The sequence below is a fragment of the Indicator indicator genome, chromosome 4 (genome assembly GCF_027791375.1).
Source record: "Indicator indicator isolate 239-I01 chromosome 4, UM_Iind_1.1, whole genome shotgun sequence".
NCBI lineage: Eukaryota > Metazoa > Chordata > Aves > Piciformes > Indicatoridae > Indicator > Indicator indicator.
Genome location: NC_072013.1, coordinates 33,041,869 through 33,163,764, shown reverse-complemented (window position 1 = coordinate 33,163,764; position 121,896 = coordinate 33,041,869). Strand labels below are relative to the sequence as shown.

The window sequence follows — 121,896 nt, the reverse complement described above, 5'->3', positions numbered from 1 at the left end:
GGGTGCTCTGCCAGAAAGGCCATGGCGGGGAAAGAAAGATTCACAGAATGGTTTGGGTTGGAAGAGACCTTCAAGATCATCTAGTTCCAACCCCCCTGCCATGGGCAGGGACACCTTCCACTAGACCAGGTTGCTCAAGGCCTCATCCGACCTGGCCTTAAACACCTCTAGGGAGATCCTGCAAAGTAATGAGGCTGGGGTGGGTGAAAGCTTTCCCATGGTGGGGGTCCAGCCAGCCCCACCAAGACAAAATTTCCCCCCTCCCCCCACCCCTCAAAACCCCAACTGAAATCAATAAAACCAAACCTAAAAGCAGACACAGAGGAACATCTCAGGCTACCTAGGTACTTCATCAGCCAAAAAGAGCTACACAGCGAAGCGCACACACACAGGACAGCGCGGGAGGGTGGAGATAGATCAGGAGATGGCCAAAAGCCAGGTTCTTCCTTCCCGCTTTGCCTCCCCACCTCTGGCTGGTGGCTGAGCAGGGACCCGGTGGCTCGGCGACTGGTCGTGTCCCACAGGAGGGAACGGGCTGGCTCCTCTCATCCCGAGAAGAGGCAGCCGGCTCCGGGAGCAGTCTCACGGCATGGCCGAGCGCGAAGTGTAGAATTCAGGGACCGGCAGGCCGGTGTGCAGTGTCACCTGTGAGGAGACACACAGGGCTCAGCTGCAACCCTACACGTGGGACAATCCATGACATGGAAGCTGGCACATCATCGAATCCTAGAATGGTTTGGGTTGGAAGGGACCTCAAAGACAATCTAGTTTCTATCCCCCTGCAATGGGCAGAGTCACCTTCACTGCACCAGGTTGCCTAAGGGCCTCATCCAACTTGGCTTTGAACAATTCCAGGGTTGGAGCCTCCACAACTCATCTAGGCAACCTGTTCCAGCGCTTCACAACCCCCAAGGGATCGAAGTTCTTCCTCATGTCTCATCTAAGTCAAGCTTCTCCCAGTTTGGAGCCATTAACCCCTGTCCTGTCACTCCATGCTTTTGTAAAAAGTCCTTCTCTAGCTCTTCTTCAAATACTATGAGACTTCTAGAAGATCTCCCTGGAGCCTTCTCTTCTCCAAGCTGAACAATCCCAACTCTCTCAGCCTGGCCTCACAGCAGAGGGGTTCCAGATGTCCCATCATTGCTGTGGCCACCTCTGGCCCTGCTCCAACAGGTCCATGTCTTTCCTGTGCTGAGGACTGCACAGCTGGCCCCAGCACTGCAGGTGGGGTCTCAGCAGACTGGAGCAGAGGGGCAGAATGCCCTCCCTCCACCTGCTGCCCACACTGCTGAGTATCAGCCCAGGACATGGAGAGGCTCTCATGGGGTAGCATCATGAAATTGAGTTGTTAAACCCAGGGCTGGAGAATATCAGCAGCCCTCATGGAAAAACCTGGAGCAGGGAGCTGAAGGCAGCAGGAAGGCCTGTCCTGGGTTTAGAGACTCACAGGTGGTTTAGGGTGTAGTTTAGGTCTTTCCAAGCTGTCCCTGTTGCACAAGAACTCCACAAAGTCCCCATGCTGCTGAACATCAACACACACTGCAGTGGCAGCAGCACTGGAGGGAGTCTGCCAGCAAGTTCAGCCATAGGGTATGGTGCTATGGTGCTCCAGAGAACACGGTGGAAGCACATACCTGCACGTTCCTGTTGAGGCTGACTGCAGGGAAGAAGAGGCCCTCCAGGTTCTCAAAGGCAACAGGCCCCTGCTGGTCCTCGTTGATGGAGAATGTCAAAGTCCTTCTTGTCAAGTCCAGCAGCACTCCCACGGTGGCACCTTTTGTTATCCCACCCTCGGTTCTGCAGGGGTGAGAAGATCAGAGATCTCTGTTACTTCATGTCCCTTGTGTTGGTAGCTCAGGGCTCACACCATGGACCTCAAAGACTGATAGTGATGAACCTCCCAGCTCACCCAGGTGCTAGACCATGGCCTGCACCCTTCCTAGCCATGCTCACAAGTCCCTGCGCAACCTCCTTCTCAACACTCTTGCAGAGGTGCTCTCTGCTTGTCACAATGTCCCCAAGCGCAAAGCTACCACAGCAACATATGGGGAAGAGCAAGCGGACCTGGGGGGCAATGCTGCAGGGTTCACTTCAAAACCTGTTTGACCCATCAGGGAACAACTCTTGACACTGCAGGAAGGTAACACCAGGTTCTCCTCAAGATATCACAAGCTTCAGCATTGAAAGAGGCTCAGGCTGCAGGGAAAGAATATTGGAGCAAAGTAGACACAGGGAGGCAGGAACTGTCCTTCACTTGGGGCAAGGGGAGGAGAAGATTAGGAGTGAGCACCTGCAGGTGCCACTGGAAAAGCCACAGGCTTCTCCCTCTGGGGGGATGACTGTGGTAGTTTTAGGCTGTACCTTGAAAATGTTCCACAGATCTTGAACAGAAAGTAGTAGAATGTAAATAAATCACCACTGGATGTAAAAAGGAAAGTAATGATAAGCTCTAAGTAAATGCATTGGGCAGATATCTACCATAAAAGTTAGTTTGATAAACTAACTTTCTCTCTCTTTTTGCTTCCTCTGCTCTAGCAGATACTAGCTTCTGGCTTCTGCTGGCTTTGCTGACCTTGGCTGTGTTCTTTGTTGTGGTTAAGTAACTAACAGCAACTTTCTGCTCTTTCTCTTGTCCTGTGTACAAGGGGGTAGGGAAGGGAGCAGGCAAGGGGAAAGGGTTTCTCCAGGGGTGTTCTTGTGTTGTTTATAAATTGTACATATATGTAAATATTGTTATATTTTGTACATATTCATTGCACTCCATGTTTCAGATTGTAGTTTTGTTTGTAAACACAGCTTTGTCTGCTTCCACTGAGCTAGCCTGGCAATTTTATGCTGGGGGGGCAGATTTCAACCCACCACAACGACCCCGTTCCAGCCCACGTACCTGTTGGTGTGCGAGTTGTTGTGCATGAACCAGCTGCGGTTGTTGTCCACGTACATGGCCCAGGCTTTGTCGTCCTTGCCCAGCATGGCGTCCTTCAGGACATCGATGCGCGCCACGCCGAAGGCTGGGTCAGGGTGGTTATCGTAGCGGTCGATGGAGAGCTCCCAGTAATGGAGCCCCTTGGAGAAGCCTGTTTTCCCCAGCACAACCCTGTCATCATAGCTGTTGCAGGTGACAGTCAGGTTGTCATTAGAAAAGATGATGTCAGCGTGGGCGGAGGCAGGATCGAAAGAGAACCAAGCAACTGGAACACACAAACAACGTCTGGTTAGTCGGGAGGGGAGCTTGGGCTGCTGGTGACTGAGCCACGTGGAGGAGAAGACATGGAACAGCACATGCTGCATGCAGGACCAGGGACACGTAGGGGGAGGGTGCAGCTGGGTGCTTGGGCAGCTGGTCGTCAGCTTGGGTTCCTGCACAGCAGATGAGGCTGCTTATGGAGGGCACCTTCCATCATGTAGGGATGGATCATCATGTGATGGAACCTTCCATCATGTGGGGATGGATCATCATGTGATGGAACCTTCCATCATGGAGGGATGGATCATCATGTGATGGAACCTTCCATCATGGAGGGATGGATCATCATGTGATGGAACTTTCCATCATGGAGGGATGGATCATCATGTGATGGAACCTTCCATCATGGAGGGATGGATCATCATATGATGGAACCTTCCATCATGGAGGGATGGATCGTCATGTGATGGAACCTTCCGTCATGGAGAGATACTTTGAGCTTGTGCAGCTGCAGCCTGCAAGTGTGGCTGAGGTTTTACAGCTGGGACTCAGACGGAGTTTTGCTTCACTGTGTTTATTGGGTAGTTGCATTTGTGTTCTGGGTCAGTTTGATTCTGGTTTTCTACAGTTTCATTGCCCTGGCACCATCTGCAGTGCTGGAGCATGTCTGACGAAGGACAGTGAAGCTGGTGAAGGGTCTAGAGCACAAGTCTTGCAAGGAGCAGCTGAGGGAACTAGGGTTGTTCAGCCTGGAAAAAAGGAGACTGAGGGGAGACCTTCTGGCTCTCCACAACTCCCTAAAAGGAGGTTGGAGCCAGGTGGAGGTTGTTATCTTCTTCTAAGTAACAAGCTATAGGACAGGAGGAAGTGTTGGACCAGGGGAGGTTTAGGTTGGACACTGGAAACAATTTCTTCCCCAAAAGGGTTGTCAAGCCCTGAAACAGGCTGCCCAGGGCAGTGGTAAGTCCTCATCCCTGGAGAGCTTTCAAAGCTGTGTAGATGTGGTGCTGAAGGACACGGTTTAGTGGTGGACTTGGCAGTGCTGGGTTAATGGTTGGACTCCAAGATCTTAAAGGTCTTTTCCAACCAAAGCAATTCTATGATTCTTGCTGCTCCCAGGTGTCTGTCTGTCTCTGTCACCTCCTACCATCTGTTTGTCTCAACTCATAAGCCTATGGGATCCTCACTATCTCCTAAAATTTGGCTGTAGCAGAAGGAGATGTGTGATCCTGGACAAGTCTCCAGGCTCTAGCTAACCCAACTTACTTTTATGACTTAAGGGTTACTCATGCATGCAATGCTCTGCAGGGTCAGGCTTGGTGTGGGAGGAGACCTGAGGATTAGCAGATTAATTCTGTGTGTTTGAGGGCTGAAGTCCTGGGAACCAAAAGCACAAACAAAGGTCTACATTGAACAGAGATATTACATCACACCAAGAAACCTCCCTGTGGAGCAGCCAGCCACACGTGAGACAAGAGCTAGCTCATGGGAAAGCTGGAAAATGCCCCAAAACCTTCAGAACTTGTTACATCTGCTGGTTTAAATGCACAAGATGGTCACTGCAAGTCTGACAGATAGTGCCACATCCTCAACAACACGGAGGGACGAGGTTTCACAAGCCACCAGCCCAGCTCCCCAGGTGTTTTTTTCTCCAGCGATCACTGGAACGTGAACTGACAGATCCACCAAACACGCTCAGGCCTGCAGGAGTCCCCATGGCTCGAGAAAGAAGAGGCTCTGGTGAGACTTCTGGATGGGTTTATCGGGTGGCTTGACAGGACAGCTCACATGCATGCAGGCATCTCACGGTCACAACCTGATGGAGGTGGGTCCGTACCTGCCACCATTTTTTTAATGTCAACTGTGGTCATTCCCAGGGAAAGGCATGCAGGAGAGAAAACAGCACATCAAGATGGGTAGAGAAAGGAAGGAGAAACCATTTCTGCTTGCCTGCTCCTCCAGCCACTGCATGGACCTGGCAGTGCTCTGCGTTAAGGTGGGGAGAGCTGGAGCGAGGATGTGGTTGGGCTGCAAGCAGGAGCAGGTTGGCCAGCACCATGTGCAAGCTGCCCGAGGTGGGATCCCACTTGACTGGGCACAAGGCTCCTTCTCCCAGGTGGATGAATGGGCCTGAACTTGCAGTTATAGATGTGGTGCTGAAGGACATGATGACTTGGTAGTGCTGAGTTAATGGTTGGACTTGGTCTTTTCCAAGCAAAACAATTCCATGATTCTATGAGTTAGCTGTAGAAGGGCTAAACACCTCCTTAATGACCTGGATATGTATTGCTTAGAGCAGGAGAATCAGTTTCTGGGTTGTTCAGCCTGGAGAACAGAAGGTCTCCAGGGAGACCTTCTGGTGGCCTTTAAGGGAGCTGATCAGCAAGCTAGGGACAGACTTTTGAGCAGAGCCTGTTGTGACAGGACAAGGGGTGATGGCTTAAATTAAAACAGAGATTCAGACTGGAGAGAAGGATGACATTTTTGATGCTGAGGGTGGTGAGACACTGCTAGTTTGTCCAGAGAGGTGGTAGATGCCCCATCCCTGAAACATTCTAAGTCAGGCTGTTTGTGGCTGTGAGAAACCTGCTCTAGTTGTAAATGTCCCTGCTGACTGCAGGGAGTTTGGACTAGATGATCTCAAGTGGTCTTAGATGATTTAGAAGGGCCTGTGGTATAGGACAAGTGGCAATGGTTTTAAACTGGAACAGGGTAGATTTAGATTGGACATTGGGAAGAAGTTCTTTACTATGAGGGTGGTGAGACACTGGAATGGGTTGCCCAAAGAAGTTGTAGACATCTCTCCCCCTTGGAAGTGTTTAAGACCAGGTTGGACAGGGCCTTGAGCAACCTGGTCTAGTGGGAGGTGTCCCTGCCCATGTCAGGGGGTTGGAACTAAATGACCTTTAAGGTCCTTTCCAACTCAACCCATTCTGTGATCTCAGGATTCTATGACCAGGTCTTAATGACAGAGCCACTTCCAGAGTCCTGACTTCAGGCTTCTCTTTCAAACCATTTAGGATCAAAACCAAAAATGCTTTAACATCAACATGACAATCCCCATTCCTTCTCCAAATTTGCCCACTGCTGTGTGAGCACCCCATGAGCAGGGAAGGTGCAAGAAATGTTGCTTGGTCACCAAGCAGAAGTTAAAGAGTTAAACAAAAGGAGAAGAAAAGAAGATGAGCAACACGGAGTAGGTACGAAGCAATTGTAATAAAATACTTGCCTAGTTGGGAGTAAGGCGTTCCTTGGGTCTCAAAATTGCATCCTACAAAGAGATACTACATTTCACACATCACAGCCAAGAAACAACCATCAACCACCTGAAGAACACTCATGAGCATTTCACCATCGGCTAAGCATCCAGCCAGCCCCAGGAGGCCTGATTCATTAAAAGCCAAAGAGCATGGAGGATGGGGGTTGCAGAGAGGAGCTGGAGTGTTGGCTGTTTTGGTGAGCCTCACCTCTGGGAAGTGTGGAGTGTCTGATTTTTCATTATCAAATTCCATCACAGCCTTTGAGAGCATCAGTGACAGGACAAGGTGTTATGGGCATAAACTGGAGCATAGGAAGTTCCACCTAAATATGAGAAGGAACTTCTTTGAGGGTGGCAGAGCACTGGAACAGGGTGCTCAGAGAGGTGGTGAAGTCTCAATCTATGGAGACTTTCAAGGCCCACCTGGATGCGTTCCTGTGTGATCTGCTTTAGGTGATCCTGCTATGACAGGGGATTTGGACTTGATGATCTTTAGAGGTCCCTTCCAAACCAAACCATTCTATGGTTCCATGAAGAAAAGCAGGAAATTTTTTAGCCTTGGTGGAGCATTTTGGCTGCCTGGTAAATATTCTCCAGACTGATTCTCAGTTGAATCACTTAGAATCCTTGGAGGACATGGATTCCTGAAAGAAGAGCAACCACTGGTGTGCCCTGTGAGTAGGGACCACCAAGCTCTTCTGGGCTGCTTCCCTTGCCATGTGTGAAAAGGGGCAGGAGTGGAGCAGCAGAGGAGGTCCCTGGAGGTAGATACCTGGCCTCAGACACCCACTAGCACCCAAAATACATTGGGATGCATCAGGGCATTGCATGGGAGGGAGCTTATGATGGGTGCTGGATTTTAGGGAAATCCCTGTCTGGGGTGACTGCAAACAGCTCCTGCAAGCTGGACTGCAGCTGTGGAGTGATCCAGGTGCTTATCATCACCCAGGAGCCTGTCCTTGCCAGTAGGGGAGGACAACATGAAGCTCCATGTTGGCACTGCATGGGAGGGAGCTCATGATGGGTGCTGGATCTGTCCAGCTCTGTGACTGGTTTTCACCTCTCCTTTGACAAGGAAGCCGGCTTTTACACCCTGAAGATGTGCATGCTAGTGGGAAAGAGTCTGGCTGGAGTTGTGCTCCATGACAAGTGCCAAGTGGCACCTCCTGAGGCTCTTTTAATGAATCTTGCCCCATGTCCTTACTCACAAAGTGGTTTGGAAGGTCTCTGCCCATCGCTGCCATACAAATCCACCCAAGTGTGAAACAACACAGACACATCAGCACGTTCAGGACCCCGTTTCACCCTGCCCCACCAACACCACCACCCAGGACCATGGCTGCAGAAGGTCCATACTGCACACACTGGTGTTGCTCACAGCCACGGCAGCAGCTCTGGGTTGAGTGGACACAAAAGTAAGAAACACTGGTAACAAAAACGGGGTTGAAACCAGCAGCGCACAGCGAGTACGATGAGAAAGGAAAAAACAAAACAAAACAGAGAAAGCACAAAGAAAAGAAGTTGTGGGGCTCCTTGGTTATTCTGGACCATGCTGCAGCATTCCTCATTCCAGGTTATGGGATGGAAATCAAACAATCGGGGGCCCCCATTCTTCCTGAGCTTACACCAGAGGAAGCTGTGAATGACTCTATTGGAGTGGTGTAAATCCAGAGTGGTGGAAGAATCAGGGCCCAGGATCTTTAGCAACAGAAGATGTGCAAAGAGTGGTTAGAAAACAGCTCTGAGAGATGCAACTGTGCCTGTGGCTCCTTCGCTGGCTGCTCATCCTGCCTGCACTGCCTATGTCCCACCACAGCCCATGAGGACCAAGCAAAGTACTTGTGGGTGCTGCCAGAGAAGCCAGGTATCAGGGGAGTGGTTTCCTCTGCTCTACAGAAAACAAGACTTGGATACCATCATGTTTGATTTTTGCAAAAGCTGAGCCCAGTGCTTAAAGCTGAGCAGACCGAAACCTACACCTTCAGGGTCCTGTGAAGCCAGACTGTGTGATTTTCCCTAGGTGATCCTGCTTTGGCAGGGAGCTTGGACTCGATGATCTCCAGAGGTCCCTTCCTCCCATTCTATGGTTCCACAATTCTATGATTCTATTATTGAAGCCTTAAGCAATCTGGTCTAGTGGAAGATGTCTCTGTGCCCTGGAGGTTGGAACTAGATGATCTTCAAGGTCCCTTCCAACCCAACCAATTCTATCCAACCCATGAGTCTATCTATCTATGACTGCAAGGTGCCCATGAGCTGGTCTTAGCTAGACCTTGCTTGCATCTCAACTTACTTCATCTTTATGCAGAGTCTAGAGCTAATGAGGCAAACTAATTTCACAGAACAAATCTCTGCATGTTCTGGTTGAATAGGGAAAGCAAACCACTGAGATGTGCCCAGGGCTTTCTCCCAGGAGGGTCTGGTGTGTTCTTCTGACTTTTCCTAGCCACAAGATCAACATAACTAGAAATAAGGGGTCTTGTTTCTATGGCTCAGCCATGCCAGCCCTGCTAAGAATAGCACCTATCTAAGGAGTTTCTCTGATGCTCCATCACCCCACACCTAAAACTGCCCATGCTGGTATGTACAGATGAAAACACCACGAGACCTACACCACTGAAACTCCCTCCAAGGCAGGAGCAGGCCACTGACAAAACAGAAAAGAGCTTCCCTCTGCCATCTGCATGTCATGGGTAAAACAAAACACAACGCAACGAAACAAACAAATACTTTGGAGATGCCCAGAAGCACAGAACCAAGAGGAAATGCCAGAGGCACTCAGCTCACCGGCTGAATTCAGGGACTGTAAAGAAGAATGCAAGCTCAGCTGGTGGGCCGAAGATCTTAGCTCAAAGTAGGATCTCCCCGGAAAGCTGGGTTGTAGATTAAGGGTGGAGGAGAAAGGACTCATTCTACGAAGCTGCGATCTTTCCAAAGGCACTGGAAAAGGGAGGGTCTGTTCTTCTGACTGCGTGTCTAAACGTAAGATCAATGCAAACTAGAGATCAGAAACTGGCTCTGCTGGGTGGTGGTCACTCCAGCACCCCAGAGCAGACCTTGGGACCCTGGTGTGGGTGTGTCAGCGTGCAGGGACTCTGCTTTGCTGCAGCCAGCGTGTGGATGGGGCATGGAGCAACGACGTCTGGTGCTGTGTAGACCAGCCAGACCCTTCAGGAAAGCCTTGTCTCTGACAGTGTCAGCAACGAACTTATTTCCATCCTCCAGAAGGTTCCTGTGTCATCATTTCCCCCCTCCCTGGAAGTGTTCAAGGCCAGGTTGGATGGGGCCTTCAGCAATGCGGTCCAGTGGGAGGTGTCCTTACCCATGGCAGGGAGGTTGGAAGTAGATGATCTTTAAGGCCCCTTCCAACCCAAACCATTCTATGATTCTATGACACAGTCAGCACGCTTTGTTTAAAGCCAGTCCTGCATCTCTTCACAGCAATGTGCCTAAAAATTCACAAGGTACCACGCATACTTCCCATGGGTCTTTAATGGGTCTTCCCATGGGTAGCTCTCTACAGCTGCCTAAAAGGAGCTTGCAGTGAGGTGGGTGTTGGTCTCTTCTCCCAAGCAATCAGTGATAGGATGAGAGGAAATGGCCTTAAATTGCACCAGGAGAGGTTTACATTCGATACTAGGAACAATTTCTTTCCTGCAAGAGTGGTCAGGCATCGGAACAGGCTGCCCAAGGAGGTGGTGGAGTCACCGTCCCTGGAGTGTTCAAACAACGTGTGGACATGGCACTCCCAGACATGGTTTGGTGGCCATGTTGGTGCTGGGTTGATGGTTGGACTCAATGATCTTAGAGATATTTTCCAACCTTAATGATTCTGTGATTTTATGATTTCATACATCTCATGCCTCTCTGTACACAACAATTAAGTGTCCTGAAAACCAGTTGGTTGGCAAGGCTGAAAGGCATTTTGCAGGGCCCTCAGTACCACCAAGCACCCACCTTACTCAAAGGCTGTTCAGGATGTTGTATTCTTGGTATCCCTTTGTACCTGTCAAAACACATCTGAGCCTTACAGCAAGAATTTGACTCACAGGATTCACAGCAAAATGTCATAGAGGGAACTTCTTGGATCAGTCTGTTCCCCACTACCACAAACGGTCACCTCCTGAGATTTCTTCCCTAGCTTTGTCAAGGGGTAAGTTAGCATGAACATGTAGTAACCACCATTCTCCACACATTCAAATTGGATAGTCCTAGACACTGTATCCCCAACCTTCCTGGCTCAGCTGTGGATATGGATTGAGGTGGAAATCACATTAAAACAGAAAAAAGGAAGAGTTTCTTTGTTTAGTGGATTGTAACTTCTGCAACGTGCTGCTGCATGAGGCTGTGGAAGCAAAGGCTGTCAGACAGTTCAGACATGGGTTAGATCAATCACTGCACAACAGGTCAATAAATGGAGATCAGGGTTAGAGAAGGACATGCCCTCTAACATCCACCAAAAGTGAGAGGAACTACTCCTGAGAGTAGATGGGCTCCTGACTCTCCCTAACTAGCATCTTGTGTTCCTGTAGCTCCTTGGCTCAATAGTGAAAACACCTATGAGAGGAAAGCAGAGCTAGAAAGATCAGAGGATCTTCTGCCAACTCCTGGCTGGGATGACTTAAAACTCAACTGACTTTGTTTGGGAAACTGTGTTTAAACTGGGTTTTATAAAACATAAATGCGATAAGAACCTCCATAGCACAGAGTTGGAATATGATCTTTAAGGTCTCTTCCAACCCAATCCATTCTACAAGAAGCCAAAGCTCTCCTGCTGAAGCCAGACAGTGAAGTGGATGAGAAACACTGACCTTCAGGCTTCGGGAGCAGTCCTGGCCACCCTGGTGCAGGCTAGATCTGGGTTGTCCCATCCTTAGATCTCCAGAGGAACACTGCAGCTTCCTTGAGGCTGGTGCCCAGCTTTGCAATCACCCACAGAGCTCTCAGACGGTTTGTGATTGGAGCTTTCTGCCTCTTGCATGAGAAGGGTTTGTCATGTATTTGCTCTTCACTCTACCTCTGTCACAGGTGTCTCCCATGCCTCTCCAACCTGCCCTGCACAGGCATCCAAACCTGTTTCTAACCTGGAGCAGGTATCTCCTGCAGATGAGTTGAGTGCAGGTTGTTTCACCAGAAACACCTCTTTTCTCCTTGCTCACAGCCACCAGAGATACTCCGTGGCAAGGATTTCATCCTTTTAAACCAGAGCAGGGTGGATTTAAATTGGACATTAGGAAAAAGTTCTTTACTATGGAGGGTGGTGAGACACTGGAACAGGCTGAAAAGGGAGGCTGCTGACACCACATCCCTAGAAGTGTTTAAGCCCAGGCTGGTTGAGGCTTTGAGTAACCTGATCTAGTGGGAGGTGTCCCTGCCCATGGTGGGGGTAGGAGGGTGGTGTGGGGTTGGGGGAGGTGGAGGGCTTGGAACTAGATGATCTGTAAGGTCCCTTCCAGCTCAAGCCATTCTATGTTTCTATGATTCTCCTGTCCCCCAAGACCTGTGTTCCCTCCTGACCTCAGACTGTGTCTGCTGGGAGCAGCTGGAGCTTCAGAAACATGCTGCTGCTCTTGAGTCAGCTGCCAGCAAGGTCTGGTCATGCTGCCAAGAAAAAATCTTCACACACTTTGGAAAAGAGATATTTTAGTCTGGGAGACGGGAAAAGGAATTCCACTGAGTGTAGAAAACTCCCAAGGAAGGATTTCTTGCCTGGCAGAAAAGCTATGGGGTAGCTGACATGGTGGTGAGAGTTGATTCCTTCCTTCATGGCTGCTTCTGATCTCCCACCTCATTTCTCAGAGCTGGCCTTAAGACTCTCCACCTGCATGACAGCAGCAAGCCAGTTTTCCATGCTGCATTAAGAGCTTGGTGTGACAAATGTGCTTAAAGTTAGTGAGGGAGAGTCCTCCCCAACCTGCAAGAGGGAGTTTAATGCTCTAAATGAGCTCCTGGTGGTGTGGGGGTGATGCAGATGATGCCACCATGGATGGTTGTACACACCATGGGTCTGCAATGACACCTGTACAGCTTCATGGTCTCCCTCCTCTCTGTCATGCTTTGCTAGGGGCTGTCTCCATCACTGCGCAGCCAAGCACAGCCTGTGGTGTCTCAGGAGCAATGTTGGTGGTGTTGGTTTGTTTAGAATGGAATTCATGAAAGCTCCTGTTCCTGGGGAGGAATAACCCCTGCACCAGTATAGGCTGGGGGGATGACCTGCTGGAAAGCAGCTGTGAAGAGGAGGACCTGGGAGTGCTGGGGGACAAGTTCACCATGAGTCAGCAATGTGCCCTTGTGGCCAAGAAAGCCAATGGTCTCCTGGGTTACATTAAGAAGTGTGGCCAGCAGATAATGGGAGGTTCTCCCCCTCTACTGTGCCCCAGTGAGGCCTCATCTGGAGGACTGGGTCCAGTTCTGGGCTAGTATGAGAATCCAATCTTCTAACAATTGTGACAGCTCCCCAGTTCAAAAGAGACAAGGAACTACTGAAGACAGTCCTGTGGAGGATCCAAAGATGCTGAGGGGCCTGGAGCATCTCTGTGAGGAGGAAGGGCTGAGAGAGCTGGGGATGTTGAGCCTGGAGAAGAGCAGCCTGAGAGGGGATCTCAGCAATGCTCAGCTATGATAGCTAAATGGTAGGAGGCAAAAAGAGCAGTCCAGACTCTCCAGTGGTGACCAGCAGTAGTACAAGGGGCAATGGGCACAAACTGGAACCCAGGAGGTTCCATCTGAACAGGAGGAGAAAATTCCTTGCTGTGAGGGTGCTGGAGCCCTGGAGCAGGCTGCCCAGACAGGCTGTGGAGTCTCCTTTTCTGGAGAAATTCCAAACCTACCTGGGCATTGTGATTCTGGGCAACCTGCTGTGGGTGCCTCTGCTTTAGGAGCAGGGTTGGACTGGATGGTCTCCAGAGCTCCCTTTCAACCACCAGCAGTCTGTGATTCTGCAAAAGCATCTGATTTGTCCTTTGTGTAAAACAAACCCTTGATGCAGGTGCATCTTGAGCACCTCTGTGTGGGATTCCTCTCATTGTACTTCCCCCAGGAATATCTTCTGCAAAGGCAAAGGGGTGAGAAGGAAATTCTGGAACTCTTCGGGGCACCCCACACAACCTTTCCCCTCCCGTCAGCGCTGGCTTTCCTGCAGTGACTGCTGAGGTAGTGAAGGACCAGCAGGGCAGTTCTCTGGCTTGCAGTGCTAAGCTGTGGAGTGCTGGAGGGGCCACACGCATGGTGTGAGCAGTGCTGGGGTGCATCAGGCTGGAGCTATGGCAGTGCCTTACCCTCAGATGTCTGGAGGACCAGGGTCTTGCTGTAGGGGCTGACTCCTGATTTGTTGAAGGCTTTGACACGTGCGCTGTAGGTGCTGTTGAAGTGAAGCCCATCCACTGTGCACATGGTCTCCTTGCCCACATACACCTCCTGCAAAGCAAGCATGATTTGTGACCAGGCCATGGAGTCCCAGGGGTAGAACAGCTCCCGCAGCAGCTCCCAGAAGTCACGATGCTCAGTGTTGAGCCATGGTCTGCTACCCAGGGCAGACTTATGAGCAGTGGATAAGGCTAGGATTTGTTCCTTGACAAGACTTTTGGCTGTCCCCAAAGCAGGGTGGGCAGCAGGTGGAGGGAGGGGATTCTGCACCTGTACTTAACTCTGCTGAGACCCCACCTGCAGTGCTGGGGCCAGCTCTGGAGTCCTCAGCACAGCACAGACATGGACCTGCTGAAGGAGGGCCAGAGGAGGCCACAACAATGATGGGAGGGCTAGAAGTCCTCTGCTGTGAGACCAGGCTGAGAGAGCTGGGGTTGTTCAGCCTGGAGAAGAGAAAGCTCCAGGGAGACATTCTGGTGGCCTTTCTGTGCTTAAAGGGGCTGATCAGAAAGCTGGGGACAGGCTTTTGAGGAAGGCCTATTGTAGAGGCTAATGGGTTTGAACTAAAAGAGGGAGATTTGGACTAGAGAGAAGGAAGAAATTTTTGATGCTGATGGTGGTGAGACACTGTCCCAGGTGGCCTAGGGAGGTGGTAGATGCCCCATCTGTGGAACCATTCCAGGTCGGGTTGTCTGGGGCTCTTGAGCAACTTGTTCTAGTTGGGGATGTCCCTGCCAACTGCAGGTTATACTAGATGACCTTTAAAGGTCCTTTCCAACCCAAACCATTCTATGATTTTGTGATTCTATGGATATTCCACCACAAAACCTGGAGCAACCTTCTATAACCCCAGAGACAAGAATACCCTGAACCTCCAAGCCCCTTCCCACTGTTGGAGGGACAAGAGAAGTTTGGTGCACTGGGGAATTGATCTTTACCTTTCTGGGGTGAATGTGCTGAGCCTTGGTCTCCCCAAACCCAGCCTCCAGCTCCCTTTTCTCTCCAGTTCCAAACACTGTCCTCCCTATTCTGCCTCAGCTCTGCATTGGCTCCTTCCTACCTGAGTTTTTATGGTTGAATCCATAAAGCACAGTGGGCTGGTCCCTGTGCCTGCTCTCCATGGATGTGAACACACCAGGATAATTATCAGCATGTCGAACCCGCTGAAAATCATATTTTAATTGTGTAATTACAGCAATTTAAAAGCCCTCAGGCCTTAAACCTCTGCTTGCTGGCAGCTGGCAGAGCAGGAGGCTTTCATGGCAATTAGCATACCTTGCATGAAATATGTAGCAACCCAAAAAGATGGCATTTCCAGCATGTCCTTTGCATTTGTAAGTCTTATAAGTCACTGGGAAGGTATTCCCAGCCTCCCAATGATCCTGTCCGCCCAACAAATTCTTTGCACAAGGACAAGGACTAGGATCTGTTGGAGCCAGGCCAGCAATGATCCAGAGGCTGGAAGCCCTCTGCTGTGAGGACAGGCTGAGAGAGTTGGGGTTGTGCAACCTGGAGAAGAGAAGGCTCCAAGGAGACTTTCTGGTGGATTTTCAGCACTTCAAGGGGCTGATCCGAAAGCTGGGGACAGACTTTTTAGTGGGGTCTGTTGAGACAGGACAAGGGCTGATGGGTTTAAATCAGAAGAGGGAGACTCAGACTAGAGAGAAGGAAGAAATTTTTGATGCTGAGCGTGGTAAGACCCTGTCCCAGGTTGCCCAGAGAGGTGGTAGATGCCCCATCCCTGGAACCATTCCAGGTGAGGTTGTTTGGGGCTGTGAGCAACCTGCTCTAGTTGCAGATGTCCCTGATGACTGCAAGGGAATTCAGCTAGGTGACCTTTAAAGATCCCTTCCAACCCAACCCATTCCATGATTCTATGAAGAAAGGAGGGAAATTGTGGCCTTGGTGGAGTATCTTGGCTGCTTAGTAAATTTTCTCTGGATTGCTTCTCAGCTGAATCCCTTACAAAACACTCCTTGGAGGACACAGATTGATGAAAGAAGAGCAGCTGGGACCGGCTTCATGCTCTGTTTACCTACCCTGAACTGGCCTCCGTTGCCATCATCCAGCTCCAAGATGTAACCTTCCACCTGCACCGTGGACAAGGGGGGCTGCTTCCAGGACAAGGTGGCACTGTTGTTGTGGGTGCAACACTCCTCCAGCTGCAGGATCGGGGGGGCCGGCACTGGAGAGGAAACTAAACACAAATTAGTGTAACCCTGGCTGCTGGCACCAGAGAGCAGGAGCAGGGGAGGAGGCCAGGGCACACACGTTTCAGCTGGAGCAGCAGAGCCAGCATGGCACAGGGGATGTAGCTGTGGTCTCGTGGGGGTGAGGAGGAGAGGAAGCAGAAACGACCATTCTTCAAACAAGCTCCACCAAATTCCTCCACCTCACAGCTTGGTGGAGCTCAGATTTCCTTGGAGCTTTTCTGCTTACCCCCCCTTGTTTTCTAAAGCATTTTGGTGAAATTTGGCAGCACAACAGATTTCAGTGGTGCTCAGAGACAGGACAAGGGGCAGTGGGCTCAAACTGGAAACCAGGAGGTTCCATCTGAACAGGAGCAGAAAATTCATTGCTGTGAGGGTGCTGGAGCCCAGGACTGGCTGCCCAGAAAGGTTGCAGAATCTCTTTCTCTGGAGAGATCTCAAACCTACCTGGACATTGTGATCCTAGGCAAGCTGCTGTGGGTGACCCTGCTTTAGTAGGGGGGTTGGACTGGATGGTCCCTTCCAACCCCCACCATGCTGTACTTCCGTAACTCTTCACAGTCCCAAACCTGGGACAACCTCCCACAGATGCTCTGCAGAGGTCTTTTCCAACCTTAACAATTCTATGATTCACTGCAGCCCAGCAGCAAGCACTGCTCTGCTTTTCCATCAAATAAATTCACTGCACCAAAGCAAATTACGTTGGAGCAGCAGAAACACACCTTAGGACACGTAGCACAGGGTGCCCCTGACTTTTTTGCCATGGTAGAGTCTGTCCTAAAAGGGGAGACAACCACACAAGCTGCAAGACTTGGTGAGGAGGTGAGTGTGCCTCTCAGTGATGCTGTTGTAGTGCCAAAGTCTGAGCCAGAGAAAAGAACACACGGACAATCTAAGACAAGATGTGGAGCAGCCATGGATCCTCGGGAGAGAAAATATGGACTTGCTGGCAAAGACTCACCATTCACCACCTCCCTTTGTGACTCCTCCACCTCCTGAGTTGGATCCACAGCAGGAATCACCAGCCTGGAGGAACTCAGTGGAGAAAGCCCTTGCGTTCCAGCTAACACAGCAGAAGGGATGCTGCTGCTGCCCAGTGTGTGCTGGTGATGGACAAGGGATGCCCTGTGCCTAGCGCTCACCTCTGCTCTTCACTGAGACCTCTGGTCTTGTAGCATGTTTGGATCCAAACCCAACCTTCTACATAGTCTACAAAAACCATCAACTTCTTTCCACAGTGAGGATGAGATGAGAGGAAGCCTCCATCAGCTCTGCCCTGCCTTGGCAGAGGAGGGTGTGCTTCTAAACAGCAGATTTGCTCATATTAATTAAAAATATCCCTCTGGGTTGAATTAAAAGGAAGTGCAGGAGCAAACCAACATCTCCACGACTGGTGTGAAAGCAAAGCATCCAGCCCTCCTTTTCTTTCAAAGCCTGCCTGATGTGTCCCTGTGTGACCTGCCCTAGGTGAACCTGCTTTGGCAGGGGGTTGGACTAGATGTCCAGAGGTTCTTTCCAACCCCTACCATTCTGTGACTCTTTGACTCCCTGGGTTTGGCTCCTCCTGCTATCAAAAATATTGGTGACACTTCAGATGAAGGACTTGGCTAACGATGAGCAACAATGGGGGCTCCCAGCAGCCATGCCCAGTGCAGCAAACACCAGTGGGGCCATGCCATCATCTGCAGATACTTGTTAGTGTTATGGAGTGGTCACCAGCCTTCCTGTGTCTGACCACTCAGAAATGCTGCTGTGTGCAAACAGCTCCTCAGCCCATCTGTGATGGCAAAAAAGAGCCATGCCAGACCCACAGCTGGTGGCCTTTCCTCCAGGCAGCTTATTTACACCAGCTGAAGGTTCCAGCCTGTGTTCAATGTTCTCCAGAGCTTCCCTACATCACAGCCAATTTGGATCTTCTGTCAGCTTCTCAGGGCTTGCCAAGTTGCAAAATTGCTCAAAGGTTGCTCTCTGCTTCCTGCACAGCGATGTAAATGCTGTGGGTCTCCATGGTGTGGGAAAGTCAGCGTGGAGGGAATGGAGAACGAGGAGGAAATTAAAGCTGAAATGAAGGTCTAAAACAACAGGGAGAAAGGGGAGGCAGAAACATTTCAAGTGATGTGGTGTGGCTCTTTGTGTTTGGAGAGACAATGTGGTTGCCTGCAGCAGGCAGCTTGCTAGCTGGCCCAGTGCAGACATTTGTCAGCACCAAGCAAGACAGAGTGTGCTGGCAGAGGTTTGAGAAGTGCCTTGTGCTGCTCCTGAGACCCTGGTCCTGACCACTACCAGGTGAGCAGGAACCACCCTGGCTCTGCAGAGAGCTTCCTAAAGGATTGCCAGGCAAAAAGAAGGGCCAGGGGTGCAAAATACAGAGGAACAGGCACAATATCTTTGTTATTGACATGGAAATTGAGACACCCTCAGCAAGTTTGCTGATGACACCAAGCTGTGTGGTGTGGTCAACATGCCTGAGGGGACAGGATGGCATCCAGAAGGACATGGTCAGGCTTGAGAGATGGGCCCACGTGAACTTCATGAGGTTCAGCAAGGACACGTGCAAGGTCCTGCACATGGGTCAGGGCAATGACAAGCACAAATACAGGCTGGGGGTTGAGGGGATTGAGAGCAGCCCTGAGGAGAAGGACTTGGGGGTGCTGGTGGGTGAAAAGCTGAGAATGGACCAGCACCTTGCACTCACAGCCCAGACCCAGCCGTGTCCTGGGCTGATCCCCAGCAACATAGGCAGCAGGTGGAGAGAGGGGATTCTGCCCCTCTGCTCTGCTGAGACCCCACCTGTATTGCTGGGGCCAGCTCTGGAGTCCTCAGCACAGGAGAGACATGGACCTGTTGGAGTGGGACCAGAGGAGGCCACAGCAATGATGGGAGGGCTGGAAGTCCTCTGCTGTGAGGCCATGCTGAGAGTTGGGGTTGTTCAGCCTGGAGAAGGCTCTAGGGAGACCTTCTGGGGGTCTTTCAGTGCTTAAAGGGGGCTGATCAGAAAGCTGGGGAGGGGCTTGTTTATCAGGGTGTGTAGTGACAGGACAAGGGGTGATGGGTTTAAACTGAAAGAGGGGAGATTTAGATTAGATATTGGGAAGGAATTGTTTATGCTGAGGATAGTGAGACCCTGGTCTCAGTAAGGTGGTTGATGCCCCATCCCTGGAACCATTCCAGGTGAGGTTGTCTGGGGCTCTGAGCAACCTGCTCTAATTGCAAACATCCCTACTGACTGCAGGTTGGACTAGATGATATTTAAGGTCCCTTCCAACCCAAACCATTTTGATTCCAAAATTCTATAGCTCTGGCTCTGAGGATCTCAATCTTGCAGGGAGAGGATGAGAAACTCTCCCTTCTGGCCTTTCCCTGCAATGGGTTGCATGGAAGCTCCCAGGCTGAGCAGAGAGAGGCTGTGAAGGGCAGTGGAGATATCCTTACCTTTCATCTGCACGAAGTCGAGCTGATGGATGGACTGCAGCAGAGGAGCATTGTCAAGGTTGAGGTCGAAGTCCGTCGTCATCCGGGGTGTGAGTGTCCCCTTCCCCCACTGGTCCTCAGTTAGGTGAACTCTTCTGATGAGGGCATCTGAGATCTGGGGGCAAGAAGCAGACTCAGCTTCTGAAGACCAGGGAGGCTGCATGCCCTGCCCCTGCCCTGCTCCCCTCCTTCCCTGTGCCTCCCAGGCTGCCACTGGGACATCACACATGCTTTACAACATTGCCTTTTGCTAGGCTCGTGTTGGCAGAGGGACACCAGGAGCTCTGGAGTCTATTTTAAAGGCAGGGTCTACTACCAAAGGGCCCAGCCCAGAAAGGAATGGTGGGATGCAGCTCTGAAGGGCTGTATGTCTGTATGAGACAGCATGTTATGATCACTGCTCCAGAGATACACCACCATCTGCTGCAAACCTCTGGTCATAGTAAGAATGGCCCTGGCTTGGGCCATTCTCTCCTTCTGTGAACCTGGAAGTGCCCTTTTGCAGCCCAGATGTGCACCACCCACCTGCAGGAAGCCACTGGGGTCATTCTCCTTGATGACCTCCAGGCAATACTCCATCAGGCCCGTGGTCTGGCGCAGCTTGACCGTGCAGTGGGAGATCTGGTCTCGCACCACCTGCAATGGGACAAGGAGAGCAGCATGGCTCAGAGAGCTTTGGGAGATGGGGAGCAAATGGGTTTTAGTGCTGTGTGGGCACAGGGATGTGGTCAGGGCAACATCCAAGGAGGTAAAGATTCAAGGGAGGAGAAAAAAGAACTGGCCAAGCCTCAAACACCAAATTCCAGATCCTTGAAAACCTGGTGAATAACAACAAGTCTTGTTTAGCTCAAAATCATTAACCCACCTAATTACTCAAAGCAGTAGGGCAGCTCCATGCTCTGTCTTTAATTAAGACAGCTTCCAAATGACAGCTTGTGAACCGCTGTCAAAGCAAAGTCTGCCTTCATGGGAACACCCTCTATGGGGCTGCCCCATCCATCCTCAGGTCTGTGGGGTTGGCTGCAGAGCAGCTGCACCAAACCAGCCTGGGGTGAGGTGTGAGCCTCACATTTTGGTATTTGCAAGAGGAATGAACACAGCCCCTCCCCCAGTTTCAGCTCCCCAGTGATCTGTTTGAGATGCTCATCAGCCCATCAGCTAAGCTGAACCACGCTGCAGAATTGCCTCATTTTCTCCACTGGCAGCAGTGGGAGCCTGGGGATGAGGTCAGTGGGAGGTATGCCAGGGAGGAGATAAATCCTGATTGCCTTGTGACAGGGATCCCTAGGGCACACCAAGCCCTGCCCAGGGCTGTGCAGGCTCCATGCCAAAGCACACCTTCTTGCACCCATGCATGGTTTCCCCAGGGGAACACATTTCAGCACTGGATATCAAAGATCACTGAACATAAGGGGTTGGAAAGGACCTCTGGAGAACACTTAGTCCAACCCCCCCCTGCCAAAGCAGCGTCACCTAGAGCAGGCAAGGAACACAAGGAACACAAGGTTTGGCCAGTGCCTGTGGGCTCTGCTGACCTTCTCTGGAAAACAGCAAGGAGGACAAAGGGCAATGGGCACAAACTGGAACCCAGGCAGTTCCATCTGAACAGGAGGAAAACATTCCTTGATATGAGGGTGCTGGAGCCATGGAGCAGGCTGCCCAGAGAGATTGTGGACTCTCCTTTTCTGGAGAGATTCCAAACCCACCTAGATACTGTGATCCTGGGCAAGCTGCTGTGGGTGACCCTGCTTTGGGAGGGGGGTTGGACTGAATGGTCTTTAGAGGTCTCTTTCAACCCCCACCAGTCTGGGATTCTGTGACAGGATTCAGGTTTGGGTACTGTGTGGGTATATTTGAAGGTTGCCTGGACCCTCAGGCTGAATCCCTGCAGAAGAAGACACTGCAGGTCTGCAGCAGCAGGATTTCTGCCACAGGAGATTGGCAAAGCAGCTCCAGAATGATTTCATGCTTTAGAGGAATGTGCTCATGGCAGCTAATTTTTTTTTTTGTTTTGGTCTGGAAGAGCTGTAAAGCTGTGTGAAGTTCTCCACTAGGATTGAACAAAGCTATGCAGGTCTAGAATCCACAGATAACAAAGATGAGCTTCTCCTCAGCATCTGCAGCTGCAGTGTGACGGAAAAAGCTGCAATAAGTGTTCAGTAACTTCTCTGAAGGCATCATTGTATCCTCAGCACCACAGCTGGTGAATTCCAGTTCCATGCCAGTACTGGAATGGCCAGTCTAGGCTGAGGAGCACCTTCTACTGTGAACATCAATGCTTCCTGAAAGGAGGTTGGAGTCAGTGGGAGTTGGTCTCCTCTGCCTAGGAGCAATTGACAGGATGAGAGAAAATGACCTCAAGTTGCACCAAGAGAGGTTTAGGTTGGACATTAGAAGAAACTTCTTCACTGAAAGGGTTCTCAAACACTGGAACAGGCTCCCCAGGGAGATAGTTGAATCCTCATCCCTGGAGGTGTTTAAAAGATGCAGGATGTGGAGGGCCATGGTTTAGCAGCAGCCTTGGCAGAGTTAGAGAATGGTTGGACTTGATGATCTTAGAGGTCTTTTCCAACCAAAACAATTCTATAATCCCTATGGTCTGAGGGCTGGAGAGATGAAATGGAGCTTCCTGTGGTGAATGAAGCTGGGCTTCAGGGGGGGTGATGACTCCAGAAAGGCAATCAATCACATTGAATGTTGTTTTAATTACAATATAATCACCTCTACTTCATCACCTCACAGGAAGAAAAGAATGAATGCTCTTGCAACTTGGGACAAGACATCATCTGCTCCTGTGAAATGCCAGGAAGCCTTCTGCTAGCCAGCTCCTGATATCTGGGGAGCAGCCACTCCTTGCTGCTTTTAACAATCGCAGCCTGACGTTATCAGCTTGTCTGCAGGGTAGACAGAACAGCAGGGGGAGCTCCCGTATTGCTCCTCTGGGCCAAGGCATGAGCCGAAGCTTGCAGAGATGCTGTGAGACAAGGCTAGGGAGCAGCATCCTCAGCACAGGCCAGTTTGGGCCTCAAACCCTGCCATTAGAGGGAAGAGCTCGTTCAGTGCCAGTTTCTAACACTTGAGTGCACTGGAATGGCTCTGCTGGGAAGGAGCAGAGGCAGCAGATGGTCCTGCAGATCTGACTCCTGCACTGACCTCTTCCAAAAGTGTGAGCAAGCCCCTGGACTTCTGTTCTCAGTGGGGATGGTCAGACCTTCAGGGTGGGATCCAGATGGGGGATGCAGTTGGGGTGCAAAGGCCTGCAGCACCTGCCATGCCACACAAAGCAGCCCCTTGCTTTGGGTTGATCCCTTCTGCCTAGGGTGCAGAAACTGTTGGCCATGTGGATCAGAGAATCACAGGGTGGGTTGGGTTGGCATGGATCGTTCTGTTCACCCCCCCTGTAGCCAGCAGGGACATCTGCAACTAGAGCAGGTTGCTCAGAGCCCCAACAACCTGACCTGGGATGGTTCCAGGGATGGGGCATCTACCACCTCTCTGGGAAACCTGGACCAGGGTTTCACCACCCTCCCCATGAAGAATTTCTTCCTTAAATCTAATGTAAATCCACTCTCCTTCATCCTATCACTACATTCCCTGATAAAGGGTCTCCCTCCATGTGTTGGGTCTCTCAGATCATGGTGTAACCACAGCCCAGCTGTGGGTTCTAACCTTGCTTTTAGTTATCCAGAATGCACTGAACAAGCCAGTTCAAGGTGTTTTTTGCTGTGCTGCAGATGGGCAAGTAGGAACCCACCCTGCATGCCTAGAAAAGCAGTCTCCTCCTTTCACGTGAGGCCCCTCTCCAGGGAAATGCACATGCCACCAGGAAAGATGGGATTGGTGAAACCATCTTATCTTCTTTGCAGCTTAAATCTCTGTCTGGTTTGCCTGGGATAATGAATTTGTGAGCCTCTCTCTGCCTGAGTAAATGCTTTCAAAGCATTACCATCAGAACTGCCATCTGCCGCCAGCCAGACTTGAGCCTCTAAGACATAGCACTTACTCAGTGAGGCACAGTGGTCCAGGACAGCCCTGGACATGTGGCTGGCTCCCTGGACACCCACTTGGCCAAGAGACAGTGTTATGGGTGAGGAAAGGGGACCTGCCACCACTGCTTGGGAAGAGAGCTGGGCATGGAGATCACACATTCATAAAGGTTGGGAAAGACCTTTTAGAGCATCGAGTCCAACCATTAACCCAGCACTGACAACTCCACCACTAAACTACATCCCTCAGCATCACATCCACACAGCTTTTCAATCCCACCAGGGATGGGGATTCCAGCACTGCCCTGGGCAGCATGTTCCAGGGCTTGACAACCCTTTTGGGGAAGAAATTTCTCCTCAAGTCCAACCTAAAGCTCTCGTGGTGCAACCTGAGGCCATTTACTCTTGTCTTCTATAATTTGTTACTTGGGAGAAGAGACCAACCCTCACCTGGCTCCAATCTCTTTTCAGGTAGCTGTAGAGAGCCCACAGCCTCCTTTTCTCCAGGCTGAACAATCCCAGTCCCCTCAGGAGCTGCCAACCATGGCTTTGCCCCTCTACCCTGCCCACTCCCCAGCAGCAGGGTGAGGTGAGGCCAGCATCAGGCAGCTCCAGGCTGATTGATTACAGAGCTTCCTAGCAGATTATCCCTGCTAATCAAGGTCTGGTTGGGAATGGAAGTGCTTGCTGCCAGCAATCTTTACATATGTGGGTGCAAGCTGAGATTCAAGAAATTCCAGTAAAACATAACTAAAAGTTCTTATTTTCCCCATCAAAGTGATGAAAGACCAAAACAGAGAGGCTACGGAATTTCCAGCCTTGGAGACATTCAAACCCTGACTGAAGGCAGCCTGCTCTAGGTGCTCAGAAACTGCACTCAGAGCAGCAGCTGCAGCTCTGTCCTGGCCCACACCTTTAGTTCCAGTGATCCTGACCTTCTGTGATCCCCACTGGGGCTCCAGCACATGTTCATCTGGAGAACTAGAGCATGAAACAGCAGTTTAATTGCAGCCTCTACCCAGCAGGCAAGCTGACAGTGGAGGTCCATGGTCCCTTCATCACCAGCGAACTGTTGTTGAGGCAAGATGAGCCTCGGGAAGTTCCCCAGGGACAAATGTAAGGTCCTGCACGAGGGGAAGAACAACCCCTGTACCAGTGCAGATGAGGGGTGACCTGATGGAAAGCAGCTCTGCAGAGAAGGACCTGGGAGTGCTGGTGGACAATAAGTTCACCATGAACCAGCAATGTGCCCTCATGGCCAAGAAGACCAATGGTCTCCTGGGGTGCAGTGAGAAGAGTGTGGCCATCAGGCTGAAGGAGGTTCTCTTCTTCCTCTACTCTGCCCTAGTGAGGTCCATTTTTGGGCCCTACAGGTCAAGAGACACAGGGAACTACTGGAGAGAGTCCAGAGGAAGATCAAAAGGTACTGAGGGGCCTGGAGCATCTCTGTGAGGAAGAAAGGCTGAGAGACCTGGGGCTGTTTAGACTAGAGAAGAGCAGCCTGAGAGGGGAGCTGATCAATGCTCAGCAAGACTTAAAGGGTAAGGGGCAAGAGGATAGGGCCAGACTCTTCTCAGTGGTGCCCAGTGACAGGACCAGTGATCAGACTAGAGGTCCCTTCCAGCCTCCACCACGCTGAGATTCGGTAGTCTTTGGGTAGTACCTACTGGGGCTTTGTGCTCCACAGAAGATCCCTGGAACACAGACAGGAGCAGTGAGACTCCATGAGTCTCTTTGATTAGAGAAAGGAAAACTTTCAAAGGGAGACATAAAGACCTCCCACACCTTTGAAGCAACAGTCTAACCCTAGTGAAGTCCAGAAGTTTTCCGTATGGCCTTATGTATCTTGTAGTTATCAGGGATTTCCACTCCCTGGGGTATCTCAGCTCCCTCTCACCCCAGTAGCAATGAATATTTTGATGGAGACAGCTGAAAGTGAAATATGGAAGTTCCTCAGACCTTTGACATGAGGCTGTATTGGACTGAGGGGGAGCCTCAGGAAGCCCCAAAGGATTGAAAGGTTCACTAAATTGCCAGGAAAACCAGGCTACCGTGAATAAGACCAGGCTGGAGGAGGCTTTGAGCAACCTGGTCTAGAGGAAGGCATCCCTGCCCATGGCAGGGAGGCTGGAACTAGGTGATCTTTAAGGTTCCTTAAAACCCAAAACATTTTATGATTCTATGAATTCTGCATGGAGGCAGATGGTTTACAAACCTCTCCTCAAATTCTGTGGGTAACACACCTCACTGAGTGGTGGCATCCTCTAGGACAGGGCTAATGGCTCGCCTGCTGAGGAGATTTGGGCAGCTCCACACATTTTATTGGTGGCTTTTTTTAAATCAAATGCCTGTGGTGTGTTTTTTGTGGTTTTTTTTCCCCTTTTCCTTTTTTTTCCCCTTTAGATGCCAAAGGAAGCAACAGCCAGAACCTGGTTGCTAATTGCAGCCTATAAAAAGCTCTTTGGCTGTGCCCTCACAGCTCGCTGTTACCTTAAAAGAGAAATTTTCTTGTGAGAGCTTTTCTTCCCTGTGAGATGACTTTCACTATAATTTACATTTTAATGCAGCTCCTAGAAGGCAATAACATCTGCTATCATCTGTACTTTAGGTCTTCCTCACCTTCCTCCTCTTTTTAGTGCTTGCTTAGATAACTAGTTTTCAAGGCACTCAACCTCACTTGAACCTTGCCTCCTCAGCACCCAAGACAAGTCTTGCCAGGGATAGAATCCTGGAATCACAGAATTGTTTGTTTGGAAAAGACCTTTAAGATCATTGAGTCCAACCATCAATCTAAGACTGCCATGGTCATCAAACTATATCTCAAAGTGCCATGTCTACACATTTCCTGAATGCCTCCAGAGGTGGTGACTCCACCACCTCCCTGGGCAGCCTGTTCCAATGCCTGACCAATCTTTATGAAAAGAAACTTTCCCTAATATCCAACCTAAACCTCCCCTGGCACAATTTCAGGCCATTTCGTGGATGTCATGTGGAAGACACAGAGCCAGCTCATCCTGGGCACATGGTGACCTGCAAGGCTGTGGGGATGGAAGGTGGTGGTCTGTTTTTTTTCCAAACGCAGATGGAAAAATCCCTGGGACAGATCCTAAGGGTTTGATTGTGCTGCATCCCACAATCAGGCATCCTCTGAGCAGAGCATTTCCAGGTGGATGTTTCCATGGTGACTTGCCTCTTGTTGTTGTAAGAGGAGAATTAGGCTGGAACTGGGAAAGGCAGAGCTGCTGGGCTAACAATCCTGTGGCAAGTCACAGATTCACAGATTGCATCAGGTTGGAAGGGATCCTCAAAGGTCATTTTGTCCAATGCCCCTGAAGTGAGCAGGGACAGCTTCAACTAGATCAGGCTGCCCAGGGCCACATCAAGTCCAATCCTAGAGGCTTGTCCTGGAGGCTGGTACAGCCTGTTCTGACCAAAGGCTGCAGCAAGTGTGGAAAGGTGATCCAGAGACCTGGTCTCCAGCGCAGAGGCACCGGAGAACATGGCACACGGATGGATGCTGTAGAGGACAGACTTGATCCAACTCCTTAAGCCTGAGGGAGATCAGAAAACCAGAAGTGACCCCTGCAGCTTGATCACAGCTCCTCAGTGCCCAGCTGGACACGATTTGGCACTGTGTGCTCACAGCCCAGAACCAGCCAAGTTCTGGGCTGATCCCCAGCAGTGTGGGCAGCAGGTGGAGGGAGGGGATTCTGCTCCTCAGGTCCACTCTGCTGACACCCCACCGGCAGGGCTGGGGCCAGCTCTGGAGTCCTCAGCACAGCCAAGACATAGACCTGTTGGAGCAGGGCCAGAGGAGGCCACAGCAATGATGGGAGGGTTGGAAGCCCTCTGCTGTGAGGCCAGGCTGAGAGAATTGGGATTGTCCAGCCTGGAGAAGAGAAGGCTCCAGGAAGACCTTCTGGTGACCTTTCAGTCCTTAAAGGGGCCCATGGGAAAGCTGGGCACATACTTTTAGCAGGGCCTACTGTGACAGGGCAAGGGGTGACAGCTTAAACTAAAAGAAGGAGATTCAGACTAAAGATGCCCCTGCTGACTGCAGGGGGGTTGGACCAGATGACCTTGAAAGATTCCTTGCACCCCAAACCATTCTGTGATTCCATGTTATTCTTAAAGCCCATTGTTAATCACTGACCAAGCACAGGGAGAAGGTGGGGAAGGACAGGGAAATGTCCTTTTTCTTCCTCCCAAACCACTGCACACTCTGCAGTAATTAGTGCTGGCCCCCAGGCAGACCTGGATGTGTGCCTGTCTCCATGCAATGTGTGTCAAGTCAAACCAGGTCACTCGTAAAGCCCAGCCTCGGGTGCCACACAGCAGTGGGGACTCAGGCTCTCCAGCAACAGGCACTTTGGCACAGTGCCAGCCAGCAGCTCTGTCCCTTGTGCCTCGCCTCCTCCTCACTCACACTGTGTCACACCATGGCATGATGGCCAGAATCCCAGTAGCAGGAGGGGGAAGCCCATGGAGAGATTGAGGGCAGCCAGGGTTGCTGTGGCTCCACACTGTCTGCTGGAGCAGTGAGTTGGGATCTGAAAGGGCTCCTGGATGGCACAGCTCAGTCTCACTGGACAATCCATCTGCTCATCTTCTCAGCTGAGATGCTTTGGGGACATAGCAGTGGCAAGTGGACATGCAGACCAGGCTAGGATGCTCTGGACTGGTTTCCTATGGGAAAGGGTGAAGCTATCACCTGTTGTAGTTGCAGATGTTCTGAGGTTCTCCTCCCCCTCTACTTTCCCCTGGTGAGACCACACCTGGAGTACTGTGTCCAGTTCTGGACTCCCCAGTTCAAGAGGGATATACAAGAGAGCGTCCAACTGTCCTCTTCTGATGAGACTTGGGACTGTTTAGCACGGAGAAGGTAAGACTGAGAGGAGATCTTACTAATGTTTATAAATATCTGAAGGGTGGGTGTCAAGAAGGGGCCAGCCTCTTCTCAGTGGTGTCCTGTGATAGGACAAGGGGCAATGGATATAACTCTCTGGGCAGCCTGCTCCAGGACTCTGGCACCCTTACAGCAAAGAAGTTCTTCCTCCTGTTCAGATGGAACCTCCTGGGTTCCCCTTGTTTGTCCCTTGTCCTGTCACTGGGCACCACTGAAAAGAGTCTGGCTGCATCCTTTTTCCTTCTGCCCTTTAGCTATTGATAAGCATTGACTAGATCAATCCCCAAAACCCAATGTGCAAGACTCCAGATGGCACTTAGATGGGTCAAGGCTGCACGACTCTCCCCATAGAAGTCCAAGACCAAGGCAGCACCACTGAGTTTATTTTCTACTACCTCCACCCCTGCAAGAATTTAAAGGGAAAATCAAGTAAAGTCAGTCTAAAAATCTGCACAGGCTGCAGTGCAGTGGTCAGCAGCTTCTGGATCTTCAACACCAGCTGCTGTGCTGCTGCTGCTGAGAACTGGATGGCTCCTGTGCCACATCTGCTGGAGCACACAGCATCACAGAGCCCTTCCTGACGGTGCTGCTCCCTTCCCATAGCATGTGGGGAGCTGCAAGAGCTTGGTCCTTCAGGGAGGGAGGCTTGAGGACTGATTTTAAGAGTCCAGTCTGAAACCCAGGGACTGTTTATCCTTTTAAGGGCCAGGCCTGCCTAATGACAAAGCCCAAGGGTGGACGGAGGTAGGATGGACAAGTTGAGAGGACAGGAGCTCTGGTAGGAGCAAGCAGTGGGATGCAGATCTCTTCCTCCAAACAAGAAGTGAAAGGCCTCCTCAAGTTGTGCTGAGCAGGGAAATTGCTTTGTGCTGCTCCAGCTTTGTGAGGGTTTAATTAACCATGATGGGGAAAGGGGAAAGAGAACCCACCAGGCAGTGGGGGCTCTCTTTGGTCCTAGGAGAAAGGCTGGTGACACATCATGGCTCTTTGGGGATGAGCTTTATTGCTGGACACCAAGCACTGATGCTAGGCTTGGTCCCACAAAGCTGCTATTGTCTGCCTCTTGATGGAAATGCTCATGAGCCCTCATGTTGTGGTGTCCATCATCTGCAGGAGACTGGTGGCCTCCTCCCTCATTTTAGACAGGTTTAGAAATCCCTCTGGGAGCCTCCTGGGTGGCCCAAAGAAAAGCCAAATGGGGTTGTGAGTGGTGTCAGGGAAGAGACGTGGATGTTTCTACCCAGAATGCTGAAATGCCCTTTGGAAGAGGGACTCTGGAAGCACAAAATGATGTCAGAGTGAAATGTCTCAGCTGGCCCTTATCAGTGATGGCCAGAGTCCAACAGATACTGAGCACTCTTACAGCAGCTCCACCACTCTCAGGTGAGATGTGGCCCTTTGCTTCCTTTCCCACCCCCAAAACAGCTGAAAAGACACAGTGTAGTGACTGCAGGAACATCTGACCTCAACACCTCAGCTCCCTTAACACCAACAACTCACCTCTCAGTGCAGCCACCATTCTGAGGCCATCAGGGTCTTCACCACACAGAAAACAGCAGTTCCTGCTCCCACCTGATGACTAAAGTGGTATCTCATGACACCAAGTGCTCCAGAACTTCAGCTGAAGCCAGCAGAAGCATTCAGCAACCTGCAGGATCATGCCAGTAGCTCAGAAGCAACATGAAATGTGAGCAAGGTCGTTGTCCAGCCTGCTCTACACACTCTACTCTGACAACCTAACAACTAGTAACTGGCCCAGTGATGGGAGGACTTCAGTGGGAATCACTCTGGGGGAAGCAGGACTTTGCTCAGGGCCTGTCACATTGGCATTCAGCTCGTGAAAAGCAAGAAGAGAAGCTTTCCAGTGACCTCCTCAGCCCTTCAGCCCAACAAACAGGGACTCACCTTCAGCTTGTGCTCGTGCTCTTTGTTGACCCGGGACAGCAGCTGGGCTTTCCTTCTGTTGAGGGCATCAATGAGGGCATCACACTGGGCCACAAGGCAGGCCTCGAACTCCACGCTGTTCTCCTGCAGTCAGAGCACAGCATCACAGTCCAGGGCATGATGTCATTTTAGCTGGGAAAGCCAACCTCTTCCATTAGCATGTGGGATGCTTTGCACCCTTGGCACAGGGCAAATGTGGGGATGGTAGGTGAAGAACCTGTTTGATTCATCCTGCCACATCCTTGGGCCTACCTATGGTGAAGATGAGAAGGGCTGGGGTCCTCTGTGACAAGAGCAGCTTTGGGAGGAGCAGGTTTGGGAAGGGAGGTAATAAGAAAATTCAAGTGTGGGTCCCTTTTGGGAGGGTACCCACCACACCAAGCTGGGGAGGTGGGACAGAGGATGGCAGAGAGCAGCTCATGCTGGTGGGAAGGGGCTGTTCCTGGGTCAGGAGACACAGTACCTGGATTTGCTGCACCATGTTGCGGAGCTGGACCAGGAACTCTTTTGCTTCCTTGGCTCTGTCTGACAACCCATTCAGGGCCTGGGAAAGCTGGCTCTGTAGAGAGAAGAAAGAGCGAGGTCATTGCCATGTCCTGGACTCCCCCTTGTCCTGGAGAAGCTGATCTGTGTGTGATTTAGGCTGGGCAAAGCTGTCCAGCACTGTCTTTCTGAGGTGTGCAACCTTCATTCAGCAACCCACCAAGGGGTCCTTCTGCCCCTCCTGCTCCAGGAGAGGAAAAGGAGGGTTAACCATCACCACAGATGCCCTGGAGAATCAGGAACAAGCCATATCCATCCTCGGTGTCAAAGAGAACCAGTCTCCACCTCCCCTGGATCTGTGCTCTCCAGAGAGCCAGACGCTGAAAATCCTGTAGGAACTGACCCACCTCTGCTGAGGATGATCAGCAAAAGGGCCACCTGAATCAGACTGAGAAGCTCCCAATCCCTACTGAAAGCTAAGATAAAGCAGAGCTTCCATGGAAAATACTGACTGCCCCATCCTTCTCCAGTGTGGACACCACAGCCAGCTCCAGCTTGAGCTCAGCAGCACAACACAGGAATAATCATGGTGATCTCTTGTGCTTGCTCATTTTCATGGCACCTTTCAAACATTAACTCAGGCATCTTCCCCTTTTGCTGTGATTTCAGTAAGTTATTACCTCAAGAGCTAGGCAAATCATCCGTGACAAGCATAGAATGATTTGGGTTGGAAGAAACCTTTAAAGGTCATCTAGTCCAATCCCCAATGTGCCTCTCCGTGAGACTTTGCCTCTTTGATGGGCTGCAAAATGCTTGCAAACACCACACAGGTTTTAAGGTGTGGTCTTTCTTTGTTGCAGACACAGAAGGGAGCTCGTAAGATGTCTGATGTCTCCAAATTTCCAACACCCTAATGTGACCACCCCTCTTGGGATTAGCATCTGTCCTGTCACACTGTGATCCCCCAGGTGCCAGTGCAGAGTTTTGGTTGAAAGAGACTTTAAGATCAATGAGTCTGACTGTTAACCCAGCACTGCTAAGTCCCCACTAAACCATGTCCCTCAGCACCACATCTACACAGCTTTTAAACCCCTCCAGGGATGGGGACTCCCCAGTTGCCCTGGGCAGCCTGTTCTCTCATGTCCAACCTAAACCTTCTTTGGTGCAACTTGAGGCCAGTTCCTTTTGTCCTGTCACTTGTTACTAGGGACAAGAGACTGATCCCCACCTGCCTCTGACCTCCTTTCAGGGAGTTGTAGAGGGCAAGAAGGTCTCCCCTCAGCCTCCTTTTCTCCAAGCTAAACAACCCCAGTTCCCTCAGCTGCTCCTCAAAAGACTTGTCCTCTAAACCTCTAGAGCAGGAGGTGAGAGGGAGGAGGTGAGAAAGCAGAGGGGAGCAGAGGGAGTGAAGGTGCAGAAAGGATACAAAGCCATTGGAGCACAGCACCTGCTGAGATGGTGCTGGGCTGGAATCAAGAGAAAAAGAACTGCTATTGAAGAGAGGAGGCAGCAAACCAATGGCCACTATTTAATGGCCCAGAAAATGACCTCGCTGTGGCTTCCCCAGGAGATGTTAATCACCCCAGTGAGTTCTGCATTTCCTTTGTGATTTATCGTGCTGGAGTCATTAGGATGTGGAGCTAATCAGCGAATGCATCTCAGAGACAAATGGGATTGCTCAGCCAGCTCAGCAGTCTCCCCAGCCCTCCTCCCTCCCCTCCTTGAGCAAAGGCTGGAGGAAAGCTGAGGTTGCAGCCTAAGCTGCTCCCCACTGCACGGTGGGGGGGACCCCAGGGACAACCCAACGCTGCCTTGTCCTCCCTGCTGTGCCCCTACAAAAGCCTCAATCACCCATCCCCATATTCACCCTCCCAGATTCAGAATCAGAGAATGGTGGGGGTTAGAAGGGACCTCTGGTGATCATCTAGTCCAACTCCCCTGCTAAAGCAGGATTAGCTAGGGCAGATTGCCCAGGAACGTATCTGAAGACATCTTTAAGCCCAGCCAGGTGGTTTGCTGAGAGTCAGGAGCTGCAGGGCTCAGGTTTTCTGTACCACAGATAATTAACAGACAAAATCAGCAGGAGTTTGTTATGTTTACAAGCTCCTCGTTAAAACTGCACCACGGTGAGGTGTTTTTTTCCTTTAATGGTGTCTTTGGAAGTTGTTTTTCCTATCCACATTAGTGTGAGAGAAGGGACTTTATGTCAACAGAACTCTTTGGAGGCTTTCCTAATGGGAAAGCAATTTAAATTTGCTCTTAATATTTCGTCAGAGGTTTGTCATGCCAGTGAGCACTGCCCATGTGTAGCTCCTTCAGCCTGGAAACCCTCAGACTTGAAGCACAGGGGCTTCCATGGTGCAGTAAGCCTTGAGCCTGTTCACAAAAAGACAGACATGGCCCATTGCCTTCAGAGCATCCCTCCCTGTAGTCCTATACTACATCCCCCCCTGTGGTCCTACACTGCATCCCCCTACTCACTCAGCCCTTCCCTCTGCTGCAGATTTTTCACAGAATGGTTGGGTTGGAAGAGGCCTTGAAGATCATCCAGTTCCAACTCCCCTGGCATTGATCACAGAATGATAACATCACAGAATGGTTTAGGTGAGAAGGGACCTTTCAAGGTCATCTAGTCCAACCGCCCTGCAGCCAGCAGGGACATCTGCAACTAGAGCAGGTTGCTCAGAGCCCCAAACAACCTGACCCGGAATGGTTTCAGGGATGGTGCAGCTACCACCCCCCTGGGCAAGATGTTCTCAATGCCAAGGGGCACTGCCAGGAAACTTAATTTTTTTCCATAATAATAAAGTTGCTGAGGTGCAAAGTGAATCACAGAATCACAGAGTAGTGACAGTTGGAAGAGACCTCTGGAGATCATCCAGTCCAATCCCCTGCTAAAGCAGGGGCACCCACAGCAGCTTGCCCAGGATCACAATGTCCAGGTGGCGTTGGAATCTCTCCAGAGGAGACTCCATAACCTCTCTGGGCAGCCTGCTCCAGGGCTACAGCACCCTCACAGCAAAGAAGTTTCTCCTCCTGTTCAGATGGAACCTCCTGGGTTCCACTTCGTGCCTGTTGCCCCTTGTCCTGTCACTGGGCACCACAGAAAAGAGTCTGGCCCCATCCTCTTTCCCCCAGCCCTCTAGATAGTGATTAGCAATCCCCAGCAGACTCTGCCCTGTCCCTTGTCCACAGGACAGACAGTGGGATGTCAGCCTCAGCATGCCCATCTCACAGCAACGTGCAGTAGGAACACTGACTGGGTACAGCCTGTGATGTAAATGTGGCACTTCTGAAAGGGTGGCCACAGGCTCCTCACTAGACACAAGAGCTCTAATATTTGGCTGTTTTGTTTTTTTTTTTCAGGAGGCTCCAAGCCTGCAAGTGTTCAAGGCCAGGTTGGATGGAACCTTGAGCAACCTGGTCTAGTAGAAGGTGTCCCTGTCCATGGCAGGGTGGCTGGAACTAGATGATCTTTAAGGTCCTGTCCAACCCAAACCATACTATGAATCTCTGACTCATGACCACAAGTTTCATGCTGATTCCCAGGAAGGGTTTCCATCACACCAAGGGCTCTCCTGGAGTGAAGACACATTCCTGGACACATCCCCTTTGAAAGAAACACCTGCCCAGCTCTCCTGTTGCATCCCTGCTGGTTCTGGCAGGAGGCACCCTGCCAGGGACTGTTTGCTGTAGGCTGTCCCAGTTAGCCCATTAAGCAAGGTTAATTAATGCTACATGACAGCAGAGCATGTATGGGAACTGGCAGGGACGTCCACGAAGGGCAGGCACGGTGACAACGTGATTCATAGCTGTATGGCACCCAAACACAGTCCTTCTGCTTTCTGTTACTGTGTTGATAGGTCAGAGGCTGTGGAGAGAAATTCAATGACTGATTGGGTCCATAAATTCCACAGGTACCTTCCATGACCCTTGGAGCAAACCCAAGCCTGTTGCTAAGGAGCAGGATTTAATCATCAGATGTGTGAGGCAGTCACAGGCTGCCACAAGTGTGTCATCTCCATGGAAGGAGCAGAAGATGGAGACTCTGGAGGAGTCCTCTGTGACAGAGCAGGGGGTTAGAAGGATCTCAAGCCTTGTCTCCCCCAGGTCCTGTACTAGATTGCAGGAAACAAGGTGCTGTTAGCATTTCTGACACATGCTTGGAGGGATTTTCCCTCCCTGTGAAAAGCTGGAATGCTGCACTTTGCATGGAATCATAGAAACAGGGAATGGTTTTGGTTGTAAAAGACCTTCATGATTATCAAGTCCAACTGTTAACTCAGCATTACCAAATCCACCACTGAACCATGTCCCTCAGGATTGCACCTACACAGCTTTAAAATACCTCCAGGGATGGAGACTCCACCACTTTCAGTACTTGACAACCATGTTGGGGAAGAAATTTTTCCTTATGTCCAACCTAAACCTCCCTCCTCTTGTCCTATCACTTGGCATTAGGGAGAAGAGACCAACCCCTGCCTGGCCCCATCACCTTTCAAGGAGTTGTAAGAGAGTGAGGTCTCTCCTCAGCTTTCTTATCTCCAGGATAAACAAAACCAAAATCTTTGGGGGGCTTCTCAAGGCTAGAAACTCCATTCTGGGGACCACTTTTCCCTCACAGAGAAAGTGATGGTGGATTGGGACCTCCCCTATGGGGATAGGCTGCAAGAGTTGAAGCTGTTCAGCCTGGACAATAGAAGGCTCAAGGGAGACCTTATAGCAGCCTTTCAGTACTTGAAGGGGGCACAAGAAAGCTGGGGAGGGACTTCTCACAAGGGCTTGTGGTGATAGGGTGAGAGGGAATGGATTGAATCTTGAGGAGGGCAGTTTTATACTGGATGTTAGGAAGAAATTCTTTACAGTGAGGGTGGTGAGACCCTGGAACAGGTTGACCAGGGAGGCTGTGGATACCCCCTCCCTGGAGGTGTTTAAGGCCAGGTTGGATGAGGCTTTGAGCAACCTGGAGTAGTTTGAAATGTCCATGCCAATGGTGGGAAGGTTGGATCTAGATGATCTTTAAAGTCCCTTCCAACCCAAACCATTCTGTGACTCTATGATTCTATGATGAAGACTCAGTGCCTTCCTGCATGCAGCAGGCCAGCTCACTCACACATGCTGGACCAGAGCTGAGTCTCATCCCAAGCTAGCACAGGGAGGGGAATTAATGAGAGTGAAATGAAGAGAAATCCCATTTAGCAGCATCTCAAACTGAAGTGAATTTGCTCTCTGTGGAAAGCTGGTCTCCTTTTCAATGCTCTTGTTTCAAGGCTCTCAAGAAGAGCCCTCTGTGATTCACATCAGCATTAATGGGTGCTAAGCATTTCAATCCCTGTCCCCAGAGCACTTAGGAGAGAATCCATCCCTTCTTTGTGCTTGCTAATAGCTCTGTAACCCTCCTCCCCTCCCATCCACAGCTGACAAAGGCATTTCTGTCACTCTTTGATTCTCCCTTGTACCAGAGAACGGATGGTGCAGAAGGCTGGGGGCTCAGGAGGGCTGAGCAGGCTCCAAGAAAGTGAGAAAAGCACCGGGTTTAACTCTGCATCATCTCTCAGGTGGAGCTGGCTTGGTTCTCCTCCTGTATAACCCATCTGCCAGTGATGGAGCTCCTCTGGGTCTACCTTGAGGCAAGCAGGGAGATGGGTCTGTTATTTCAGGAGGTGCTTGGTCCTGCTCAGCATTGGATGCTGGATTCTCAGAGCCGGCTCTGTGTGACAGCTCCATCTGGCACAGAGTGAGGTTCACCAGTGCTGATCACCAACAGGAGCAAGAACAGTTGCTCTCACCTCAAACCCCAGCTCTCATGCAGGCTCTGACACCAGATAAGATGCCTGGAGAATTCAAGACAGATACAAGTCTCCTCCTCCAATCAATGGAGAGGAGGTTCCTCTGCTAGCCAGATTGCTCTTCCACAGAACTGCCCTGCCTCCTCGTGGACCAACACAAGCTTTTATCATCCACAAGGTCCTGCAGAAAGGAGTTCACAGCTTAACTGTGTGCCATGTGAAAGTCATCTCCTCTGGGCTGCTGCTTCAGAGGCTATTTGCATCCAAGATTTCAGGTGACTGCACCTCCTTACCAACCACAGATGGGCTAGGTGCTCTCCGTCACCTCAGGGGAGGAAACTCACCCCAAAAGAGCTGTTGGCATTATGCTAAGAGCCCAGGACCTGCTGTGACATCCCAAGTGTTGCAACCACCCCCTGTTTCTTCTCACCTTCCAACCAAATCATCTCACAGCCAGTTTCTCTGCTGGAGCATCCATAAGGAGGTAACAGAGAAGAGGAACAAGGCATGACAAGAAGCTGCTCCCAGCTGTTCTGCTTGCACTCTGAAAAGCATGAGGAGCTGCCACAGATGCTGGAGTTGAAGTCATGTGCTTCAATCTTTTAATTAAAGTATAGGACCTACAACCTCTGAATCCTGAGGCAAGCTGAATGTATGTGATGCCTGACTAATTAAAATGGGATGTTTAATTAAAACTTGCATTCAGTCAGGGGGTTGATGAAGCTAAACTGCTGCTAATTGGCTTTTGGCTCCTGTCATGAGAGCCTGACTTATGGATCCAACACTGCCAAAGATAAGAACCAGGAGCTGAGCCTAGAGCTGCAGCCTGGGATGAACCTGACCCTAAAGAATGTGCCATGGAGCAAGAGGAGACCAGATTAGGCAGTGCCATGTCCCAGGGCTGGAAGGGTCTGGGTTGGAAAAGACCTTAGAGAACATTAGTTCCAACCTCTCTGCCACAGGCTAGGACACCTTCCACTAGACCTCACTTCTATCACCAGCAGTGTGGCCAGCAGGACCAGGACAAGGATTGTCCCTCTGTACTCAGCACTGGTGAGGCTACAACTCGAATTCTGGGTTTAGTTTTGGGCTCCTCTCTCCAAGAAGGGCACTGAGATGCTGGAGTGTGTCCAAAGAAGGGCAGTAAAAGGTCCCTGGTGAAGGGTCTGGAGCAAAAGTCCTGTTTGTGCACAAGGAATTTTCCTCCTGCAGCCTCCTTTCTCTCACAGAATCACTTTGTAAAAGACCTTACAGATCAAGTCCAACTGTTAAGCCAGCACTACCAAATCCACCACTAAGCCTTGTCCCTCAGCATCACATCTACACAGCTTTTCAAACCCTCTGGGGATTGGGACTCCACCACTGCCTTGGGCAGCTTGTTTCAAGGCCTGACAACCCCTTCAGTGAAATTTTTTTTCCTAATGTCCAACCTAAACCTCCCCTGGTGCAACTTGAGGCTGTTTGCTCTTGTCATATCACTTGCTACTTGAGAGAAGAGACCAACTCCCACCACCCTCTACCATTCCCCCCTGTCCTCATGCAGCAATACAGCAGAGTCACTGTGGGGAGCTGGACTAGGTGAACTCCAGATGCCCCTTCCAACCACTATCAGTCTGTGATTCTGTACTCCACAAAGCTGGCAGGGAGAATCTCCTCTCCAGAAGGGCCTGTGGACCAGGCCAGTGGAGAATCCAGCTGGGAAAAAGCTTCATATCCTCTGTACCAGGCAGATACAAGCTGGAGGAGACAATGCAGTGAGTTTTGCCCCATGCCAAGCCTCGAAGCCAAGCTGCTGCCTGCCAGCAGGTAGGATTTTGTTAAAGCCACTTATTGTTTGATAGTGTTGATAAGGTGCTGCTGCAGAAAGCAGGAATTGCTGCCAGGCCTGGCAGTCTGACATTTGGAGACCTTATCAGCTCAGCCCAGGCTGTCCTTATTTAGTCCTGTTTGCCTTGAGTCATCAGATCTCAAGGTGAAATCTTGCACATGGAAGTGCATCTGGCCATCCCTGCACTAAGGAGCCGCTCCAGGGTTATGGGTGCTTGCTAGGGGTGGGGAAGGCAAGGCAGGGTCTCCAGGAGAGCTTGGGATGTCACCATGAAGGACAAGTCTCAAGAGCTTGATTTAGATGCCCAAACAGCTGCCTGCTCCACACAAGCCTGGATGCCACCAGGCTGCTGTTAGTGTGCTGGCCTAACCAACCCCTGAAAGGAGGTTGTGGAGAGGCGGGGGCCAGCCTCTTTTCCCAGGTAAAAAGTGACAGGACAAGAGGAAACAGACTCAAGCTGCACCAGGGGAGGTTTAGGTTGGACATTAGGAAAAATTTCTTTCCTGCAAGAGTGGTCAAGCACTGGAACAGGCTGCCCAGGGAAGTGGTTGGATTCACCACCCCTGGAGGTGTTCAAAGAATGAGTAGATGTGGTACTTTGGGACATGGCCTAGTGGTCCTGAAGGTGCTGGGTAGAAGGTTGGACTTGATGATCTGAGAGGTCTTTTCCATCCTTAATGATTCTATAATTCTATGATTCAGCTTGTGTCTAAACCTGTCTGCACCATTCCAGAGCATCCAAGCTCTGTGCCTGTGGCATTGCTTTGCTTCCTTAGGATCTTCATCCTACCACATCATCTCCCCTATGCTCTGTGTGAGATGCTGATTGCAGCAACCAGCCAGGAGCCCCCAGTCCTGTCACTGGGGAGCACAGATGGCCCCAGCCACTGGCTTTGTTCACACAGACACTAGGGCAGTGTATTTCCTCAGCAGGCAGAACTGATTCAAAGGCTCCAGCCTGCAAATCAAACAAGCATAGATTCTTTTCAAGCATGACCTTGCTGAAACCCTTTCATTGCTTCCCATGTGGCTCTGGGACTCCCAAGCAATGCTGAATTCATGTTGAGTTTATTGTACCTTTTCTTTAGAATTGCAGGATCACAGAATGGGTTGGGTTGGAAGGGACCTTTAAAGGTCATCTAGTCACAGAATCATAGAATGGCTTGAGTTGGAAGGGACCTGAAAGATCATCTAGTTCCAACCCCACTGCCATAGGCAAACACCTCCCACTAGACCAAGTTGCTCAAAGCCTCATCCACCCTGGTCTTCAACACTTCCAAGGATGAGGTGTCCACAACTTCTCTGGGCAACCTGTTCCAGTCTCTCACAGTAAAGAACTTCTTGCTAATGTCTAATCTAAATCTACCCTGCTCTAGTTTAAAACCATTGCCCCTTGTCCTATCACCACAGGCCTTTACTACAGTGATCTGCACCCTGAGCAGCCCCAGGATTCAGGGGTTCTCTTTAAAAGGAGACTTCTCATGCAACTTCACCAAGTCCTGGAGCTGAGCATTAACCTGAGGACACTGCTGGAAGCAAGAGCCTTTTGGAAAACCCACCAATTATTCTCTTTGCATCATTTCCCTGTGCTAGGAGCAGCATGCATGACAGCACAGCTGGGATGGGTGGTGGGTGCCTTGGAGGACAGGTCATACATTGCTTCTCCCACTCTGACCCAGCAAAGTGTTTTACTCCTGCTGGGAATCCTTGTGCTCACTTGAACCTGTGGTTCCCCAGTTTGCAGACCTTCTGTGGCCAGGATAGCTTGTCCTCTGCAGCCTGCAATCATTTCTCAACATGCTTTGGGAGAAGCCTGTATGAAGAGGAGGACCTGAATCACTGTCAAGGGATCCCACATCTTCAAGGGGCAAACAATCAGGTATGAAACTGACAGAATCATAAAGGTTGGAAACATCAAGTCCAACCTTCTGCCCAACACCTCCATGATCACTAGACCATGTCTCAAAGTGCCACATCTACTTTTTTTTTTTTGAACACCTAAACTCCACACCAGAGGATACAACTGCCCAGTGGCCTGTGAGGTTACAAGCTTCCAAGAACTTGGGCTCACCAGACAAAGTTCTTAGATACCACCAGAGCTGCACTGACCTTCTGTCTCAAGCACTGCTGTGGGATCAACCTTGGCTTAGCTTAGCCCCCAGAAGAGGGTAGAGCTAGGACTATTCCTTGCAGCCTAGCAAAGGCCAGCTTTGCACACAGGGACAGTCAGTGTGGATCAGTTCATGGGTGGCAACTTGCTTGGCTGTCCTTAGTCCTTGGACTAAACAAATAGAAGAGGTATCTGATGTCCTGGGCTGCTCCTTGATGACAGATCCTTGCTGTGAAGATGTGTTGAAAATGCTCTGTCCTTGCTTTGATTTTTCAGGAAGAAGAAAAGCAAGCACCTAGTAATAGCCCTTTGATATCATCCCATTAACTCTTGGTTTGCTTCATTAACACTCAACAACAAAGCATCTCAGCTTCTCCTTGGCAAAACCTCACATATGTCCCTTTGAAATCCCAGCTACAGCTGCTGGCTCTGTTACAGGGATGCTGAGAAAAAGACAGCCTAAGGAAGGGTCACCCCTGCTCATGGGCCCATGGAGGGGTGAGCAATGTAAGAGTGAAAAACTGCTTAAAACATTAAAATACTGTGGAGTGATGGGTGCAGGTCTGTAGTGAGTCTATCCTGAGGTTCACTCTTTCCATATGCCAAGAGGAGATCCACTTTGGACTCACCCTTGCCTGGTCCTGCTTCAGCTGCACTGCATTAGGTGTGCTCCTGGAGAACATCAACCAGGTTGTGTGCTTGACAGGAGTCCAGGTCCTGCTAGAGGTCTGCACACAGACATCGGGGTGGAAATGCAGATACTTCCACATCCTGGTCTTGGGAGCAGCTCTCCCTCTGCCCTGGAGTGTTATTACCATGATCATAGAATCATTTAGACTGGAAAAGACCTTTCAGATCATAGAGTCCAACCACTAACCCAGCACTGCCAGGTCACCACTAAACCATGCCCCTCAGCACCTCATCTACAGGGCTTTGAAATCCCTCCAGGAATAGGGACTCCATCACTGCCCTGGGCAGCCTGTTGACAACCCTTTTGGGGAAGAAACTGTTCCTCATGTCCAACCTAAACCTTCCCTGATGCATCTTGAGGCCATTTCCTCTCGTTCTTTCACTCCTTACTTAGGAGAAGAAACTGACAGCCACCAAGATGATACTGATTGAGTATGGCTTCTTCTGTGATCTGATCCCCACTGAGAAAGCCATGGACTTTGCTAGTGGCTGGCTCATACAAGCAAAACCAGAATAAATTCCTTCCCATCACTCCTGCTGGGGCATCTGAGGACATGTCAGGCAGCAAGAATCTCGTCTCCCAGCTCTGAAGCTTATAGCTAGCCAAGATCCAAGTGGGATCCTCAGGTTCTATCTCTTCCCCTCTGGAGCACTCAAAGCCACCTTGCAGACCGAGGGTGGAAATCAGCACAGACTGGACCCTGTATTTGTGCATGACTCTCCTTTTTCTTCCCTCAGCCAGGCCTGCTGGAGATCCAAGGTCCCTCTCCCTGAATCAATGGACCCAGGGGCAGTGTCCTGCTAATGGTGAAGCTGCATGCTGGCCCTTGTTTCCTCTCCATCCATGTCTCTGCATCTCTGGAGCAGCTTTGAGGCTTCTAAAACTGGCCATCACTGGGCCCAGCAAGCCTGAGGTAGCCCACAACAGGCATGGGGGTCAAAGCCAAGCAGCTTTGCTGTGAGATCACAGAATTACAGACTGGGAGGGGTTGGAACACACTTCTGGAGATCATCTAGTCCAACACCCCTGCCAGAGCAGGGTCACCCACATCAGGATGCACAGGTCTGGCAGGTTTTCAATGAATCCAGAGATGGAGACTCTGCCACCTCTCTGGGCAGCCTGTTCCAGTGCTCTACCACCCTCAGAGTAAAGAAGTTCCTCCTCATGTTTAGATGGAATTTCCTGTGTTCAAGTTAGAGCCCCTTACCTCCTGTCCTGCCACTGGGCACCACTGAAAAAAGACTGGCCCCAGACAGACATAAAAGATGAATTCAAGGAGCAATTCACAAGAAGGCATCAAAAAAGCAGTCTTTGTTCACCATCTTCATCAGATTTATGACCCTTGTCACTGCTAAAAGCCAAGATGAGAGCTCAGGGAAGAGGGCTCTCCTCCTATCTGCATCAGTGATGGCCAAACCTTGACCTAAGACTGCCTTCACTGCCGACTTCATGCCTCCAACCACCACAACAGTGAGAGCTTTGTGAAGAACATCACCGACTTCACTGATCTGCCAGCTCTGTGGAGACCCTCCCACAGCCTGGGCACAGCTCCCAGGTACCAAGGGTGCAACATAAGGCTGGGCTTGTTTCCAGCCCCATAGGTGTATGCTAAAGGAGCACTCTTTGGGCTGAGGAGACACGTAGATGTGATGGATGCAGACACCAAAGTGATGTGTGCCAGCAACACAAGTACAGGCAGCTCCATGTGGTTTGCAGCGAGGCTGGTGGGAGGAAGCAATGAGATGTTTTGGCTGAAACTGTACCAAGGTGAAGGTCCTGATGCAAGCCAGTCCATCCAGAGCATGTAGCTCCCTTTAATGACTGTGCTGAGCCATATCTTGAGGAAAGCAACCATAACGAGGGCCAATTACCACCACTTGTGACCCACCTGGGAGCACACTGACCTACAGCTGCAACCATGCAGCTGGTGGTATTTCCAAAGCACCCTGGAAGCACAGGGCTCATTTGCTGTGTGTCAGTGTTGTTAAGCTTTGAGAGATGAATGAGGCTGGGGAGAAGCAGAGTACAGTTTGCATCACAGCAATGACTTCTCCAGGTTCCTGCCCCTCCCTGGCAAAGTATGGTCCAGCAACACAGAGGGTCCTGAGCAGGTGGAAATAGAATCACAGCATCATGGAATGGTTTGAGGTGGAAGTCCATCTAGTCCAACTCCCCTGCAGTCAGCAGGGACATCTGCAACTATAGCAGATTGCTCAGAGCCCCAAACAACCTGACCTGGGATGGTTCCAGGGATGGGGCATCAACCATGTCTCTGGGCAAACTGGACCAAGGTCTCACCACACCCAGCATCAAAAAATATCTCCTTTCTCTCTAGTCTGAATCTCCCTCCCTTGACCTGTCACAACAGGCCCTGCTCAAAAATCTGTGCCCCCCTTTCTTACTTGCCCCTTTAAGTACTAAAAGGTCACCAGAAGGTCTCCCTGGAACCTTCTCTTTTCCAGGCTGAACAACCCCAGCTCTCTTAGCCTGGTCTCACAGCAGAGGTTCCAGCCCTCCCATCACTGCTGTGTCTTCCTCTGGCCCCACTCCAACAAGTCCATGTTTTGGCTGTGCTGAGGACTCCAGAGTTGGTCCCAGTACTGCAGGTCGGGTCTCAGCAGAGAGAATCAGAGGGGCAGAATCTCCTCCTTCCCCAGGCTTATAGCTCCCCTGGACCAGCAGTAACAGCCAGGTCCCCAGGCAGAGGAGCTAGTTCTTTGCTAGAGCTGCATTTTTGCAGGTAGAAGAATCACACAGCTACATCCACACTGCTCCCTGGAGAAGCTGGGAACACACCATCCTGAACACATTCTTCCTTAAGCAGCTTGGTCTGTTGGGACGTGTCCCTGCCCATGGTGGTGGGGGGTTGGAACTAGATGATCTTTACGGTCTCTTCCAGCCGAAACCAGTCTATGATTCTATATTTGTGGAAAATTGACATTAAGCACCTTTTGGTCCTCCTCAGCCCTCAGAGGGTTGAGTGCTGGAGCAAAACCCTGTGTGCTAAAGGGCAGCCTTGAGGGCACTGTCACTGCAGCCACCGAAGCGGTTCCAGGGGCTCTGACCCTAGGGCAGATGGTGCCTCAGCTACACCCTGCTCCTGTTAGGCTCCAACCTGCTGAAAACTGGTTTCCCTCATGGCTGGAGGAGTCAGGGTGGACAGCACGTTGCCCTCTGCCCTGTGGTGCCTCCTCATCTGCAGAGTGGCATTCCTAGAGGGCACAGCTTCCTCCAGGCTCCTCCGCTTCTGACTGCAGCTGCTGCAAGCAGCTCGATGGAACGAGCAGAGCTGAATCCAATTAGAGAATCCGGAAACGAGCGAGGAGCTGGGAACATGGCCAGGTTGCTGAGAGCTCTGTGTGCCCTTGTGCCAGCAGAGGAGAATCACAGATGAAGAGGACAGTGTGCCCAGTCCTGCTCTGATTCACAGAATCTCAGTATGGTGGGAGTTGGAAGGGGCCTCTGGAGATCACCAGTCCAGCCTTCCCCCTGCTAAAGGAGGGTCACCCACAGCAGCTTGCCCAGGATCACAATGGCCAAGTGGGTTTGGAAATGTCTCCATAACCTCTCTGGGTAGCCTTCTCCAGGGCTCCAGTACCCTCACAGCAAAGAATTTTCTCCTGTTCAGATGGAACCTCCTGGGTTCCAGCTGGTGCTCATTGCCCCTTGTCTTGTCCCTGGACACCACCGAAAAGAGTCTGGCCTCATCTTCTTGCCTCCTACCCTTTAGCCATTGATCAGCATTGAGAAGATCCCTCTCAGTCTTCTCTAGGCTCTCTGCATGTCAGAAGGAACTGGCTCATCAAACAAGATTTTCCACATCTCAGTGGAAATTCATAGAATCATTTTGGTTGGAAAAGACCTTTAAGATCATCAAGCCCAACCATTACCTAGTTCTACCAATGCTGCTGCTAAGCCATGTCATTCAGCACCACATCTCTGAGGCTCTCAAACACCTCCAGGGACAGGGATTCAACCACCACTCTGGGAAGCCTGTTCTAGTGTTTGAGAACCCTTTCAGTCAAGAAGTTTCGTGTAGCATCCAACCTAAACCTCTCCTGGTGTAACTTGAGGCCATTTCCTCTTATCCTGTCACTTGTTAATAGAGAGATGAGATCAACCTCCACATGGGTCCAACCTCCTTTCAGGGAGCTGTAGAGAGCTAGAAGGTCTCCCCTCAACCTCCTTTCCTCCAGACTAAACAATCCTGATTTCCTCAGTCCCTCATTATTACTGTTTTTAAAAGTAATAGGCTCATTGCACAGCTCTAATTAGAGGAAAAATCAATTAAGAGAAGCAGACACTGCATTTCCTGAGGAGGCTGCTCAGCAGCAATCTCTACTGCAGCTGATCCTCCTTACATCACTGCTCCTTATGGCATTTCCCCTTCATTCTGAGTAAGTCTCCAAGCCCTGGATTCCTCTTTTCATGGTGTATGAGACATAAGAGAATAGGTATTAGGCATTCAACTTGTGTTCTGAGCTCCTGGGCCAGCTATAAATGTTGTCCCCCACTGATGGTGCTGAGGTCCCTTCCAACCTAGGCCATTATATGAATCTATGAACATCTAGCTATGGTCAAGCTTGCCAGCTCCTTCCAAGGACTCTCATGTGCCCAAGATATGAAGACCAGGATGTGAAACAGTGCTGGTGGTGTGGTCAGTGTTAATTATACACATGATGCAGCAAAACTTTGTCCCTACTTCAGCTCATTGCTGCAGTGTGTTGAGGATGGGTGAGTCACCATACAGCTGCATCCATGTGGAAGCAAACCTTTCAAGTTGTGCCCTCCATTCTCCTGGCAATATCCTCCCACCATTTTTCTTGTGGAATTCATGAAACCCACCTGTGCACTGTGACAATCCTCAGTGAACAGCCCATTTCCCCCAAGGTTGGACTCAGGTTTGTTGGTGATCAGGGCAGAGATTTGGTATCTCTCACCATGAAAGAAAAGCAAAGCACCAGCAACCTGCTGTCATCTACCCAGCAACATCCCTTAGGCCAATGTTCCACTTGACCTTCCTTCTCCTTCAGGCTCAGGAAATGCCAGAGAGCCGCAGGCCATCCGGAAGAAAATGAGCTCCCCAGGGATTGCTATGAATGCCCTATTTATGCAGAACAAATGAGCACCAGGAGAAGGATGGACAGAAAAGGTCAAGGAGCTTAAACCACATCCAATTAGGTCAGTAACAACTGGAGGTTGAGGTCTGGCTAGTTTGGAACAGCACAAAATCCTGCTGCATAGATTCATAGAATCGTTTTGGATGGAAAAGACCTCCAAGATCATGGAGTCCAACCATCAACCTAACACCACCATGGCTGTTAAACCACGTCCTGAAGTGCCATGTCCTGAAGTGCCAAGTCCACAACGTTCCTGGAACACCTCCAGGGACAGTGACTCCACCACCCCCTTGGGCAGCCTGTTCCAATGTCTGACCACACTTGCAGGAAAGAAATTGTTCCTAATAGCCAACCTAAACCTCCCCTGGCATTAAAAAAATATGGGGGTCATTCCTGAAAGGTGGTGGAATCTTCTTTCTTGGAGAGATTCCAAACCTACCTGGACATCTTGGGCAGCATGCTTTAAGTGAACCTGTTTTAGCAAAGGGGTTGAACTACATGATGTCTAGAGGTCCCTTCCAACTCCTACCATGCTGGGATTCTGGGATTCTGTAAATGGTGAGGAAAGTCCCACCAGGAAAATGTTGTCTACTTAGATCTTGCTTTTCTCTATGCTGCATGGAAAATGTTAGCAAAGACTCAGGTTACAAGGACAGGAGCCAAGATCTGTGTCCTGTCTCAAATAAAGGTGCTATGTGAACAAATGAGCAGGCAAAGCTGACAGGGAATCAGCACACCCACCTTCTGGGGTACATGTGGAATCACGGAATGGTTTAGGTTGGAAGGGACCTTTAGAAGACATCTAGTCCATCCCTGCTGCAGTCATCAGGGACATCTGCAACTAGAGCAGTTTCTCAGATCCCAAACAACTTGACCTGAAATGGGGCATCTACCACCTCTCCGGGTAGCCTGGGATAGTGTTTCACCACACTCAGCATCAAAATTTCTCCCTTCTCTGTAATCTGAATCTTTCTCTTTTTGTTGAAACCATCACCCCTTGTCCTGTCACAACAGGTCCTGCTCAAAAGTCTGTCCCCAGCTTTCCTTTAAACACCGAAAGGCCATCAGAATGCCTCCCTGGAGCTTTCTCTCCTCCAAGCTGAACAACCCCAACTCTCTCAGCCTGTCCTCACAGCAGAGGGTTCCAGCCCTTCCCATCATTGCTATGGCCTCTTCTGGCCCCACTCCAACAGGTCCATGTCTGTGCTGTGCTGAGGACTCCAGAGGTGGACACAGCCCTGCAGGTGGGGTCTCAGGTTAGCACAGGAGCACATGGATGCCAAACCACTGCTGTGTGCAAGCACCAAGCATCTTCCTCTATGCAGCCATCCATGTGGTCCTGGCATTGTCCAATATCCAAGAAGGTGCACATTGAAGATCTCAGTCTGTCTGCCTTACAATTATGCTCCATCTGTCTTCAATCCAATTACTGCCTTCCCACTCAGTCTGCCTCTGTGGTTGCTCACACTTTAGTCTCTTCCATCTTGTTATTGCATTAAGTCTTTAAATCTGATTACTTTGTTTGGAGTTAAATTTAACCCTGATTAACTGCAGAAACAATGATTCTCACCAGTCCCAGCCCAAACACAGGAGAATGGCAATGGGGCAATTCCTCCTTCTGCAGTGAGTGAAATGAGTGCCACAAAAATGATGCAAGGGCTGGAAGTCCTCTGCTGCGAGGCCAGGCTGAAGGAGTCAGCGTTGTTCAGCCTGGAGAAGAGAAGGCTCCAGGGAGACCTTCTGGTGGCCTTTCAGGGCTTAAAGGAGCTGATCAGAAAGCTGGGGACAGACTTTTGAGTAGGGCCTGTTGTGACAGGACTAGGGGTGATGGGTTTGAACTAGAGGAGGGAGATTAAGACTAGAGAGAAGGAAGAAATTATTAATGGTGAAGGTGGTAAAACTCTGTCCCAGGTTGCCTAGCAAGGTGGTAGATGCCCCATCCCTGGAACCATTCTAGGTCAGGTGTCTGGGCCTCTGAGCAACCTGCTCTAGTTAAAGATGTCCCTGCTGACTGCAGGGAGGTTGCACTAGATGACTTTACAAACTATTCTGTGATTCTATGACCATCCTTTTCTCTTGTCCTGTATCTCTGAACAACCATTTGTGTGCTGTAGTCTGGCACAGTCATAACCAGGTTTGACAGCTGGCCAACATCTCGACTTTGCCTCAACATTTAATTGCCTAGAAACGCATCCTTCAGATCTGAGCTGTGCTCACTGAGGCACCAAGGTGAAGGAATACATCAGCTGGCATTCAGTGCACTCATGGGGGCTGGCCAGAGTGCAATAGCATTGCCAATGATGACCATGAAGCCCCAACACAGAGGGCAGCTCAATGAAACTGCCTTCCTACTAAATGTAGGAAGACCTACTCATAGGAAGGCCTGGAGTCTAAGCCCTGCTCTACCATTAGGCATCAGTATGATGCTGGACAACTCCTCCAGTCTCCTGACATTGTAGATTAGAAAGCTCTAGGGCAGATGGGTAGTGGGTGAGCACTCCACCTAAGGAGGCCTCATGTGCTTCATAGGGAAACATAGAGACAGTCCAGAGGAAGCTATGATGGTGCTGAGGAGACTGGAGTATCTCTGGGAGAGAGAGACCTGCGACTCTTTAGCCTGGAGAAGAGCAGCCTGAGAGCAGATCTCTTCAGTGATGATCAATATTTACAGGGTGAGAATTAAGAGGATGGGGCCAGTGACAGGATAAGGGGCAACAAGCACAAACTGGAACCCAGGAGGTTCCATCTGAACATGTGGAGAAAATTCTTTGCTGTGAGAGTGCTGGAGCCCTGGAGCAGGCTGCCCAGAGAGGTTGTGGAGTCTCCTTCTCTGGAAAGATTCCAAAGCCACCTGGCCATTGCGATCCGGGGCAAGCTGCTGGGGGTGCCCCTGCTTTAGCAGGGGGGCTGGACTGGATGATCTCCAGAGGTCCCTTCTAACCCTTACCACACCTTTCCACCACGGGCAGCCTGCAGGCAGACACCACGTGGGTCACAGAGCCTCAGCACCCTCGCAGCTCTGCGCAGCTCTGCGCGCTGCCTGCCCCGTGCAGGACCTCACCACCCATCTGAACCATGCTGGCAAGGCACCATGGCTCTCAGCAAACTCAGCCCAGTGCTTCAGCAGCAGCTCCTCATTTCACAGCCCTTTGCCTCTTTGGCTGCTGATCAAAATTGGGATTTTACAGAACATCAGGAAGCGCTCCCGGGCTTGGCCAAAGGCAGGTTTTCAAAGGCACAGATGGGAGATGGCATCTCATTGCCTTCAGCTATCACCACAGAGGCCTTCCCTGCAACAGGAGGAAGCATCTATGTCCTTCCAGCATCTCCACAGAGTGAGGCTGCATCATGGCCTTGCAGTCAACCCATCTGCTGGCATTTCACACTGAATCCTCAAGGACTGCAGACTCTGCAGACTCCGAGGATGTGCTGGTGTACCCAAAAGCTTGTCTGCCTTTCCCAGCTGAATTAGCCTATGAAGAAAGTCTCTCCTCTCCCACTCAAATCTTAACTTGGGGGCATCCTAAGTCCAGAACTACAAGACTCTTGCTTTTCTGTACACATTCCTTCTGGCTATTTGCACTCAACCATCGCCTGCTCTGGAAGAAGGGTAAATTTAACCACATTTCCACTGCCAAACTTTTTGCTGCATGGAAATACAAAGCCTACAACCAGCTGCTGTAGGCTTGAAGACCATCACAATCCTCCTCTCCAACATCCTCTTGTCCTACCTGCATATGCTCAGCTCATCTGTTCTTATCACTGTGGTCATTCCAGCCACTCTCCATGTGCTACAACCATGGTTTGAACTGCCTCAATGTCTGTGTGCCATCCACCATCACTGTTCTCCAGCTGAGGCTATGCTGGCATGATTTCCTCTACATGAAGGACAGCTCACAGCATACTTCTGGAGTGTTTCTCATGCTCTCCTCTGAGGTCTTCAACTCACTGCACTGCATATGGGACTTGACCAAACAAATCTCTGGGCACTGTCATCACAACAATGATGTGAGGGCTGGAAGCCCTCTGCTGTGAGGCCAGGCTGAGAGAGTTGGGGTTGTTCAGCCTGAGAAAGAGAAGGCTCTGGGGAGACCGTCTTGTGGTCCTTCAGTACTTAAAGGGGATGATCAGAAAGCTGGGGACAGACTTTTAAGCAGGGCCTGTTGTGACAGGACAAGGAGTGATGATTTAAGCTGAAAGAGGGAGATTCAGACTAGAGAGAAGGAAGAAATGTTTACACTGAGTGTGGTGAGACACTGTTCCAGGTTGCCCAGAGAGGTGGGAGATGCCCCATCCCTGGAACCATTCCCAGGTAAGGTTGAACATGGTTCTGAGCAACCTGTTCTAGTTGCAGATGTCCCCACGAACAGCGGCAGGGTTGGGCTAGATGACCTTTAAAGGTCTCTTCCAAACCAAACCAATCTGTGATTCTGTGATCTCTTTAGGAAATACACCATTACATACCCAGCCTTGAAGTACACAACAAACCTCTGGAACAGGCTGCACAGGGAGGTGGTGGAGTCACCATCACACACTGGAGGTGTTCAAGAAACAACCAGAAGTGGTATTTCAGGATATGGTCTAGTGGTCATGAAGGCGTTGGGTAGAAGGTTGGACTCAATGATCTTAGAGGTCTTTTCCAACCTTAGTGATTCTATGATTTTTAAGAGAATGTGGGCTCTGTGTTCCTGTTTTTCCCTCAAGGATGCTCTTGGCCAATGCTTCCAGGCTCGAGTTTAACGGTGAGTGCCCAATGAGCACACAAGCCAAACATGAAATCTCCTGAGATGTTCTGCGTAACCAGGATGCCCAGAGCCAGCAGTGAAACGTGCTTCAGGGATCTGAGCATTCCCAGCAGCTGTCCCAAGCTCTCCCCCACTTCTCTAGGAAATAGCAACAAGTTCCAGATCAGCTTCAAGCTGCCATGGCTGAGCCATGGGAAATACTCCTCAAAACAGCCATGTCCTGCCACTTAAGTACCTTGGAGTGAGCTAGAGCAGATATCACTGTAACATGCACAGCTGCAAGGTGGGACTGCTCAGGAGTTGTTTCACCATCACACCTGAGCCCTGGGCCAGTGGGGCAGCTGCCCTGGGCACAGTGGAAGGCAAAGCCCAGGAGCCCATCTGACATATCCAGCCTGCCTGTGCCAGCCAGTCTGCTCAGCAGAGACAGAACCAGAGCTGGAAGAGATCTGCTGTGCTAGCAGTCACTGGCAGCCAAGACTTCATTAGCACAGAACATCAGTAAATGATGATTAATTTTATGCTTTCAGCTTTTAATAAGATGGTTGGTATTCACACAGCAGCAGCAGGAGGAGGAAAAGAAATCAAAGAATTGTTCAGGTCGAAAAAGATCATCAAGTCCCACTGTTACACCAGCACTGCCAGGTCACCACCAAACCATGTTCCTCAGCACCACATCTACACAGCTTTTAAATCCATCCAGGGATAGGGACTCCACCACTGCCCTTGGGCAGGTCCATTCCAGGCCTTGACAACCCTTTCCATGAAAAAATTTCTCCTCATGTCCAACCTAAATCTTCCCTTGTGCCACTTGAGATCATTTCCTCTTCTCCTGTCACCTGTTACTTGGAAGAAGAGACCAACTCTTACCTGGCTCCAACCTCCTTTCAGGAAGTTACAGAGCCAGAAATTCTCCCCTCAGTCTCCTTTTTTTCCAGACTAAGCTACCCTAGCTCCCTCAACTGCTCCTCACCAGACCTGTTTTTCCAGACCTTTCACCATCTTCATTGCCTTTCTTTGTATCCACTCCAGCACTTCAATGTTCTTCTTGGAGTGAGGGGTCCAAAATTGAACCCAGTGTTTAAGGTGCAGCCCTATCAGTTCTGAGTACAGGGGGACAATCACTGCCCTGCTCCTGCTGGCCACACTATTGCTGATCCCGGCCAGGATGCTGTTGGCTTTCTTGGCCACCTGGGTACACACTGGCTCATCTCCAGCCAGCTGTTGACCAACACCTCCAGGTCCTTTACTACTGGGCAGTTTCCAGCCGCTTTGCCCCAAGCCTGGAGTGTTCATGGGGTTGTTGTGACCCAAGTGCAGGACCCAGCACTTGGCTTTATTAAACCTTATCCAATTGGTCTTGGCCCATCAATCCAATCTGCCAAGATGCATATGGATTGACTGGCCTTTCTGTTTCTTTCCTTCCCTTTTCCAACTGCATAGGAAACTGCTCTCTGGACACCACTACTTTGCCTTCAGCCATGAGCTTCTGTCAGACTCCAGCCAGCCCAGGCAATAGAGAAGGAGGTTTTGGCATCACCAAAGCATTTCTTATGCCTAGGAAGTTGCTGGGACTATAGGCATGCCATCAGTTCTTGTGTCACTTTAAAGAAGCAGAGGCCAGAAGGACTTGTCCCAGGTTGAGCTTACTTGAGAAACTGTCTCCTTCAGTCATTGCTGCTTAGTCTGGGTCTTATGAGGTCCCTTCTAATGAGAAGTTTTCTATGACCAAAGCTTAAAAAAGAGCCTTCTCCTGCCACAAACATCACTGCCCCAGCAAAGATGCTCCCACCTCATTGCTCCACTGGGATTTCAGTGTGGGGGCAAAGCAGCTCCATGCTCTTCAGCAGAACAAGGCCACTGCCAAACCCCTTGGGCTTCATGTAGTCCTACCTCTGCATATGCAATTTCTCTGAGAGAAATCTCTTTCTGCTCTCCAAGAAGAAAACCAAGAGTGGGTGCAAGAGAGGTCAAAGGGCAGGCCCAAGAACCAGGATTTCATATTTACTTTGAAGCACTACTTTAGAAATACTTCCCATCACCATGGATACTGGGGCACTGCGAAGGCAACACTACAGCAGAGGCAGAGATGCTCAGGTGGCTGCTGTCAGGAAAGCACTTAGAGCAGAGCAAGAAAGCTCAGATCTCACCTCAAGGTCTGGAAAAACACAGTAAATCCAGCCTGTCTCCTGTTAACTCCTTCCTCCAGGCACTGGAGTCTGAGCCCCTACATCTGGATCCAAGCTTTGCACGTTGGAAAGGCTTGGATTTGGGATTACTCTTAAAATGCGACACCAATACAGACTGTATTTGGTGCTGAAGACACCCAAAAGACTTCAGAGGATGGAACTAGATGATCTTGAAGGTCCCTTCCAACCCGACCCTTTCTATGAATCTATGATTTTCCAGGAGAACAAAGCACAGAGATAGGCACAGAGTGACAAAAGCACTCGACGGCAGCATGAGACTAGGAAGGGTGTAGGCAGGGGAGGACGAGAGCTATTGTAGGGAAGGCTAACCAGATGAGCTAGATGGATTACAAGACGACTGTAGACCCATTAATAAAAAAAGGAGAAAGAATAAATCAATAATTCTGGAAGAGCTGAGATGTCTTAAAGAAATTATTCTTTAATAAGAAAGGACATGTGGCTAATTAGGAAGTAATGAAGAACTTGTCAGCGTATCTGCAGAGAGCGAGGAGGCGAGGGGGACTCCACACCCAGAGCTGAAGAACATCTGAATCACTGGAGCTGAGCAATACATCTTCTTGGCATGAGGAAAGCAGTTAATGGGATCCCTGAATCATTCATGATTATTTATGAAGAACTGAGGAATCCAGGAAGTACCGAGGGATGGGAGGGGGGATAATTCACGTTTGCTTCAGTAATAGCTTTTTTTTTTCCTAGGGGGAACAAAGAAAGGCTCTCAAGACCTTAAAGGAACACCAGCCCAAGGAGAAAAGGAGTCACAATAACAGCACAAAATATCCTTCACAGAAAGAGTGGCCAGGCATTGGAATAGGTTGGTCAGGGAGGTGTTCAAGAAACGTGTGGACGTGGCACTTCGGGATATGGTTTAGTGGCCATGGTGGTCTTAGGCTGATGGTTGGACTCAGAGGTCTTCAACAATTCTGTGATTCTATAAACAGCTCTGAAAGTCTCTAGAGAATAATATCTGGAGGGGGGCCAGAGAAGGGCCACAAAGATGATCCAAGGGCTGGAGCACCTCTGCTATGAGGAAAGGCTGAGGGAGTTGGTGTTGTTCAGCCTGGAGAAGAGAAGACTCCAGGGGGACCTTAGAGCTGCCTTCCAGTTCCTGAAGGAGACCTGCAGGAAGGCTGGAGAGGGACTTTTCATAAGGGTGTCTAGCAACAGGACTAGGGGGAATGGTTTTAAGCTGAAGGAGAGTAGGTTTAGATTGGATCTTAGGAAGAAGTTCTTCAGTACAAGGGTGGTGGGACTCTGGAATAGGTTGCCTGGAGATGTTTTGGGTGCTCCCTCCCTGGAGATATTCAAGCCAGGCTGGATGAGGCCTTGGGCAACCAAGTCTAGTTGAGAGGCATCCCTGCCCATGGGAGGTGGGGGTTGGAGTAGATAATCTCTAAGGTCTCTTCCAATCTAAGCAATTCTATGATTCTATGATGTCCTCAGTGTAGGAAAGATCCACCAGGATGTTGGACTGTCACATCCCCCAGCAGCAAGGGCATTACCAGTAAGGACAGGATAAATGAGTCCAAAGGGCGTCCAAGCTTTGCCCACCTGGCCCATGCTGCTTTGGATGGCCTCAAGAAACTTGCCTTCTGCAAGGACTTCAGATGTGTGGTTAGGATCTGTGCATAGCCAGCTGGTCAAGCAAAGGAGGCCACCACGGGCACGGGAGTCTAAAGCAACACAATCACATCGTGTGAAGGAGCAGCAAATAAAGGTTTGCCAGCAACACTGAGAGTAGGAATCAAAGTGGAACTAAGATAACCAGAAGACCTGTGGCCAGCAGGTGGAGGGAGGGGATTCTGCTGCTATGCATCAGTCTGGTGAGACCCCACCTGCAGTGCTGGGGCCAGCTCTGGAGCTCTCAGCACAAGAAACATATGGACCTCTTGGAAGATCAGAATATTCACATATCACCGCTAACTAGTGTGAAATGAAAGGGGATGCTTGGGAAATAGCAAAATAATAAAAAATAAAAATCAGTGTGCAAGAGAGTCTGTGCCTTCAAGGCATGGATCTAGCTCCCCTGTGCAAGGAAAGGGCCTTCTCAGCTGGGCAGAGAAGGGGCAATTGCCACCAGAGAAACTGGGGAGAGGGAGCCTGGTAGAGGCAGAACAGAGGAGCAGGAGGATCTAGAAAGGGCAGGAGAAACAGGGTGACAGCAAGAAAGGGAGGTGAAGTCCCTGGGAGGACAAGCAAACATAGTGCAGGAGTTGCTGCTCCTTCATTCTCCCACTAAAATACCAACAGATCTGATGTGGGATGAGAAATCATTTAAAACCTTGCAAGCAAACATAGGCATGAGGCACTCCACACACTGAGAAGCCCAAAGACCAGATGAGAAGCAACAGAGAAGGGAGAAAATGGTGGTGAGGAGTGGAGCTCCAACATGAGAGCTGTCTTTCTTCTTCACCACCCACTTGGTGGGAAAGGAGCTTCCAGGAGGACAGGGAAGTAATATGGGAAATGCACAAGGAGCTGAGAAGATCAAGCAGCTTGTGACAGTGAAAGGACAGTCAGGGCATGGCAGAAGTGCTGGTGATCTCTTCCTTAGGATGAAACAGCCAAAGGAGGTCAGGAGATCCAAGAGGAGGGCATCCAAGTTGAGGGCAGGGCAGGTGGGATGTGGTATGGAAGATACTGTGATATCTCCAGACCAAACCTCTAGGGGTCACTGAGCAGCAGCGACATCTCCCAGTTGAGAGCTGACCTGCATCTTTGTGTACCCCAGGTACATCAGCAGAGAAGACACAGGCTGAGAAGGTGCTCCTAAAACCATCAGGATAAAAGCAGTCCATCACTTTGGTCTATGACTCATGGTAGTTGCTGTCTACAGTAATGAGACAACCCAATGGGAACATGAGATTTTGAATTTGAGAGTTATCAGGGTAAAGGAAAATACTGGGGAAACTCTTCAGTGTGTGAGCAGGAAAGGGGGGAAGTGAGAGACAGGTTGAGTTCACAGAAGGCACATCAAATGGTCGTCTTAAGTTGTAAGCTGCCTTCTGAAGAGCCGTGTCTGGGATTAGCAGGTGACATCTCAAATCTCAGACGAGGCTGTGCGAGATTTAGCTCTACACACAAAAGCCCTTTTACACCACAGAAACACCAACCCACTTGGAAGGGATAAATTTCATCTCTTCTACAGAAAAAAAGCTTTTTTTTTTTTACCCCTCTTTTTTAAATAAAGTCTTCAGAGACTTTGTACAAATCTGTATTCGACAGGCAGTTGGTGATCCCTCTCATTTTGCCACCTCAACCTCATGTGAAGATTTTAGGTCATTGGTTTCACTTAGGGGGGAAAAGAAGCCTCTTGTAATATAGAATCACAGAATGTTAGGGGTTGGAAGGGACCTCTAGAGATCATCCAGCCTAACCCTCTTGCCAAAGCAGGATCACATGAAGCAGGCCACACGGGAATGCATTCAGGAGGGTTTTGAAAGTCTTCAGAGAAGAAGATTCCACAGCCTCTCTGGGCAGCCTGTGCTGGGGCTCCAGCATCCTCACAGTAAAGAACTTTCTTCTCATGATGAGGTTGAACTTCCTGAGTTCCAGCTTATACCCATGGTTCCTTGTCCTGGGCACCTCCAGAAAGAGCTTGGCACCTTCATCTTGTCTCCAGATAGACACTGATCAGATCCCCTCTCAGCCTTCTCCTCTCAAGACTAAACATCCCCAGGACTCTCAGTCTCTCTTCATAGGAGAGATGTTCAAGTCCTCCAGACATCCTCATTGCTCTCCATTGGATTCTCCAGTAGTTCCCTGTCTCTCTTGAACTGGCGAGCCCCAAACTGGAAACAGTATTCCAGGTGTGGTCTCACCAGGGCAGAGCAGAGGGAGAGGAGAACCTCCCTAGATCTGCTGGACACACTTTTCTTGATGCATCCCAGGATACCATTGGCGTTCTTGGCCACAAGGGCACATTACTGTCCCATGGAGAACTTACTGTCCACTAGGACTCCAAAGTCTTTCACCAGGGAGCTTCTTTCCAGACAGACAACCCCTAGTCTGTACTGGTGCCTGATGTTATTCCTTCCCAGATGCAGGACTCCACACTTGTCCTTATTGAACTTCATGAGGTTGCCCTTTGAAGGTCTTCAGAGAAGAAGATTCCACAATCTCTCTGGGCAGCCTGCTCTCCAGCCTGCCCAGACCTCTTTGGATGGCAGCAGAAGCTGAGGAGGTGTCAGCCTCTCCATACCCACTGAGGGTTTGGAACTCCCAGGGAGACAGGTACTTTAGACACATTTGTAAGCTCAGCTTCAAACCCAGCACTAAACTGGCCAGCTGGCTGTAGTGGAGCTCTGGAAGCTCTGTTACTTGTTTCCAGCTCTGTCATGACACACAAAAAAGTGAAAGAGTCTGGGAGATGAGCCTTGGGGTGCAGAAAGTAAACACACCATGGAAACTAGATTTTAGAAAGAAATTCTTTGCTGTGAGGCTGATGAGACACTCGAACAACTTGCCCAGGGAAGTCATGGATGCCCTCTCCCAGGACATGTTCAAGGCCAGGCTGGATGAGGCCTTAAGCAACCTGTTCTAGTGGGAGGTGTCTCTGCCCATGGCAGAGGGGGTCAAAACTAGATGATCTTCAAGGTCCCTTCCAACCCAAACCATTCTATGAGTCTATGAAGCAGCTGTTTGAATTGCTCTTTGTTCTCCCCACTGCTGGGCTACATGGATGAGCGGCAGCAGGAGTTCTCAGATGAGTTTCACAGAATCATAGAATGGTTCGGGATGAAAGGGACCTTCAAAGGTCATCTAGTGACCTGCAGCCAGCAGGTACTTCTGCAACTAGAGCAGGTTGCTCAGGGCCCCAAACAAGCTGACCTGGAATGGTTCCAGGGATGGGGCATTTACCACTCCTCTGGGCAACCTGGGACAGGGTCTCTCCACATTCAGTGTAAAAAATTCTTCCTCCTCTCTAGCCTGAATCTCCCTCTTTTAGTTCAAACCATCACCCCTTGTGCAGCAAGGACCTGATCAGTACCTACTCAGAAGAAAAGGTATTGTGACAAAGGTGCTCTTACAGATATTGGTTTCATTAGGTACATTAACACAGTGCAGAGAAGGATGCAGGGACTCCCATGGGTGTCTGAGCTGGGATGTCCACCCTACAGAGATGGATGATCAACAAACCTACTGCAGCAGGATTAGCCCAGTGCTCTGCCTGAGCTCATTAGTGCCAACTCTTAATTAGTTCCCAGGCAATCAGCTTAAGTGTCCCTGCCACAACTTCTTGTTTTCATGATCCATACGCATGGGACAAGCCTGGGTTTGTCCCACAGCTGCTTTGTGCTCTTCAGCCTGTCCATACCAACCCATTCTGAATCTTGCCTTCACCTCTAGCACCATGAGACACCTTAATACTCCCTTGGAGACCTTCTCACTCTCTACTACTCCCTGAAAGGAAGTTGGAGTGAGATGGGGGGTGGTCTCTTCTGCCTTTTAACAAATGATGGGACAAAAGGAAACAGCCTCAAGTTGCACCGGGGGAGGTTTAGGTTGGACATCAGGAAAAAATTCTTCACAGAAAAGGATCCAGCCTGTCCAGATCCCTCTGTAGATCCTCCCTGCCCTCAAGCTGATCAACCCTCCCCTCTAGCCTGGTGTCATCTGCAAAGTGACTGAAAGTGCCCTTGATCTATTCATCCAGATAACTGATGAAAACTTCAAAGGGAACTGGTCCCAGCACTGAGCCCTGGGGGCTGGGGCCAAACTTCTCAGTGGAGCAAGAGACTCTTTTTCCCCCACTGTCCACTCCTCCTCTACTGCCACACTCAGGCACTGGGATGTGGATCCCTCATCTAGGGCCAGGGCCATTGGTGGTATTTAATTACAGCCAGTCTGAAAACACACATTAAAAATAATCATCTGGGAACGAATCCCCAGGATAAACCACAGAGCTGTGCAGCCACTGACGCTACCTGCTCCTAAAATATTCTCTGGAACAAAGAGGTGAGTTTAATATATTTAAACACATGCCCGAGTGTGAAGGAGCTAAGCTGTTACATAAACTGTTCTGTACATTACCCACAGCCTGCATGCACATCTTCACAGCCAAATTCCACCAGCCTCACGCTGAAGGAGTAAATCACTGAGTCACCAGGCTCATTCCTGATGGCTGGGACCACTGTCCAAATGAAAGAGGCAGAATCTGCCCTGAAAGTACCCACTGGACACACATTTCATAGAATCATAGAATTGTTTTGTTTGGGAAAGACCTCTAAGAGTGTCAAGTCCAACCATCAACCTACGACCACCATGGCCATTAAACCATATCCCAAACTAACGTGTCCATACATTTCTTGAAGACCTCCAGGGATGATGACTCCACCATCTCCCTGGGCAGCCTGTTTCAATGCCTGACCACTCTCTCAGTGAAAAAAAATTTCCAAATATCCGGATTAAACCTCCTCTAGCCATTTTTTCTCATCCTGTCACTTGATACTATGGAGAACAGACCAACAGAATGATGGGCAGTGGTTTGAAACTGGAGCAGGGTAGATTTGGTTTGGACATTAGGAGCAAGTTCTTTACAATCAGAGCAGTGAAATACTGGGACAGGTTGCCCCAGGGATGTGGTTGAGGCCCTGTCCCTGGAGACATTGATGATCAGACTTGGTGTGGCCCCTGGCAGCCTGATCTAGTTGGAGGTGTCCCTGCTGACTGCAAGGGGTTGGATAAGATGACCTTTGAGGGTCCCTTCCTACCTGATGCAACCTGTGGCCTCCCACCTCACTCCAACCTCCTTCCATGGAGTTCACAGGATCACAGGATGTTAGGGGTTGGAAGGGACCTCCGAAGATCATCGAGTCCAGCGCCCCTGCCAGAGCAGGACCATAGAGCCTAGCACAGATTGCACAGGAATGCATCCAGACAGGTCTTGAAAATCTCTACAGAAGGAGACTCTACAACTTCCTTGGGCAGCCTGCTCCAGTGCTCCAACACCCTTAGAGTAAAGAAGCTTTTCTTGGAGTGAGTGGCTCAAAACTGAGTGCAGTATTTGAGGTGCAGCCTCACCAGCACCCAGGATGGGGGAACAATTCCTGCCCTGGTTCTGCTGGCCAGGCTATTCCTGATCCATGCCAAGATGCTTTTGGCCTTCTTGGCCACCTGAGCAGGCTAAAGAGGCAGAATCTGGCCTGACATTACCCACTGGACATCCATTTGGGCTATCACTGGTCTTCAGACATCTCCTGGCTCCTTCAGGCTCTAACTGCAAATCAACCTGGAGCCCCCACACGACGTTTAAACCAAATGATGTCAATACAATAAATATTGATCAGGCAAACGCTTCGCTGAGGTTAAAAGCTTCTCACAGAGATGGTCATTAGGGACATAGCTCTGCACCAGATCCCTGGTAGAAACATTTATTAATAGGTAGTATATTATAGTGGACTTCTAAGCAGCCTATATCAGTACAGCTCCCCTGAATGCCAACATGCTCCCACCAGGTGCTGATGTTGGTCTTCGGAAGCTTCATTACATTTAATTGAAAACAAATGGATCTGGGGGCATGTACAAGTAAAGCAAATGTTTTCTTTAGCTGAGGAACCCTGGTGTGATGTTAACTCTTCTGAAATGGCTTGACACATGGCAAATGCATAAATCCAGCCTCTATGCTTTCCTTTTAAACTGTACTCATTTCAGCAGAGCCTGTTGTGACAGAACAAGGGGTGATGGGTTTAAAGTAAAATTCAGACTGGAGAGAAGGGAGGAATTTTTTACACTGATGGTGGTGAAACACACTGCTCAGGTTGCCCAGAGAGGCAGAAGTTGCCTCACTGATTGAAACATTCCAGGTCAGGTTGTTTGGAGCTCTTGATCACTCTTTGATTCCATGATTTTACTGCTTATACAGGGTTATAAACCCCACATCTGTATGACCTACTGGAAGACAGCTCTGAATAAACCACACTGCAAGGTATCCTTCAGACAGCCTTGGTAATGTTGGAAACTACCAGCCCACATGCTGGGTGAGGAAAAACTCCAGTATCCCACCCTTCTAGTCCCAGTGTCCTGATTAAATATGAGCTCAACTTGCTTAATTTTTTGGCTAGACCTTCCCTCTCCTTTGACAGTATGATTACCCTTGACAGTGGGTGAATCACCACCAATAACTCAACAAAACTCCAAGAAGCCCTTGCAGGACTGGGGGATGATATAGCCCTCAGATATGGGCTGCTGACACACAGACTTTATCAGGTACTGGGGAGGACCACTGTGGGCAGTTCAGTGCCAGGCAGGTGTCACTGCTGGAGCTGGGCAACCATGAAATCCTCCAGTTTTGCAAGAGCACTTAGGTTGATTGTTGTTTTTTTTTTTTCAATTCTCATCACATGCACAGAATGGTAATGAGACAAATCACTGTGGTCAACAGCATTTGGTGGTACAACCCACACAGGGCTTTGGCTGTCTCCCTGAGACTATCAAGTTCTGTACATTTTCCATTCCAGATCCATCTGGCATCAAGTTGCTCAACTGTCACAGAATTACAGAATGGTTTGGGTTGAGGGGACCTTTAAAGGTCTAGTCCAAGCCCTCTGCCATCAGCAGGGACATCTCCAGCTAGAGCAGGTTTCTCAGAGCCCCAAACAACCTCACCTGGAATGGGTCCAGGTATGGAGGCATCCATCATCTCTCTGGGCAACCTGGGACAGGGTTTCACTACCCTCAGTGTCAACAGTTTCTTCCATAATCTAGTCTAAACCTCTCCTCTTTTAGTTTAAACCCACCACCCCTTGTCCTGTCACAACTGGCCATGCTAAAATGTCTGTCCCTCCCTCACAGATCTCTCTGGGGTCACAGGCTGGTTTGTGAAACCCAGGACCCTTGGACCTGACATGACTCATGACAACTGTAACAATTCACAGCTTTCTTGAAGGCAGCTCTGTGGCATATGGCAGGAAGAGCTTTTATCCTGTCATACACAGCCTGCTGCAGTCCTGACATCAATTATTCCCCCAACATTCCTCCTTGATGCATCACAAGATGAATGGAGAAGCCAAGTGCTGAGTGTTAAGTGCTCCTGCAGATAGATGATCTGTGCTAATTGTCACAAGCGACCTTGAGCAGTGCTCTCCTCCTGAGATTGCCTCTGCAGTCTTGTAAGAGATCCCAGGAAGCCAAACAGCCCCATAAAAATGTCCCACTTTTCCCACTCAGCAGAAGCATCACATAATTGCTGGAGGTATTCTCCCTGGTCACACATAGCTCATGTTTGAGGTGAGCTGTGTATTCTTAGAACCATTAAGATTGGAAAAGACCTCTAAGAACATCAACTCCAACCTTCCACCCAACATCTCCATGACCATTAGACCATGTCCACATGGTGAAGTGCCACATCTACTCATTTTTTGAACACCTCCAGGGATGGTGACTATCTGGGCAACCTGTTCCCACACCACACCAGTCTTCCAGGAAAGAAACTCTTCCTAGTATCTAATATTCCCTTTGTTTCTAGAAGTCACAGCAAAGGATTGTGCTCAGGGAGGAAGGCACTTCAGCCAACGCATCTATGTTGATTTACTGAGAAATAGGGTAAGAGCCTGGGATATAAATCTGATTTCATTACTTCATTTCCATTGCTTTCCAAGATCTTGAGCACAGCCAGACTCTGCTTCCCAGCAGTGGCCACTCTCAGGTGAAGACTGACCATACAAGTGATAGAACGAGAGGAAATGACCTCAAGTTGCACCAGGGGAGGTTTAGGTTGGATATAAGGAAAAATTTATTCCCCAGAAAAGTTGTTAATCCTTGGAAGAGACTGCCCAGGGAAATGGTAGAGTCCTCATCCCTGAAGGGACTGAAAAGCCATATAGGTGTTGCATTGAGGGACATGGTTTAGTGGTGGACTCAGTAGCATTGGATTAATTGTTGGACTCAAAGATCTTAAAGGTCTTTTCCAACCAAACCCATTCTGTGATTCTATGCAGCTCTCACCTTTCTGCCTTCCAAGAGATGTGTTCCTCCAGGCTTCACACAATGAGGAGACATCCCAGCAGCATAGCAGCATGGTGACCTTCCTCTGGCACCTACCTACTGCTCACAACTCATCATCTGGCACATCTGCTGGAAGCAAATACCTGGGGCATGGCAACAGGAGACAGAAACCTGCTGCACCATGCAACTGGTCAACCTGATCTGCTTTAGGTGATCTGGCTCTGGCAGGGGGGTTGGACTCAATGATCTTCAAAGGTCCCTTTCAACCCCTATCATTCTGTGATTCTGTGAACATGTAGCTTGGGAAGATGTGGGCAAGTCACCTGCCGGCCAGCAAGGGAGGAAGAATCCTCCTTGGAGCTGCTTGCAGCATTGTCCCTTCCCTGGAGGTGTTCAAGGCCAGGTTGAATGAGGCCTTGAGCAATCTGGTCTAGTGGAAGGTGTCCCTGCCCATGGTAGTGGGATTGAAACCAGATGATCTTGAAGGTTCTTTCCAACCCAAACCACTCCATGAATCTATGAAAGAGCCCAATGGCACCAAAACCCATCTTCTAAAGCATCTGGGCTTGGATTAGATGACCTCCAGAGGTCCCTTCCAACATCTACCATTCTATGAGTCTATGAATCTGACAGCCCAGTGTCATGGTTAGAAATAATCAAGAGCCCGAGTCACAGATGGATCAATCCAGCAGCACAGCACCATGCACACAGCTGAGATGATCAAATCTTGCCCCCTCCACCATCTGTCATCAGCAGAGCAAAGGGGAAGGAGCAGCACTCAGCTCTCTACCAACCTGCAGAGCAGCCAGAGGGCAAAACTGAATGCAACACAAACCCACAACTCTTTGTGGGTATCTTTCATTTTTTAGCCAGCAATAAATTGTTACTGCTGTGCTCTGGAGGAGGTGAGAAATCATCTCAGAGGTGAGAAATTGTGTCCATGTGCTTGCTCTGATTCACCTAGCTGTGGGCTGACGGTGGCACAGACTTAAGTAAACACCCTTTCAGTCCTTCATTTCCAGGGAATGGAAGAAGGGAAGATGGGATGAAGTACTCCACCTCCACTGCAGTGCTAGGGGCAGCTCTAGAGTCCTCAGCACAGGAGAGACATGGACCTACTGGAGCAGAGCCAGAGGAGGCCACAGCAATGACAGGAGGGCTGGAAGGTCTCTGCTGTGAGGCCAGGCTGAGACAGTTGGGGTTGTTCAGCCTGGAGACAAGAAGGCTCCAGGGAGACTCAGTGTTTAAAGAGGACAAAAAGAAAGCTGGGGACAGAGCCTGTTGTGACAGGTGATGGTTTCAATTGAAAGAGGAAGATTTGGATTAGAGAAAAGGGAGAAATTTTTGATGCTGATGGTGGTGAGAGCCAGTCCCAGGTTGCCCAGAGGGGTGGTAGATGCCCCATCCTTGGAACCATTCCAGGTCAGGTTGTCTGGGGCTCTGAGCACCCTGCTCTAGTTGCAGATCTCCCTGATGGCTGCAGGGTGGCTGGATTAGGTGACCCTCAAAGGTCCCTTCCCACCCAAATCATTCTATGATTCTAAGTGTGGCTGTGGGATGGACACAGGACAAATTTGGCCATGTCCAAGATTTGGAGCTGAGTGAGCAACAGCACAACTTGAACCACCACTGCTGCTCCTTCTAGAAAAGCCAACATAGATTAAAGAGGGCATAAGAGAGAGGCAGCCTGCTGAGAGAACAAAGGAGCACCAACAAAGCACACACTGGGACAATGGGAGAGGCATTTTGTCTGAGGGAAGGAGTGGGTTTGCCATCAAAGTGGAAGCTTGTTTTACACTTCTACCTTGTACCCTGCCAGAGAAAGGGCTCTGTGTTCCCAGCACAGTGGCATCTGTCCCTGAGCCAGGGGACAATGCCAGCTCTCCCCCAGCTCACAGTTAATCCCATGCTGTTTGCACATCAAGGGCTCTCCCCACTTCACTGTTTCAGCCACCCCAGCTCAAGAAAGAATTTGTCATGCCCTTAAATCTTTGTGACTTCCATTTAAGACCAAGAATGCATGGAAGTGCTTTCCCAGGGAGGGAGACTGGTGCTCCCATTATGTCCTTGATGGGATTTCTCCCAGCCCTGACAGCTATGATGCCCTGTGCCTTGTTAGAAGTTCTCAGCATGTCTCCATGTGTAGCAGGCAGTGCTGGGTTATGAATCTACATTACACCATGATGAGGTTGCTGGGCTGGAGGAAGGGAGCTCTGAACGAGCTAGGGCAGTTTGAGACAGTCTGAGAGAGGGAATGGCTTTAAGCTGGAAGAGGGCAGATTTAGACTGGATATTAGGAAGAAATTCTTTACAGTGAGGGTGTTGAGACACTGGAACAGGTTGCCCAGAGAAGTTGTGGATACCTCCTCCCTGGCCAGGTTGGATGAAGCCCTGTTCCAATGCCTCACCACCCTCACTGTAAAGAATTTCTTTCTAATAGCTAGCGTGGAGACTAGCTTGGAGAGGGATGCTCTTCTAATAAACAGATCTCTGAGTCTGCCCCTATAGCCAGAAAGGTTCTTTCCAAGCAGAAAGTTCGCCAGCACAACAAAGCTTCCCCAAAGGGACAGAGACCCTGGACAGTCAGGGAGGATACCAGGCCAGGAGCAGCAGTTCCTCCCATTACCTACAGCTGATGCCTGCAAAGGTCGAGAAGTAAAGAGCAGGGAGGAGGAAAGTGGTGCTGCTGTTAAAAGAATAAATAAATTAGTGCCACTTGAATTGGCTATCTGGGAGGACAGAGGGATTTCATCAGATAAGTCCCCCAGAGCTGCAGGTGGGAAGCAGCTGCAGCTTCACAGCAAATGCTTAAACAAGTGATGTCATGGATGCATTCTGCAGCCTCCAGCTGAAAGCACAACCACAAGACATCACTAATTCACACACACTCAACAGCCCTGCTGCAGGGCACCATGAGAAGGGAAGAACAGACAGTGCAAATCCAGAAGTGCCAGCTAGGAGAAAGGGATAAAAATGAAATTAAATGCAAAGGTCTGACCCTTAACAAAGGCAAAAAGGGATTGCTGGCTGTACGATGTTCCACAGGTTCACACAAATAAATTAACTGGCATGTGCCCAGCTGATTAGGAACTACATCTCCTCCCCAGGTTGGAAGCAGCATCCCCAGTGCTGGCATCTCCACATGAGGTATCTGAAGTTACAAACACAATCCTCCACTCAAACAGCTCAGTGCTGCTGCATCAGTGGAGCTGAGCTCATTTCCACCAGCCGTGGATTTGACCTCCTGATGTCAGGCAACAGCAACCATGGCTCCAGCACACAGCACTTCAGGCAACAACATTCATGCCTTGTGAACATCCAGTTCCCATCCTTATTTAAATCCATCAAAAAGGTTAGTGCAGGGACTAATTAACACTGATGGGAAATCCCCCAGCTGATAGAGCCCTGCCACAGGGCTTCCTGCTGAATGTGCTGCAGACCTGCCTGTGCACCTCTTCACACCCCTGTGTTTCTGTGGTGTGGGGAATTTAGTGGCTAATCAAATGCCAAAAACCTAGCTCAAAACAACCCCCACACCTCTCTGCTGTTGTTTCTTGCTACAGCCAGATACCGACTCAAGAAAATTTCGAAGTCATAGAATCACAGAATCGCTTGGGTTGGAAAAGACCTTTAGGATCATCAAGCCCAACCATTATCTAACTCTGCCAAGGCTGGTGCTAAAACATGTCCCTCAGCACCACAGCTCTGTGGCTTTTAAACACCTCCAGGGATGGGGATTCAACCACCTCCCTGTGCAGACTGGTCCAGTGGTTGAAAACCTTTTCATTGCAGAAGTTTCTTCTAATGTCCAAACCAACCCTCCCTTGGTGCAAACTGAGCCCATTTGCTCTCATCCTGTCACTTATTTCCTGGGAGAAGAGACTGACCCCCACTCGGCTCCAACATCCTTTCACGGAGTTGTAGACAGTGAGAAGGTCTCCCCCCAGCCTCCTTTTCTCCAAGCTAAACAACTCCAGTACCTCCAGACACTCCTCAGACAATCTGTTGTCCAGTAACACCAAATCAACTTGATCTTATTCTTTGGAGGCAGAAATCGTGCTCATCAGAAAAGTCAGCAGCACTGGGTTAGTGATTGGATTTGATTGTCTTAAAGGTTTCTTCCACCCAAAATCATTCCACAGCTGATTCTAAGTTGAGCCCCCACTGAGCTTTTTCAGCCAGCTCCAGGTCAGGCTGTCCCCAAAAGATGCATTGAATTCTGGAGGCAAAGCGTGAGTTTGTTCAGAACAACAATACTTTCCTTTGAACAGGCAAGCACTTTGTCTCAGCTCTGGTCTCTTTGACATTACAAATGGACATGTTTCCTTTCTGCATTCATCAGCAAGGTACCCCTGGGCTCAGTTTGTTTGTTTGTTTGTTTGTTTGTTTGTTTGTTTGTTTCTTTCTTTCTTTCTTTCTTTCTTTCTTTCTCTCTCTCTTTCTTTCTCTCTCTCTTTCTTTCTCTCTCTCTTTCTTTCTCTCTCTCTTTCTTTCTCTCTCTCTTTCTTTCTCTCTCTCTTTCTTTCTCTCTCTCTTTCTCTCTCTCTCTTTCTTTCTTTCTTTCTTTCTTTCTTTTTCTTTTCTTTCTTTCTTTCTTATCTATCCATCCATCTATCTATCCATCTCTCCCTGTTAAAAAGTCTGATCTCTTTTTATGACTTCTCAGTAGGACCCTTCTTTAGTAAGCCACCCCTTGACAGCAGCCTCAGAGCACCAACACATCCTACTGGCTGTCCTGGTTTGAGGTAGAGCAGAACTGGTTCTGGTCAGTGCTGTGACTTCCCAGCTCAGTCTCTGCTCACTGCGGCACTTTCTAAAGGGCAGCTTCTAGCAGAAGTTCAGGGCAGCTTTATACAGCCAGGGGCAGCTTCTAGCAAAAGTTCAGGGCAGCTTTATACAGCCAGGGGCTGCTTCTAGCAGAAGTTCAGGGCAGCTTTATACAGCCAGGGGCTGCTTCTAGCAGGGAAAAACTGATGGGGAGAGCTCCTGCCAAGCCTCTGTCTGAGACCTGCTCTTCTGCACACCAAGAGCATTGCCACAGCTTGCCCCATCTCGGGAAGGCAGAGGTGGCACCTGTGGGGAGGAGTGGACAGGACAAGTGACCCTCAACTGCCCAACAAGGGATTCCAGCCCATCTATGTCATACTCAGGATCAAGCTGAGGGATCCCCAGGGTCAAGCCTCTTCTTCAGTGGCCAGTGTCCCAGGAGGACTCTGTCCCTTCTGCCTTCAATCCCAGCCCACGTGTTCTCGAACCCAGTTCCAGAATCCAGCTCCTGGATCTGGTTCCCACCTGCCACTGAGTCCAGTCTAAGACTTCTGCCACAGTACCAGTGATGACAATGACTAATTGCCATCAGGGCTTGGGTTGGCTTTTGGTTTGTGTCTCTGTCTCTATTTCATGGGATTGTTCTTTGCATCCCAGCTGGTTTAGTTTCTTTCCCATCCCATTAGTTGCTCTTCCTTCTTCCCTTGATCTTCACTTTGGGAAGCAGAGGGCTCATGGAGAGCATCTGGCACCCATCTGGGGGCCAGCCCAGCCCTGACCCTTGACACTTGCACAGTCTTTTCAGTTACAGCTTGGATGGTCTATGAGTATTTGAGAAAAGTTCATCCAGAAAAGCTTTGGTACCATCACTTTACACTTCATAGGAACTGGGATTCTGCCAGACCAGCCTTTTCTGGTCCTTCTAGGACACTACCTGAGCTAGGGTCACCAGGGATTTATACTATGAGCTCTCTTTGGCTTATAGGCTTGCTTTAAATAGATATTTATCCAATTCACCCCAGTAGGACTATCTGAATGAACAGGGAATGAGCTGACTTAGTTATAAGCCAATTTACCAGGTAAAACTCATACCACAACCACACAGAACCCCTCACCCCAGGAGCAAGCAAAGTAGGGAACAAGGCTGGTGAAAGAGCAGTTTAGAAAGCTGGGGAGTTGTAACAGTTCAACTTCTTCTAATTATTCTTTGATCCAGCTGGGAAAGAGCACGAGCAATTTAAAAGCAGTCTGCTTTAAATGAATATGTATGTGAATCATGCAAATTCATCAAGGGATGCAGAAAGATCCTTCAAACATTAGGAAAGAAAATGAACCTCTCTCCAAATTGGATCTGTTGGGCTCTGGAGAAAGCACATGGCAAGGCTCCTTAACAGGATTTTGTGGTCTGAACAGGTTTTGGAAAGTAGAAATGGGATTTTGTGGTTTTGAGCAGGTGCTGGGGAGTGGAATTGGACTAGATAGGAAGAAATGTTTGATGTTCAGGGTGGTAAAACACTAGTCCAGGCTGCCTAGAGAGGTGGCAGATGCCCCATTCCCAGAACCATTCCAGGTCAGGTTGTTTGGGCCTCTGAGCAACCTGCTCTAGTTAAAGATGTCACTGCTGGCTGCAGGGAGGTTGGACTTTGTGACCTTTGAGGGTCCCTTCCAACCCAATGCATTCTATGATTCTAAGTGACACCAAGTTTTCCCCCTAGAAACTGAACTTCTGGGTGTTTAGAAGAGTGGAAATATGCAACGTGGAGCATCTATCTCCACAAGCCTCTTGAGAACATGTTCCTGACCAAGATCCACCCTGCATCACTGTCAGCTCTCTGAGTGCATCTTGTGAAACCTGGCAAATAAACAGTGATGCCTTTTTCTCACCCTGGTGTCATTTACTTCACACCAGGCTCAGTGTTTGCTCTGCTTGCTAATTTCTCTGGGTTTTCAGGCTAAGGATATAATGACAGGAGAGTCTCTGGGTGACACATTAATACCTGCTGAAATTTCCACAGAAGAGAGACAATTAGTTCATGGGTTGATTCTTCACCCATCTCATCTCTGGTGCTCCTGACTTGCACCAGAGCAAACACAGCAAGAAGTATCAAGCCAGTGGGAACCTTCATTCAGAATGTGGCCAAGAGAAGAAAATAAGTCAGACACAATTCTTCAGGGAGAATGGAAAAGGTTTGATATTTACAGAGTGCAGGAACCTTCTGAGTGAGGACAGATCCCACCAGACACTAGGCTGCAGGTTGAGATGCATAAAAGCCTTTGGAGAGGCTGAGCACAGATGGTGCAACACAGCATTGCCCTGTCAGGTTGGTGTATTTTTGGTGTATCTGATGATGTTGCAGCAATTTACACCTGCCCTGAGATGGCCCCAGGCTCATTTCAATTTGCAAACAACTAAGAGGACATCTCCTGGCATCAAGTGCCACATGGGCTCCAAGAATGCCTCATAAAGCTTGCTGTACTGCATTACTTTTGATTAACATTATACTCATGGTTGTTCCCTAGAATCACTTAATTGTTTCAGTTGGAAAAGGCCTTTAAGATCATCAAGTCCAACCACTATCTAACTCTACCAAGGCTGATGCTAAACCATGTCCCTCAGCACCACCACCTCCAGGGACGGGGATTCAACCATCCCTCTGGGCAGCCTGTTCCAGTATTTGAGAACCCTTTCAGTCAAGAAGTTTCTTGTAGCATCCAACCTAAACCTCTCCTTGATGCCATTTCCTTTCATCTTACCCCTTATTCCTAGGAAGATGAGATCAACCTCCTTTCAGAGAGCTGTAGAGCTAGAAGGTCTCCCCTCAGCCTCCTTCTCTCCAGGCTGAACAACCCCAGTTCCCTCAGCTGCTCCCCACAAGACTTGTTCTTGAAGCCCTTCACCATCCTTGTTGTCCTTCCCTGGACATGTTCCAGCACCTCAATGTCTTTCTTGGAGAGAGGAGGCCCAAAATTGAAACGGTATTTGAAGTGTGGCCTCACCAGTGCCCAGTACAGGGGGACAATCACTGCCCTGGTCCTGCTGGCCACACTATTGCTGATCCAGGCCAGGGTGCTGCTGGCCTTCTTGGCCACCTAGGCACACACTGGCTCATATCCAGCCAGCTGTCAATCATCACCCCTCAGGGCCTTCTCTACCGAGTAGTTTCCAGCCACTCTGCCCCAAGTCTGGAGCATTCATGGGGTTGCTGTGACCAAAATGCAGGACCTGGCACTTGGCCTTTTTAAACCTCACCCCAATGACCCACCAATCCAGCCTGTCCAGATCCCTCTGCAGAGCCTCTGTAACTTCAAGCACGTCAACACTCCCTCTCAACTTGGTGTCATCTGCAAACTGACTGAGGGTGTCCTTGATCCCCTCATCCAGATCAACTGATGCATGTGATTTCAGGGCTGTTTGAGATAGCAGTGGACCTGGAGGTCCCTCCTTGTCCATCTGTATATGTAAGTATGTATGTGTCTGTCTGTCCATCTGTCTATCTACCTATGTATCTATCTATCTGTCTACCTACCTACCTACCTGTCTGCCTACTCACCTACCTATATGCCTACCCACCTACCTACCTACCCACCTACCTACCTACCCATCCATCCATCCATCCATCTCAAAACTCATCAGCAAGCTGCTGAGCCTGCACTCACCACACACTTCCCAGAAAAAGCAAGAGGGGCTTGAATGCACAAAGAATGAAACGATTCAGCTCCATCTTGTGTCTCAGCTTTTGACATGCCCAGCAGCACTCCAGCTTGTTGGGATAAAATCCAGACAGCTGCAAGATATGTACAAAACTGGGACGGTTCAGATTAAAAACCCATTTTCCTCTACGTTTCTCTGAATATTTCCCCCCTCTCTCAACAGCTGCCTTGAAAGGAAGATGGGAAGAGAGAGGATTTCCCATCATCTGTGTCCAGCTTAGAAATCCCAGCTCCCTGAATTACATCTGATTGCTCCTCAGCACAGATTATTTTGAAACCATCATCTGTGAGAGCAAAAAAAAAAAAAAAACAAAAAAAAAAAAAAACCACCACACAAAAAACCAAACAGAATTGGGGCAGTTCCCAAAGAGGTCTGTAAAAAGCCCTTTGGTCTTCTTTCACACACTGCACTTAACAGCAATTGCCTAGAGCCTGGCAATCAGGTAGTGAGGCATGAACGCTGCTTCCAAGAACAAGAGCTCATCAAGGCACTCTGGGGTCACCATGGACTGCGGCGAGAAGCGCAGCCTCCTCGGGTCAGAAATGAGCAGCACAGATGAGGCTCTAAGAACGCTTTGCACTGAGCAGTGTGGTAGTCATGGAGAAGTCACTGGGTAGCCTTCAGAAGAAAAGGCTGAGGGGAGACCTCATTGTCCTCTAAAACTACCTCAAAGGAGGTTGGAGCCAGGTGGAAGTCTCACAGAATCACACAGAACTGATCTGGTTGGAAAAGACCTCCAAGATCATTGAATCCAACCGTTGACCTAACAGCACCAGGGCCATCAAACCATGTGTCAGAGTGCCACGGCCAAAGTCCACATGTTTCTTGAACACCTTCACCACCTCCTCAGGCAGTCTGTTCCAATGCCTGAGCACTCTTGCAGGAAAGAAATTTTTCGTAATGTCCACCCTAAACCTCCCCTGGCACAATTTCAGGCCATTTCCTCTTGTTCTATCACCTGATACTTGGGAGAAGAGACAAATCTCCACCTCACTCCAACCTCCTTTCAGGGTCGATCCTTTCTCACACACAACAAGTGATAGGATAAGAGGACACAGGCTCAATTTGTGCTAAGGGGGGGTTCAGATTGGATATTAGGAAAAATTTCTTCACAGAATAGGTTGTCAAGCCTTGGAACAGGCTGCCCAGGGAGTCACCATCCCTGGAGGGATTTAAAAGATGTGTGAATGCAGTGCTGAAGGATGTGGTTTAGTGATTGTGGCTTAGCAGTAGTGGTGGGATTGATTATCTGAAAGGTCATTTCCAACCTCAACACTTGATAAATTCATACATTCATCGAATGATTTGGGTTAGAAGTGACCTCAAAAATTATCTACGTCCAACCTCCCCCCACACCACTCCGCTATGGGTCAAGACACCTTCCACTGGACCAGGTTGCTCAAAGCCTCATCCAACCTGGCCTTGAACACCTCGAAGGATGAGGCATCCACAGCCTCCCTGAGCAACCTGTTCCAGTGTCTCACCACCCCCACTATAAAGAATTTCTTTCTTATAACAGCTCTATGATTCTATGATTCTAAGCCAAGAGCTCATGCAAGGTGTAGGCTTCCTTGCAAGGTGTAGGCTCTTGCTACAATCACTCACCACTGTGAAAAGACAGCCAAAAAGGGACAGTCACCACCCTGCAGGTGAGTTTATCTTGATGCCAAAGGCCCATGGTGTCAAAAATAAAACCCTGATACTTTTACAAGAGGTCAAGAGGTGTACCACTCAGATTCGCAGGTGGTGTGCTTCCCAAAACCCTGTTCCGACCAGGATAAAGCCTAAGATACCAACAGCTTCTCCCCGTGGGTTTGTTACAAGGGAGCAATCTGAGATCTGTTCTTCAGTTACACCCTACTGCCACATTTAACTCAACAGACTCTTTTTTCCTCCCCTAACAACAAAAAAAAACCATCCCTAAACCTCTGCAGAAAACCAGGCTCACTCGAGACAGGTGCTGCTGCATGTTCTGATTTCCAAAATTCGTGAGAAATGGCACAAAAATCATCATTTCAAAGCAGGTTACAGTTCCATGTCTGTTAGATACATAACAAAGCTCCCCTATGAAACAGAACCACTTTGATGTGAAGGTGCTGGAGTCCTGGAACAAGCTGCCCAGAGAGGTTGTGGAGTCTCCTTCTCTGGAGAGATTCCAACCCCAACTGGACATTGTGATTCTGGGCAACCTGTGAGTGCCCCTATTTTAGCAAGGGGGTTGGATGATCTCCAGAGATCCCTTCCAACCCCTGCCATGCTGTAGAGGAAAGATAAGCCATCCTAATCAAGAACACTGAATCTGAGGTATCTGAGTACTTGCATATGAAGTCATCCAGATATTCATTGAAGTGCCTTGGTGCATCTAAATTGAAGCAGGAAGGTGAAGCCACAAACCTTATCAAATAGGCCTGGTTTCTCTTGGTTTGGAGAACACCACTGAGAGATGGATCCAGCTCTGCTCCTGCCCTGTGTCAGCACAGACCAAATGGATTCATCCTCCACCAAAAGCTGAGCCAGAAGGACCAGACTTTGGAGAAGAGGCTGCTCTTGCACAGTTGCCATTTACTGGGTTTCACAATGAGCAGGAGGAGCAAGATGTCCACAACCAATGACACTCATACCATGCTAACAAGCCAGCGAAGAAGAGCTTCCATGTACCCGTGAGCAGGCCAGCAGCTACCTGTGCACCCCAGCAGTCCAAGAATACAGGGCACCAAAACTGCTCTGGCACTTGTGAGCACAGGAAATCCGGGTAGGAGGTGTTCCTGTTCCCAGGAAAAGGGGATCAAGACAAGCCCTTTCCAGTAGCAACAAGCATCACTGTACCCTTCCTTCCCACAACATAAGGTGGCTACCCTCTTCTCTCAGCCCTCTCCAAGGACACCATTACAAGAGACAGCCTGTCCCTGCATGCACCCACTGACCCAACACAGAGCCACACTCGGCCTGACGAAGCCCAACAGGCATGTTCCTGGAAAGCAACTTGGTCAAAACCCCTTTTGACACAGTGGTCACACACATCCCCAACTCCTTGTCACAGGTCTCCCCACCTGCTCCTGACAGCACAGATTTGCTGGAGCGGGAGACAATTATTTCGATGTTCATCCAAGGAGTGATGCTCATCCCCTTTTGCCCTGTCTGCCTGTGTCCCAGTCACTTCTGCCCCAGTTCCTTCGGTGAGGGGGTCACTAGTGCAAGGAGGGAGAGAGGTGGGGGAGGTGGATGGAGTCAAGCTGAAGCTAATGATGGCTGCATCCCTGCCTTGAGCGTTGGGACCCTCTCCTCCAGCCAGGATGTGTGTGGGAGCGAGAACACTCAACAGGAGCTGATCAGTATTCAGTGAAAGGTTCTGCTTCCATCCCTCCTCCTCCTCCTCCCGATGACTCGGTGCGCGGAGGAGGCAGCCCTTCCTCAACAACAGCCCTTCCTCAGCAGCAGTCCTTCCTCAGCACCACCCCACAGCACCCCGCTCCCGCATCCCCGTCCTCCCCCGCCGCAGATTTCATGCTTCCCTCCTCACGAAACCAACGCTCCCTGTTGCTCTTCCAGCTCTGCAACGCAGATGTCCCAAATCTACCCCTTCAGCCACCACTCCCAGGCCTTCCTGGCTGCTTCCAGGGGCTCTTGAGGGCCAGCTATCACGATCTGGGGACTTCACAGGAAGCATCATTTACCCAATGCCAGGCTCCCCATGCAGGGGGGCAACTCTCCTTTCCAGCAAGGGTGCAAAACGCAAGACAGTGGAGAGGGGAGAGAGGAAAAGGGAGAAGGAAGAGGGGAGAGGGGAAAGGGGACAGGAGAGGAATGGTGATGCTCCCACCATGCTATCCGGGAGAAGATGGACCATGCAGGACATGATGTGCTGGATGGGTAGCCTTCTAGATCCATCTCCCGACCATAAGGCTAGTCTAGGGTGGCAAGACTCACCTTATGGAGCTTCCACATGGCACCCAAGGCCTTGACTTCATGGCTGGAGTGCTTGCCCTCCTCCAGGCACTGGTAGCAGACGGGGCTCTTGCACTGCACGCAGTACATGCTATGGTTCTCCAGCTCATGGTCAGTGCAGGTGGAGATCTTGCGGGGACTGAGGCGACGGCTAACCCGACCCTGGGCCGGTGGGACCAGGCGATGCTTGGCCAGCGGTCCCCGCGGCGGGTGACACCGCAGGCGACAGGGATCGCAGTAGAAGACATCGCACTGCTCGCACATGACGGCCGCCTCCTTGGGAGCCTTCTCGCAGAGCTGGCAGCGCAGAGCCGCCGCCCTGCCTTGCTGATAGCGATCGATGACACCTTCCAGCAACCGATTGCGGGGGAAACCCCGCAACCCGCGCTCGTCCAGCACGAGGCTGCGGTGACACTGCGGACAGGTCAGGCAAGCGTTGCGGGGAGGAGGCGGAGGGGCCAAGGAAGCTGGGGGCGGTGGGGCGGCCGGTGGGAAGACGCGGACGCCGTTAGGGGATTTTTGGCAAGGGGTGGTTGGAGCGCTGGCGAAGCCTCCGTAGGAACCGTAACCACTGTCCGCTTCGCTGTACAGGCTCATCTTATCCAGGTCCAGGTAGTCATAGTCGGATACCGCTGAGCCCGAAGCGCGGCGGCTCTGCGGCGATTCCGACTCCGGCGTCTGCACCAGGATGTTGCGGGCGCACGCCTGGCACAGGTTGTGCGAGCAAGGCAGGATGATAGGCTCCCGGTAAAAGGAACCGCACACAGGGCATTTTAGCTCTTCTTCCATCTCTTCCATAAGGGAGGAAGGGAGAGCGGCGGCGCGGCACCGGCAGCGGCCCGCAGCTACGGCCAAGAGGAGCTGCCGGCACCCCTCCGCACCTCGGCGCCGACTGCCGCTCGCCCGCCGTCCGCCCGCCGAGCGCGCAGCTCCGCCCCGCTCCGCCCCTCCCCATTGGGGCGAGGGAGGCGGAATGCGCGTTGCGATTGGCCCCGCTGCCTGCCCGTCCGCCCACTCGCCCGCCCACCAGCGGCGCTGCGGGAGCCTCGTCTCTCCCTCTCTCCCCTCAGGGCTGCGGTGTGCCCCCGGGGCTGCCCTAGTTCCTCCCACTTCGGCTTCCCCCGCCTCGGTTCTCGCCCGCACTCTGCGGGAGCGTCGCCATCACCCCCGCTTTCCCTGCGGCCAGCCTGCGGTGCACACCGCAGCCTGCCCTAGCCTTGCGGGTTGCCCTAAAGACGACGGCTTACCCTCGGGCCCCGCTCGCTGCGGTGTCCCAGGGCTGACAGCTTGGCCCGGGAGGGGCTTCAGGGGCCTCGCTGCCGGCAGGAGAGACGGGAGTGTGCGGGTGAAAGCTGCTGGTGTGTTAGGAGAGCCACGGAAATGGCTAACTCTCGGACTGGAAGTCCTCTGCTGTGACGCCAGGCTGAGAGTGGGGGTTGTTCAAACTGGAAAAGAAAAGTCTCCAGGGAGACCTTTTTGGTCGCCTTTCAGTGCTTGGAAGGGCCGAGAAGAAAGCTGTAGACAGACATTTTTTTAGCAGGGCCTGTTGTTACAGGACAAGGGGTGATGGGTTCAAACTAAAAGAGGGAGGTCTGGACTAGAGAGAGAATCTAGATCTGTACAGTCTGGGAATTGGGTCCCAGCCCTCAGAGGGGCTGCTCAGCCCTCAGCAAAGATACCCTGCTCTCCCTGCAGAAAAGCCCCATGAGTTTGATTGCCACAGGATGGTTTGCAGCCTCTCTCCTGCTTGGTTTTCATAGAGACCTGGTGGGCAAGGCTCTTCTGTGGAGGCTGTTGCAGGGATGAGCCCTGGGACCCTGGCTGCACAGCAGCAGCAGTGCTGTGAAGGGCAGTGGAGCAAGAAGGACCCTACATCCAAGAAGAATCATAGAATCGTAGAGGTATATAAAAGACCTCCAAGATCATTAAGTCCAATCATCAGCACAACACCACCACAGCCAGTAAACCATGTCACAAAGTGCCATGTCCACACGTTTCTTTAACACCTGAAAAAATAGAAGTCAACAACCTGCCAAAGCAGTAGGTTTCTAGCATCTAGTGAATGGTTAAAGCTGTGGGGTGACCCTCGTATAATATATGGGGGAGAATTTTTGCAGATGACGAGGTACATGTATGATACAAGGGGCTCCTGGAGCTGCTACAGTTTCCCCTCTGACAGCGCAAGGTGACTTTCAGAGCTGTGAGTGCTGGAGGCAAGAAATCAGCTGAGGGTTTGTGTCATGAGGCTGTAGCAATAATTACTAGAATAGCCACACGTATCTAATAAATGCAACATGCTCCACAATCCCATGGCTTTCTGTTAACCGTGTCAGTAAGATGAATGTATTGATACACAGGCTTGCACAAGCATGGGGGGGGTGGTGGTCCTGAAGCTTGGGACCCTTTCATGGGATGCTGGAGAACAAGGAGTTGACTTGTCAACTGTGTTTACTCTGAAGGTCGTCTAAGGTCTTTAAAATATCCTGGTAACGTGCAGTGCGGCATAATGGATCCTTCTCAGCCAACAGAAACATTAGGTGGAATGTCTCTGCATGATCTCTCATTTCCCTCTATCTGTGCAGCTGTTTGGGGCTGCCCAACAACACAGCTGCTCTTTGCCTCTCCTGACAGTGTTTTGGGACCTCTTTTGCGAGAGGAGCCCTGAGTTGAGAAGCACGATGCAGGAGCTTGGGGGCAAAGAGTCCAGCCTGGGGCTTGAAATTGGAGCTCACAGGGGCTGCTGATCTCTGAAGCTACCATGGAAGCAGTGAGGGGCTGAACAAGGTCGATCTGATGTGAGGTGTGGGGCCCTTCCCAAAGGAGAAGATGAGCCCTTGCCACCATTCACCAAGAGTGTGGGCTCTTTAGTCTGGAGAAGAGCAATCTGAGAAGAAATATTCTCAGTGCTGATCAGGAGCTAAAGGGTGGGGGGCAAGAGAATGGGGGCAGAAATTTGAAGTGGTGCCCAGTGACAGGACAAGGGAAAATGGGCACAAACTGGAACCCAGAAGGTACCATCTGAACAGGAGGAAAAAATTCTTTGCAGTGAGGGTGCTGGGTTCCTGGAGTTGGCTGCCCAGAGAGGCTTCCAATTAAGTGCCCTCAGAGCCCTGACAGAGCGTGTGATGGTCCTCACTGGTGCGGATGATCTTGCAGCATCCAGAAGAGGCACTGATGAAAACATAACAGACACCAGTGCTCACCCTTCTGGCTGCTCATAGATGCATGTCCTGAGTGCTGGGAGCTGCTATGGATACAGCTCATCCAGAATTCAAGGTTGTTTTCTGAAATACTCAAGAGCTCTTTCTACCTCCAGTGGATTTGTGCAGCTCTCAGGAGTTTCAAGTTCCCACACTGGTATTCAGAGGGTGGAGAAGCCCAAGAGATGTACAAGGAAGGCACTGCTATTTCTCAGCCTGAAAAGGAGGGACAAGTGATAAGGGGAAGAGTTTCTGAGTGTTTCTTTCTCCTGCTGCATGCAAGGGGACTTTGTGATTTCCTTTCTGCTTCTCCACACTACTGCTGGCTTTGTATCATGTCTAGAGAAGGGCAGCAAAGCTGGCAAAAGGCCTAAAGCACAAGTCTGGTGAGGAGCATCTGGGGGAACTGTGTTTGTTCAGCCTGGAGAAAAGGGGGCTGAAGGGAGACCTTCTGGCTCTGTACAACTTCCTGAAAGGGCAGTTGGAGTGATGTGGGGATTGATCTCTTCTTCTCAATAACAAGTGATAGGACAAGAAGAAAGGGCCTCAAGCTGCACTTGGGGAGGTTTAGATGGACATGAGGAAGAACCTGAAAAGGTTCTCAAACCTTGGAACAGGCTTCCCAGGGAGACGTTTGAATCCATGTGTCTGGAAGGATTTGAAAGCCACGTAGATGTAGTGCTGAGGGACATGCTTTAGTGGTGGACTTGGCAGTGCTGGATTAATGGTTGGACTTGATGCTCTTAAAGTTCTTTTCTAACCCAAACAAGTCCATGATTGCATGATTCTATATCAGCCGCTGTCACCATGCCTTCCCCTGGACTCTCCCTTTTGGTGTCTGCTCAGAGCTGGTTGTTCTTTCCCTACTCCCATTCCTTCAGATGCCCTCTTGCTGAACTAAACCCATCACTCCTAGTTTGCTCTGCCTCATGTTTCTTGTGGCCATTTTTCCTTCTGGCAGGGAACCGATGATGCCATTTCTGCCATGGTGATATTCTGATGGTGTAAATTGGCAGAACAAGGAAAAAGAGGAATGCTTCCAGTGTGCTTGGAAGCAACCTGTGGTGACAACCATTTAGCAAGAGGCCAGAGTGCCCATGCTCTCCTGTGTATAATTTACTGCTGTCAGACTGGTTGCTGCCCTGAGATCTGTGCAGCTAGCAACCTGTGGTAATGACCAGACCCAGCTTCAACATTACCTGGCTCACGCTGCTCTGATCATAGAATGGAAGGGACCTTAAAGATCATCTACTTCCAACCCCCCTGCCATGGGCAGGGACACTTCCCACTAGACCAGGTCACTCAAAACCTCATCCATTCTGAATTTAAACATTGCCAGGGATGAGGCATCCACAACTTCTCTGGGCAACCCATTTCCAGTGTCTCACCACTCTCATAGTAAAGAAGTAGCGATCAGCGATTACAAGTTAACGATCAAGAGGGCATCTTCTCCTGATTTTCTCATGTGCTCCATGTCAGGAACCTCAGCTTTAGAAGCAGCCCTGGCTCCCACCGCACCTCTATTTCTGTTGCCACCACCTTCTGCTCTGGGGTACACAAAAGACACCACTGGGCTGAGAAATTAAAGTCACTGGGACTCTGCAAGTGCTGTTGCAGTCCCTTGGTCATCCTAATCACCAGAAGGACCTTTGTCTTGCACATCAACTGCCTGCTCCTGACTGCTCCCCTCTGTGCCCCACCAGCCTACACGTGTGTTTGCTTTGTCTGCTGGAAATGCAGATAAGAAATCAGGATCAAGCCTGGAGCAAGATGAAGTGGTGGGTGAACACTTTGAATGCTTCCAGTCTTGGAGCCTTCACAACTTCTCTGGACAACCCATTCCAGTGCCTCACCACCTTCACAGGCAAGATTTTTTTCTGATGTCTAATCTCAATTGAGCTTCTTGCATTTTGAAGCCATTACCCCTCATCCTATCCCCATATGCCCTCCTTAATTGCCTACATATTTCCTTCTTGTCAATGTTATCCTGATGACAACTTGCTTTGGGCAATGTGGTCTCCTAAACCTCCCCTGCTTCATCTTTCTGTATGTGTATCTGCAAACACAAGTCTGCTGTGATTTTTGCTGCTGAGATCCCCTCCAGCAAAGGGATTAGAGGACAGAAGGAAGGTGGGGCTTGGGAAATCAATCGCCTTCATGTCTTAGAGTGGAGTGAGGAGCAGTGGGACACGAAGCTGAATGCTTGTCTGTCACTAATTAATCTGCCAGCATCATCCCCGTGACACCAATCGATCTCCATCCACCGGCACAGGGAGGGAGCCTGCCTGGATCTCCTGGGTTGCCAGCAGGGTCTGGGGGAGGTGATAGATTGTCTGGCTCGCTCAGACTGCAGAGAGGCCTTGGAGCTGGGGTGGGATTTCCAGGGGAGAGGCAGACTGGATAGACAACAGGCATGTGGTAGCTGGGAGGGTGAATTTAGGTTGATTGATGAGGCCCTGAGCTGAGCTAAAGCTAATAAATAAAAGAGAGGAATGAGCCAAGACAAAGAGCTCTGAGGTCTCCCTTAGTCATTGTGCTCTCATAGCACCTTCGAAAGACAAATAACAGAGTGGACAAGGGCTCAGGGCTCCTCTCCTGAGAAGAGAGGGTTGGGATGAGCCCCAGGGCCTTCCCAGAGGTGCCCCCATGCTGATGGAGAGGCCTTGGGTGTCTGATGCAAGCAGATGATTTTCCACTACCATGTGGGAAAACCGCTTCAGGCCCTGGACATGCGTCCTCCTCTGATGCCTGGAGGTTCCACGTGTGGTGTCTCATCAGCTGTGTGGGGCTGCTCCAGCTCTTGGTACAGGAACACACGTCTCAGGCTGTGTCTGCTGGAAACATCTCAGCAGGTGCAGCCTGGGATTAGAATTGCCTTTTTATGCCTTTAAGACCTTGGCAGCTCATAATTCATCTCGTGATCAACCAGTGCACCCTGATCCTCCTTCTCCTCAGTCATTTTGGATGGATGAGCTCCTGGCTGACAGCAGAAATCCTTGTTTACTAGTGCCTGCGTGCGTGCATGACCTTGAAATCCACATCCCTGCTGTCATGCCACTCCCCCAGGTCACTCAGTTTCCAGCGTACCCTGCTTCTTCTTCCATACTGAGGACACCTCCTGGCTTTGTGTCGTTAGTACATCTGATGAGGTCACTTATCTTTGCTGCAGAAATCATAGAATCATAGAATGGTGGGGGTTGGAAAGGACCTCTGGAAATCACTGAGTCCAACCTCCCTGCCAAAGCAGGGTCAGCTAGGAGAGGTCACACAGGAACACATCCAGATGGGGCTTGAAAATCTCCAGAGAAGGAGACTCCATGACTTCCCTGGGCAGTCTGCTCCAGGGCTCCAGCATACTCACAGGAAAGAAGTTTCTCCTCATGTTGAGGTGGAACTTCCTGGGTTCCAGTTTTTTTCCATTGCCCCTTGTCCTATCACAGAGCACCACTGAAGAGACTGTCCCCTTCTTGACAGCCACCCTTCAGATATTTATAAGCATTAATAAGGTCTCCTCTCAGTCTTCTCTTTTCCAGCTAAACAGCCCCAGGTCTCTCAGCCTTTCCAGTCCCTTAATCATCCTCATAACCTCTATTGGACACTCTGTAGTATATCCTTGTCCCTTTTGAACTGGGGAGCCCAGAAGTGGACAAAATACTCCAGTATAAACTGGCCCAGGTCATAGTTTCACAAGAATAGACCAAATTATGAAGAAATACAAAAGCCCTTTCTTCATTTTTCAGCTGAAAGCAACATCTAGTTTAGAAATCTCCAGAGGCAGAGATGTTCCAGGTCTGAAACTCACAGTGTTCCAGCAGTAACCTTCCCCCAGCCCAGTTTTCAGAGCTTCTCACAAGTGATATCATTTGCTCCAAGCACTATTTCAGGTGCTCTGAAGAAGCTCATAAAGCTGAAACCACCTCCCTTTTGTTTCTGAGTCTTCTTCAAGGAAAAATACCAAATTATTCATAGAATCATAGAATATCATGTTGGAAGGGACCTCAAGGACCATTTGTTCCAAACTTTGAGCTAAGATGATCCAGCACCTTGTCTAGTAAATCTTTCAAGTGTTGAATGTTGGGGACTCCACCATGTCCCTGGGGAGATTATTCCAATGGCTGATTGTCCTTGTCGTGAATGATTGTCCTTCAATGAACCCAGGTGGCACCTTTGCTCATTTTATATCACTATCACCATCTTGTCTGAACATGAGGGATCTATGATATACTTGATGTCTGTAGCCAAATCTTCAAGTTTCTGAAGGTTTGATGCCCACTTCTCAAGAACCAATCTCCCCTTGTCCAGGACAGGTTGATTTCCATTGCTCTGAGTCTGCTGTGGTCTGAAGGCTGTTGCCAGCTCTGTTGCCTCATGGCAGCAAACAGCAGCTTCCTGGGACAGAGATGAGGCTTCTTGTGGCTAGATGGATTTTGGAAGCTAGAGAAGAGCTTCCTGGTGTCAAAATACCAAGCTGGAAGGGACCTCAAGGATCACCTGGTCCAAGCTTTCTTAGGAGCAACACGGACTAGACAAGATGGGCCAGCACCCTTTCCAGTGAATGTTAAAAGTGTCTGATGATTCCCTTCTGGAAAGCTGTGGATGGCACCTCCATGAAGGTGTTCAAGGCCAGGCTGGACAGGGCCTTGAGCAACCTGGTCCAGTGGGCCATGTTCCTGCCCATGGCAGGGGGCTTGGAATTAGATGATCTTCAAGGTCCTTTGTAACTCTACCCATTTTGCAATTCCATGTAACTACTGGAAGGCAGAACTTTTCCTGTTTTGTAGGAGACAAGTGAAGCAGTGATTGAGGAGTCCTCAATGGCATAAGGGCATCACAGAACTGTGAGTCCTCTTTCAGGCAAGCAGCACTCATTGAATTGCAGGAGATTTGCCCATTTTTGAGCTTGGAGCTGAACTGGCATCAGAAGGAGGCTTTCCACCAAGCTCAGTAGGCTCTGAGTCAAGAGCTGCTTGAATCACAGTTGTAGTCAACATCTCGCTGCTTCCCCCTCGCTCCTGATTTCTCCCCAAACAATGACACTCAGAGCTGGTTTGGCTGATGAGCAACATCTCTAGACTTATGTACCCAACACACCAAGAAAATTATTCATTGCCACCCACACAGAGCAGTGTGTGGTTCATAACTGCTTAAAGACAAATCCATCCAGAGGAACCTGGACAACCTCAAGAAGTGGGGGGGTGAACCTCATGACGTTCAGCAAGACCAAGTGCAAGGTCCTGCACCTGGGTCATAGCAACCCCAGTATCAACACAGGCTGGGGGTGGAGGACTGGAGAGCAGCCCTGAGGAGGACTTGGGGGTGCTGGTGGGTGAAAGGCTGGATATGACCCAGCACTGTGTGCTCACAGCCCAGATCCAACCATGTCCTGGGCTGATCCCCAGCAGTGTGGGCAGCAGGTGGAGGGAGGGGATTCTGGCCCTCTACTCTGCTCTGCTGTGACCCCACCTGCAGTGCTGGGGCCAGCTCTGGAGTCCTCAGCACAGCCAAGACATGGACCTGTTGGACAAGGGCCAGAGGATGCCACACAATGATGGGAGGGATGGAAGCCCTCTGCTGTGAGGCCAGGCTGAGAGAATTGGAGTTGTTCAGCCTGGAGAAGAGAAGGCTCCAGGGACAGCTTCTGGTGGCCTTTCAGTGCTTAAAGGGGCTGGTCAGAAAGCTGGGGACAGACGTTCGAGCAGGCCCTGTTGTGACAGGACAAGGGGTGATGGAGCTAAACTAAAAGAGGGAGATTCAGACTGGAGAGAAGGAAGAAATATTTTTGATGTTGAGGATGGTGAGACACTGTCCTAGGTTGCTCAGAGAGATGGTAGATGCCCCATCCTTGGAACCATTCCCAGGTCAGGTTGTTTGGAGGTTTGAGCAATCTGCTATAGTTGCAGATGTCCCTGCTGACTGCGGGGGGTTTGAACTAGATGACCTTTAAAGGTTACCCTTCCAACCCAAACCATTGTGATCCTGTGAACCTGAATGGAGGTGGCTGAAACTGCTGCTTGCTCTGGGCAGCCAAATCTCTTTGACAGGGAGATGAGCTCCTGAGAAACCCTAATGAGAACATCAGCAGTGTAACCATTTTAAATATTTAATGAATTTTTTCCCTCTGCCAGACTTTAACCCTGATTGCTGAGCACACACTTCCCTTGTTAAACCAGCACTTAAGTGGTGGCACAAAGAGAAAACCACAAATGTTCTTCTCTGGAGACTTTGCATCAGTGATGCTAGTAGTGATCGTAGGTGTTGGTGGGTGGCTGAGCCCTGGGGTGGGCAAGTCTCTTTGTCACCTCCTGGAAATCAGTTCTGGAAATAAGAAGGCAAAAATTGCTCCATCAAGTGACTTCCAGCTTGCTGACACGCCAGGGCCTGGGGCTGTCTGGCTGCTGCAGGAGGACTTTGGAAGAGAAGCTAAATGCTGAGATGGTGCCTCAGAGTGAGATAACCTGTAAAGCTACACATGCTGATTAATTTCAAAGGTGACATCATTTGACTTTAATTCTTTTTGACTCTGGGGAGCTGGTGGAACGTTTCTGATTTTAATCAAACCATTGCTAATGGCCGGGAAGAGCCAAGCTTCCTCTATAAATTGTGATGCTCCTTTGACCATTGCCTTCACATGGTGCTCACTTACTCATCTCCCCTGAGATTAATGCCCCACTTCTTCAGCCTCTGACTCATTTTGGAGAAAAACAATTATTAAACTCATCCCACTATAGAAATCTGTCCTTCCTCCCACAGGCTGCGTTTGGCTCCTTCCTCCTTTCTCTGCTGCCCAAAGGATGAACTGGGGAACATTAAGTGGCTGAGATGTGTTGAAGGTGTGATATGTCCTGAGTCTTCAGCATTGAAAAGGAAACTCTCCCACTGAAATCTGTGGGCTTCCCTGTTTATACCAAAGCTTCTTTAACCACAATAAATCCTGCCACGAGGAACCTCAACATGTGCAGGACTTCAGAATCATAGAGGAATAGAATCATTGAATTACAGAACAGTTTGAGTTGGAAGGGACCTTTTAAAGGTCATCAAGTCCAAGCCCCCTGCATTCAGCAGGGACATCTGCAACTAGAGCAGGTTGCTGAGAGCCCCAACCAACCTGCCCTGGAATGGTTCCAAGGATGGGACATCTACCATCTCTCTGGGAAACCTGGTCTCACCACCCTCACAGTGAAGAATTTCTTCCTTACATTTAGTCTAAATCTCCCTCTCTCAAGTTAAACCCTTCACCCTTTGTCCTGTCACAACTTGATTGAGTTGACCACCTTCATCTAGTTGCAGATGTCCCTGCTAACTGCAGGGGGATGGACTAGATGACCTTTAAAGGTCCCTTTCAACCCTAATCATTCTGTGTTTCTATGAAATAAGTAAAACTTTTTATGCTAACGAGCAACTTCCTTGGCCCCACCATCAGATAGGGGCTTCAGGAATAGCTTTCATTATCAAAGAGGAGCAGTTTCATGATTTATCCTCAGGTGGGTAGAGTTTGATAATTGTCAGACTTAATGACCTTGAAGGTCTTTTCCCACCAGGATGATTTGATGAGTCTATGGTTCTACATGGGCTGTTTTCTTTTCACACCTCTTTCCACCCATCACAGCTTTCGGTTGATGATTCTGGGGAAATCAGTTGACAAGTTTTTGGATGTAGCAAGTGGGAGGCCCAATACCTAATGTATAGCTGAGTCTAGTGCAGATTTCTTCTTGCTGCCGTGGCAACCAAACCACCTAAAAATAAAAAATCTTCCCATAAATGTCAAAACACCCCATGCTGCCATGACGTACGGAGTATCTGACCTGAAATCTGCAGTCCTTATGTAACAACGTTTAACAGCACTGTAATTACATGGCAAAAATTGTCTCCAGCTTGGAGAGATGGAGATGTTCTGCATAACTTGGGTTGTCAACCTGCTTCCCTGGCTTCTTGGGTATTTATATTGTTAACGTCATAATTAGATGCTCAGCGTCGCTGTTCAACATCTGCTGCGGTGGTTACACGGGGATGGAGATGCTGCACTCGTGCAGGAGGTGCCATTGTCCATCTTCTCTAAATAATCACTCAAGAAAACACTCTCTGGGGCTTGGCAAAATCCAGACTTCTGGAAAATTGGTCTGTGCAGGTGGCAACACTGCATGGATTCAACAAAGCTGGTGAAGGGGCTGGAGAAGAGGTCTTGTGAGGAGCAGCTGAGAGAACTTGTTTAGTCTGGAGAAAAGGAGGCTGAGAGGAGACCTTATGGCTCTCTACACCTTCCTGAAAGGAGACTGGAGCCGGGTGGGCATCGATCTCTTCTCACAATAAAAAAATGACAGGACAAGAGGAAATGGCCTCAAGTTGCACCCAGAAAGGTTTAGGTTGGACTTAGAAACTTCTTGACTGAAAGAGTTCTCAAACACTGGAACAGGCTGCACAGGGAGGTGGTTGAATACCCACGCCTGGAAGTGTTTAATAGATGCAGAGATGTTGTGCTGAGGAACGTTTTTTAGCATCAGACTTAGCAGAGTTAGAGAATGGCTGGGCCTGATGATTGTGTTTTCCAACCAAAACGATTCTATGACTCTCTGATTCTATGACTTGGACACACAGCCCGTGCTGAAGACCCAGTGGGTGTGCACATGTGTTTTAGCTGCTCATTCCTCACCAGCTTGTTGTCCACAGGAAGAGGCACCCCTGCCTGGTGCCTCCATCCAAGAACGTGATTCATCTTTTCCTAAATCAGACACCTGAAATAAGGCAGGGGCTTGGAAAAGGAGCTAGGCAAGTCTCCCTTTCTCCTGGCAACAGATAACATGGTGTGGGTGTTCCCACAAGCCTGTTGCCATCCAGTGACACACTCAGATGAATCAAGGAGGTGGTAGAAGTGATGAGGAGATGTGAGGGAAGCAAACTAGGCATGTTCCCAGCCCTGACAGCCAACTCCTCACAAAGACTCAATTCTGGCTGGCAAAGCCATATTTTCAATCTCAGTAAGAGGGCAACACATAGGGAGGACATGGACAGAAACCAGCATCTCCTCCCAGGTGGCAGCTGGGCTGCTGGTGGAGGATGCTGGGCTGCTGCTCACCTGGGGCATCACCCAGACCACCAGTGTGTGTCCATGAGTATCCAGAGCTGTTGCTCTTGCTACCATTGCTACCTCTTGCTATTCTGCTACCAAGGTTGACTTAAAAAAGTCCAAAGTCTTCTGGGGTGCTACTGCCAATCATCCTATGTTTACTGTGCATTTAGGAGACTAAGCACCCAGGCACCCAGCCCAGCCTCCTGGCTGGAAGAAGATGTTATCCCATCTGGTTCAGACATGGTGAGAGGAGATGCTGGCATAGACAAACGTTAAGGAAAGAAAACATCTCATGAGGTGTTCTTTGATTCACCATCTCACTGGAGGCTGAGCTGTCCTCATTGTACCTTCTCTGTGACAACCTGATGCTTCAAAAGCAGTGCTGGAGACAGCTTTGGAGTCCTTGGCACAGGAGAGACATGGACTTGTTGGAGTGGGACCAGGGGAGGCCACAGCAATGATGGGAGGACTGGAAGCCCTCTGCTGTGAGGCCAGCCTGAGAGAGTTGGGGTTGTTCAACCTGGAGGCTCCTATGACCAAGGTCACCACACACACAGGTGAAGTTTGCTGCTGGGACACTTCTGTGGCGTGTTCCCACCCAACCCTGTCATCCATCCAGCACATGGATGCCTGGGAAGGCACAGAAGCATCATGGACTGGGTGTTTGGAGATGATGGTCATGGATGTGGTGGGGGAAGTCCTGAGCTGTGTAGATGTGGGACTTGGACTGCTTTTGCTGTGGTGGAGCTAAGAGGCAGCCCTCTAACCTGAATCTTCTAAAGGACTTTGAGGCAAAGGAAACGGATGGACCACTGAAAGAGGAAGGAGTGGATGCCAGGATATTGGTGCTCCATCTCTGCTCCACAGTAGTAATTTCAGGCTCACAGGCAGCTAAGAAGATACACTCATAACTACCCACAGCTTGAACAGCAGCTGGGGCAGAATGTCTCCTGGCTGGAAGGACTGCACCAACCATGACCCTGTTCCCAGCATGGCTAAATTGTAGAAGGCCAGGACCTGCTGGACACTGTTCTTAGCTCTGAAGGCTCTTGCGTGTCACTCAAACTTTCCTTCTACTGAAAAGTTTTATTTTTAGCAGAGAAACATCGAAGGCATTTTCCAGGAAAGCAAAAAGGCCATAATTTGTATGTGGACTTCACCTACTCACTTGCTACAACCAGACAATTTGAAAGGGTGGCTGAAATGCCATCAAAATGAAAGGTTTGGGGACTTGGGGACTTAATGTGGAGCAGTGTTAGTTTAGTTCTTCTGGACCTCAGAAAAGCTCAGCTGAGGAACAAATCTGCTTTGATGGACTCCTGAAACCACTGGATGCTCCAGAGCTGCCTGGTTCCCAAGGCTCCAGCATGAGGCAAAAGTGATGGGGACAGAAAAAGGAAGCACTGAAGCATTTTCATGTGTAAGAAAGGGAATTTCTCTGAGTGTGTGGGTTGTGGCAGAACCTCTACCTGATCCTGGTGTCATATAAGACTCTTAAGAGGCTTTTCAGGCAAGTGGTTGGACTTAAAGATCTCAAAAGTCTTTTCCAACCTCAACAGTTCTGTGATTCTAAGATTTTTCCCCCAAGGAGTGTGATGTTGCCTTTCTCTACACGAGACACTGAGATTGCTGGAGCATGTCCGAAGAAGGTCAACAAAGCTGGTGGAGGGTATAGAGAACAGGTTTTGTGAGGAGCAGCTGAGGGAACTGGGGTTGTTCAGTCTGGAGAAAAGGAGGAGACCTTCTCACTGTTCACAACTGCCTGAAAGGAGGTGAGGTAGGGGTTGATCTCTTCTTCCAAGTGATAAGCGACAGGACAAGAGGAAACAGCCTCAGGTTGCACCAGGGGAGATTTAGGTTGGAAACGAGCAACAATTTCTTCCCCACAGAGGGTTGACAAATCCTGGAACAGGCTGCCCAGGGCAGTGGTGGAGTCCCCATCCCTGAATGAAATTAAAAGCCATGTAGATGTGGTGACCTGCTGTGTTGGGTTAGTGGTTGGACTTGATGCTCTTAAAGGTCTTTTCCAACCTAAACAATCTGATGGTTCTATGTACTGGTAACACTGCTCCTGGCTTCCTCCTCCTACACCTGTGAATGCTCTGGATCCATCCCTGACCCATTCCTTGTCCTCTGCATGCCTGGGGTGTTGATGCATGATGATGGTGCTGGGTGCTGCTGATGTCACCTAACCACACTGGAGGGTGACACAGAACCAGGGCTGCATGGCAGCTGCTCAGCTTTCAGGTACCAGGGGTGATCTGCATAACTGGTAGCTTCTACCAGGTCTGTGTTGCCACTGAGATGCTGTTGGCTTTTTGTATCCTTGGAGATCCCTTCTTCCATACCTATTAGTTGTTTTTCTTCCTTTTCCAAGTTTTTTTTTTTCCCTGCTGCCATGGCAACCTGGAGAGATTCTGGTCACACTTTGGCCTCCTCAGCTGCAGATGGATACAGAGACATCAATCAACAAGTGACACATCTCCCTGGGGACCAGCAGAGCTGGGGATGACGCCTGTGGTCAGGGACGTTGCTGGATCCCCAGCAAAGAGCAGAGCTCACCCTCTGGGGACATGTTCCCTCCTCCTTTTGCTTGTGGTTCCCCCAGGGCTGGCTGTTGGAAGGTTTTGGGGGGTCTATGAGAGGGCTGTGTGTGGTGATTCTACATTCTGGGGTTGAAAATAGAGCTGGTTAATAGGGTTTGATCTTGCCCTGCACAGTGCCTCCCTCCCTGGGCAGTCTTTGGCACCCCTGGCCATCAGCTCAGGGCTCCTGCACACCCATCACCAGCTCCTGTCTCCCTTTCTCCCCAGTTCTGCTCCCATCTCCCCTCTGAGACTGAACTATTCCCTGGGGAAGCCCTGGATGGTGTTTTGAGGGCTATTTTGAGGTTGCTTCCTGTGGTATTCCGCTGGTAGGGTGAGACATAGGTGCTGCTCCAAGAGCATCACTGACGGTCCTTGGTGCAATGTGGCTTTGCTGTTGGCAGCTTTAGAGACAGATGGGGAAGAGCCATGCCCATCCTCCCTGTCTTGTGTTCCTGAGTCTGGAGCAACCATGAGCTCTTTTAATATCTGAATCCTCAAAGCTGTGGGTGCCGAGTGCCACCTTTTCTGTGTGACAAGGAAATAGTGAGCCTCCTCTGCCTAAGGCCAAGGAGAGGGATTGTGTTTGGGTGGCATTGGGTGGCACCTGGGAGGTCTGTCTCCCCAGGTTGGTATGCTTGTCCTGAAGCCTTTGCCATGGAGCTGAACGGCAGCAGCAGGGACCAGGCTTTGTGACCACCATTCACAGAACCATAGAATGGTTTGGGTTGGGTAAATAAAGATATTTACTTCCACCCCCTCTGCAGTGAGCAGGGACATATTCAACTAGACCAGGTTGCTCAAAGCTCCATCCAACCTGTCCTTGAAAAATTCCAGGGGTGGAGCATCTACCACCTTATCTGTGTTCTCCACAGTGTCTTCAGTGGAGGACTGCTGGGATCAGGGGACAAAAGGAAAAAAAACCCACTCCAGTGAGAGCATCCTGCCAAGGAGCAGCTCCAGGCTCCATGGGACTTGAGGTACAGGGAGCCCCAGGTAGACTCAAGGTGTGCAGGGAGGCCATCTCTTCCAGGAGACCTTCCCAGACACCATCCATGCTCAGCAGAAGCAGTTGCAGCTGCTACCAATTTAGCAAGTCTCTGGAGAGTCCTTTTTCATGGACTTGTCCACCCTTCCCTGCAGCCCTTGGTAATGTTTTGCAGCCAAAAGCTGTGCCTTGAGGAGATCAAGAAAATGTGTGGACATGGCACTTTAGGACATGGTTTAATGGCCATGGTGGTGTTGGATTGATGGTGGGACCTGATGATCCCAGAGATCTTTTCCAACCCAATTATATGGTTCTATAAGTCTGGGATATTTCAGAGTGTCTTTACTGGGCTTGAGAGGTCCCTGCTCATCAGGCCAGTGGTGTTGCAGATGTGGTCAGGCTTGAAGAAAAGCCTAGCCTGAGCTTGAGTTTCACAGAACCACAGAATGTTAGGGGCTGGAAGGGACCTCCAAAGATCATCCAGTCCAACCCCGCTGCCAGAGCGGGATCACCTAGACCAGATCACACAGGAACACATCCAGGCAGGTTCTGAACATCTCCAGAGAAGGAGATATTCAACCCCACTAGGCAGCCTGTTCCAGTTTGCTTTCACTGATCATTTTTGCTGGTGAATTTTTATCAGCTTGGTATTTTACTCATCATTTTAGCTTTCAGTTCTTCCTCAAAAGTGGAATTCTGCTCCTCAGTTCTTCCTGGGACTCAATTGAATATTCTTTGTTGACATGTGTGATTTTCAGTGCTCAGATGGACCTTCAGCCTGAAGTTGATTTGCATTTTAATAAACAGCCTTTGCGGAGAACATCCTTCTCTATTCATCATGCACAAGAGAAGAGTGAATTGAAAATTATGCAGGAACTTCACACATTTGAAAGGAAATTGCAGGCTGTGACTTGACTTCCCTGAGAAATCTGGAGATCAAATGATCCTGTCTGCAACCAACATCAAAAATGGGCAGCATCTGCTTATGCTGAGTCTGGATGAGGGAATGGGCTTCATGATGGGTGTTCAAGGCCAGGCTGAATGAGGCCTTGAGCAATTTAGTATAGTGGAAGGTGTCCCTGCCCATGGCAGGGGAGTTGGAACTAGATGATCTTGAAGGTGCTTTCCAACCCAAACCATTCTATGAATGAATCTATGAATCTATGAAAGGAAGTGCTTCAATGAAAGGTGCCTACATTAAGAACATAAGAGTAGACAGATGAGCTGGGAGCTTCTCCAGCCAGCACAGAGGGGAGAATCATAGATTGTTTTGGTTAGAAGAGACCTTTAAGATCATCAAATCATCAGGAAGAAGTTCTTTACTATGAGGGTGGTGAGACACTGGGATGGGTTGCTTAGAGAGGTTGTGGACATCTCATCCCTAGAAGTGTTTAAGGTCAGACTGGATAAGGCTTTGAGCAACCTGGTCTAGTGGGAGGTGTCCCTGCCCATGGCAGCAGATCTTGAAGGTCCCTTCCAACTGAAGCCATTCTATGATTCTATGAAGTCCAACCATTCCCTAACTCTACCAAGGCTGGTGATAAACCATGGCCCTCAACATCACATCCCTCTCTCTTTTAAACACCAACCACCTCCCTGGGGAGCCTCTTCCAGTGTTTGAGAACCCTTTCAGTCAAGAAGTTTCTTCTAATGTCCAACATATAGTGTTGAGCTCTGTCACCCTTCTCCAAGTGATTTCCTCTAAGTGCTTCAGGGACTTGGATTTGAATTGAGATGTTTTCTTCCAGGCCCCGTGGAGGTTACGGGCTCAGGTGGGATGCACTGATGGCTGTGGAAGGAATGGGATGGAGCAGAAAGACCCCATGTGGTGGTGAGAGAGGAGGTGGGTGTGCGATTTCACATCATGCTGCAAGGCACAGTGCGAATGGCTTCCATCAGAATTGCGTGCTTTGCAGGATGGGGCTGAGAAGGGGTCTGCAGCTGAAGGCAGGAGAAGTGTCTTCCCAGCTCCACTTCTCCTAATCCTCTTTGGTAGATGCTACAGCTACATCTGTGTCTGGGGGTGGAAGTTTGCTGGAGGAGGAGCAGGAGGTGGGCAGGCAAAATTACTGAGGTGAAGGCAGACAGAATAGGATCCAAGCATCTGAGACCTTCATTGTCTTCTCTGCTACTGAGCTCATGAAAATTTAGCATCATCCAAGTGGAGAAAAGCCTTCTCCACAGCTCTGCCATTTCCACTTGGAAACACTTGGAAGCAAGCTCCCTATTTTTAGCCTTTCAGCAGCTGCTTTGCTGAACATCCACACCAGTGTGGGGTGATGGTCTTGCTGGGGCTTCCTGAGCTGATCCAAGGGCATTTACATATCTCCAAGTGGTACTGGTGGAAGAGGTTTGTGTCAGCCCTGCAGGCAATGTCAAGCTGGCTTTGGAACCCTTGGCTCTGTCATCTCCAGGGACAGGAGGGAAGTGGCAAGGACATCTCCATGCCACACTCTTGGTCTCATCAGTGAACCACTGGAGAGAGTTCCATGGAAGCTACAAAGATGCTGAGGAGCCTGGAGCATCTCTGTGAGGAGGAAAGGCTGAGAGACCTGGGGCTGTTAGCCTGGAGAAGAGCAGTCTGGGAGGGGACCTGATCAAAACTGATCAGTATCTAAAGGGTTAGGATCAAGAGATTGTGGCCAGACCATTTCCAGTGGTGCCCAGTGACAGGACAAGGAGCAACAGGCAGAAACTGGAACCCAGGAGGTTCCATCTGAACATGAGGAAAAAATTATTTGCTGCGAGGGTGCTGGAGCCCTGGAGCAGGCTGCCCAGAGAGGTTGTGGAGTCTCCTTCCCTGGAGAGATTCCAAAGCCACCTGGATGTTGTGATCCTGAGCAAGCTGCTGTGGGTGACCCTCCTTTAGCAGGGGAGGTGTACTGGATGATCTCCAAAGGTCCCTTCCAACCTCCACCATGCTATGATTCTGCAAACCCACCCTTTGCCCTCACCAGCCCCCTCCTGGGGTGTGAAACATTCCAGACACAGAAGTGTGAGGAGCATTAAGAGGGAGAATGTGCTTTATTGTGACTAGGAATAAAATATCAGTGGAAAGAGAGGAGGGGAAGGAATGAATCATTTATGGCAGGTGGCCCCACACTGCAAATATCACTCTGCAGTGCAAGAAAATCATCTAAGCTAAAAGGGAGTCTCATTGCTTATTTAAAGAGTTGTAACAGGCAAAAATGGGTAAGGTTTGTTACATCCCATGGTGGCAATGAGAGGAGCTGCTGCAGATGCATCCAAAAAACCTTTAAAACCCAAATCATTCACAAAGAGTGGCCTCAAGAGCTGGATCAGTAATTGTGGAATGCATTGGGTTGGAAGGGACCCCCAAAGTTTGTCTTATCTAACCACCCTGCAGTCATCAGGGACATCCCCAGCTAATCAGGTTGCTCACAGCCCCATCAAGCCTGACTTTGAATGTTTTCAGGCAATGGCCTCCATCATCTCCCTGGGCAACCTGTTCAGTGTTCCACCACCCCCAGGGTAAAGAATTTCTTCCTAATGTCCAATAAGGATAGTGCATCTCTCTGATGCTGCCCTCATCTGCCACTGCCACATCCCAATGTGCCCACCACAAGGTTCAGGAGTCTGAGGGACACTGGCAGACCCTTAAACCACAGCTGCCCAGTGGAGGGACTCACGACTGCACCTTGAATACTTGTTCAGTATTTTGGGCCACTCACTCCAAGAAGAACATTGAGGTTCTGTGGCAGGTCTAGAGAAAGGCAATGGAGCTGGTGAAGGATCTGGAGAACAGGTCTGATGAGGAGCAGCTGAAAGAACTGGGGTTTAGTCTGGAGAAAAGAAGGCTGAGGGGAGACCTCATTGCCCTCTACAACTGCCTGAAAGGAGGTTAGAGTGAAGTGGGGGCTGGTGTCTTCTCACTAGTATCAGGAGACAAGAGGAAATGGCCTCAAGCTGTGCCAGGGGAGGTTCAGGTTGGCACGAGGAAAAATGTCTTTCCTGCAAGAGTGGTCAGGCATTGGAACAGGCTGCCCAGAGAGGTCATGGAGTCACTGTCCCTGGAGGTGTTCAAGAAACCTGTGGACATGGCACTTTGGGACATGGTTTAATGGCCATGGTGATGCTAGGCTGATGGTTGGAGTTGATGATCTTAAAGGTCTTTTACAATCAAAACAATTCTGTGCTGCTATGATTCTGTGACTGCAGGGACAAAGTGCTCCCAGGGGCATGGAAGCCCACAGTGGGAGGCCGGTGTGCTTTTTGGCTACAGGATGCTGTGGGTCACCCCTACTTGGAGTTTTGTGTGGAGGATCTGTGATGTTGGAAAGTCCAAGGAGGCTTTTTGAGTTGCTCTCATTTAGTCTGTGCATTGAAAATATTTTCCAGGTTGTGGTGAGGCTCCATGGGAAGCCGAGCTCCACGTCAAAGGCTCCAAGCTCCCTCATACCAATTCTCAAAATAAACCATTAAAATTGAATTTTTAGAGTGGTTCTTTAGCCCCAAGTAGCTCTGGTGAGAACTTTCTCTTGTGGTGCTCATTGCAGCTGTGGTTCTGCTTTTGTGCAGCAAGAAAGCATCTTGAGGACTGCATCCAATTCATTAATTCCCAATTAATGGCTGTAATTATCTAGCCTGACATAAATAACCATCTGGAGCATGACACAACCTTACAGTGGCTGCACAAGGTGCCCTGACTCACAGCACAGCAGGAGGAAATAATAGATGCTGAAGAAAAAAATCTCTATCCAAGCAAGGAATAAATAAGACATTTGCCTTTTAGAAGGAGGATGACTCTAGAAGTATGAAAATTCTTCCACACCACAGGTGCCAACCATCACTGACTCATTATCTAGATTTAAGGAAGAACTTTTGTATGATGAAGGTGGTAAAACATTGGCTCAGGTAGCCCAGAGAGGTGGTAGATGCCCCATCCTTGGGACCCTTCCAGGTCAGGTTGTCTGGGGCTCTGAGCAACCTCCTCTAGTTGCAGATGTCCCTGCTGACTGCAGGATGACCTTTAAGGTCCCTTCAACCTGACCCATTCCATGATTCTGTGATTATGGGGGGGAAATTGGAAGCATACAGAAAACTTTAATCTGTAGGCAATGAAATATGGCAAAGGCCCTTCTGGTGCTGGTTTTAGTTGCTACATATGGCTCTTCCCATCCACACCTACACCTTCCCAGCCCCCAGGGAAGCTTGGCTGATTGCTTCCTCAAAATGTCTTTAAAAGTATATGGCAATACAAACATGGAAAGCAAAGGTCTCCAGCAGAAGGTGCACTGGTATCATAGAATTGTTTCAGTTGGAAATGACCTCTAAATCATTGAGTCCAACCTTCAACCTAAGACAACCATGGCCATTAAAACATGTCCTGAAGAGCCCTGTCCACATATTTATTGAACACCTCCAGAGATGGTGATCTCCAGAGATGCTCTCAAAAGGCATCAGGGAAAGCTAGGGCAAGACAGAAGTCACAGGTGGCCCTTCAGAGCCTGGTCATAGAATCATTCATAGACTCATTTAGCCTGGAAAAGACCTTTAAGATTATCAAGTCCAATGGTTAACCCAGCAGCATTGCCAAGTCAATATACCTGAGGATTTCGGGAGGCTCTTGGGGAGTGGAGATTCCTTCTTGATTCATATGGAAGATGGGTTGGGCCCAACTCACCTCCAAAATCATAGAATCATAGAATTGCCTGGTTAGAAAAGACCTTAAGGTCATCTAGTCCAATCATAACCTAACATCTCCCTGTACACAGCTCTTAGATCATGTCCCAAAGCTCCTCTTCCAAACATCCTGAGTGTGGAAGGTGGCAGAGGGGTTGGAACTAGCTGATCTTTGAGGTCCCTTCTAACACAAGCAATTCTGTGATTCTATGAGTCTATGAGTACCCCTACAGGGATGGAGACTCCATCACCTCCTTGGATAGCCAGTTCCAATGTGCAATCACCTGTTCAGTGAAGAAATTGTTCCTAATAGCCGATTATGAACCTCCCCTGGTGCAACTTGAGGCCATCTCCTCTGGGAGAAGAGACCAACCCCCACCTCACTCCAACCTCCTTTCAGGGAGTTGTAGAGAGCAATGAGGTCTGCATGATGACTACAGAGGGAAACAACTTCCAAAGTTTTCAAGCACCAGAAAGGTGCTTCCTTCCTCTAACACATGCCAGTGAGGGCACACAATGCTCCTGGTACACTCGTGCTAAGTTCCCCACATCCTCTCAGCTCAGGGACACAGGACATGGGGTAGCCAGAAGTGGGGAGGGTGTGGGGTGGTTAGTTGAGGTCTGTATGGGTAGGCTGTGTTGTATAAGCCAGCCAGAGAGCCAGAGATGCTCTCCCCAGCTGCAATGGATAAAAATATCCAGGGAATATTTGTTGCTCTGACTAAAGAGCTGCTGAAATAGAAGAGCAAGCAAATCTCTTTTTAGCTGCTCCTTCCACACCTCCTGCCTTTCCTCCTGCAGGGCTCTTACAGTAGATCACCAATGGTTTGACGCCTCAAGACCCTCATCAAACCCTTCTTGTCATGGATGTGGTCCCTGAGTGCCACCTGCACCCAGGTGGGCATTGTTCTTGCTGGGATGTTGCTTTTCACCCACTCAAAGGAGCTGGGTTAAGAAGTCACTTTGCTTGAGTTGAATGAATTGGAGCTGCTCAGCCTGGAGAAGAGGAAGGCTCTGAGAGGGAGACCTTACGGCAGCCTTCCAGTACCTAAAGGGGGCCCTCACTCTAAAGAATTCCTTCCTAATCTCCAGTCTAAATCTGCCCTCCTTCAATCCATTTGCCCTCATCCTATCCCAACAAGCCTTTGTAAAAAGTCCCTCCCCAGCTCTCCTGTAGCCCCCTTCAGGTGCTGGAAGGATGCTCTAAGGTCTCCCCGAAGCCTTCTCTTCTCCAGGTGGAACAGCCTCAATTCTTGTAGCCTGTCCCCATAGGAGAGAGGTGCTCCAGCCCTCTGATCATCTTTGTAGCCTCTTCTGGATCCCCTGCAACAGATCCACATCCTTCTTGTTTTGGGGCTCCAGAGCTGGACATACTACTGCAGGAGGGTTCTCACCACAGCAGAGTAGAGTGGCAGCATCACCTCCCCTGACAGGCATCTTCTGATGCAGCCCAGCTGACAGCACAAGCCCTGCCACCCCACCAGGTCAGGGACACAGGTCTGTGCTCCAGAATTGGCAGGATGCACGGGAGACAGATTATGAAGCTCTTTGTTTCCCACAAGAAGCAGATGTCACCTGGGCGTTCTGTGTGCTGACACCAGCGGGAGCCACACAGGTTCTGATGGTTCATTAACATTCCTCAGGAGCTGCCACTGCAGGCAGCTACCAGAGAGGCTGCTCCTGGTGCTGAGCCAAAACCATCAGAGTTCTTTCATCTTGAGAATCATGTAAACAAACTGTCAGACATCCAGAGGCAGATGGGGAACAATATCCATGGGATGGAATGGTGATGGGGCTGGGAATGGATTAATTTGCTAATCTGAATGTTGTGAAGAAATGAAATGGCAGTGTGAGAAGTCCCCAGGCTCATCTTCTTTTGTATTAGGATGTGATGAGTTTGCATCTTGGGTCACAGAGCAAAGAGGGATGTGTCTTGTTGGTCAACTCAACCAGAGCCATATAGACCCAACCCCTTGATTCAAATCTGTAGGTCTCTGGTGTCTGCTTTCTGATGTGGGGAGCTAGGAAAAGCCTTAGTGTCCTCCTCTACTCTGCCCTAGTGAGACCCTGGAGGACTGGGTCCAGTCCTGGGCTCCCCACCCGCAAGAGCTAAAGGACCTGTGGGGAGCAAGAGGATGGGGCCAGACTCTTATCAGTGGTGCCCAGTCACAGGACAAGGGGCAGTGAGCACAAACTGGAACCCAGGAGGTTCCATCTGAACATGAGAAAAAACTTCTTTGCCATGAGTGTGGCAGAGTCCTGGAGGCTGCCCAGACAGGTTGTGGAGATTCCTTGACAGATTGCAAAGCCACCTGGACATTGTGATCCTGGGCAAGCTGCTGTGGATGACCTTGCTTTAGGAGGTGGGTTGGACTGGATGATCTCCAGAGGTCTTTTTCAACCTCCACCATACTGGGAATATGCAAATATAGTATGAAAAGAGTGGAGGCTTTGCAGGTCTTTCCCTCAGATGTTGAATCATTTTCTGTTGGTAAACAAATATCCTAGGCTTTAATGCAGAGGCACCACACCGTGCAGCAGTTTAGATGTGCACACCATGAGCCAACAACAGCCAGCAGGTCTGCAACTCTGTGATGGCAGAACATACCCCTGTGAGAGGCTCAGTGTGATGCAGAGTTTATCCCATCCCCTGGCAATCCATTCCAGCCATTCATTACCTGTCCTTAAAAACATGCATCTCACTGCCAGCTGGAATTCTGCAGACTTGAGCTTCTGGCTGTCGGGTGTCATTATGCACTGCTTTCGTTAGATCAAAAAGGCCTCCAGCTGATACCTCTTCCCCCTGGGAATGACACAGTGGGATTGCATCTGCATTGTCTGATGGTTGGGTGTATTAAAGCTTGCTGTTTGCCTCTGAATTTTCCAGCAGTTCTCATCTTGAAGTCCCATTTGGAAGTTCTTTGCTGCCAAATGCCACTGAATCACAGAATCACAGCACAATGAGGTTTGGAAGGGAGCGACCTACAAAGCTACCACTCTTTTCATGCTTTCTGTGTGGCTGTTGAATCACAGAATCACAGACTGGTGGGGGTTGGAAGAGACCTCTGGAGATCATCCAGTCCAACCCCCTTGATAAAGCAGGGTCACCCAGAGCAGCTTGCCCAGGATCACAATGTCACAGATGCAGAGATTGCATTTGGTTGGAAGAGAACCACATCTTGTCCAATACCCATGCAGTGAGAATGGACACTTCCAGGTGGGTTTGGAATCTCTCTAGAGAAGGAGACTCCACAACCTTTCTGTGCACCCTGCTCCAGTACTCCATCACCCTCCAAATACCACTAACCAGGGTGAGATCAGAGAAACAGCCATGATGTTCAACCCATGGTCCATGTGGTTCATGTCTCTAACTATGGGTTCAAGAGGACGGTGTCCCACAGCAGAGCCATATAAATGACGTATCCTCAGGGTGTTGTCCCAACACCTATGTGTTGCTTCACCTGTGGTGGTCTGTCTGCTTGCAAAGCCACAAGAAGTCACCCTGCCACCCCAGCTTCTGGAGTCTCTGTACCTGGAGGTGTTCAAGAATCATGTGGACATGGTACTTTGGAAGGTGGTTTAATGGCTATGGTGGTATTTGGTCAATGGCTGGACCAATGATCTTAGAGGTCTTTTCCAAACCAAACAGCTCCATGATTCCATGATTTGCCCAGATTTGGTCCACACTGCACAGAGGCTCCCACTCTGTGTATTGCCCTAGTGAGGTTCTGTGCTCAGACATTGCCTCTTCCAATACCAGTGCTCCACACATCATGCAGTCACCCCAGCACGCTGCTCCAGCAGCGGATTGGAGCCCAGATTTCTTCAAAGACTCCTCCTGACCTTCTTTCAGGTAGTTGTAGAGACTAAGTTCTCCCCTCAGCCTCCTTTTCTCCAGGCTGAACAATCCCAGTTCCCTCAGCTGCTGCTCACAAGACCTGTGCTCTACACCCTTCAACAGCTTCATTGCCCTTATCTGGACCTACTCCAGCACCTCAATGTCCTTCTTTTGGTCACAGCCAACCTGAGAAGGACCCTCGGACCTGCAGCTGTATTTGCCTTTCCACTTGGGTTTTTGGTTTTGATCTGTGAGGTTTTTATGTCACATTTTCATGTGACTAAAGAACCTTAAACAAAAGGGGATGGAGATGGCACAGGCAGAGACATGCTGTTGATTAAAAAAAGCCCTGCTCAAGCTCCAGCTTAGACTGTGGCTGTTCTCAGAGTGTCCTAAAATTGCCTTCACCTCTTTTCCTTGGATGACACTAGGTCTGCACCACACCTCGAAAAACATCAAGCTCCATAGAGATCTCAGAGAGGAACTTGAGTCTCATGCCACATCTGTTGCTGACAGATCTTTGGTTCATACCTTTCCCTTGCTCCTTCTCCCATCATCTGTCCCTGTAGACTGGAGACCTCTGTGTTCCCAGTGTGCTGGACCTTCACCAAGTAGCTTCCCACAGACTGGGAAGTGCCTATCGCTCACCCTGGCCAGGGAGGGCATGCCATGGCCAGGAATGCAACCACGTGCATTCCTGCAAAGTCCTCTGGCTGCTAAACATATCACTTTACACCTTCTCCCCTGCTCATTTTTTGGAGCAGAGCCCTGAGCATTTGGAGCTACGTGGCCACCTTGACCTCACACAAGCTCACCCCTGCTCTCCTGAGCAGGGAAATACCCCTGCCTGACTCCCTGCTGCAGAGATCAGTAAATGGGTTCATCAGCCAGAGCTGCTGCTCACTGGCATCCTCTGCTCTTCAAAAGCACAAGGGCAATCAGCATAATGACTTTGTTTAGAGAGGAAATCCAATTACTGCTGGGAAGTGTTTCATTAGAGAGGATTTTTCTCTGTGGCTGCCACATCTGGGGAGCTTCCTGCTGCACAACGAGATGGCTGATGCTGGTGTCATGTCCTGGTTTGGGCTAGCCCAGAACTGATTCTGGTCACTGCTGTGACTTCCCAGCTCAGGCTCTGCTCACTGAGGCACTTTCTGAAGGTCAGGGCAGGTTTGCACAGCCAGGGGCTGCTTCTAGCAGGGAGAAGCTGATGGGAAGACTTCCTGCCAAGGGCTGGGATGCAGAAAGGCTCTGCCTGAGACTTACTCCTCTGCAGACCAAGGGCACCGCCACCGCTTGTGCCTCACCCTAGGGGTGAGGTGCCACCCTAGGAAGGCAGAGGTGGCACCTGTGGGGAGGAGCAGACAGGACAGCTCAACTGCCCAACAAGGGACTCCATTCTATCTACATCAGATCATGGAATCATTTTGGTTGGAAAAGACAACTAAGATCATTGAGTCCAAACATTATCTAACTCTACCAGGCTTGGTGCTAAATCATGTCCCTCAGAACCACATCTCTGCATCTTATAAAGACCTCCAAAGATGGCTCAGTGCCTCAAACAACCTGACCTGGAATGGTTCCAGGGATGGGTCATCTACCACCTCTCTGGGAAACCCGGGGCAATGTCTCACCATCCTCAGTGTAAATTTTTCTTCCTTCTCCCCAGTCCAAATCTTCCTCTTTTAGTTTCAAACCATCACCCCTTGTCCTGTCACAACAGGCCCTGATCAAAAATCTGTCCTCAGCTTTCTGATCAGCCTCTCTAAGCACTGAAAGGCCACCAGAAGGTCTCCCTAGAGCCTTCTTCTCCAGGCTAAACAACTCCAACTCTCTCAGCCTGGCCTCACAGCAGAGGGCTTCCAGCCCTCCCATCATTGCTGTGACCTCCTCTGTCCCTGCTCCAACAGGTCTATGTCTTGGCTGTGCTGAGGACTCCAGAGCTGGCCCCAGCACTGCAGGTGGGGTCTCAGAAGAACAGAGCAGAGAGGCAGAATCCCCTCCCTCCACCTGCTGCCCACACTGCTTTGGATGCAGCCCAGGACAGGGTTGGCTCTGGGCTGTGAGCACACAGTGCCAGCTCATGTCCAGCTTTTCACCCACCAGCATTCCCAAGTCCTTCTCCTCAGCACTGCTGTGCAGCTGTTCACCCCTCAGCCTGTGTGGATAGCAGGGATTGCCCCAGCTCATGTGCAGGATTTGACCTTGTTGAATGTAATGAGGTGAACCTCATGAGGTTATGCACATCATCCACTGAGGTTTGCTGCCAGCTCACATCTGTTTAAAGTTGGTGAAACTGCCCCTTTTAAGGAGTCGAGTGCATAGATGATTGATCTGCAGTGTTTCTGCTGAAACACCACCAGCTGCATGAATAAGCCTGGGAAATGATCAAGCCTGACATTACCATAATGAAGACAGCAGACAGGGTGAGGAGGAGATGCTGCTGCAGAAGAGGTGGTGGCAGGCAGCATGAGACACGTCTGTGCAGGAGGTGCCTCCAGGCAGATTCCTGGGGCTGTAGCTCAGGCACTGCAAGGGAAGATAAATTTTGCTGAGAGTTCACCTTGGTGGCAGTGACAGATCAGCTCCTTGCTCCTGCACCATGCTATGATATGGAGAATCCCAAATAGGTTCTGTTGGAGGGCATTTTCCTGTTTGTGGTTTGCTTCTCTGAAGGTTCGGTTTTGATTCCAGCAGCAGCCTGGGCTGTGGTTGAGATGGGAAAGAGGCATAAATAAATGAAAATGAGAGGGGAACTGTGAGAAGAGGAACCTCATGAAGTTCAATAAGGACAAATGTAGGGTCCTGCACCTAAGGAGGAACAACCCCTGCACCAGTGCAGGTGAGGGGTGACCTGCTGGAAGCAGCTCTGCAGAAAAGGACATGGGAGTGCTGGTGGACAAGAAGTTCACCATGAGCCAGCTATGTGCCCTCATGGCCAAGAAGGCCAGTGGTCTCCTGGGGTGCAAGAAGAATGTGGCCAGCTGGTTGAGGGTGATTCTCATGCCCCTCTGCTCTGCCCTATGAGGCCACATCTGGAAGATTGGGTCTGGTTCTGGGCTCTCTACTACAAGAGAGACAGGGAGCTACTGTAGAGAGTCCAGTGGAAGCTCCAAAGATGCTGAGGGACCTCAAGCATCTCTGTGAGGAGGAAAGGCTGAGAGAGTTGGGGCTGTTGAGCCTGAAGAAAAGCAGCCTGAGAGAGGATCTGATCAATGTTCAGCAAGAGCTAAGGGGTGGGGGGCAGGAGGATGGGGCCAGAATCTTTTCAGTGGTGCCCAGCAACAGGACAGGGGGCCGTGGCCACAAAGTGGAACCCAGCAGGTTCCATCTGAACTGGAGGAAAAACTTTGCTTTGTCAGAGTCCTGGAGCAAACTGCCCAGAGAGATTGTGGAATCTCCTTCTCTGCACTCTCCTCATCACTTGTACCATCTGCTCCTGTAAGGTGAAGGTCCTGCCCTCAGCAGTAGAAGCATGGTTGTATAATAGCCTATAATGGGATGTCTCTCTTTGGAAGGCAAACAAATATCCCACCACTTTTCAAACGAATCCTGCAGCAGAGCTGGGACTGTGCAGCAGCTTTCTCAGCTTCCAGTTCAACCCTGTTGGGGCTCCTCCACAAGAAAGCAGCTTGTGTCTGTGGGTATCAGAGACCTGTGTGTTGTTTCCTTGCTCATCCCACACTGGGATAACCAAAAAATGACTCTGGATGTGCTCAAAAAAAAAAAAAAAAAAGTTTCAGCATGATCATCACCACCTCCCTGCTGAGTTTCTGATTCACCCTGTGACATTTAGTTTTATCAGCATCTTCTGGCTGAGGAAGGTGTTTGTGATTATTGCAGTGAAGGCTTCCTCAAGCTCACTGATTATCCCTGATTTAGCAGACTGAGCTCTATCAGAGGAGTTTGATTTGCTCTAGGATGTTGTTTTTTTTTTCCTGCTCCAACATTAGCTTTGCTACCTGCAGGTGAGTGGGTAGAGGCTGGACTGGACTCCTAGGAGAGAAGCTTCTCTAGCTTGCTTTCCTGGTTGGTTTCTCAATGACATTTCAAAGCAGAGGCAGGCAGGCAGGGAGCTGTGGGTGAAGGAACATTTTGCATCAGCCTACACAGCAGTTAGAGCACTCATGGTAAGCAGTGTGTGGGCAAGTGGCACAGGGCCTCTTCACAGCAGAGCTGCAGATATCTATGCCAGAGAGAACACCCTCTGAGGAACAGAGGGCAGAGCTCTTACTGCAGAATCATTGACTCACATTATTCCCTGAAAACACATTAAAATGCCTCTGTTTTTAATTGGAAAAGGATAAATAAATCTATGGTTTGTTAGTGCAAACAGGTTTCCATTTGGACTTACAGAGGGTGTGACAGATCCAGCCAGCTCTTGCTTTATAGGTATTTCAGAGCAACTCCTTGGTCCCTCAAACAGCAAATGGTTTGAGTTGGAAGGGACTTTTTAAGGTTATCTAATCCAATTCCCCTGCAGTCAGCAGGGATATCTGCAACTAGAGCAGGATGCTCAGAGCCTTGTCCAACCTGACCTGGAATGGTTCCAGGGATGGGGCATATACCATCTCTCTGGGAAACCTGGGACAGGGTCTCATCACCCTCATCATGACGAACTTCACCCTTCTCTCTAGCCTAAATCTCCCCTATTTCAGTTCAAAATCCATCACCCCTTGTCCTGTCACAACAGGGCCTGATCAAAAGTCTGTCCCCAGCTTTCTGATCAGCCTCTCTAAGCACTGAAAGCCCATCAGAGGGTCTCCCTGGAGCCTTCTCTTTCTCAGGCTGAACAACCCCAATTCTCTCAGCCTGGCCTCACAGCAGAGGGCTTCCAGCCCTCCCATCATTGTTGTGGCCTCCTCTAGCCATGGTCCAACAGGTCTATGTCTTGGCTGTGCTGAGGACTCCAGAGCTGGCCCCAGCACTGCAGGTGGGGTCTCAGCAGAGCAGAGGAGCAGAATCACTTCAGGTTCTCACCAGTAGAGCAAACATCTATCAGCACCAGCTTCTGGTTACTCACAGAAAGACTTTCCAGGGGGAGAAGTGGAGCAGAGTTGTTAAATACAAACTTTTGATGTGCTGTTCATACTCTTCTGTGCCTGACCAAGAGCTCACCAGTGCCAATGAGAAGATATTTGCCCAGATATGAACAACTTTTGTTCTGTCACCATCCAACCACTGTGCTTCTCTTTTTTTTTTTTTTTTTAAGGAAAACAGAAATCATGAGGAGAAATGTTCCTGAGAGCTCACAGATGATGACTTTGGAAGTGTTGTCTCCCTTCTAACTTCAGCAGGGTCAGGAGTCTTCTTCTCTGCCTCATTAGACACTCTCAATGCTATTTCTGTGCCACTCTTCTGGATTCTTTGATGCTGAACCCTCCATTTCAGACATCTTGTTTAAGGAGAAAAAAAAAAACAGCCAACTTGATTCAAAACTCTTTTTTTTTTCTTCCAATTAACCAGCAGTTTTTTCTGCCAAGACTCAGCCAGCCAGGCTGTCTTCTGAAGACAGCAAAGCTTTCAGAGGGCTACAGCACTATTTGTGACACTGGCTGGCACTGTGTCATTTGATCTCAACACCAAGGTCATGAGTAGAAAGAGTAGAAAGAGGTTGGCATCAGTTTCCTCATAGGGTAGGATGAAGCACATGAAAAAGGGACATAAAAAAAAAAAAAAAGGAGTGAAGTGATGTCCACCCCAAAGAACTCCTGGATGCTTGGGAATGTGCACAACATCTTCCCCACAACCCATAGCTCTCCTGACCTCAGTATCCAAGAAGATAATCTTATCTAATTTGATCTAATAATCCAACATAATCTTCTAGAATATCATGAACTGCATCTCAGCAGCGTTACCTGCCAGCAGAAAGCTAATGGGCCTGTTGCAGATGATGTTGTCTTTCAGAAAGAGTTATTTTTGTCTTCAAAAGCAACATTACTTCCTCAACAACTCCCCAGAAAAACTCTTCCAGCCTCAGAGACTGCAGTGAAACTGCAGGTTTAATTTTCAAAGCCTGCACAAGGCTGGTCCTGGTGTGCTTTTCCAGACTGGGAATGCATCCACAGGCAGCACTGGTCAAAATAAACACTCGCTGGTTCTTGTGGCCTCCTTCCAGGTTCTCCTGTTACACAGGCTTCATTTCCCATGGATGCAGGAGAAATGTGAGAAACACTGACACCTCACAGAGTCATGGACTGGTGGTGGTTGTAAGGCACCTTTGCAGATCATCCAGTTCAACCCCCCTGCTAAAGCAGGGTCACCCATAGCAGGTTGCCCAGGATCACAATGTCCAGATGGGTTTGGAATCTCTCCGCAGAAGGAAACTCCACAACCCCTCTGGGCAGCCTGCCCCAGGACTCTAGCACCCTCACACCAAAAAAATTTCTGTCATGTTCAGATAGAACCTCCTGGGTTCCAGCTTGTGTCCAATGCACCTTCTCTTGTCACTGGGCACCACTGAAAAGAGTCTGGCCCCATCCTCCTCCCCCCCCCCCCCTCTTCAGCTCTTGCTAAGCATTGATCAGATCCCCTCTCAGGCTGCTCTTCCCCAGGCTCAACAGCCCCAGGTCTCTCAGCCTTTTCTCCTCACAGAGATGCTCCAGGCCCCTCTGCATCTTTTTAGCGTCCACTGGAGTCTCTCCAATAGTTCCCTGTCCATCCTGAAGTGGGGAGCCCAAACTGGACCCAGTCCTTCAGATGTGGCTACCCTAGGGCTGAGTAGAGGGGCATGAGAACCACCCTCAACCTGCTGGCCACATTCTTCTTCATGCATCCTAGGAGATCATTTGCCTTCTTAGCTTCTCCCCTGCCTCACAAATTTCTAAAGGCATAAACTGGGCTGAAACTAGATTATTTTTATTGACTGAGTATGATGAGTTCCATATGGCCCCAAAGCTGAATCCAGCATTTGAGTTGTGGCCTCAAACAGAAATGCCACATGAGAAGCAACGGGATCAACTCAGTTCATCCACAAGTGTGTCCTGATCTGACAGGTCAGGAGCTTTGACACTTCTGCCCATATGTGTCCTGATCCTAAACTGAATCCTAGATAAAGTTCCCAAGATTTCCCCACACCAAAGAGGCACAGCAGAAGAGAAAGATGAAGCTAACCAGGACTGGAGAAGAAGAGAGGGGTGAATCATTGAGGGAGCAGAATCTCTTTGGTACTTAAAAAGAGATGAAAATTATTTCAGAGAAATGTGGGAAAGAGTTAAAGCCGATGAATAAAGATTTGAGACAATATTAATTGTCTGCAACACAATCCATCTGACTTTGGATTTAGAAAGATCTCTTCCACTTAGGTTCCCATGGTAACTGCTGTGCAAACCCACACTTTTCCTAATCATCTCTGTGGAGTTTAAAGCAATTCTGTAATCCAATCAAAATGTAAAGAAGAGAATTTTGGGTTTTTTTTGTGTATGCTGAGTACGTCATTATCTCAGGAGCAAACTGGGAGAAGCCAGATCTACAATTCTGACCCAAGAGAGACGCTTAATTACTGATTAATTAGCAGCTCCTGGAGCTCCTTAGTGCATAGATGAGAGGTTTGGTGGATAGTGGTTGTGATTCTGAGGTCTTCCAAGGAGATTTCCAAAGTGGGAAGCAGCAAACCTGGCTGTGCAGAGCATTTCCACCAGCTGATGCAAGCTGCAGTCAAGCAGGGATTGCATAACTACAGGGGCTGAGAGTGTGGAACTCTTTGCTCCCACTGAAGCTCTCAAGAACATCAGCACCTAACACAAGAGTCTTCTGGACTCTGTGAGCTCTACTGAGGCAGCTCAGGTGGTGGGGAGCAGAAGATCTGGGCTATTGGGTAGGAATGGCTTTCCAGTGGGGCTTCTCCATAGAATAGCTTTAGTTGGGAGGGACCTTACAGACCATCTAGTTCCAACCCCCTGTCACGGGCAGGTACACCTCCCACTAGTCCAGGCTGCTCAAAGATTTATCCAGGCTGGCCTTCAACACTTCCCAGGATAAGGTGTCCACAAGTTCTCTGGGCAATCTGTTTCAGCGTCTCACCACCCTCACAGTAAAGAACTCCAAGCTCAGATCCCTGTGGAGAAGGTTCTGCTAATACTCCCCAGGGGTGTATGGAGTTAAAGTCACATTCACAGACACCAAATACAGTCTGACTTTTGGGAAGTCATCAGCACCTTCTGTGGACTTTGGTTTAGCAGGGTGGATGGAATTATTTCCCTTGATAGAGAGGATTTTCTGTAGGAGGAAGCATTGACACATGGCCTTTAGAACTTAAAGGGGACTTAGAAGAAAGTTTGGGACAGAATTTTGAGCAGGGCCTGTTGTGACAGGACAAGAGGTGATGGGTTTAAGCTAAAAGAAGGAGAGTCAGGCTAGAGAAAAGGGGGAAATTTTTGATGCTGAGGGTGGTGAGATCCTGTCCCAGGTTGACCAGAGCTTGGTAGATGCCCCATCCCTGGAATCATTCCAGGTCCTAGCTCTTTTCAAGGAGTTGTAGAGAGCCAGAAGGTCTCCCCTCAGCCTCCTTTTCTCCAGACTGCACAACCCCAGTTCCCCCAGCTGCTCCTCAGATGACTTGTGAGAAGAAACCAAAATCCACCTCACTACAGATCAGGCAGGATAACTCTTTCTTCCTATAGCATTACAAAACATGTCCCTGGGACATTCAGAGTCAGCCTTGATTTCACCTTGGGCTTTAGGACAATGACTTCATGTCTCCTGCCTCATATGATTAGAGGGAGGAAAGCTCTCTACATAATCTCTTGGCATTTCATAACTGCAGGCTCAATAAACGAGGTCAGGACTCTTGATGCTGAACCTGATCCAGGGACTGCAGCACTTGGGTTGTGTCCTGAAATAATCATCTGGCTGACACTTGGCTATCTTCAAGTGGTCCTTCATCAGGTCAACCCTGTGTGAGCAACCTCTCTGCTCCTATGCTTATTTGTCTGGTTCAGTGGTTGACTCATCATCAGGACATGTGAAGGTCCTTAAAAAGAGAAATAAGCTGAGAAAATAAGTTCAGGGCAGAGCTGGTTCAATTTGCATTAAAAAAAAAGGAGAAGAGTAGGTGATTTTGGGCAGAATTCTGTAAAATGCTTTTGACCGCTTGTAGAAAGTGTTGAATTTCGGAAATTTGCTGCTCTCCATGGCTTTAACTTTAGGGAAAATATTGAGACATTGAAGTATTTTATTCTTTTGGTTGGTTGGGTTTGGGTTGGTTGCTTTTTGTTGGGTGGGGGTTGTTTTGTTTTGTTTTCAGCTCAAAAGAAAAGCCAGAGGAAGCAGAGTCTTGCTACTCCCACTCCTGCCTGTGGGATCTGATTTTGTGAGGCACAGATGTCATCAAGAAAAGGATGGATTCTTGATTACACAGCCATTTTTTGCTGTATCATCTTTCCTCCTTTATTAAACCCAACCAGCTCTGTGGGCAGAACAGATCAGCCTTCTTTTCTGGGGTGGTGTCTCACAGCTAAATGTGCCCTTGTCTGATAAGCGTACTTGGGGACTGAAGTTTCCCTGTGTTAAGATCACAGAATCACAGACTGGTTTGGGTTGGAAAGGTCCTTTAAAGGTCTTATAGTCCAACCTCCCTCCACAGAGGAGGAACATCTCCAGAGGACTGAATGAAGTTTGCAGATGAAACTAAGCTTGGGGTGTTGGTCTGCTTGAGGGTAGGAAGGCTCTAGAGAGAGATCTGGACAGGCTGAATGAATGAGCAAAGGTCAATGGGTTGAGATTCAAGAAAGTCCAGTACCGGGCTCTGCACTTGGGTCACAACAACCCCACGAATGCTCCAGGCTTGGAGCAGAGCGGATGGAAACTGCCTGGTGGAAAAGGACCTGGGGGGTGTTGGCTGACAGCCAGCTGAACGTGAGCTACCAGTGTGCCCAGGTGGCCAAGAAGGCCACCAGCATCCGGGCCTGGATCAGTAATAGTGTGACCAGCAGGAAAGGGCAGTGACTGTCCCCCTGTACTGGACACTGTTGAGGCCAAACTTTGAGTGCTGGGTTCAGTTTTGGGTCTTGCACTCCAAGAAGGACATTGAGGTGCTAGAATAGGTCCAAAGAAGGGCAATAAAGTTGGTGAAGGGCATAGAGCACACATCTTGTGAGGAGCAACTGAGGGAACTGGGGTCATTTAGCCTGGGGAAAGGGAGGCTGAGGGGAGACTTCTTTGCTTTCTACAACTCCCTGAAAAGAGGTTGGAGTGAGGTGGGTGTTGACCTCTTCTCCCAAGGAACAAGTCTTAGGAAAAGAGAAACCAGCCTCAAGTTGCACCAGAGGAGGATTAGGTTAGACATTGGAAGAAACTTCTTCCCTGAAAGGGTTCTCAAACACTGGAACAGGCTGCCGAGGGAGGTGGTTGAATCCCCATCCCGGAGGTGTCTAAAGCCACAGAGATCTGGTATTGGGGGACATGGTTTAGCACCAGCCTTGGTAGAGTTAGATAATGTTGGACTTGATCTTAAAGGTCTTTTCCAGCAAAAACAATTCTATGGTTCTATGAAACTAAGTCCCAGTGTTACAGGCTGACAGAAAAATGGGGTCAGAGTCCCACCTGTTTTATCTTGATTAAGTACCAATTAAACTATTTCTTTTTATCCCCCAGCATCTCTGCTGTGTCTCAAAACACCCTCTGCTGGTGTGTGTGGGGCATCACCATTGGGTACGCCCAGCAGACTTCACCCACAACAGATGTGGGCACACAGCCACTCCATGCACCAGAAATGGGGACAGAAATGGAACTTTTCACAAGGTACTGGAAAAAGACAACATAAACATTTCCAGAATGGCACAGTGACAATCCCTGACATTCCCACAGCTTTGATAGGAAGGCACAGACGAAGCCCACTGTATTAGTGTGAGCTGAAATTCCTCCCACACTGACAATAACCAGGCTAGCTCAGTCTGGAAGCAAATGAAAGCTGTATTTACAAGCAAATCTACAATCTATGATGGAATGCAATGAATATCTACAAATATACACTATTCACAACATTTACAAATATATACAATCAACAGAAAAGCACAACCAAGCTCCCTTTGCTTCCCCTGAGGGGACCTCCCAGGGGGCCTCCCCCCAGACTCCCCTGGCAGAAGGCAGAGTGTTAAAAAGCAGAGAGGCTGTTAACTTAGCTCACCAAGGTCAGTGTGTTCAGCCAGAAGAGAAGAAGCAGCAGCCAGACAGCCCAGCAAGTTGTCCCGACTGCCCTAACTTTGAGTAGTGGTTCTTAAACATTTCTATCTATCCAATGGAAGTGTTTAGAACAATCATTATTTTGCTTTCTTACACCCAATAGTGACTTACTTACACTCTTTAGCTTTCTCTGCTTGAACATTGCAAAGAAAAATTAAAAAGACAGTTTCAAACCATCACACCCACCTAGGGAGGGGAAACTACTTCAGGAAAAGCAGCTTGGGTCTGGTAAGCCCAGAGGAGCCAAGCTGGGATCTTCTGCTTTTCAACCATACCCACTCCTGTCTGGCCAATCAGTGATTTGATAAAGCATCCTAACTCCAGACCTCAGCCTGGAATTGTCCTCTTAGGAGAGAAACCTGCCAATTTTCTGACCATAAACCTTCCTGGCTCACTGTGTTAAGGGGAAATAAGTATGGGAGGAGAGCTCTTGGTAGACATGGGTAAGTTCCCCCACCAGCTCCTCCACCTTCTGTCTGCTGTAGGTCAGTGGATGCTCTTTGCAAAACTCACATCTATATCCTTCATATCATCAGGATCTCCTCCTGCACTTTCTTCATCCTCTAGCTCCTCTTCCTGCTCCTCTTCTTCTTTCTCAGGAACTACATAGTAGCTGTTGAGGCTCTCTTTGTTGCTGCTGCTGCTGGCTGGCTTATGGCTCCATTTCCTGAGCCACCACCAAGATGCCAAGAGGAGAAGGACTCCAGCAATGGCCCAGAACTGCCACTGCCAGGTAACACCACCCTGCTCCTGGATCATGTCCACCTGGATACTTACCTCCTGGCTCCTCTGCTCCAACTCATGCAGCTGCCAAGCCATCTCCTGGCTCTGCATCACCTCACTGCCTCACGCGCTTGTCCATGACCTCATTCCACTCAAGGCTTGACTCTGGCACTTGTGTAATGATCAAGGTCAAAATCCCAGAAAATATTTTTATGCCAACCATGGCAGACACGGCCTGCAGGGAGCCAGCCTGGGGCCAGGAGTTACAGGGAACTGGGGGCAGAGAGGAGAGGAGGCCAGGCAGCTGGGAGGCAGCAAGGCCTGAGCCAGTGGCTCTCTGCCCTGCCCAAGGTGCTCCTGTGAGCAGCCTGGCCCTCAATGCAGGGTGAAGACCTGTGCTTCTTCCCTGGCCCTCATCCAGCCCAGCCTTGCCCCGTGCCTGCACTCACTGCAAGCAGCTGAGCATGCTGCCTGCTGGCACATTCATAGCAGCCCCTGCCCACCCATGCCACGTAATGACACAAACACCACAGCACATGGCAGCTGCACACACCGGCCAGCTCTGGCCTTCTGCACAGCCCAGCTCTGCAACTCACAGCTGCCCCAGGCCACCAAAGCTCTGAGACCCCACAAAGTACCGACACACCTGGCAGGCACTTCACCTGCCCTGCTGCAATCTTCATTGCCACGTAGGTTGCTCATTGGTTCGGAGCTGATTATCACAGAGCATTGCAGAGAAGGAAGATGTGTTAGAATACAGTTTGTTTCTATAGCAGAGGAAAATGAATCACATTTGAGTATCAAGTCAGGAGTTTAAGGATTGTTTGGTGTCAATTCTGAGAACTCTCACTAAAGCCCTGTTTTCATATCTCAAACCTATGCAACAGAGAGAAAGAAATCAGTAATTAAGGGAAATTTTTTCAAAAACACTGTCATTCTAGGTTTTCCTGAAAAAGTTTGGGTTTCCATTGACTTCTTGTTATTCAGAGATTTTATGATCTTACCTGAAGGCTGAGCTTTTCAAAGGGAAGTGTAGCATAAAACTTGGTGACTGTAACTTTTCCTTTTTTCCTCTTGGCCAGGAACTGCTGGAGAAACCGGCTGCTCAAGGCTTGGATGGGTGGCTGCTGAGCTGAGGAATCTGTCTGGCAGTAGGCATGTAGCTGAAATGAGGAGGGGGGGCTCCTATCTCACCACGCTGGGGAAAAATGCTGCATTTCTTCAGCCAAAACCACCTTGTGTGGAGGCAATGGGAAAGTTGGAACTGGCTGCCCAGAGCTCCTGATTTAGAAGGTGGAGTCTGGAAGAATGAACACTGCATTTGGTTAGAAAGCCACTACTGCTTTCACAGCACAGTTTTAATAAAGCTGATTTATATCTGACTGAAAGTTAAATAATGCACAACCTTGCACTCAGTGTCCCACCCACAGCTGGTTTAATGGTGTGTTTAGAAAGTCTCATGCCTTTGAGACACAGAGAAACGTGCAGCCATCAGAGGAGCTGGGCAGGCACCCTCTGAAGCCAGCAGCTCAGGCTGGCTGGGAAGGAGCCCGATAGTCAGCGTGCAGCCTCAGTAGTGCCGGGCGCAGGGACACGGCCCCTGCCCTACTCCTGCAGACCACCAACAGCATCCTGTTCTGGAAGAGGCCAGGACACTGTTGGCCGTCTCGGCCACATGGGCACACTGCTGTTCGTCAAGCCGATGAAGCCTCTGCTGTCGTAACTCGAGCCAGCCTTCCCGAAGGCAGCCACTCCCCAGCCGGCCGGGCCCGCAGCGCAGCGGCGCGGCAGCTGCCCTGAGGCGGGAAAACCCCACAACCGCGGGGGCCCCGCGCGGGGCGGGCGGCGCTCGAGGCAAGCCGCTGAGGAGACCTGGGCGGGGCCCCGAGCAAGGGCAGGAGGCTGAGACCAGCGGCGGGTGACGGAAGCGCACGAGCGGCCGTTCGGGGACCTGCTCTGGAGCCGAGGGCTAAGGAAGATAAAGCTCCCACACATCTCTCCTCGAAGGCTTAAGAAAAGCCAACTGACTGCTAATAGCCCCTCTGCTTTCCTTTCCAACCCTGCAGCGTGCCTTTGGTGTGGGCGGCTGGATGCTTCACCAGGCCCTGGCAGAGTTTGACTGTCACAGCCTCGGTGGCCGAGGTCCCACCAACACCCAAAGGGCCATGGCAGCCCCCTCCTTCTGCTGTGGGTCCCACCAGTGCCAGGGAAAGAAGAGCAAAGAAAGAGCTGTGGAGAGATGTAGCAGAGCTTCCAGCACTGTCCCCCTGCCACCCAGCACAGAGGAACAGAGAAGGGCCATCTTGCCACTTGTCACTTCTCCACACTCACCAGCCACAAAACCACCTCCCCCTTGGCTACCAGAGGGAACAGGAGGTGGCTGCTGCTCTTGCCCCAGCCTGCAAGAAAAGCCCTGCCCTCACTGAGCAGTCCCACAGCAGAAAGGGACCTGGCCAGGCTGAGGTTGTACCCTGAGCCATCCCCACCTTTGCCTGGGCCTCCACCAGCTTGTCCAGGCTGCTGGCATTGTGCGTCATGGTCTGGGCAAGGGGGAAAGAGCAGAGGATGAGATGCAGCTGCTGCTGGGCTGGAGCAGCCTCTGGGGCCAGAGCAGAGACAGGAGGGACACTCACAGCATGGCAGCCACTCAGCTGCTTCAGCAGCACCTTGATAGAGGCCAGCTGGGTCATGCAGGCTCCCTCCATTCTTCTGCTTCTCTCCTGTTGGTGGGGAAGGGGCAGAAAAGGAGCCAGGTGAGACCAGGGCTGACCAGTCCCTCTCCTGCCAGTCCAGGGGGGCTTCCAAGATGCCCCAAAGTGGCCAGGTTCCCAGGCAGTGAGGAATTATTGTCAACTGTGCAGGGATAAAGCTCCCAGAAGGAATGAGATCTCTGGAAGGGGAGGGTGTCTGGTGCTAAGTCCTGAAGGGAAGCTCTGACACAAACCTCCTTGGAAATGCCTTCTGAGCAGCCTGAAGATCTCTTTCATTGTCCATGGGAAAGTCATTAATCTCCTCACACTGAAGCAGTGCCTTGGCATGGGTGTCTGGATCCTGCACCTGGCCCTGGAAGAGGTTGAGTGGCTCAGGAATTTCATAGGCTGGGGCAAGCTGATCTCCTCAGGCACGTTGTCATTGCCAGTGAAGAAGTGGTCTGGGCATTCCTGCCTTAGACACAGCACAGCTACTGCATGATTTCCTCCAACTCCTCAGAATGGTGGAGGAAGCATGGCGTGTTGACCACTAGTTCTTCTGTTGTGCAGGTGCACTTTAGCTGCACTCAGACCTGGAAACTTTTCTTTGGCCTCTCCTCCATGACCCTCTCCTTCAAGCAGAAGGCGTGCCCACAGCCAGGCTTCAGATAGGACAGACAGGAGAGGAGGACAGGCAGCTCTGGCTTCTGTGCTTGGGTGTGCTCTTGGTGCTTTCACCAGACACTTTATAGTTTTATTAATTTCTCGCCATATTACCCTTTATTTGTAACAGTGGTAAGGCACTGTCTGCAGGCACAGGAGCAGGCAGAGAACCTCTTCCCAAGAGCTGCTGGGAACCTGCTCCCAGAGCTGCAGCTGGTGGTGATGGCTATTTAAAAATGTACCCTTGATGCTACAGCTGAAGCTGGCCACATTTTCCTGCCAACAAATTGTGCCTGGAGTGAAACTGTGGGAAAACAAATCCTGGAGCTGGTACAAAGGATGCTTAGGAGCTGGGAGCTCTAATGTCTCCTGAGCTTCTCCTCAGGATGGTGGAGGAAGCACAGCATGTTCTCCACTAGATTTTCTCATGTGCAGGTGCAGTTAGTTGCACTCAGATTTGGAAACCTCTTTTTTGGTTTCTTCCCCATGACACTCTCCTCCAAGCAGAGGGCATGCCCATGAGGGGGCTGGAGGGGCACCAGCAGGTGGTGGACTGTATGTTCCCCACAGGGACTCCAACCTTTGAAGGCACTGCCTACCCTGATGACTGACGGCATCAGCAAGAAATAAGTACTGGAGGAGAGCTCTCGGAAGACCCATGGATGAGTTCCCCCACCAGCACGTCCCCCACCTGGCTCCTGCACTGGCCACTGGATGTGCTTTGCAAAAATCCTGTCCAAACCCTTCATATCATCAGGATCCTCTTTATTTTCTCCCTCCTGTAGCTCCTCTTCTTCCTCCAGCTCCTCTTCTTCCTCCTCCTGCTCTGTGTGGCTGCTGAAGCTCTCACTGTAACTGGTGCTGGCTCACTCAAGGCTCCATTGTGCAGGCTGGCTCTCCAGATGGACCTCCATGGCACTGTCCATGGCCTCCCGCAGCTGCCGGGACACGCTCTCACTGGCTGCCAGACAGCCAGAAGATGCCATCTGTGGATAGCCCCAGCTGGTCCAGCAGAGCCAGCAGGTCCTGCAGGGGACAGAGGAGGAGAGTTGGCTGCAGACAGGTCTTGGGCAGGTGACCCTTTGTCAGGGGCAGGAGTGTGTGGGGATAGCTCCACAGCTCTCCTTGGGTGGGATACAGGGGTTATTGGAGGTGGGAGATGTGGGGAGGAGCTGGGTTTGAGCCCAAACTGTGCACGAGATCTATTTGCTTGGGACCAGTATTATGGGGCCAGTGGGATGGGGACCCCCTGGCCAGGCTTGCTTACCTGCATAGGGCTGGGGCAGGGTGCCCTCCTGGCTGCAAAGAGCTACTGGGGGCTGGCCAAAGACAGCCCCACTGCTGCCAGCTGGGCGTCTCTGCGGTAGCTGAGGTCCCCTAGCACCCAAAGGGCCATGGCAGCCCCCTCCTGCTATGGGTCACACCAGCTGCTGAGAACGGCAAAGAACAGTGGAGAAGAAGGCCAGGGGAGATCTAGCAGAGCTTCCAGCACTGTCCCCCTGCCACCCAGCACGGGGCACAGAGGAACAGAGAAGGGCCATCTTGCCCCTTGTCACTTCTCCACACTCACCAGCCACAGAGCCACCTCCCCCTTGGCTACCAGAGGGAACAGGAGGTGGCTGCTGCTCTTGCCCCAGCCTGCAAGAAAAGCCCTGCCCTCACTGAGCAGTCCCACAGCAGAAAGGGACCTGGCCAGGCTGAGGTTGTACCCTGAGCCATCCCCACCTTTGCCTGGGCCTCCACCAGCTTGTCCAGGCTGCTGGCATTGTGCGTCATGGTCTGGGCAAGGGGGAAAGAGCAGAGGATGAGATGCAGCTGCTGCTGGGCTGGAGCAGCCTCTGGGGCCAGAGCAGGGGCAGGAGGGACACTCACAGCATGGCAGCCACTCAGCTGCTTCAGCAGCACCTTGATAGAGGCCAGCTGGGTCACCTGGGCTCCTGCTTCTCTCCTGTTGGTGGGGAAGGGGCAGAAAAGGAGCCAGGTGAGACCAGGGCTGACCAGTCCCTCTCCTGCCAGCCTAGGGAGGCTTCCAAGATGCCCCAAAGTGGCCAGGTTCCCAGGCAGTGAGGAATTATTGTCAGCTTTGCAGGGATAAAGCTCCCAGAAGGAATGAGATCTCTGGAAGGGGAGGGTGTCTGGTGCTAAGTCCTGAAGGGAGGCTCTGACACAAGCCTCCTTGGAAAGGCTTTCTGAGCAGCCTGAAGATCTCTTTCATTGTCCATGGGAAAGTCATTAATCTCCTCACACTGAAGCAGTGCCTTGGCATGGGTGTCTGGATCCTGCACCTGGCCCTGGAAGAGGTTGAGTGGCTCAGGAATTTCATAGGCTGGGGCAAGCTGATCTCCTCAGGCACGTTGTCATTGCCAGTGAAGAAGTGGTCTGGGCATTCCTGCCTTAGACACAGCACAGCTACTGCATGATTTCCTCCAGTCGTGGCACGAAGTCCCTCCTGCACCTGCCTGACAGGGGTGTGGTGGTCAGAGGTGCATGACAAGGATCTTAAAACAGGATTGAAAAAGCCTGTGCTCACCAGGATGTGCATTGGAGGTGATAGCTGCCATGTGGGACCTGCCTGGCGAGATGCTCTGCCACAGCACAGCTCGCTGACTATGTCAAGTTTGTGGTCAAGGTGGCTTCTCTACTGTGGCTGCACAGGAAGATGTCCAAGTCACCTCGCTGTAGCCCAACATCATCTCATTGAAGAAGGTTCTCCTGAGTGCATCTGTCAACTGCAGCTTGCAGGAGTGTCTGGAGGGCAGCACCTTAATACAATACAGTAATGACACAGCTTAGGCCTCAACCCCCAGTCTGATGCCACAAAGTTCTGGAACTAGGCAGTTGGTTTGTGTGCATCAAGGTAGGAGCCCATGCAGAGCACGCCTGGGATGTGGGAACACCAGTGTCTCCAGCTCTTCTCAGGATGGTGGAGGAAGCACACCATGTTCTTCTGCTGTGCAGGTGCACTTTAGTTGCACTTGGACCTGGAAACTTTTCTTTGGCTTCTCCTCCATGACGCTGTCCTTCAAGCAGAAGGTGTGCCTATGACTGGGCTTCAGGGGCAGCAGCAGGCGGTAGCCAGCATCATCCCCATGGGCACTCCAACCTTCAGTGGCCCTGCCTACCCCAATGGGTGGCTGCATCACCAGGAAGTAAGCACCAGAGGAGAGCTCTTGACAGACGAGGATGAGTTCCCTCACCAGCTCCTCCACCTTCTGGCTGCTGTAGGCCAGCTTCTGCTCTGGCCAGTGGATGCTCTTTGCAAAAATAACATCCATATCCTTCATATCATCAGGATCTTCTCTATCACTTTCTTCTTCCTCTGGCTCCTCTTCTTCCTTCTGCTCTGCTTCTTCCTTCACAAGCACTATGTATAGCTGCTGAATCTCTCTTTGTTGCTGCTGCTGTCTGGCTCACAGCTCCATTTCATGATTCACCAGCAAAGTGCTAAGAGGAGAAGGACTCCAGCAACTGCCACTCCAGGCAACACCACCCTGCTCCTGGATCATGTCCACCTAGATGCTCATCTCCTGGCTCCTCTGCTCCAGCTCCTGCAGCAGCCAAGCCACCTCCTGGCTCTGCATCACCTCACACTACCTCATGCACTTCTCCATGGCCTCATCCAACTCAAGGCTTGACTCTGGCACTTGTGTGATGATCAAGGTCAAAATCCCAGAGAAGATTTTTATGGCAACTATGGCAGCCATGGTCTGCAGGGAGCTGCTGGTGGTAGGAGCAGGGCCAGGAGCTACAGAGAGCTGGGGGCAGAGAGGAGATGAGGCCAGGTAGCTGGGAGGCATCAAGGCCTGAGCCCTGCCCTGGCACCAGCAGCACTATGCTCTGCCCAAGTTGCTCATGAGTGGCCTGGCCCTTGATGCAGGGTGAGAACCCAAGCCCAGGGACCTGCACTTCTTCCTGGGCCCTCATGCAGCCCAACCTCCCCCCATGCCTGCATTACTGGCCCAGGCCACCTTTGCCTGGGCCTCTACTTGCTTGTCCAGGCTGCTGGCATCAAGTGTCATAGCCTGGGCAAGGAGGAAAGAGCAGAAGAGGAGAAGTGATGCAGCTGCTGCTGGGCTAGAGCAGCCTCTGGAGCCAGAGCAGGGACAGGAGGGACACTCACAGCATGGTGGCCACTCAGCCACTTCAGCAGCAGCTTGATGGGGAGCAGCTGGGTCATGCAGGCTCCCTCCACTGCTTGTGTTTCTCTCCTGTTGGTGGGGAAGGGGCAGAGGAGGAGCTGGGTGAGGCCAGGGCTGCCCAGTTCCTCTTCCTGCCAGCCTGTGGACACTGCCAAGATACCCCAAAGCAGTTAGAGCTCCCTGGCAGTGGAGCAGAGCAGTGTCCATGTTGAGAATGGGTCTGGGTAGGAATTGGCTGAACAGAGCTGGGTGAAACTGCTCCACCAGCTTTCCCTGCTCCAAAGCTGTCCTGCCTCATGGGGGTCCTGTGCCCAGCTGAATAGTCCCAGCTGTCCCCTTATCCTGGGGCTGTGACTGGAGCATCCCCCCGTGCTATGAGCAGGGCTTGCCCAGGCTGCAGTGCCAGACAGGGCTTACCCAAGCAGCGTGCTGAGCCAGAGCTCCTTCAGTGCCTGGAAGCTCCAGGAAGAGAGAAGAAACAGCCTGAGTGCTAGCTGCTATCCAGCCTGTGGGCAGAGGTGGGCACCCACACATCCTGCCCTATGGGGACAGACACAGATGCAGGACAGAGATGGTGCCTATCCCTCTGGTAGCACATGGCATCCAGATTCACCAGAAGGTGACCACACAGTTGCAGAGGGCCAGATGAGGATGAGGGATCTGGTGGCCCTCCCTTCCTCCTCTTCAGCACCATCCTTGGCTGTCCCCTTGCCACCATTGAGCACCTGTAGCCAGCCAGGCAGAGCTTGGCACACAGGGCACTGCCACAACTGCAGAGAGGAGCAGCAGGGAGTGAGCTGGAGCTGGCCCAGCCTGGTGGCTCCCCTCTGGCATCTGCCTGCCAAGGGCACAAGCATGGGTGTGTCCAGCACCAGGCTGCTGGGTCCAAGGAGCTAATTCTTGAGTGCCCTGCCCTGGGGCCAGGTCCAGGGCTTGGGACCAAAGGCAGCTGGGGGCTGGGAGTCTTACTTGGCCTTGGCGATGACCAAGGTGTCGCTGAAGAGGAGGAGGTCCCCCTTCCTGGTCAGCCGGTGCTGGGTTACCCTCACCCGCTGCTGGAGCAGTGGCTCCAGGAGTGTCGAGACAGGCTGTGGCTGCTGCCCAGGCTCAGGGGTGCCCCTACAAAGCAGACAGGGCAGGGCATGAGCAAGGCAGCTGCTGCGGGGTCCGACTGTGCCAGTGTCCCCAAGCCACAGAGTGAGCTCACCTGCACCCGCAGCAGCAGTTGAGCTGGCCCATCCCGGCGAGTCCACAAGAGTGGCACAGGGCAGGCTGGTGATGCTCAGAAAGGCTGTCACATGCCTCTTGCTGCCACACAGTGCTTTTCAACTCTCACAAAGTCTCCAGTCCTGCCACAGCACTGTCTAAGCAGGCACTGTGCTCGTTGCCAGGGCAGCACCGGGTAAACACCTGTGTTAAAAAAAAATAATAAAAATGCTATTGGGACTCCAGTGGTTACAATGGGGAGCTGTGGTGGTGGAGGGGTGTTGTAGGGTGCTCCAACCCCCTCGT

The 121,896-nt window shown here is 50.2% G+C and overlaps 1 protein-coding gene across 1 annotated transcript; it reads right to left on the bottom strand.

Annotated features, from left to right (window-relative positions):
- Positions 1-582: 582 nt before the first annotated feature.
- Positions 583-76,468, bottom strand: TRIM9 (tripartite motif containing 9). Its single transcript, XM_054400102.1, has 13 exons — positions 75,653-76,468; positions 30,792-30,887; positions 30,290-30,412; positions 20,018-20,128; positions 19,454-19,607; positions 15,851-16,008; positions 13,724-13,862; positions 9,234-9,422; positions 6,417-6,458; positions 5,025-5,048; positions 2,888-3,191; positions 1,635-1,797; positions 583-645 (listed from the first exon to the last, which is right to left on the bottom strand). The coding sequence occupies exons 1-13, from the start codon at positions 76,466-76,468 to the stop codon at positions 583-585; spliced, it is 2,382 nt and encodes a 793-aa protein (XP_054256077.1).
- Between the last annotated feature and the right edge of the window lie 45,428 nt (positions 76,469-121,896).

Coding starts and splice junctions, on each gene's coding strand:
- TRIM9 (XM_054400102.1), bottom strand. CDS start 76,468: ATGGAAGAGATGGAAGAAGAGCTAAAATGCCCTGTGTGCGGTTCCTTT. Junction 30,888..75,652: donor CCATGTGGAAGCTCCATAAG/GTGAGTCTTGCC, acceptor TTCTCTCTACAG/AGCCAGCTTTCCCAGGCCCT. Junction 19,608..20,017: donor ACCCCAGTGGCTTCCTGCAG/GTGGGTGGTGCA, acceptor TCTTGCCCCCAG/ATCTCAGATGCCCTCATCAG.